Source organism: Pipistrellus hanaki (assembly GCF_964339955.1).
Source record: "Pipistrellus hanaki genome assembly, chromosome: 18".
In the NCBI taxonomy this organism is placed as follows: domain Eukaryota; kingdom Metazoa; phylum Chordata; class Mammalia; order Chiroptera; family Vespertilionidae; genus Pipistrellus; species Pipistrellus hanaki.
The window spans coordinates 14,347,501-14,451,941 of record NC_140520.1 but is presented as its reverse complement, the minus strand read 5'-3'; the positions used below and the strand labels follow the sequence as shown (position 1 = coordinate 14,451,941).

At 55.0% G+C, this 104,441-nt stretch overlaps 4 protein-coding genes across 4 annotated transcripts; 2 read left to right on the top strand and 2 right to left on the bottom strand.

Moving 5' to 3' along the window:
• Positions 1 to 6,055: 6,055 nt before the first annotated feature.
• On the bottom strand, positions 6,056 to 25,877 carry NTRK1 (neurotrophic receptor tyrosine kinase 1). Its single transcript, XM_084866762.1, has 17 exons — positions 25,614 to 25,877; positions 22,184 to 22,258; positions 21,859 to 21,930; positions 20,353 to 20,421; positions 19,505 to 19,644; positions 19,105 to 19,247; positions 16,331 to 16,463; positions 14,566 to 14,886; positions 14,174 to 14,191; positions 13,944 to 13,999; positions 13,562 to 13,664; positions 12,977 to 13,123; positions 11,691 to 11,821; positions 11,429 to 11,601; positions 8,609 to 8,849; positions 8,061 to 8,219; positions 6,056 to 6,409 (listed from the first exon to the last, which is right to left on the bottom strand). Exons 1-17 carry the CDS (start codon positions 25,823 to 25,825, stop codon positions 6,224 to 6,226), a joined length of 2,379 nt encoding a protein of 792 aa, XP_084722888.1. The 5' UTR covers positions 25,826 to 25,877; the 3' UTR covers positions 6,056 to 6,223.
• Positions 25,878 to 28,089: 2,212 nt separating this feature from the next.
• On the top strand, positions 28,090 to 59,520 carry INSRR (insulin receptor related receptor; the record flags this gene model as incomplete). The annotated part of the gene is made up of 22 exons (XM_084866691.1): positions 28,090 to 28,174; positions 31,315 to 31,866; positions 33,385 to 33,688; positions 33,774 to 33,916; positions 34,119 to 34,263; positions 34,402 to 34,616; positions 34,807 to 34,933; positions 52,227 to 52,465; positions 53,052 to 53,219; positions 53,306 to 53,501; positions 53,737 to 53,778; positions 53,854 to 54,080; positions 55,298 to 55,434; positions 55,518 to 55,680; positions 55,886 to 55,988; positions 56,358 to 56,410; positions 56,539 to 56,768; positions 57,219 to 57,329; positions 57,464 to 57,623; positions 57,920 to 58,049; positions 58,167 to 58,301; positions 58,543 to 59,520. The coding sequence occupies 22 exons, from the start codon at positions 28,090 to 28,092 to the stop codon at positions 58,841 to 58,843; spliced, it is 3,966 nt and encodes a 1,321-aa protein (XP_084722817.1). The 3' UTR covers positions 58,844 to 59,520.
• Positions 59,521 to 69,626: 10,106 nt separating this feature from the next.
• On the top strand, positions 69,627 to 78,525 carry SH2D2A (SH2 domain containing 2A). The gene is given in 9 exon segments (XM_084866625.1): positions 69,627 to 69,741; positions 70,556 to 70,695; positions 71,670 to 71,854; positions 72,477 to 72,566; positions 72,815 to 72,983; positions 76,196 to 76,345; positions 76,553 to 76,867; positions 77,447 to 77,558; positions 77,561 to 78,525. Coding segments are annotated over 9 exon segments (1,245 nt in total). The 5' UTR covers positions 69,627 to 69,707; the 3' UTR covers positions 77,611 to 78,525.
• Positions 78,526 to 83,036: 4,511 nt separating this feature from the next.
• On the bottom strand, positions 83,037 to 102,983 carry PRCC (proline rich mitotic checkpoint control factor). Its single transcript, XM_084866955.1, has 7 exons — positions 102,239 to 102,983; positions 94,639 to 94,686; positions 92,184 to 92,750; positions 90,377 to 90,472; positions 87,774 to 87,917; positions 84,920 to 84,985; positions 83,037 to 83,475 (listed from the first exon to the last, which is right to left on the bottom strand). Exons 1-7 carry the CDS (start codon positions 102,704 to 102,706, stop codon positions 83,389 to 83,391), a joined length of 1,476 nt encoding a protein of 491 aa, XP_084723081.1. The 5' UTR covers positions 102,707 to 102,983; the 3' UTR covers positions 83,037 to 83,388.
• Between the last annotated feature and the right edge of the window lie 1,458 nt (positions 102,984 to 104,441).

The following is a 104,441-nucleotide window of genomic DNA, read 5'->3' as shown; positions in this document are numbered from 1 at the left end:
GAGCTCCATAGCCCCTGAGACACACACACACACACAGACACACACACACACACACACACACACACAGACACACACACACACAGAGACACACACAGAGACACACACACAGACACACACACAGAGACACACAGAGACACACACACAGACACACACACAGACACACACACACAGAGACACACACAGAGACACACACACAGACACACACACAGAGAGAGACACACACAGACACACACACACAGACACAGAGAGACACACACAGACACACACACAGAGACACACAGAGACACACACACACAGACACACACACACACACACACACACACACACATACACACCCGACCCCAGCTGAATCCTGTCCCTCACCAGGGACCGCTCCTCATTAATACGGACATTAGCCCTGAGCACACGCCCTCCGGCCTCCCTGTCGTTAATTACTCTCCCGGCCGCAGGGGGAAGTCCGCTCCTCTGGGGCCAGGAACCCGGCCTGACCCCCTGCCCCACAAGCCACTCCTGCCCCCTCCTCCCAACTTCCGAAGGAAAAGAGAGGAAGAGCGGAATCCAGCGGAAGGGAGGAAGGAAAGGGGTGGGGGAGAGAGGGAAGGAGGGGAAACCATGTCCTCTGTCCCTAGCACCCCCCCACCTCCCTCTCTGAGGGGCTCACCCTCCTGGAGACTTTCTGCCACCTAAGCTCCATCCCAGCTCCATCCAAGCTCCGTCCCCAGCTCCATCCCCAGCTCCAGCCCCAGCTCTGTCCCCAGCTCCATCCCAGCTCCGTCCCCAGCTCCGTCCGGGAAATGGTCACCCGGGAGCTGAGTTACCTCTGGTTGGGAAGGGGCCAGACCCCTGAGATCTCCCCTGCTTACATCCCTTCTTCTTTCTTTCTTTTCTTTTCTTTTCTTTTCTTTTCTTTTCTTTTTTTTTAATATATTTTCATTACGTTCAGAGAAGAAGGAAGAGGGAGAGAGGGATAGAAATATCCATGATGAGAGAGAACCATTGACTGGCTGCCTCCTGCACGCTCCAACTGGGGATCAAGCCTGCAACCTGGGCGTGTGCCCTTGACCGGAATCGAACCTGGGACCCTCTAGTCTGTAGGTCAACGCTCTATCCACTGAGCCAAACCAGCCAGCTAGGGCCCTGCATCCCTTCTCACTGCAGCTGGGGAATGGGGGTTTGCACAGATGTGTGCAGAGAGCCCAGTCTGCACAAACCTTCACACAGGGACTGCCGCCTGCAACACAAAACCAGACACTCGGGGCCCACGTCACCTGGGGGGGGACAACATGCTCCACGGTGAGGCGCGAGAGGCACTGGCACCCAAGAGTGGGAGGACACCTCCGTCAGGGGAGGTTGGGGGTCACTTGCATATTCATGAGCTCAGGAGGAGGGATCCCTGCCTTCTCCCCTCTTGTGCTGCCATTTTGAATCTCTCTAGCATTCTCTGTCGCTCTGTCTCTCTCTGATGTACACAGCACGTGAATGTGCATCTATTAAGCAAAGTGTAGTGAGAGGAAACCAAGCCACGCCCATCAGCGGTCTGGCCCACCCGTGTGTGCTCCTGGCCGGGATAACGGACTCTGACTCCCCTCCCCGCCCCTCGGCCCTCCCAGACCCCTGCCTCCCACCTGCGTCTCCCTGTGTCCCCCCTGAGACGGCCCAGCAGCCGGCTCCCACCCTACAGGGGCCCGAGGTTCCACGAGGTTCTCTGAGCCCCTCCCACCGCCCCCTGGAGCCCCGTTAGAAGACCAAGCGAGCCTGGAGACCCCACAATCGATATTCCTCAATGATAACGATGCTAATACTCTACCCCTTCTTGTCCGCTAACGCTCACCTACATTAGCTCTGACCACAGGCCCCGGCAGCTGGGACCCGCAGTGGTGGGGGTGGGGGCGGGGTGGGGGTGGGGGTCTGCAGCTGACTAACCCCTTCAGATCCAGGTAGGAAGCTGGAGGGCAGAGAGCGGGAAGGACTTCCTGGCCCTCGGAAGGAGAGGCCACGGGGATGAGGGAGAGAAAGCCTCGGAAGCATGTTTCCCGTCCTGGATGGACGCCCTGGAGACCTAAGCGTCTGGGAGGATTTGTGATCTGGGAAGCACCCAAGGGGGTACCGAGACCCGTGTCCAATCCGTGAGGGCTGCCCGGAGGAGTGAGCTGGGAGGCAAGTTCCCACTGGGAAAAATCAGGGAGTCAGGGGACTGGAACGGATGGTGGTGACCAGAGGGGGCGCTCTGGCCCCGCCCTCCCAGCAGGACCTGGGCTCTTCCTCCCACAGGGTCTGCTGGGGCCGCCCCTCCTCGCCTCACACTCCCCGCCAGGCACGTCCTCTCTGGAGCTGCTGCCGCTGGAGGGGTGGTTGGAATCAGGGGCACGAGCTTCTCTTTGGGGAGCTCTATCCCCCCAGAATGTGCCCTGGCCCGCCTGTCCTGCCTCTTCGCCAAAGACCAGGGCTAAGGCCTGGACTGGGATAGCACAGAGAAGGGGAGAAGGAAGTGGAGGAGGAGTGGGAGCCAGTGATGGAGACAGCACCTCCTGCAGGCCGGGCCCTGGGGGCAAGCTCTGCACCGGAGGCTGGCTGTCCTCGTCCTGCTTTGTGGAGGAGGACACCAAGGCACAGAGAGGCTGAGTAACTGGCTGACATCACACAGCTGGTAAGGGCAGAGCCAGGCACTCTGCCCCCAGCCCAGAGGCTCCCCCTTCGGGGAGGGAACCTGGGCCGGGAGGGAACCTGGGCCAGGAAGACGCGGGAGGCCCCTGTGTGGCGGGAGGTGGGCTCCGAGCATCGCCCCGGGCTCTGCACCCCAGACCCTGGCTCTGTCCCTCTGCACCTGCACTGGCTCCGTTCGCCCGGCGCCCTCAGTGCACAGCCTGCTCCTGGGCGGGGCTCTGGCCCTCTGCGGCTCCTCCTGCAGCTCTGGCCTGTCTGTCTGTCTGTCTGTCCTGGCTCCAGGCCTCCCTGCGCCCCGGTGCCCCAGGGCCCGTGCTGCTCAAACTTCCATCTGAGCAGGGCAGGCTGTCAGCCTGGAGGGGGGTGGGGGCAGAGAGAGTCTGGGAGGGGACTGGTGCTCCCAGTAACTGAGGCACCTCATTCCCAGGAGAGGGCAGAGGGGGAGCTCGCTGCCTGCTGGCTCCTTCGGCAGCGGCTGAGAGTCAGGAGTCCTCCCAGCAGCCCGGTCAGGGCCGCTGCACTTGAGGAATTTGGCGAGAGGGCTCTCCCGCCGGAAGTTAGAGCGCCCAGGGCCTCCGGATCTGGACTTCGCTCTCGGGACCCTTTGCATTTCGGGGGTCCTGGGGGGCACAAGACACTCCCTGCCCAGGCTGCCCAGCGTTTGGCCCACGCTGTTTCTGGAAACCAGGACAGCAGCTCTGCCCGCCCGTCAGAACCCAGCCTGAGGGAGAGGACAGGAAGGAAGCCAGGCTGCTCAGGAGGGACTGTCCTTCCGCTGGGGCAGGAGCGGGGGGCAGACGGCATGGACCCTGGCTTCTTCAGAGCACCTATCCCCATGTCGGGGGCTGGGGAGCCCCCTGGCTCCCGCACGACGGATCCTTCTCCTCCGAGTGGATAGGAGGGAGCTGGCAGAGCTTCCTTAGAGAGAGGCTCTCTGACTCCTGTCCCGGGTGCCCTGGCAGCGCCCATCGCCCTTCCCGAGCCTCTGCCTTCCATCCGAGCAGCCACTTCTGAGAGGAAGCGCCGAGGAGGGGCCGTGCCGGTCCGGAGGCCCCGGGCCTTGGATTCCCGCAGCCTCAGGGCTGTCCCAGATCCTGGGGTCCTCGGGGTCCCGTTCCACGGACCCATGTCCGCTGGTGTGTGTGTGTGTGGGGGGGGTGTGTGTGTGTGTGCAACTAATGGACGTGGCACAGCCGGGAGGTAACTAACAGGGAGGGGGCATGCGCCACGATAGGGTGCTGGGGGGGGGGCACCCACCAGCTCTGAGGGATGGGGGAGGTGCGTGTGTGTGTGTGTGTGTGTGTGTGTGTGTGTGTGCGCGTGCCCGGCTGTGAGGGCTTGGCCAGTGTGTCTGTGGACAGGCTAAGCATGTTCATCAGTGATGCTGGTGATGTGGGTGCTAGCCCCCCTCTTTAGCACCCAGGACAAGGCTGGGGCCCAGGGGTCCTGAGGGGCGGAGAGCGGCTTCAGCTCCCGTTCCCAGGCAGAGGAGGACACAGCACAGGTACAGAGCAGCCATCCGGGTCCTTCCCCACACTCTCCGGGCCTCTCCGGGTGAGCCTCGCCTCACCTGCCAGCTCCTCCAGCAACACCTCCAGCTGCGGTTTTAAGTCTCTGGTGCCCTGAGGCTCTGCACCTTGGAAATACCACACCTGGCTGGCAGGTCCCTTCTGCTACCCGCCCTCCAGCCCCTCTGCTTCAGTCCTGTTAACACCAGCTGAAATGCAGAGCCCCGGAGCCTAACGCAGATACTCCAAGGCTGGGAGTCCCCGCCCCCCCCCCCCCAGCCCTGAGAGAGGCTCAGGGGCAGAGAGGTGGGAGGGGGGGTGCCGGGGAGACAGAAGGTGCCGGGGAGGGCACACTGTTCTCCAGGACACTCTGAACAGCTGCTGTCCCCGCATCTGTCTGTCCCTCCTCTGTCCCCCGAGTGCATGTCTCTCTCGCTGTCTGCTGCCTCTCTCTGCGGTCTCCACGTGCCTCCGCACCTGAGGGTCCCGTCCCCCTCTGTCTGCTCTGCCGCTCGCTGTGCACCTGACCCAGGCTCACCTGTCAGGTCTTCTCCCCCCTGTTTTCCCTCCAGGTTCCCACCCCCGCTCCTCCCAGTGACTCCATCTGCTCCGAGCTCCCTCCCTGGGACGGTGCAGCACCAGCCCGCCCCGCCCGGGGCAGGAGGGGAGAGGAGGGCCTGCGAACTCGCCCTCAGCAGCCGCCCGCCCATCAATCAGCCTGCAGCCCCGGTCAGACCTCCATTAGCACTAAGCAGCCTGGACAGGAGGCAGACTCCACTGGGCTAGGCCTAGGGGTGATAAGACCCAGATTGAATCACCGTGCGGGAGAGCCGTGCACCCAGGGACGGGAGGCAGCGGACCATTAGCCCCGAGGAGCTGGGGGACGTGGGTTATTGCAGGAGCCGGGCAGGTGATTGGAAGTGATGGGGCTGGGGGGTGGGGGAGGGCGGGGGAGACTGCTCCTCCCTGGCTCTGGGTGAGGGAGAGGGGGCAGGGCCCAGGCCGGGGGTGAGGGCCTTGTGCAGCCGCCATGCGGACCGGAGCCTCAGGCCACTCAGTACGGGCGGGAGTGCTCCAGGGGGAGAGGGGGAAGGAGACCCCCTTGGGCAGAAGGGGACGGGAGATGGCTTTGTCCAGTCCCAGCCTCCAGATGCTGATCTTTTTTTTTTTTTTTTTTTTTTAGAGAGTGGAAGAGACACACAGAGAGAAACATCCATGTGAGAGAGTCACGTTGATTGGATCGAGCCCGCAACCGAGTCACATGTCCTTGACCCGAATGGAACCTGAGACCCTTCTGCCCTGGGGCCAGCGCTCTAACCACTGAGCAACCCGGCCAGGGCCCAGAGGCTGATCTGAAAGCTCTTATTGCCAAGATGCGTGAAGGAGGGGGAGCAACAAGGGGTTCTGCCCCCCTCGCCATTCCTCCATCCTTCTCCTTGCCTGTCCCTGCCATGGGTGTACACACACACACACACACACACACACACACACATTCTCTCCCTCTCACACATTGATTATACCTGTGCTTGCTCTGTTCTGAGCAAGGAAGACTCACCCCACCAATGTTTCCATCCTGCCCGCCCGGACAGCGGACTCCCAGCCCTCCCACTGCAGCCCCCGCCCCGGAGGGGGGAGCCGGAGACAGGCAATCAGGGTCTGATGGCTGACGGGCTTCACCTGAGGCCTCCTCGCCTCCAGGTAAACAAGGCGCCAGGCCTGGGAGGCAGACCGCAGCCAGCAGGTGGGGGAACAGCTGCCTGGAGTGGGGGTCGGTGCTGAGAGGGACCAGCCAGGGGGAGGATCCCAGAGAGTCACCCCCTCCCTGAGCCCCATACCCCAGTCCCGGGACAACCTCACCCCAAGAACTGGCAGGAGACGCGGCCGGGTGGTAATAAATATAATTGCTGAGACAGAAGTCTACCTAGAGAACGGGGCACACCCCTCCCTCCCAGACCCCCGGACCCTCCCGCATGCTGAGGGGCGAGAGCCGCTCGGAGATCACCCCGGGGAATGCCGCTCAGGGATCGGCCGGCCCCCGCCAGCCCAGCCCGCTAGCCCAGCACGTCCAGGTAGACGGGCGGCGCCAGGGCCAGGGCTTGCAGCCGGGCGTGCACGTCCTTGATGCTGTGGCGCTGCTGCGGCTCCCGCTGCCAGCAGCCCTGCATGATGGCGTAGACCTCCGGCGGGCAGGCCCGCGGCCGCTCCAGCTCCCGTCCCTGAGTGATGCACTCAATCGCCTGGGCGCCGGGAGGAGAGAGGAGAGGGCACACTGGGCTGGGGCAGGGGAGGGGTGTCCCATCCCGGCCCCAGGGCTATCCCTCCGCACGGAGGCTGCAGCAGGCCCTAAAGATGTCTGGGCCTCTTGGCTACTAAAAATCGAAAAGGATGCCGTGAACCCCCAGATTCCTTTCCGCTCTGACACAGCGGGGGAGGACTGAGGCTGGACAGGCTCTGGGAAGGCGGGGCTGGGGTAGGGTTGCTCCCCAAAGGGCCGGAATCATGCTCAGAAGACCTGCCAGGTGGGCTGAGGAAGGGGCGGGGCCCGGCGCCGGCGGCACCATCAGCCCCGCGTTGAGGGCTGAAGGGAGGAAGGCAGGGCCTCCACCGCTCGGCTCCAGAGTCAAAAAGGAAACGGAGCAGGGTTGCGGGTGCAGCCCGTGGTCGGCAAACCGCGGCTCTTTGGCCCCGTGAGTGTGGCTCTTCCACAAAATACCACAGCCTGAGCGAGTCTATTTTGAACAAATGGCATTAGAAGAAGTTTAAGTTTAAAAAATCTGGTTCTCCCCGAAACCAGTTTGGCTCGGTGGATAGAGTGTCGACCTGCAGACTGAAAGGTCCCAGGTTCGGTTCCGGTCAAGGGTATGTACATTGGTTGCGGGCACATCCCCAGTAGGGGGTGTGCAAGAGGCAGCTGATCGATGATTCTCTCTCATTGATGTTTCCAACTCTCTATCCCTCTCTCTTCCTCTGTAAAAACTCAGTAAAATATTAAAAATAAAATAAAAAAATCTGGTTCTCAAAAGAAATTTCAGCCGTTGCACTGTTGATGTTTGGCTCTGTGGACTAATGAGTTTGCCGACCACTGGGACGGGCCTTGAAAAATGGCTGCTTGCGTTGGAAGGCAGAAGGCGAGCCCACTCCCTTCTCTCTTCCGCAGGCATCACCCTGTGGGGACCTAGCCCCTCTGAGGAGGAACTGCAGCAGGGGAGGCCAAAGCTGGACTCCGGGAGGGACTGCCCGAGCTGCTGAGGGTCTCAAAGGAGAAGAGCCGGAGGCGGAGAGCTGGTGGAAGGGGCCTGGAGCCTCCCCCCGTCCTCCCTCCCACCCCATTAGAGGACGCGGGTTATAGGCGGCACTAATCCCATTCCTTCTCTCAGTGCTTGAGAAAATTAAAATCTATAACCCTCTCCCCCGCCCCTCCGGCCTCCGGGGAGCAGACTGCATTAGGAGAAGAAATGGAAACTGACAGCTGTGAGCCAAGGAGGGGGCGGGGCGCGGCCTGGAAGACAGACACCTGGGGCTGCTCGGCGAGGTCAGCCATGGGGGGGCGGCAGGACTGTCCCTCCTGCCGTCTGACCGGAGCCTGCCCGCTGCAGGGCGGCCTGTGGTGCCGTGCTCCTCCCACGCCTCTCCCTCCACCCTGTCCTGCCTCCGGGGTCTGTAAGATGCAGCGTGGGGCGATGGGGGGAGGAGGGAAGGACTGGGGGCCTGAGAGGCCCCAGGGCCCGAGAGCGGAGGCAAGAACAGGAGCCGGAAGAAGGGAAGAAAGCACAGGGGGGGGAGGGAGCGCAGTGCGGGCGGGGGCTGGCCGGGCTGAGGGTGCAGGAGGGACGGAGGTCCCAGAGGCCTGGGGGGGGGGGGGGCGCGGCCGGGCGGCCGGGGGCTGACCTCGCTGTTGGAGAGCTGGTACCAGGGCTGCTTGCCGAAGGTGAAGATCTCCCAGAGCAGCACGCCGAAGCTCCACACGTCGCTCTCGGTGGTGAACTTGCGGTAGAGGATGCTCTCGGGCGGCATCCAGCGGATGGGCAGCATGGTGCGGCCCCCCACCTGGGCGGCGGCGGACAGGGGGTCACCTCCACGGGGTGCCCGGCACACCCCTCCGACTAGACCCGCCCCCTCCCGCCCAGGGGAGCCTTTCCGTCCCTCCAGGTTCCCATCCCGGCTCCTCCAGGGGTCCACCCGCTTTAAGCCGCCCTCCCTGGGGAGTCAGCACCAGCCCCCACCCCCAGGGCAGGATGGGGGGCCTGCAAGCTTGCCCCCCACCCCCTCCACCGAGAGCCCGGAGCTCAGCTCGGGGTTTTAGCCGGAGAGACTCAGACCCGGTGCCCAGGCCCAGGAGGAGGAGGGCGGCCTGGGGGGCAGGCTCCGGGGGACCGAGCAGCTGGGAGCGGAGGTTTGGCTGGACGCTGGGGCGGGACGGGACCCAGGGCCCTTACGCGGTAGTAGTCGGTGCTGTAGATGTCCCTGCTCATGCCGAAATCGCCAATCTTCACCACCAGGCCCTGCCCCACCAGGCAGTTGCGCGTGGCCAGGTCCCGGTGCACGAAGTGCAGGCCGGCCAGGTACACCATCCCCGCGGCCACCTGGCTGGCCACGGCCAGCAGCTGCCCCAGGCCCAGGGGGCCCGGGGCCACGTCCACCCCGCCCGCCAGCAGCTTGGCGTCGGGCCCGTGGGACCTGCAGAAGAGCCAGGGAGGGGTGGGCTGGGAGGAGAGGACACCCAGGGGCCGGGGAAGGGGAATCCGGGGAGCTGGGGTGCATGGGGGAGGGGACTCGGGGGGCGGGAAAAGGAGGAGGAACAGGAGAGGCAGCTGTCTGAAGGGACAGGGGTGCAGGGGTGCCCAGCTCCAGGGCTTCCACCAGTGCCCACGCTGCCCACACTCATGCCTTCCTCCTGCCCCTGCAGGCAGCTGCCCACTGGTGCTGACCTCCCGCCCAGCTCTGCGCCCGGAGCCCTCCAGGATTCCGGTCTCTCTCACCTTTGCCCCCCATATCCTGCCATTCCCGAGGGGTCTCCTTCCCTCCAAAGGTCTCCAGCATCCCGCCTCCTCCCCACAGGGCCACTCATTCTTCTCCCCAATATTCCTCCTTCTGCACCTTTGCCTGAGCTGATGGCTTTGACAACACCACCCTTTCCTACCGGCCAGCTTCCTCCTTATCTGTTAATTTCTTTCTTTATTCCAGATATTTATTAAATAAATGAAATGGAGAGTGGGATGGAGTGTGCGGGGGACACACACACACACACACACACACAATCAGCCCTCAGGGTAGGAAAGGAGGAAGTCAAGGAAGGCTTCCTGGAGGTAGAGACATCTAAACGGAAACTCCAGCCCGGAGGAACAGAGGCGGGTAAGCCGCGGGGGGATGGAGTGTCTGGGAAGGCAGCCGGCGTGCCAGGCAGAGGGAACTGCAAGTACAAAGGCCCAGAGACCAGGAGGAGCACATGGCCCCTCCTGCAGGAAGTCTTCCAGACGCGTTAGGAGCGTCCCGGTCCCTCCCTTTGGCTCCCCCTGTGCTCCGTCCAGCTCTGAGGGCTGCTTCTCCCCCAGCCTGGCCCCGACGGCGGCTGCCTCCCTGGGCCCAGCACTGGGCCACCGTGTCCCGTGAGCAAGGGCTCCTCCGGCTCCTCTCCTCTCTTCCTCCAGCCAGTCCGTCTCCCCCTCCCGCTCAGGTCTGACCACGCCCCTGCCCCCTTCAGGTCTGGCCACGCCCCCTCCTATCCTCCCCTCAGGTCTGGCCACGCCCCCTCCTATCCTCCCCTCAGGTCTGGCCACGCCGCCTCCCCTCCCCTCAGTGGCTCCTCCCCACCCACAGGGGCAGCTGGACTCCAGGGCCTCCCCCAGCTGACTGCAGCCCCATTGCGTGGGTGACCCATCCTTCCCGGGGGACTGTTTGGGGACCAAAGCAGGACCGTCCCCGAACAGCCACACAAGCTTTCTCATCCGGAGCAACCGGCCCGGTCCGAGGAGAAAGCTCCTTGACAAAGAAGGCTCAGCTAGTGAGTCACAGCGGATTCCTGGCCCGCCTCTCCCTGCCTCCCACCGCCCCTCCCACAGGCTCATCGCACAGGCCAGGCGACCCTTTACTTCGTCAGAAACGTGACACCGTCCACCGTCCGTCGGGGCTCAAAGCAGGGCTCTGCCTGGGGGCCTATCTCCCCCGGGCCAGTTACTACCTGTGTGCCCTTGGGCGAGTCACTGAGCCTCTCTAAGCCTCCTCTGAGAAATGGGCGCAATTCTTCAAGTTATTCAAACGATCAGCTCAAATTAGTGCACAGATCCAGAGTTGTTCTGGTCGAAGCCAAAGAAATGAATTTTTTGATAGCTTTAAGTATAAGTGGCAATGTATGCTTGGCGACCATGGACAATAAATGTATATTATGATGCAGGTGTAGGGAATGGCTCGTTGGGAATGGCCGTAAAGCACAGCACAGACGCTGGACCGCGGGGAGGGCTGAGGAATGAATGGAGCTGCTGTGGTAGCCGTTACCTCGGCTGCCATCTCACAGGTGTGGCCGCGGCGGGCCACACACACATGCACCCCTGCAAGGCTCACCCCCCAAGTTTTAGCACATGACTTCTGCCGGGGCAGCCCCCTGACTCCCCTCCTTTGCATGAACGGTCCTCACAGTCACCCTCTGCCTCCTTAAGGGCAGGGGTCATGTCTTCCCGCTGCTTCTTGGTATCCCCCTCAGGTCAACAGACAAGCAAGATTGTGCTTGCAGGGAAGGGACAAGGGCTCAGGGCCGGGGGCCGGGGGCCAGGGGCCAGGGGCCAGGGGCTGGGGCGGGGGCTGGGGCTGGGGGCCAGGGCGGGGGCAGGGGAGGGGGCTGGGGGCTGGGGGCCGGAGGCTGGGGTCCAGGTCCAGGCCAGCGCGGGGCCGGGGGCCAGGGGCCAGGTCCAGGCCAGCGCGGGGCCGGGGGCCAGGGGCCAGGTCCAGGCCCGCGCGGGGCCCGGGCTGGGGCCCGGGGAGGGACCCGGGGCGGGGGACCGGGCCGGGGGCCGGGGGCCGGGAGCCGGAGAGGGGGCTGGGGCCTGGGGAGGGGGCCAGGGGCCGGGGGTCAGGGGCCGGGGCAGGGGCTGGGACCGGGGGTCAGGGCGGGGGCCGGGTCCAGGCCAGCGCGGAGCCAGGGCTGGGGCGGGGGCCGGGGGCCAGGGCCAGGCCGGCGGGGGCTGGGGCGGGGGCTGGGCCGGGGACCGGGGGCCGGGGGCGGGGGCCCGGGGGCCGGGGCCAGGCCGGCGGGCCGGGCCTACCGGAGGAAGCGGTTGAGGTCGCCGTGCCGCATGTACTCGAAGACCATGAGCAGCGGGCGGCCCTCGGTGCAGACGCCGAAGAAGCGCACGATGTGCTGGTGCTGCAGCATGGTGAGCAGCTCGGCCTCGCGCTGGAAGTCCTGCCGCGCGCTCTCGGACACCTCCTTCAGCACCTGGGGGGCAGGAGGGGGGGCGGCAGGGGCGGGGCTCACAGGGGGGCTCCCCGGCCTGAGCTCCCGTCCCGGACAGTGCCAGGCCTCACCTTCACGGCCACGGGCGTCTTGTCCTGCTCCGGCAGCAGGTTGTGGCAATCCGCAAGGAAGACCTTCCCGAAGGCGCCCTCGCCCAGCTCCCACTTGAGCACGATGTCCCGGCGCTTGATGTGACAGACACCTGGGGGCGGCCACGGGGTCAGACGGGAGCCCAGGCGTGGGGAGGACGGGGAGGGGCCAGGACGGGGGTGCACTGCACACGGGCACCCACCCAGGGGGCCGTCACCCCTTCACCAAGCCCCATGCTGTGGTGTGACAGGGGTGGTGATGGTGTAGACGGGGTGGTGATGGTGTAGACGGGGGTGGGGGTGGTGGTGGTGTAGACGGGGGTGGTGGTGATGTAGACGGGGTGGTGATGGAGTAGACGGGGGTGGTGGTGGTGTAGACGGGGTGGTGATGGTGTAGATGGGGGTGGTGATGGAGGAGACGGGGTGGTGATGGTGTAGACGGGGTGGTGATGGTGTAGACGGGGGTGGTGGTGGTGTAGACGGGGGTGGGGGTGGTGTAGGCAGGGGTGGTGGTGGTGTAGACGGGGGTGGTGATGGAGTAGACGGGGTGGTGATGGTGTAGATGGGGGTGGTGATGGTGTAGACGGGGTGGTGATGGTGTAGACGGGGGTGGTGGTGGTGTAGACGGGGGTGGTGATGGTGTAGACGGGGTGGTGATGGTGTAGATGGGGGTGGTGATGGTGTAGACGGGGTGGTGATGGTGTAGACAGGGGTGGTGGTGGTGTAGACGGGGGTGGTGATGGTGTAGACGGGGTGGTGATGGTGTAGACGGGGGTGGTGATGGTGTAGTTGGGTGGTGATGGAGTAGACGGGGGTGGTGGTGGTGTAGACGGGGTGGTGATGGAGGAGACGGGGGTGGTGATGGAGGAGACGGGGGTGGTGATGGAGGAGACGGGGGTGGTGATGGTGTAGACGGGGGTGGTGGTGGTGTAGACGGGGTGGTGATGGTGTAGACGGGGTGGTGATGGAGGAGACGGGGTGGTGGTGGTGTAGACGAGGTGGTGGTGGGGTAGACGGGGGTGGTGATGGTGTAGACGGGGGTGGTGGTGGTGTAGACGGGAGTGGTGATGGTGTAGACGGGGTGGTGATGGTGTAGACGGGGTGGTGATGGAGGAGACGGGGGTGGTGGTGGAAGGGATGGCTTGTCCAGGTCTGGGGTAGGAAAGTGATGAGGCAGGGGCTTCTGGACATGGGCATGCGCGTAAACTTGCCCCGCCCTTGCCCGCCCTTGCCCGCCCTTGCCCGCCCTTGCCCAGCATGGCCCTCACAGGCGTCGCTGAAGTACTGCGGGTTCTCGATGATGTGGCCCTGCAGCCCGGAGCCTTTGCCCTCAGTGGGGGACAAGGAGCTGCCCCCCAACGTCATGAAGTGCAGGGACATGGCCAGTCCGTCCTCGGGAGCCAGCACCGCGGGGCCTGGGAGGGAGACGGCCACAGGTCACAGAGTCAGGCGGCCCCTCCTTGTCACTCGCAGGGGGAGGAACGGAGGAGCCGGAGAGCGGGACAGCCAGCAGGGAGAAGGAGAGCCATGATGGCCTCTCTCTGCCTGGCTCCTGTCCAACCCCAGGCCCCGGGGGCCCCCAAAGAACTCTCCCCCTGCCCCCACCCCCCGAGCTCAGACCTCCCAGACCCACTTAGCGTTTGACTACCATCCAGCCACCAATTAGCATCTGCTGCTTCTGGAACCAGCCCGGCACGCTCACAGGCACCGCCCACCGCCGGCCCTCATACCCCCCCACAGCCCCTGCATGCGTGTGCCCACCGCCCCACCCCGCAGAGGACCGAGTCAGGAAGCGCTGGCAGGAACAGAGCCAGTGGGACAGACGGACAGCCCTTCCGCAGCCCTCCACTCACGGTTGATCCCGAACTTGTTCCTCCGTCCGCATTTGTTGAGCAGGAGGAACAGCACAGAGACGAAGAGGCAGGCGAAGACCGCCAGGCCCACGGCCACGGAGACCTGGGGGTGAGGCGGTGAGATCCAGGGCTTCTCTCCACCTCGAAGAGCCCCCCCCCCCCCCCCGCAGCCAACTGTGTCTCCCTCCTGCACAGGAGCCCGGAGCCCGGCCCCAGACCTGCCTCCGCCTCCCCCGGGGCCCAGGCTGTGGCTGTGAGGGTGGGTGGCCGAGTGCAGGCCGGACTCTGGTGCTCCCCGTCTTCTGATCGGAAGGGACTGCCGCTGAGCCCCTAGCCCCGCCCCCAAACCCCAAGTGGACAAGCTCCCGCGTCCCATGCTCACCCCGAATGGCACTTCGTCCTTCTTCTCCACCGGGTCCCCCACCGTGCTGTTTGTGTCTGCGGACAGAGCGGGAAGGTGGGCCGGGCACAGGCTGTGTCCTCCACCCCACCCCACCCCACCCCACCCCACCCCGGCCCTGGCTGACCCCTGGGGATCAGGTTAACTGTACCCTCTGCCCCAAGCGTGGCTCCAGGGACCAGACAGAACCCGCTCCAGCCTGGGTTACTCACCCACTGGCGAGAAGGACACTGCAGCGGGAGGGAGGAGAGAGAGCAGTCAGGTGGGGGGAGGGCAGTGAGTCCCCTTCCCCCTCGGGGCTCGATGGGAGGGACCCCCGGGGAGTGGCTTGTGGGATCAGACCCCAGGCCTTCGAGGGCTGCGGGTGGGATGGGGGTGGCTGTCTCAGCCCACCGGTGAGAATGGGGCGGTCCAGGGCCTCAGGGCTCCTGGGGCAGGGAGGAGGCAGGGGCATGGAGGCCGCACAAAGCTGGAGAACAGAACCCCACTCTTTTTCGTCCGGGATGGGGCTCTCTGACTTCTAGGGTCAGGATCACAGCACACACCAGGCTGCGGACCCGGGGGAGCGTGGGGAGGGGGGCAGGGTTCAGGGTGGCCCTCGCACCAGGGATGGGGTCCTCGGGGTTGAACTCGAAAGGGTTGTCCATGAAGGTGGCCATGATGGAGTCCGAGGCCTGGCCCAGGGGGTTGGTGGCCAGCAGCGTGTATTTGCCGTTGTTGACGTGGGTGGGCTGGTTGAGGCGCAGGCACCCGTGTCTCACGGTCTCGTTCTGCTCCAGGAACTCGGTGAAGATGAAGTTGGTCTCGTTGAGCAGGGAACCGTTGAAGAGCCAGCGGAGAGAGGGGGCCGGCTGCCCGTCCACCGTGAAGGGGATGCACCAGTGATGCATCTCCACCGCCTTTTGCAGCTGCACGCTGGCCGGGACTGCGGGCCAGAGACAGGGCCGGTGAGAGGTCCGGGGCGCAGCTGGAGGGGACCCAGCATGGCCTGACACGGGCAGGGGCTGGTGGGGGTGGGAGGGTGTTGACGGTGAATCTTAAACAAATCAGGTAGCAAGTGTATGACATTGGGAGGCCAGGCGGTGGGCCTGACGTAAATGAGCAATAGCTCTAGAGAGGATGGGGTCCCGGCTTACGGAAATTAAACATGGCGTCTTTTGGATAAGTGTAATCAAGTTTAAGAAGATAGGAGGGGGCCTAAGCATCAAACAAGCAAAAAAAAATAAAATAAAACAAATAGAAGTTTTAAAATGTTTCGAAAGAAGACATGGTTTTGAAATAACCCAACCTGAAAGAGGCAAAAAGCACCTCAGTCAGAGGAAAATATCTATACCCATTTATCTATGTGCATACAGAACTCACTCATGCAATGGAATATTATTCTGCAATGAACTGAATGATCTAAAACTACTCCCATGGACGTGGATGAATCTTACAAGTATAAGGTGAGCAAAAGGAACCAGACACAAAATAATACTTGAGGTATGATTCCATGTATAGGATGTGCAAGAACAGGCAAAACTACGCCATAGTGATAGGGAAGCATATTTGCATAAAATTCCTTTTAAAAGCAAGGAGATGATTATCACAAAAGTCAGGATGGAGCGGAGGGGAAGGGAGTGTCCCTGAGGTGCTGGTAAGAATAATTATTGCTGCCCTGACCGGTTTGGCTCAGTGGATAGAGCCTTGGCCTGAGGAATGAAGGGTCCCAGGTTTGATTCTGGTCCAGGGCATGTACCTTGGTTGCGGGCACATCCCCAATAGGGGTGTGCAGGAGGCAGCTGATCGATGACTCTCTCTCATCGATGTTTCTAACTCTCTATCTCTCTCCCTTCCTCTCTGTACAAAATCAATAAAATATATTTTAAAAAAAAAAGTAAAAAAGAATAATTATTGCTTAAAGGGTAGAGGTTTTATGCGGGAATCTGTGTATGTTACATTTCAGATGAAAAGAAAAGTCCCATAAAGTAGAAGATATAGAATAACTTATTGGCAGGCCTAGCGGAATTAGGCAGTGCGCCTAGAGAGGGACTGGGAAGGGCAATGGCTTCTCTAGAAACTAGTTCGTAGAGTCAGAGTCCTGCGGAGGGTCAGGCATGACGAACTACCGCGGAGCGGGGAGAACAGCTGATGACCTCAGGTAGCGAGGCTCGGGCAGGGGGCCAGAAAGAAATCCCTCTCCCTCCCTCTGGCCTTGATGGGCCCCCCGGCTCTCCCCCACAGGATCAGGTTTTCATGGGAACCTGGAAACAGCTGGGAAGGAGCAGCTGTGGAGACACATCTCACCCCTTTTCCCAGCCCCTCCCGCCCTCTGTCTTCTTTCCGGGGGAGGAGGTGAGGGTGGGTACGGGGCGGCCCCCGGGACTCACAGGAGACGTTGACCTGGACAGAGACTTCGGCCCGGCCCACCTCGTTCTCCGCCCAGCACGTCACGTTCTTCCTGTTGAGGTCGCTGGTGACGCCGGCCAGGGTCAGCCCCAGCGAGGTCCCATTCCCAGATTGCTGTGTCAGGAAAAAGAGGGGGAAATCAAGAAGAGCATCCGCTGGCTTCTGGCTGGAGAGTGGGGGCTAGAGCTGATGTCTTCAGGGACCCCCTCTGGCTCCAGATGGAAAGAGAGAGGGGTCCGGCCGGGCGGGGGAGGGGAGAGGGATGGGAGAGAATCGTGCAGAGAATGGGCCTCCTCCTGTAGAGCTTGTGCAGACGCTCTCCTAGATTATTTATTTTAAAATGATCTGGAAATGTAGGACATAACCAATAACCTCAAAGTAGACACAAAATACCCTGAACCAACATCACCCTCTGGACCGCTAAAGAGATGTCACAAATCCCGAGTATCAAACAGACGCTTCTCGCTGGAGAACAAACGAGGGCCTCACCGCCGACTCACCCCCATTCTCCAGGCCACCCCCACCCACCTGGGCTCAGCCCGGGGGAGGTCGGGGACAAGGGAGGCACCGGGACAGGGCACCAGTTAGAAGCAACAGCAGCGGCATGCCCTCCTCTGGCAGATGAAGACACAGAGTGAAGTCAGAGAGGCAAAGGGACTTCATTCTGCATCAGCATCAAAAGGTGGAATCAGTCAAAACCGGTTTGGCTCAGTGGTTAGAGCGTCGGTCTGCGGACTGAAGGGTCCCAGGTTCGACTCTGGTCAAGGGCATGTACCTTGGTTGCGGGCACATCCCCAGTAGGGGGTGTGCAAGAGGCAGCTGATCAATGATTCTCTCTCATCGATGTTCCTAACTCTCTATCCCTCTCTCTTCCTCTCTGTAAAAAATCAATAAAATATATTTAAAAAAAAAAGGTTGAATCAGCGGCTCAGGAGTTGAGCATCGACCTATGAACTAGGAGGTCAGGGTTTGGTTTCTGGCCAGGGCACATGCCCAGGCTGCAGGCTCGATCCCCATGATTCTCTCTCATTGTTGATGTTTCTATCTCTATCCCCCTCTCCCTTCCTCGCTGAAATCGATAACAATATATTTTAAAAAGTAAATAGACGATAGATAGATAGATAGATAGATAGATAGATAGATAGATGAAGGAAAAGGCTGAACCAGGTTCCGGTTCTCGTCCTCAGAAAGCACAAACGTGTGGAAGTGAGGTGATCTGGTCTTGCTGAGCCATGGTTTCCTTGCTTTGTGAGACGCTGAGGTAGACAAAATGATCTTTTGACGGTTTAGAGAGCCATTTTCAATGAATGATGATGAAAATAAGTGAGGCCGTGGGCAAATCTCACTTGTCTGGAAATCCCTTGGTGTGGAATCCCTTGCGTGAAGCTAGAGGAGGTGAAGCTTCCGTTGGCTACGGGAGGTCAAAGGCGCCGGAAATGCTGTCGGCCTCGTGTGCGAGCCCCGCGGCCCGGCCCCGTGGGGAGAAGCCCTGCCCGGGGTCTCCTCTGCCGCCCCGTCTCCTCCAAACCGCCCACTATCTCCCCTCTGCCCGCCTTCTTTCTCTAACGGTGACCGACCTCCCTCCCCTCCATTTAACCCAGTCGGGGGGTGGGGGTGGGGACTTTTCTACGGGAAGGTTCTAGAAAACATAACTGATAGCAAACATGTGAATCTCCCAACGAGACAAACAAAAACCTGGAATTGTTCAGAGCATGGCTGATCTCCACGGACCATCCTGGCCCACCTCTCGCCTCTGCCTGTCCCCTTCCCGTCACTCGGGGGGCTTTGCTCTCTCGGTGGGAGAACCAGGGGCTAGGGGCCCCTCCCCCATGTCTGGAAGCTCAGGGCTCCAGGGCCTCTTCCTGCAACACTGTTCCAGGGGCCTCGGCCACCCTGGAGTGGACCCCCCTCCCAAAGTGAGGGCCTCCACCCTGGGTCACACTGGCCCCTTGGGCCCTGTGTGTCTCCCCAGGTGGGGACAGCTTTCTGGGTGGCACAGCCCACTGCTGGCCCCTCCTGACCTTGCCCACACGCCCCCTGAGTCAGCTGTGCCCGTCGCCAGCCTGAGGACACGGGGCCAGCCTGGGAAGGTGCCCAAAGACACATCTGAACGACAGCGATAAGAGCCAGAGAGTGGCCGGAGGCGGGCAGGACATCAGAAGGCCATCATGTCCACCTCCTCTATTTACAGATAAGAAAACCAAGCGCAGGCAGATTGAGAGATGTTTCCGAAACTCGCTCTAAGAATTAGTGAGTGAGCCAGCCGGAACCAGACCTAAGCCTCCTTTGCTCTATGCTCATCACACACCCAAGAGAACCTGCTTCCAGAATCTCCGGGAAGAGGCCGGGAGTCCCCCAAGAGCTAGTCTGGCCACGGCACCGGACCCCAGACACTGCGCCCCCTCGATGGCCCTCGGTTTCCTCACCTAGAAAGGGGGTGGGCGGGAGGGACGGTCTGCAGGGTCCCCCTCAGCTCCAAAGGCGAGGGCTCTGCGGCCCTCTGTCCTGCAGCCAGAACCGTGTTCCCGTAGAGGTGGCTCCAGCACAGCCTGGGGTCCCCCCGGGGCCAGGGCCCTTCCTGGGGCCACGTGGGGCCTGGGGCCGCCCACAGCACGAGCCTGAGAGCCGTGGAGCTAGACCACCTCGGTCCATCGCTGCCCTCTCGGTGCTCCTTCTCCGTGGCCTCTTCCCGCCCGTGTCCCCCGGACTCTGCCCAGGACTCGGGGAGCGGGGAGGGGCGGGGAGGGGCGCTCACCACCACCGTGGCCACCTCCTCCAGCTCCGTGACGACCCAGCCGGTCTCCGTCACGTCCTGTCCCTCCACCCGGCACTGCAGCACCACGTCGTCGCCCACGTTCACCGAGGCATTGGGCGCCTGGACCTTCAGCATGGGCACGCCTGGTCACCCAGGATGCCCCAGGGGTGTTAGAGAAGGCGGTGCCTCAGAACCGGCCCCAAAGCCCGGCTCCTTTCCCCAGCCTCCTCGGGGACCCACCACCGCCACGGCAATGCTCCCAACCCTCCGCTTCCCCAGCTCTCGCCGATGCCCATCTCCCAGGCGCCCTTCCCGCTGCCCCCCACCCCCCAGCTCCGCCCTGTGCCCTCTTCCCAAGCGCGTGGCTCTGTCCCGGCCCCCGAGCCGCCCCGGCACCTACCGCAGCTGGTGTTGGACAGGAGGGCAGAGGGCTCCGGCCCGAGGCACTGCAGCTCCTGGAGGCCGCCCAGCCCCTCCTCCTCCCAGCGCTGCAGCCAGCGCAGGGCACAGGAGCAGCGCAGAGGGTTCCCAGACAGGACGCTGGGGGTGCGGGGGATACCGAGAGAGTCAGGGGAGAGCCACCTGGCTGGAGCCCACAGTAAGAGGCAGTGCAGTTAGCAGCGTGGACTGTCTAGAGGGGAAGGTGTGTGGACAGAGCAGTCCCTCTCACCCACCAGTAACAAGACATGGAAAGGAGCAGGACGCAGAGAGCCAGACAGGTGCCCATGGCCCATGGCGTTCCCTGACGCCCGGCTCCCCCGGGGGCGGGGGGAGGTGACAAGGAGGGGAGGACACCGCCTCCTGGGGAGGCCCAGAGGCCTAGGTGCACCCAGCACAGGAGGCTCTCTGCTGTGCCACCCACACCATCGCACAGGCAGCTGGCAGCCCCCGCCTCCTGGGCACACACAGAAGCCAGGCCAGAACCTCACCCCACCCCCCAGCCACCCCCCAAGGCAGTAAGGCCCTCACGGGGCAGGCCTGCAGCCTGTTTTATCGGAGGTTCACAGGCATGCAGAGTCCCCAGGCTCAGCGCACAGACAGACAGGGAGTCCCCAGAGCCCCTCAGACACAGTGACATAGTATCTCTCTCTCTCTCTCTCACACACACACACACACACACACACACACACACACACACGCATGCACGCGCACACACACACACGCACACACACACACACGCACACACATGCACACACATGCACGCACACACGCACACGCTGCTCTTGCCCCTGGAAGCCCCACACTCACAGTTCCTGTAAGGAGAGGCCCTGGACGGTTTTCCAGGAGAGAGAGTCCAGAGCATTGAAGGAGAGATTCCTGCGGGAGTTGAGACAGAAAGACAGACCCTGGTGAGCGATGACCTCCCTCCGACCCAGCTGAGCGAGGGAGGGGCGGGGCCAGGGAGCCCAGCCCAGCAGGGAGGCCTTGGAGGTGGGGTGGGGGGGACAGGTTAGGCTCTGGAGTACCCTTCGTCTTCCTGGAACAAGAGCTCACCCCACTTAACCCCCTCCCCAGACTCCGGGGGGAGGGGGATCCAGAGAACAGCTGCTCCTGCCTCCCCACCCTTGGCCCCAGCTGGCAGAGTGCTGAGGCCCAGCTGGGGGAGGGGCTCCATCTGTGCTCTCTCCCCCAGAGCCCAGGACGGAGGGGATGGGGGGGGAGGGCAGGGGGCCTGGGCTCCCACACTCTCACGCCCCCTACCGGATGACAAGGGTTTCAGAGTGCTTCCTCAGGTCCCCCCACATTCCTCCTCAGGGACTTACAGAAACACTGAGAGGGCTCCCAGGCCCCCAGCCCCTTGCTGTGGAGACGGAGAAGGTGAGCTGGGGCCAGCTCCAGCCACACAGGAAGCTGGGTTAGGAGCTCCCGGCACCAACCAGCACCCATGAGAATGCTCCTGCCCCTCCTGGGACCTTCTGCCTCGGGGCCCGCCCTGAGCTCTCCTTGCCTGGCTGGCCTGCAGTCTGGGGGGCCGGGTTAGAGGGGCACCACCACACGGGGGTCAGAAAGTCTCCCCACTCCGGCAGCACAGAGCTGAGGGTGCGTCTGTCCTCCTCTAAAGCGGTGTGACCTCAGCCCAGAACGTTAACCCCTGAGCCTCAGAACCTCTTTTTAAAGTGGGGGTGACACTCTGTCCCGATGCAGAGTCACTGATTTAAGTGCTGGAGGCACACACTGTTAACTGAGGCCCCGGGACGTAGTCAGCATCGCCTTACGTTTGTTGTTACTGTTGTGAAATCGCCGGACACAGAGAGAGCTTAGAGGACCTGGCACAGCCGTGTGGATGGCAGGTCCCACCACCCTGCCCTCTCTCCACCGGCCCGTGAGGGGGAAGCTGCTGGCCTCCTGCCCTCGGGGAGGGGCAGTCTGGGACACCAAGGGTCTCTCCTTCAGCATCTCTCCGCCCGCCCTTCCCTGCCCTGCTCAGAGCCGGGACCCCCAGGCGTGGGGAGGGTGACGATGGAGTCCCGGCCACACCCCAGCTCCTGCTCCTGCCCCGTGCTCCCCAGTTCACGGGGATCTGAACTCTGCGAAGAGAAGCATGGGGCAGGCCCCCCGGAGGCTGCTCCTGTGGCAGGAAGCACGGGGGTGAGACGCCGAAGGGCCTCTGGCTCAGGGGGGAGTGAGAGCACTGCCATCCCTGTGGCAGAGGAGCCCAGGCCGGAGCCTGCCTCTGCCGGTCCCTGGGGAGGCCCAGCCCATTAGCTGCCACGTCTGGTGGCCTCCCACCCGCTGTGCCAGCCCGGCACTCACAGGCGTCTGAGCCGAGGGGTGAAGTGGAAGGCGTCCGGCTCCACGCGGCGGAGACCGCTGTTCACGATGGTGCTGGGGAGGGCAGAGGGTCAGCTCCCGGTCCTGGCATCTCTGCCCGCGCCAGCCCCAGCCCCCAGCCCCGTGCTGAGCCTGCCCCCCCCCCCCCACAGCGTCCTCAGCGGCCCGGACCCCGTGCTCTCCGACCTCCTCCAGCCCCTCAGGCCGCCGCCTCTCGGGTCCTCCCAGGCCCCTGGGACCCCGGCGCCCACGCCCTCCGGCCCCACAGGCTGTGCGCTGAGCCCTGGCCCGCAGCCCCGCTCCTCACAGGTTCCGCAGCTCCCCCAGGCCCCGCAGGTGGTTGAGCTCCAGGTGCTGCAGATGCGGCTCATCCTCGATGTAGCTGTGGGGAGAGGGGCGGGGAGTCACGGGCGGCCAGACCCACCCTCAGCCCCCACACCCACCCACCGCCTCTCTCACAACCACACACACACCGTGTGCAAGCACGAACGCTAATACGCACAGGCCCATTTACACACACACAGGCACCGGCACGCACCCACACCTGCATACACATATGCACAGGCACACACCTCCTCACAAAAGTCACACATGAACAGTATGCATGCATCCTCACACCATCACACATGCACACCCTCATTTCTCATGTACATGTGCATGTGCAGACATGGACACATACACACAGAGGCATACATATATGCACCTTGTCATACACAGGCATGCCTGAACCCACAGATGTGCACATGGATATGCTCATACCCTCACATAGGACACAGAGATACATGTCCCTCTCACGCACACGTACACATGTGTGAGAATGTATGTGCATCCTCACACTCATAAGCAGATACAAGTCCATTCTCAGCGTGGCATCCTGCTATTTCACACGGGGCCCCTCCTGCCCATGCCCACAATGGGGCCAGGCTCGCCGAGCATAGAGGATGCCTCATGGGCAGCAGATAGGTGTGCCCAAACACACCCGCTCACCCACAGCCCCTCACACACCCCCTCACACACACACACACACACACACACACACACCACCCTCCCCCTCGAAGTCCCTGGCCCTTCTCCACACTCAAGCAAAGATCCCTACTCCCTCCTGCCACCTCCCAGCGGAGCGAGCAGAGGCACGGAGACTGTCTGACAGAGACATCTTGAACCCCTCCCTGCCCCAGGAGGGACCTAGGAAGGAGGAGCGGGCAGTGAGAGGGTGGGTCAGAGTCAGTGGTGAAGGGGCTTGGACGGGCTGGCTTACACAGTCAGCGGCGGGGGGGGAGGGGGGGGGGTCAGAAAAGCAAACAGAGAAAGAGTGAAAAAAAGACACTGAGAAAGAGAAACTGATAGGAAGAGATGAGGAGAGAGAGAGAGAGAGAGAGAGAGAGAGAGAGAGAGAGAGAAGGGAGACAGAGAGAGAGAAGGGAGACAGAGAGTCAGACAGATAAAGACAGAGCCAGAGAAAGCTCGATAGGGATATGAGAAAGGAAGGAGGAAGAGCAGGCATGCCAGGTGGGGGATAGCTGGTGCCCTGGGCACTGCCCAGCCTCTGCACTGACATGCCAGGGAGTTCCTGGGAACTCGGCTGGGCACGGTGGTGAACCCCCACCCACACACACGCAGGGAGCCCCTGACTCACTGCCTGTCTCAGAAGTCTCCCCCTCTACCCTCTGACTTCCCCTAAGTTGTGGGAACAGGGTAAGCCCGAGTGACCCTGTCTACCTCTCCCCTTCCCAGCCCTGGTCCCAGCAGACAGCCCCCTGAGGCCGAGGGAACACTCTCCAGCGACTGAGGGCGCGTGGTCCCTGCCCGGAGCGCTGGGAGCCGTGTGGGCCCCGGGAGGGGTGAGAACGCAGCGTGCTCAGGGCTGCCTCACTCGCTTGGGTTCATAATCAATCTGTCTATTCAAGTCCATTATCTCCTCGTTAGCTCTGCCAGTGATGGAGGAGGAGGGGACCCTGCAGGCGGAGGCAGGGGGTCAGGCTGCCGCCCCACCCAGCGATGAGAAATCTCGGCTCACCAGCCTGCAGGCCTCCTACGCCCCAGCCCCAGTCTGTCCAGGCCCCTCGCTCCCAGGCTGGACCCACTGGGGGCTCGGGAGGGAACGGAGAAATGAGAGCTCCGATGGGAAACACTCCGGGGCCTGGGGCCTGGGGCCTGGTTGGAAGGCCCAGGGTGATGAATGGGAGGGACTGGGGGTGGCAGCCTGGGTCTCATGTCCCCTCCCATGACGCCGGGACCAAGGCCCAGACCAAGACAAGGCCATCTCTTCTCCTCCCGGTCTCCCTGGGGCCATGAGAGAGATGGAGCACCTTCCCGTTAATCACAGGATACCGGAGTAACTCCCTGCCAATGACCTCAGGCTGCTCAAGTAACTTCCAGGCAGGGATGGCCCCTGACTCAGACGCCTCCCAGGCCTGTCCGGCCAGGCTCCCGGCCACCCGCTCAGCCCCAGGCCACAGGAGGAGGCTTTCCTAGCAGGTCCTCCTCTCTCCTACGCGCCTTGCCAGCCCGCCAGCCACACAGAATACTCAAGTATTTTCCAGCCATCACCGTGTGGTGCTTGAGTACCTCTAAGCCAATTACTACAGAACACTCCCATAGGTTTCGCCAGCTGCTAAAAAGTACTTGAGTATTTTTTAAAAAATATATATTTTTTAATTGATTGCAGAGAGGAAGGGAGAGGGAGAGAGAGAGAGACAGAAACATCAATGATGAGAGAATCATGGACCGGCTGCCTCCTGCACGCCCCACAATGGAGGTTGAGCCCACATCCCAGACATGTGCCATGACCTGGAGTGGAACCGAGACCTCCTGGTGGACACTCAACCCCTGAGCCTTGGGGCGAGGATGCTTGAGTATTTTGTGACCATTGCTGCAGAAGGCCGGAGATCCCTCCCAGGGCTGGTCCCTGAGGAAGGGGAGTCTCTCAGCAAGGGCCCTGACTTCCTGTCCCAAGTAGGGAGACCAGGGTGGACAGGGAGAGGGGTGTGGGGGGAGAGAAGCCAGGAAAGGGGTGGGGGGGGCCTCATTTCCTACATCCAAACCGAGGAACCACGGGGACATGGGGAGAAGAAAGCTCAACCCCCCCCCCCCCAGCTCTGGCTCCTCACCACCTCCCAGTTCAACCCCCAGTTCCAGAGGGAAGGGGTGCGGGCTGCGGGTCCTGACGAGGGGAGGGTGGGGGACAGCTCCCTCCTGGGGAGAGGATAAGGCAGTAAGAGTGCCCAAAAGGCTGGGCTCTCTCAGACCTGGTCCGCGGAGGTTCCCCCTAGTTCCCCCAAAGCCAGCGCCCAGCTGCCCTGAGCACTAAAGAGCGGGCGGTAACTGTGGTTTCCGACAGCGCTGCAGCGGCGGCGGCGCAGGAGGACGGGGCGCGGGAGGAGGACGGAGAGCGGGAGGAGGACCGGGGCGAGTAAGGGGATCGGGGCGCAGGAGGAGGCCTGGGGCACGGGAGGAGGACCGGGATGCGGGAGGATGAGGGCGCAGGAGGAGGACCGGGGCGCAGGAGGAGGTTAGGGCTCAGGAGGAGGACCGGGGTGCAGGAGGAGAACCAGGGTGCGGGAGGTGGATCGGGGCGAGCGAGGAGGACCGGGGTGCTGGAGGAGGTCCGAGGCGCGGGAGGAGAATCCTGGTGCAGCCTCCTGCTGCATGCACCTGCCCGCCCGCCGTCCTGATCGCCGCGAGTCCGCACCCTCGGGGCTCAGCTCTGCTCGCCCTCCCGCCCGTCCCACACTCACAGCTCGGCCAGCCTCTCGGGGTCCCGCAGACGGCGGAGGCTGTCCAGGGCCCCCGCCCCGCTGCAGCGCAGCACCGAAGGGCTGAGGCGGCAGCAGACTTCGGGGCAGGGGGCAGCGCCCGCGGATGCCAGCAGCAGCCAGACCAGCAGGCGGCCCGGGCCCATGGCTGGGCAGTGCCCGCGGAGCTGCCCGCGCCGTCCGCCTCGCAGCATCCGGCGGCGCCCGCCTCGCCCGCCTCGCCCGCCTCGGGGCCGCCGCCGTCAGTGCCGCGGTCAGTGCGCTCAGTGCGCTCGGCCGCGGCCGCCGGCTCCGGACACGTGCGCGGGGCGGCGTTAAAGCCCAGCCGCCAGGAAAGGGCGGAGCCAGCAGCCCCGCCCGGCCCCGCCCCCTCTGCCCGCACCCCTCCCCCACCTCTGCTGAGCCCCCAACTCGGTCCCCACCCTTTGGGGGGGGGGGCGCGCCAGCTTTCACCCCCAAGACCCCTCCAGCTCCGGGAGACGCGGAGGGCCATAGCCCCAGAGGGTGGGGAGCTGGGAAGTGGATCCGTTATGTCTCCCAGCCTCCAGCAGCTGCATTTAGGGGGAGGGAAGGGGGCTGAGCCCGGAGAAGGTGGCCGTCCAGGTCATCCTAGCCGGCCCGGGTCTCCCCTCTCCCTCCCCACGGCGCCCGTGCCTGTGGGAGGGTGCGATGTCACTCGGGGTAAATCAGGTGAAACACACACTATGCCCCAGGGAAGAAAAGGGAAGGGGCCCCAAAACGACCGCACGCAGGACCTCGAGAAGGAAAAAATCAAGAGTCAGAGGAAAGAGAAGGTGTGGCCCCAAAAGCGGGAGAAGGGAGACCAGGGAGCGGAGATGCCCGTTTCCAGCAGAGGCCACAGGGGGGCGCAAGAGGCCAGCGCGCCAAGGTGTGCGCTCCGCCGCGGCTGGGCGGGGGCGCGGCCTGCGGCGTCCCCCTCTCCACCCCCCCACCCCCTCCCCGCGCTGCGCCTCCAGACCCAGCATCACCCCCGACCCCGGCTGGCCAGCGCTGGCCCCAGGCCGGGCAGGGCCAGGTTGGACGGGCATCGATCGCCACCCTGACAAGAGCATCGATCTTTGCACGGGGAAATTAATAGATCTTCTCTTAGCTCCTTGGGCGCGGGAGCAGCCGGCGGGTGAAGCCGGGACCCGTGGGTCTTAGGAGGCCGTGCACCTGGAAAACCCCTGGGGCCCCAGCACTCGGGCGTCACGGGGCACGTCCCGGCCCCCACACCCCGTCCACTTTCGTGGCCTCAAGAGCCGCGGAAAGGAGAAGGATGAGAGGGACGGGGGCGGGGTGGGGGGAGGCGGGGGCGTGCAGACAAGTGCTCCAGGGGAAGAGCAGTGTCGGCTCTCTTCTCCAGAACCCGGCACAGACCGCCCCCCCCTATGTCCCCCCCCCCCCCAATTCCCGGAGGCAGGGACGCGCAGACAAACCAGGCCAACCGAGCAGCCTGGATTCAAGAAGCCAAGGACAGAGGCGGGGCCCCACAGGGGGATTGCTCCCTCCAAGGGGACAGTGGCCAGGACCAGGGATGTGGCTGGGGCTGGGACGGAGGCCTCCAGGGATGCCGGGGGGGGGGGGGGGGGGGGGGGCGCTAGGAGAGGCCAAGGGCTTTCAATTAAAGACACACAATTCACGTTCCCACCAGGTTTCAACAAGCCCGCTCAGCTCAGCCAGGGCGCGGCTGCCAGGCGTCCCGGCAGGTGCCAATGCCGGATGGCAGAGCCTAGAACCCGGGGCTGTCTGTGCGCCTCGGGTGGTGCAGCCCAGCTCAGGGCGGCGCCAGGGAACTCAGTTCTTCGCCAACGCCCCCCTCCCCAGCGCCCTCCCCCGCATTTTGGCCTTATTTCCCCAACAGACCTGTCCCCCATCCCATCCCCTCAGTTGTCAGGCTAAATATTTTGGCTTGGCGGGAGGGGCGGAGAGACCGGAGAGACCCGAGACCGACAAACCAATCCCTTCGGCCGGGGGGCGGGGGCACCGAGCCCCTGCCTGCGCGGCGCAGAGGCGGCCAGCGGGAACTCGGGAGCAGAGCGCACCTAGAAAGGACTCTCCTGGACCCCCGCTGCCGCCCTGCGCTGTATGCTCCTCAGGCTTCTCTCCCCTGGAGGCTGGTCGGCCTCTGAGACCCCTTTTGCTCTGCATCCTCTGTGACCATCTATCTCCCCATGGGGCCCCTCTGAGTCTCTTCCCCTGCTGTCTGCCTCTCTGTCCTCTCCCCTGTCTCCGGCTTCACGCTGAGTCTGTTTCTAGCTGCTTGTCACTGTGTGTGTGTGTGTCTCTGTGGCTGTCTGTCATTCCTCCGTTCTGGCTCCTGCCATATCTGTGTGTGTGGCGTTCCTTGTGGCTGGGTCCCTACCCTTCTCCTCGCTTCCAAAGCTTGTGTTTCTGTGCCCCTTAGGGCCTCCAGACCCTTCTGCCCAGAGCCATCTGGAGAGCCAGGACTGGGACAATGGCGGTGCCCGGACTGCGGCCGTGCGTGGCATGTCTGCTTGTGACCCTCCTGTCCTTGGGATCGAGCCTGGACACACTCAAGGGTGAGTCCCCGCGCTGTCTCTGAGAGCCCCATCTCCCTCCCAGCCAGGTGGGAGGCCAAGCCACTGAGCTTCCAGCTGGAATGTATCTATTTAGCTACTCAGTGTGAGGACCGCGGTTAGCCCTCAGGAGAGCTTCCCGTAAGGAAGAGCAGTCAGCTCCCTCCGTGAGGGCGTTTGCCTCTCGGTTCCCTGGGAGGTAAGAAGGACCTTGAAGCACAGAGACGAACAGATGCCCACAGTTCACACGTGTGAAATCGTGGTCCCAGCAGGGCCTGAATGAGAACCGAAATGAGGAAGGAGAGTCTCGGAGGCCATTCCCAGGGCCCCCGAATGGGAAGTGGGCAGAATGGAGCGACAGCCGAGCACTAGGCACAAGCACACGAGGGAACCCATTGTGCAGACAGGAGACCGAGGCTCAGGAAAGCAAGAGAGAAAGCTAGCCCGGGGTCCTGCAGGGCTATATACCATTGGAGCTACTTTCTTTCGGGGCCCCAGGCCAGACAATCCCCGTGTGGAGGGTTTGGGGTGGGTCAGATCATGGAGACTAAAGGGTCCTCATGGCAGGGGGCGGGGAGGTGCTGGGGAATTGGTCAGGAGAAGAAAAACGCTGAGGAGAGAAGATTCAAAAGGAGAAGGATTAAGAGAGGTCCCTTTGGCAAACCCACGCTTCCCTCCCAGCCTCAGGGGGACTCAGGAATCCAGCCAGGCCAGTGCCGGCGCCTGCCTGAGGCCCTAAGGCTGGGGGCTTTCTGGGGCAGGAAGACAAAAAACGATGCCAATGGGTTGGGGTAGGGGGTCCCTGAAGAGGCACAGAGGCTCTCTCTTCAAGGCAGAGCCCCTCCCTGGCACTGCTCCCCCTCCCCCACTGCTGTGCCAGGGCTGGGCACAGAAAATGCCAGCCAGAATCACGGTTGTCAGGACAGGAGCACGTCCCTGGAGGCATGGCGGGTTGGTGTTTGGTCAGGGGACCCAGCTGTCCCTTTCCCAGTGAAGCTCCGCACGGGGCCATGCCCTGAGGGGGAGCAGGCGAGGGTTAAACTGTGAAGGTCGGAGATTTGTTTTTCCAAATGACTCCCATCAGGGGAGCCCTAGAGAGGCAGAGGGGATGATGGGAAGCGGCACTGGGCACAGAGAGAACCCCCATCTGCCTCCTAGAGCCTGATTGGCCTCTGTGTGGAGGGGACAGAAGTGTTTCTCATCCTCCCTCTCTTCTGTGTCTGTGCGTGTGCCTGCGTGTGCTCACACACACTCACGGAGTTGCTGTGCAGAGCTGAGCACGGGGACCATTAGTGGCCACCAGAGAAGGTGTGGAGTAAGCTCAGGGGGCCAGCCTCTCCTGTCCACCCCACTGTTAGCCACCGGGGGAGGGGCCTGTGATGGGTGACCCCTGTGATGTGGCTGAGGGCTGGGGAGAAAGGGAGGGAGTAGAGGCTGGAGAGGCGAGCAAGACTTGAATGGCAAGTGGAAGAATTCAGACCTGAATCTTTCCTAGCCGGGAGCATGGAAAGGATGCTTGGGAGCAAGTGAGTGCAGGGACCAGGTGGCCCACTGAGGGGAATGGCCCTCGGTGCCTTAGGGAGAGAAAGGGAAGTGGGACTGGGACCCTGGAGAAGCCAGACGTATCGGGTCCTCATGGAGTAGACTTGGGGTCCAGGTGTCCACCAATTCAACCCATGGTTCCTGAGTGCCCGGGGCTTCCAGCCCTGAACTGGGTACCATGGGGGATGCAGAGATGATTGACAAGGGCCCTGGCCTCAATAAGTATCCTCCGTGGAGGGGTGACATAGACATAGAGAGCAATGTTGAGGCAACGCGCCCGGTAGTGTAGGGTGGGGGCCGGACTAAGTGCTGCTGAGCCTGAAGGGAAAGTGATGAACTCGGGGGTCAAAGGGTCAGGGAACGGGTAGGGGACTGGACCTGAGGCTCGCGGGACAAGAGCTGAAGGTACTAGCGGGGTGAGGAACCCTTCTGAGGCTTTAGATACTAGTGGGATCAGTTTCTCAACACCCACATGTCAGGCTGAGGAACTTAAACTTGAGCTTTTGGCAATGCGGAGCCATGGAAGGTCCCTTTGAAAGTAAACAAATGCAGGGGCCAGGCATCCAGTTCCTTTAGGTCTGGGAGAGAAGCAGAGTATATGAAGCTCAGACCACTGATCCCCAGTCACAGAATTCATTCATTCATCAAATATTTGTTGAGCGCCAATTTTGTGCCAAGCACTGTACTAGGCACCAAGGACACAGCAAAGATTATACAGAGATCCCTGCTTTCTGGAGTTCACCGTAAACAAAATAAATAAGTTGTGTATTAGCCAGGGTTAAGAATCATGGGAAAAAAAATAAAGCATGTCACAATTTTAAATAGGATGGTCAGAGGTGACATTGGAGCAAAGACTTAAAGGGGCCAAGGGAGCGGTTGAGAGAGAAGAATTTCTAGCCCAAGGGATCAGAAGGTGCAAAGGCCTCAGGACCAGTTTGGCTGGCTTGTGTGAGACACAGCCAAATGGTCATGTGGCTGCAGAAGAGGGGGTGGGAGGGATGATGGCAGCGAGGCTGCAGAGGACTTGTGGGGAGGACCTTGGCTTTTCAGTGATATGGGGGCCGCTGGGACGTTATGAGCAGTGAGGGACTGTGGTCCAACCTCTGTTCTGAGAAGACCCTTCTGGCTATAACGTGGAGAACAGGCCGAAGAGGGGCCAGGGTGGGGGTGGAGCGACTGTCTGGGAGGCTACTGCTGCCGATCCGGGAGAAGACGGTGGTGGGGAAAATGGGAGAGCAGGAAAGCTGGCGGCCGGAGGCTGGACTCTGGATGTGTGTTCAGGACAGAGCCCCTGGGGCGTGGGCTGAGGAAAGGGAAGGAGTCGGGGTGGCTTTAGATCTGGGGTCTGCTGCCATGATGAAGCAGCAGGCCACGGAGAAGGGGAAGGGGGTCAGCGGGGCTCCTCTGCTCACCCGGGAGAGCCCCCTCAAGCTGCCCGGGAGGCCTCTGAGGCCCCGAGAGGAGGGCACCCCACACCCACAGCAGAGCCCGCTCCCACTCCACGTCCCGCTCCCAGCGTGGCGCCCCCCTCCGGAGCGGCCGGGTGGGAGAAGTGCCTGGTCCCCCGCCGCTCTGACCACGGCTGCCACGTGTGCCCGCAGTGTGCCCCAGCCTGGACATCCGCTCGGAGGTGTCGGAGCTGTGGCGGCTGGAGAACTGCAGTGTGGTGGAGGGCCACCTGCAGATCCTGCTCATGTTCACGGCCACGGGGGAGGACTTCCGCGGCCTCAGCTTCCCGCGCCTCACTCAGGTCACCGAGTACCTGCTGCTCTTCCGCGTCTACGGCCTGGAGAGCCTGCGCGACCTCTTCCCCAACCTGGCCGCCATCCGCGGCGCCCGGCTCTTCCTGGGCTACGCGCTGGTCATCTTCGAGATGCCGCACCTGCGGGACCTGGGGCTGCCGGGCCTGGGCGCCGTGCTGCGCGGGGCCGTGCGCGTGGAGAAGAACCAGGAGCTCTGCCACCTCTCCACCATCGACTGGGGCCTGCTGCAGCCCTCCCCCGGCGCCAACCACATCGTGGGCAACAAGCTGGGCGAGGAGTGCGCCGACGTGTGTCCCGGCGTGCTGGGCGCCACCGGCGAGCCCTGTGCCAGGACCACCTTCGGCGGGCACACCGACTACCGGTGCTGGACCTCCAGCCACTGCCAGAGAGGTGGGCACTCGCACAGAACACAGCGCGGGGGCACGGGGACGGCAGGGCCGTGGGTGGCCACGGGGCGGTGTGGGTCAGAGCTTGGCAGCCTCGGTTCATCTCGGTCCTCAGCCACCCAAGGGGCAGGCACCGTGGTTTTGCAGAGGAGGAAACGGAAGCTTAGGGAAGGGAAATAACTGGTGTAGCATAAGGTAGTCAAGATGTAGGCGCTAGATGGCATCCGGTAGGAATGGAGAAAGTCAAGGGCAGGTACAAGGTGGGCATGGGGGGGAAGGGTAGGCACGAATGGATACAGGACAGCAGCACACGAAGCAGTTCAGGGCAGTGGTTAAGTACAAAGCCAGATGGCCTGGGTTCAAATCTCAGCTCTACTGCTTCCTGGCTATGTTCTTTTAGCCTCTCGGTGCCCCACTTTCCTTATCTGTAAAAAGATGGCAGCGTTGTTATGAGGGACGAGCTATTCTGTAAACCACCGAGGCTGTGGTAGCAGTTCTGGCCCGGAGAGAAGTGACCGCAGCACAGGCGGCCCAGGGTGAGCTGGGAGGGAGAAGGAAGGAAGTGGCAGATGAAGGACAGGACAGATGAGAACAAATAGGTGAGGTGGGAGGTTCTTTAGGAAGTAAAGTGCATGCAGAGGAAGAAAGAGAGAAAGCGGGGAGTTGGATAAGAAGGGGATGGTGGGGGGAGGAGGGATAGAAAGATCTAGGGGAGGAGAGGCAGACCTTTCAGAGTCTGGGGAGCAGAGCTGGGGTCCCCCAAAACTGGGGCTCTTTCCAACAGTTTGTGGAGATGAGCTTCCCTCACCCTCGGCATCGGGGCAGAGGAGTAACCAGATCCCCACTGTATCCTCCCAGCCCCACCTCCCCGCAGCCTCCCTGTTGGCTGTAAACACAGCTGCTGCACGGCCTCTCTCATGGCCTCTCGCGTGTACAGTGTCAACATGCCCCGGCTGACCCCCGCCACATGCACGCTCCCGCAGACACGCAGCTGCCCCCGTGCAGAGTTCCCAGGCCATCGCTTCCCCAGCCCCAAACCACCCGCTTTTGCTGGGGGCTGCCTCCCACCCCGGGCAGAGAGCTGGAGAGGGAGGAGGTGTGGGCAGGGGCCTGGGTGACATGCCCAGTGGTGGGCATTTCTTCTTCCACACACTCCCAGGCCCACCTTGCCCGGGGCCACGCTACTCAGGAGAAGCTGTCTGTTTCCCCCTGGCCCCATGCCCAGCGACGATCTGGGCACCAGGCCTAGACAGGACAGCAGGCGGGGGAGCAGCAACCCTGATGGACAAGGTCACTGCTCTGTGCCGGTTCTGACACCCCTGACCAGGCACTGGGGGAGGCGGGGAGCCACGGAGGGGGGCCACGGTCCTTGTCCTCAGGAGCCCCTGCCCGGGGAAGTCGGCGGCCGGTGGTATCTGAATGGGAGCGATGTGGGTTCACACTGAGAGGGTTACCCAGGAGGAGGGGGCGGGGCCAGGACCACGGGGGCTGGATGCAGTCTCACACAGCGCTCTGCCCACAGTGTGCCCCTGTCCCCACGGGCTGGCCTGCACCCCCGGGGGTGAGTGCTGCCACGTGGAGTGCCTGGGGGGCTGCAGCCGGCCGGATGACCCCGGTGCCTGCGTTGCCTGCCGCCACTTCTACTTCCAGGGCGCCTGCCACCAGGCCTGCCCTCCGGGCACCTACCAGCACGAGTCGTGGCGCTGTGTCACGGCCGAGCTCTGTGCCAGCCTGCGCTCGGTGCCCAGCCTCCCCTCCACCTTTGGCATCCACCAGGGCAGGTGCCTGGCCCAGTGCCCTCCAGGCTTCACCCGGAATGGCAGTAGGTGAGTGTAGGGCGGGTGGGCATCACCCCTTGGAGTATCGAGAAGGTCCCGGGCTCATGCCACACCCTCTGCTTGCCCCCGCCAGCATATTCTGCCACAAGTGTGAGGGGCTGTGCCCCAAAGAGTGCAAGGTGGGCACCAAGACTATCGACTCGGTCCAGGTGGCACAGGATCTGGTGGGCTGCACCCACGTGGAGGGGAGTCTCATCCTCAATCTTCGCCAGGGCTGTTAGTACCTTCCCCCGGGCCATACCTCTCTCTTGACCACGCCCTTCCCCTGCCACGCCCCTTACAGCGGCCCACTTCCCATTACCCTGGGTCCCGGGCTGACCACCCCCCTTCCCTGCCTCCCACTTAGCCCCCTCCCCTGGGGGACCCACCACGTTCCCTGCCCTGGCCCGAGCCCCAACCCTGTCCTCCCTCTCCCCAGACAACCTGGAGCAGGAGCTGCAGCACAGCCTGGGGCTGGTGGAGACCATCACCGGCTTCCTCAAAATCAAGCACTCCTTTGCCCTCGTGTCCCTGGGCTTTTTCAAGAACCTCAAACTAATCCGGGGAGATGCCATGGTGGACGGGTAAGGGGTCGGGAGCAAGCCTCTGACCAGCTCCTTCTGACCACACCTCCCCTACGCGCCCAAGAGGAGCCCATAAGGCACCTCCTCCCCACCCTGCCCCCACCTCCCGTTTGGAACAAGGTCCCCTCCGGCCCCCAGGAACTACACTCTGTACGTGCTGGACAACCAGAACCTCCAGCAACTGGGGTCCTGGGTGGCCGCGGGGCTCACCATCCCTGTGGGCAAGATCTACTTCGCTTTCAACCCACGCCTCTGCCTGGAGCACATTTACCACTTGGAGCAGGTGACGGGCACGCGGGGCCGGCAGAACAAGGCGGAGATCAACCCCCGGACCAACGGAGACCGCGCTGCCTGTGAGGCCCCAGCCCCGACCCCGACCCCGCAGCCCCGTGCAGCCTGCAGCCGGGTGGGAGGGAGTGCTTGGCGCGGGCAGGGTGATAACTTGTCTTCAGGGGCGGCGTTGGGGGTGGCATGCCGAGGGGTCCCGGTCGGGGCTTGGACGTAGGCGGTGAAGAGCAGGTGTTCGCCACTCGCCACCCCCAGGCCAGACTCGCACCCTGCGCTTCGTGTCCAACGTGACCGAGACCAACCGCATCCTGCTGCGCTGGGAGCGCTACGAGCCGCTGGAGGCCCGAGACCTACTCAGTTTCATCGTGTACTACAAGGAGTCGTGAGTCCCTTCCGGGACAGCCAGGGGCGGGGCCAACAGGAGGCGGGACCAGGGCATGGACCCTGGGGGCGGGGCCAACGGGGCTGGGCTGGGGGCGGGGCCATAGGGGCGGGGCCAACGGTGGGTTAACGGGGTGGGTGGGGTGGGGCTAATGGGGCGGGGCGGGACCAGGAGAGGGACGTTAGGGGCGAGGCCAGTCGGGGCAGGGTCAATAGGCAGGGGCGGGGCCAGGGCAGGGACCATAGGGGCGGAGCGGAATGGGAATCATCCAGATTGAAGTCCAGAGAAGGCGGGCCAGGGCAGTGCTGTGCGGAGTCAGGAAGCCAGGACCCTAAGTCTCACTCCCTGTAGGGTCCACTGCCTCTGGCCTCTCCCCTCTCCTTCAGCCCTCCCCGTGTGACTTTCACCTCACCCAGGGAAATGGAGTGGGGAGTCAGGAGTTCTGAGAGCCAGGGAGAGGCGCCCGCTGGGAAGGCTTGGATAATTAAACTTCTATTCACTATGCTAATATTCTGTACTGACCACATGCTCCTGCCCGAGCAGCGGTTTGGGGAGCAACCACTAATTTGGCCAGTTTTATTTATTTATTTATTTATTTATTTATTTATTTATTTACCTAGTTAAGCCTAAGCCTAGTTAAGCCTAAGCCTAAACCTAAGCCTAGTTAAGCCTAAGACTAAGCCTAAGCCTAGTTAAGCCTTAGCCTAAGCCTAGTTAAACCTAAGCCTAAGTCTAAACCTAGTTAAGCCTAAGCCTAAGCCTAGTTAAGCCTAAGACTAAGACTAAAGCCTAAGCCTATTAAGCCTTAGCCTAAGCCTAGTTAAACCTAAGCCTAAGCCTAGTTAAGCCTAAGCCTAAGGCTAAGCCTAGTTAAGCCTAAGCATAAGCCTAAGCCTAGTTAAGCCTAAGCATAAGCCTAAGCCTAGTTAAGCCTAAGCCTAGTTAAACATAAGCCTAAGCCTAAGCCAATAGTTAAGCCTAAGCCTAAGCCTAAGGCTAAGCCTAGTTAAGCCTAAGCCTAAACGTAGTTAAGCCTAAGCCTAAGCCTAGTTAAGCCTAGCCTAGTTAAGCCTAGCCTAGCTAAGCCAAGCCTAGTTTAGCCTAGCCTAGTTAAGCCTAGCCTAGCTAAGCCAAGCCTAGTTTAGCCTAGCCTAGTTAAGCCTAGCTTAGTGAAGCCTAAGCCTAAGCCTAGTTAAGCCTAGCCTAGTTAAGCCTAGCCTAGTTAAGCTTAAGCCTAAACCTAGTTAAGCCTAGCCTAGTTAAACCTAAGCCTAAGTCTAAGCCTAGTTAAGCCTAAGCTAAGCCTAGTTAAGACTAATCCTAGTTAATCCTAAATCCAAGTCTAGTTAAGCCTAAGCCTAGTTAAGCCTAAGCATAAACCTAAGCCTAGTTAAGCCTAAGCCTAAGACTAAGCCTAGTTAAGCCTTAGCCTAAGCCTAGTTAAACCTAAGCCTAAGCCTGTCTAAACCTAGTTAAGCCTAAGCCTAAGCCTAAACCTAGTTAAGCCTAAGACTAAGACTAAGCCTAAGCCTAGTTAAGCCTTAGCCTAAGCCTAGTTAAACCTAAGCCTAAGCCTAAGTCTAAACCTAGTTAAGCCTAAGCCTAAGCCTAGTTAAGCCTAAGACTAAGACTAAAGCCTAAGCCTAGTTAAGCCTTAGCCTAAGCCTAGTTAAACCTAAGCCTAAGCCTAAGTCTAAACCTAGTTAAGCCTAAGCCTAAGGCTAAGCCTTGTTAAGCCTAAGCCTAAGCCTAAGCCTAGTTAAGCCTAAGCGTAAGCCTAAGCCTAAGCCTAGTTAAGCCTAAGCCTAGTTAAACATAAGCCTAAGGCTAAGCCTTGTTAAGCCTAAGCCTAAGCCTAAGCCTAGTTAAGCCTAAGCATAAGCCTAAGCCTAAGCCTAGTTAAGCCTAAGCCTAGTTAAACATAAGCCTAAGGCTAAGCCTAGTTAAGCCTAAGCTAAGCCTAGTTAAGACTAAGCCTAGTTAATCCTAAATCTAAGTCTAGTTAAGCCTAAGCATAAACCTAAGCCTAGTTAAGCCTTAGCCTAAGCCTAGTTAAACCTAAGCCTAAGCCTGTCTAAACCTAGTTAAGCCTAAACCTAGTTAAGCCTAAGCCTAATTAAGCCTAAGTCTAAGCCTAAGACTAAGCCTAGTTAAGCCTAAGCCTAAGCCTAGTTAAGCCTAAGCCTAAGACTAAGCCTAGTTAAGCCTAAGCCTAAGCCTAGTTAAGCATAAGCCTAAACGTAGTTAAGCCTAAGGCTAAGCCTAAGCCTAGTTAAGCCTAAGCCTAGTTAAGCAAAGCCTAAGCCTAGTTAAGCATAAGCCTAAACCTAGTTAAGCCTAAGCCTAAGCCTAGTTAAGCCTAAGCCTAGTTAAGCCTAAGCCTAAGCCTAATTAAGCCTAAGCCTAAGCCTAAGACTAACCCTAAACCTAGTTAAGCCTTTGCCTAAGCCTAGTTAAATCTAAGCCTAAGCCTAAATCTAAGCCTAGTTAAGCCTAAGCCAAAGCCTAGTTAAGCCTAAACCTAGTTAATCCTAATCCTAAACCTAAACCTAGTTAAGCCTAAACCTAAGCCTAATTAAGCCTAAGACTAAGCCTAAGCCTAGCTAAGCCTTAGCCTAAGCCTAGTTAAACTTAAGCCTAAGCATAAGTCTAAGCCTAGTTAAGCCTAAGCTAAGCCTAGTTAAGCCTAAGCCTAAGACTAACCCTAAACCTAGTTAAGCCTTTGCCTAAGCCTAGTTAAATCTAAGCCTAAGCCTAAATCTAAGCCTAGTTAAGCCTAAGCCAAAGCCTAGTTAAGCCTAAGCCTAGTTAATCCTAATCCTAAACCTAAGCCTAGTTAAGCCTAAACCTAAGCCTAATTAAGCCTAAGACTAAGCCTAAGCCTAGCTAAGCCTTAGCGCTAAGCCTAGTTAAACTTAAGCCTAAGCATAAGTCTAAGCCTAGTTAAGCCTAAGCTAAGCCTAGTTAAGTCTAAGCCTAGTTAATCCTAAGCCTAAGCCTAGTTAAGCCTAAACCTAAGCCTAGTTAAGCCTAAACCTAAGCCTAAGTCTAAGCCTAGTTAAGCCTAAGCTAAGCCTAGTTAAGACTAAGCCTAGTTAATTCTAAGCCTAAGCCTAGTTAAGCCTAAACCTAAACCTAATTTTTTTTTAACTTTTTAAAAATTAAATTATTATCTGTGTACATATACCATTTCCCCTCCTCCCATGCATGGCCTCCCTCCCCAGAGTTTTGTGTCCATTAGTTGTACTTATGTGCATGTATACAAGTCCTTAGGTTGATATCTTATCTACCCCAGATCTCCCTACCCTCCCTGCTGTAATTTGACAGTCTGCTTGTTGCTTTACTGTCTCTATATCTATCTTTTGGTTCATCAGTTTATAATGTTATTTATTATCCATAAATGAGTGAGGTCATGTGGTGTTTCTCTTTCATTGACTGGCTTATTTCACTCAGCATGGTGTTCTCCAATTCCATCCATGTTGCTGCAAATGATGAGAATTTTTTCTTTCTTATGGCAGCATAATATTCCATTGTGTAGATATACCATAGTTTTTGGATCCAGTCATCTGCTGATGGGCACCTAGGCTGTTTTCCAAATCCTAGCTATTGTAAATTGTGCTGCTATGAATATAGGGGTGCATATATCCTTTCTGATTGGTGTTTCTAGTTTCTTGGGATATATTCCTAGGAGTGAGATTACTGGGTCAAATGAGAGTTCCATTTTCAGTTTTTTGAGGAAGCTCCATACTGTTCTCCACAGTGGTTGTACCAGTCTACATTCCCACCAGCAGTGCACAATGGTTCCTTTTTCTCCGCAACCTTGCAAACACTTGTCGTTTGTTGATTTGTTGATGTTGGCCATTCTGACAGGTGTGAGATGGTACCACATTGTTATTTTGATTTGCATCTCTCGGATAATTAGTGACTTTGAGCGTGTTTTCATGTGCCTCTTGGCCTTCCTTCTGTCTTCTTTTGAGAAGATTCTATTTAAATCCATTGCCCATTTTTTAATTGGGTCATTTTATTAAGTTGTATAAGCTGTCTGTAGATGTTGGAGATTAAACCTTTATCAGTGATAACAATTGCAAATATGTTCTCCCATACAGTGGGCTTTCTTGTTGTTTTGTTGATGGTTTCTTTTGCTGTAAAAAAAGCTTTTTATTTTGATGTAGTCCCATTTGTTTATTTTTTCTTTAGTTTCCATTGCCATAGGGGCAGTATCAGTGAAGAAGTTCTTTTGGCATATGTCTGAGATTTTGCTGTTTGTGGATGCCTCAAGTATTTTTATGGTTTCCCGTCTTATGTTTAAGTCCTGTATCCATTTTGAGTTTATTTTTGTGTATGGTGTAAGTTGGTTATCTAGTTTCATTCTTTTGCATGTATCTGTCCAATTTTCCCAACACCATTTATTGAAGAGACTGTCTTGACATTGAGTTGTCTTTATTTGGTTTTGGTATTAGGATGATGCTGGCTTCATAGAAGGAGTTTGGAAGTGTTCCTTCCTCTTGAATTTTTTGGAATAGTCTGTGGAGGATAGGTTTTAGTTCTTCCTTGAATGTTTGGTAAAACTCTCCTGTGAAGCCATCTGGCCCTGGGCGTTTGTTTGCTGGAAGCTTTTTGATGACTGTTTCAATTTCTTCCCAAGTCACTGGTCTATTGAGATTTTTAGATTCTTCCTGATTGAATTTTGGAAGGTAGTATTTTTCTAGGAATATGTCCATTTCCTCCAGGTTATCCAGTTTGTTGCAATAGAGTTGTTCATAGTATTTTGTTACAATCCTTTGTATTTCGGCGGGATCTGTTGTTATTTCATTTCTGATTTTGTTTATTTGAGTCCTCTCTCTTTGTTTCTTGGTTAGCCTGGCTAGAGGTTCATCAATCTTGTTTATCCTTTCAAAGAACCAGCTCTTGGTTTTGTTGATCTTATGTATTATTTCTTTGGTCTCTGTGTCATTTATCTCCGCTCTGATTTTTATTATTTCCTTCCTTCTGCTTACACTGGGTTTTTCTTGTTGCTCTTTTTCTAACTCTTTGAGTTGTAGAGTTAGATAATTTGTTACCATTTTTTTCTTGTTTTTTGCAATAGGCTTGTAGAGATATGAACTTCCCTCTCAAAACTGCTTTTGCTATGTTCCATAGATTTTGGATTGTTGTGTTTTCATTGTCATTTGTTGCCAGGATGTTTTTAATTTCTTCCTTGATTTCTCTGGTAACCCAGTCCTTGTTTAATAGCATGCTGTTTAATCTCAATGTGTTTGATTTCTTTGGATTATTTTTATTGTAGTTAATTTCCAGTTTTATGCCACTATGATCTGAGAAGATGCTTGATATGATTTCTATCTTCTTGAATTTGAAGAGACTTTGCCTATGTCCCAACATGTGGTCTATCTTTGAGAATGTCCCATGTGCACTTGAGAAGAATGTATATTCTGTGGCTTTGGGGTGGAATGTTCTGAAGATGTCGATTAATTCCATCTGGTCTAGTGCATCATTTAGGATATTTCTTTGCTGATTTTTTGTTTAGATGATTTGTCCAAAGGTGACAGTAGGGTATTAAAATCTCCTACTATGATTGTATTGCTATTAATCTCTCCCTTAGTGTCCTCCAGCAGTTTATGTATTTGGGTGCTCCTGTATTGGATGCATATATGTTTACCAGGGTTATTTCTTCTTGTTGGATTGCTCCCTTTAGTATTATGAAGTGCCCTTCATTATCTCTTGTTATGCTCTTCACTTTGAGGTCTAATTTTTCAGATATAAGTATTGCTATCCCAGCTTTTTTTTCATTTCCATTCATCTGGAAAACCTTTTTCCATCCCTTCACCCTCAGTCAGTGTGCATCTTTTTTTCTGAAGTGGGTTTCTTGTAGACAGCAGATATATGGGTCTTGTTTTCTTATCCAATCTGTTACACTATGTCTTTTGATTGGAGCATTTAATCCATTTACATTTACAATTATTATTGATAGGTACTTATTTGACACCATTTTTATTCTATACCCCTGTGTTCCTTCTTTGCTTCCTATTTCTTTATTTTTACAGTAGACCCTTTAGCATTTCTTGCATTGCTGGTTTGGTGGAGATAAATTCCTTTAGTCTTTTTTTTATCTGTGAAGCTCCTGATTTCACCTTCAATTTTGATTGATAGCCTTGCTGGGTACAGTATTCTTGGATTCAGACCCTTCCTTTGCATGACTTTGTATATTTCATCCCATTCCCTTCTGGCCTGATGAGTTTCTGTTGAGAAATCAGTTGCTAGTCTAATGGGGGTTCCTTTATATGTAACTTTCTCTCTCTGGCTGCTTTTAAGATTCTTACTTTGTCATTGGTGTTTGCCAATTTAATGTGCCTTGGCGTCTGTCTTCTGGGATTAATTTTGCTTGGGACTCTGCGAGCATCTTGGATTTGTGTGGGTTTTTTCTTCTCTATCTCAGGAAAGTTTTCTGTCATTATTTCTTGAAATACGTTTTCTATGTCTTCCTCAGTTTCCTTTCCTTCTGGAACCCCTATTATTCTAATATTGTTTTGTTTTGTATTGTCCCAAAGTTCCCGTAGGCTCTCCTCTTGCTTTTTAATTTTTTTTTTTCTAGAAGCTGCTCTAATTGGGTATTTTTTTCCATCTTGTCTTCTAGCTCATTGATGCGGTCCTCTGCTTCTTCTAGTCTGCTCTTGATGCTTTCTATTGAGTTCTTCATAGTAGTGATGTAATTTTTCATTTCTTCTTGATTCATCTTCATTTCCTCTTGGTTCTTTTTCATTTCCTCTTGGGTCTTACTCATTGTCAAATTTGTCTTCCATTATTTTTAGCCATCTTATGATCATTACTCTGAATTCTTGCTCTGGTAGGTTGCTTGCCGCTAACTCGTTTACTTCCTTTTCTGGTGATGCCTGCTTTTCTTTCATTTGTGGGCTGTTTCTTTGTCTCCCCATGTTCTCTCTTTTCAGGATGTCTGATTATGTATATCTCTCTCTCCTGCATTGATTTAAAGGCACAAGATACAACACAACCAGGTACAACACAGAAGGCACTGAACCGAAATGTATTTGCGATATTAATACCCTCCAATAAAGGTGACCACTAGAGAAAGGCAAATTAGGCGATAGGAGAGAAAGAGAAGAGGGATGGAGCAAAAGAAAAAGATAGGGGGGGGAAAAAAAAAAAAATATATATATATATATATATATATATATATATATATATATATATATATATATATAGAGAGAGAGAGAGAGAGAGAGAGAGACAGAGAGACAGAGAGAGAGAGAGAGAGAGAGAGAGAGAGAGAGGAGTGTCATAGTGAAATTGGGAAACAGGGAGAAGAAAAAGAGGGAGAGAGATCACTTCTCGGCCTTTTGACTAAGATCAAGTGTAGGAAAAGAGGGAGGGAGGGAGGGAGGGAGGGAGAGAGAGAGAGAGAGAGAAAGAGAGAGAGAGAGGAAAGAGACTAGAGATAAAAGGGGAATAAACTATATATATGGGGAGATAATTTCAATAGAACAACCACTAACCCCAGCAAATGCTGGCAGCAGTACCTGGAGAATAATACAATCTACAGCACCCACTAATATCCAGCAAAGGAAGGAACACAGAAGTAAAAAAATAAATTAATAAAATAAAATAAAATAATAAAATACCAAGCAACAGCAACAAAAGAATAAGAAAAATACTCTCATTAAAAAGCATAAAAATACAATATAATCAACATTCCCCCAAACAGCATCAAAAGGACAGAGAGGAAAACAATTTTTTTTTTTTTTTTTTTTTTTTGCTAGTTAATACAGCTCAGAGAGGGGTGTGTATGCACTTGGCACAGGGGATTGGAAATTAGATATATAAGTAGGGTAGAAATTTTAGCAGAGGGAAGACAGAAAGAGTAGGGAAAATCTAAAGCAGGAAAGTGTTAAGATAAACAGGATAGCAAAAGAGGGAAGGTTAGGAAGAGAATGATGGTGTAAAGGTCGTGTTGAGATAGGGTTAAACAATGTTAAAGGACAAATGAAGCCGAAACCGGTTTGGCTCAGTCGATAGAGCATCGGCCTGCTGACTGAAGGGTCCCAGGTTCGATTCCGGTCAAGGGCATGTACCTTGGCTGCAGGCACATCCCCAGTGGGGGGGGGGGTGCAAGAGGCAGCTGATTGATGGTTCTCTCTCATCGATATTTCTAACTCTCTATCCCTCTCTCTTCTTCTCTGTAAAAATTTAATTTAAAAAATATTTTAAAAAATGAAAAAGAAGTAACGAAAATAAAATGAAGAACACTAATTCCAATGTAAAATAAGAGAAAATAAAGTGGCACTTAAAAAAAATTAAAATAGCAGTAGTAATAATGCTGATTGAACCTAAAACTGTAATAATTAAAAAGTTAAAATCAAGCCGGGACCGGTTTGGCTCAATGGACAGAGCATCGGCTTGGGGACTGAAGGGCCCTGGGTTCGATTCCGGTCAAGGGCATGTACCTTGGTTGCAGGCATATCCCCAGTAGGGGGTGTGCAAGAGGCGGCTGATCGATGACTCTCTCTCATCAATGTTTCTAACTCTCTATCTCTCTCCCTTCCTCTCTGTACAAAAATCAATAAAATATATTTTTTTAAAAAAAGTTAAAATCAAGTGAGGAAAAAAGGAAAAAATTCGTTTCTTAAGTAAAAGATGCAAAAAATGAAAATAAAATAAAAAATAAAAAAAATTAGCAAAAAAAAGTGTGCAGTTGTAAAGGCCATTCACTTCTTCTGTTATTCTGTTTGGCCCGCCTGTTTCTCAGTCCAGACAGTATTGCAGTTCCCTGCATTGTGCTGCACCTCAGTGTTGTAAACTAGTCCTTGATTTTAAGGTGGCGATTCCTTAGTTTCTTGGGTTTTGTTCAAATAAAACTAGTAATAAACACAGTTAGTTTGTACTCCAGCCCCTAGGTGGCAGTGTTTCTGGATTGATGTCCCTGTCTTTTTGGCTGCTCTAGCCTTCTTTTTCTATGGCACTCAATTCCGTTTTTTTGCCTTGGAGCTGAATCCTGGGTGATTTCTCCCTGCTCTGCTTCTCAGCTCCCAGAAAAGCAGTTTTCCCCTGCTGTTTCTTAGGGCCAGCCAATCTGGGTGGTCTCCTTTGTAATCAGAATCAAAGGGTTGCAGGGGAACCAGCCTAGGTGCGCGATGGGCCAGTCTGCATGCACTTACAAACAAACTCCTATGTTCTTTCCAACTCCTATGTTCTCCTTCCGTGTCAGATCAGAATGAGTTGCTCCCTAGAGAACCCCACTATTAGCAACCTTGAGGATCCCCGTCCACTCTCTCGAATCACGCCAGACCCAACAAAGGGGGGCTTTTGTGGACACAGATTTCTACGGTCCCAGTGCGCGCGTTTTTGCCTCTGCTGCCACAGTGGCTGCAGCTTCTGCAGCTGCTGCTTTTGCTGTTGGGACACAGACACCCCTGGCAAAATCCAACCTTTCTGTGGAATCTGCGTGGCCGCACCGATTGGGGCCCCCACAGTTGTGGTTTTTCATGTCTTAGATAAGATCCAAGTTGCAGCACTGAAGTGATTGTGAGAGGCAGCACGTACAAGTGTTTACCTTGCTGCCATCTTCCAGGAAGTCCCTAAGCCTAAGCCTAATAAAGCCTAAGCCGAAGCCTAGTTAAGTCTAATCCTAAGCCTAGTTAAGCCTAAGCCTAAGCCTAGTTAAGTCTAGCCTAGTTAAGCCTAAGCCTAAGCCTAGTAAAGCCTAGCCTCGTTAAGCCTAAGCCTTAGCCTAGTTAAGCCTAAGCCTAGTTAAGGCTAGAGTAGTTAAGCCTAGCCTAGCTAAACCTAAGCCTAGGACTAGTTAAGCCTAGCCTAGCTAAGCCGGGCCTAGCTAAGCTGAGCTTAGTTAAGCCTAGCCTAGCTAAGCCTGGCCTAGCTAAGCCTGGCCTAGCTAAGCCGAGCTTAGTTAAGCCTAGCCTAGCTAAGCCGGGCCTAGCAAAGCTGGCCCTAGCTAAGCCGAGCCTAGCTAAGCCTGGCCTAGCTAAGCCAGGCCTAGTTAGGCTTAAGCGTAAGCCTAGTTAAGCCTAGCCAAGTTAAGCCTAAGCCTAGTTAAGCCTAAACCTAAGCCTAAGCCTAGTTAAGCCTAGCCTAGTTAAGCCTAAGCCTAGTTAAGCCTAAGCCCAAGCCTAGTTAAGCCTAAGCCTAGTTTAAGCCTAAGCCTAAGCCTAGTTAAGCCTAAGCCTAGTTAAACCTAATTCTAAACCTAGTTAAGCCTAGTTTAGTTAAGCCTAAGCCTAAGCCTAGTTAAGCCTAGCCTAGCTAAGCCGGGCCTAGCTAAGCCGGGCCTAGCTAAGCCTAGCCTAGTTAAGCCGAGCTTAGTTAAGCCTAGCCTAGCTAAGCTCGGCCTAGCTAAGCCTAGCCTAGCTAAGCCTGGCCTAGCTAAGCCTGGCCTAGCTAAGCCGAGCCTAGCTAAGCTGAGCCTAGCTAAGCCGAGCCTAGCTAAGCCGAGCTTAGCTAAGCCGAGCTTAGTTAAGCCTAGCCTAGCTAAGCCGGGCCTAGCTAAGCCGGGCCTAGCTAAGCCTGGCCTAGCTAAGCCGGGCCTAGCTAAGCCAGGCCTAGTTAATCCAGGCCTAGTTAAGCTTAAGCCTAAGCTTAGTTAAGCCTAGCCAAGTTAAGCCTAAGCCTAGTTAAGCCTAAACCTAAGCCTAAGCCTAGTTAAGCGAGCCTAGTTAAGCCTAAGTCTAGTTTAAGCCTAAGCCTACGCCTAGTTAAGCCTAAGCCTAGTTAAACCTAATTCTAAACCTAGTTAAGCCTAGTTTAGTTAAGCCTAAGCCTAAGACTAGTTAAGCCTAGCCTAGCTAAGCCTGGCCTAGCTAAGCCTGGCCTAGCTAAGCCGAGCCTAGCTAAGCCTAGCCTAGCTAAGCCTGGCCTAGCTAAGCCTGGCCTAGCTAAGCCGAGCCTAGCTAAGCCGAGCTTAGTTAAGCCTAGCCTAGCTAAGCCTGGCCTAGCTAAGCCTGGCCTAGCTAAGCCTAGCCTAGCTAAGCCTGGCCTAGCTAAGCCTGGCCTAGCTAAGCCGAGCCTAGCTAAGCCGAGCTTAGTTAAGCCTAGCCTAGCTAAGCCGGGCCTAGCTAAGCCAGGCCTAGTTAGGCTTAAGCGTAAGCCTAGTTAAGCCTAGCCTAGTTAAGCCTAAGCCTAGTTAAGCCTAAGCCCAAGCCTAGTTAAGCCTAAGCCTAGTTTAAGCCTAAGCCTAAGCCTAGTTAAGCCTAAGCATAGTTAAACCTAATTCTAAACCTAGTTAAGCCTAGTTTAGTTAAGCCTAAGCCTAAGACTAGTTAAGCCTAGCCTAGCTAAGCCTGGCCTAGCTAAGCCGGGCCTAGCTAAGCCGAGCCTAGCTAAGCCTAGCCTAGCTAAGCCTGGCCTAGCTAAGCCGGGCCTAGCTAAGCCGAGCCTAGCTAAGCCTGGCCTAGCTAAGCCGAGCCTAGCTAAGCCTAGCCTAGCTAAGCCTGGCCTAGCTAAGCCGGGCCTAGCTAAGCCGAGCCTAGCTAAGCCTGGCCTAGCTAAGCCGAGCCTAGCTAAGCCGAGCCTAGCTAAGCCGAGCTTAGTTAAGCCTAGCCTAGCTAAGCCTGGCCTAGCTAAGCCGAGCCTAGCTAAGCCTAGCCTAGCTAAGCCTGGCCTAGCTAAGACTGGCCTAGCTAAGCCGAGCCTAGCTAAGCCGAGCTTAGTTAAGCCTAGCCTAGCTAAGCCTGGCCTAGCTAAGCCTGGCCTAGCTAAGCCGAGCCTAGCTAAGCCTAGCCTAGCTAAGCCTGGCCTAGCTAAGCCTGGCATAGCTAAGCCGAGCTTAGTTAAGCCTAGCCTAGCTAAGCCGGGCCTAGCTAAGCCGAGCCTAGCTAAGCAGAGCCTCGCTAAGCCAATCTTAGTTAAGCCTGGCCTAGCTAAGCCGGGCCTAGCTAAGCCGGGCCTAGCTAAGCCAGGCCTAGTTAAGCTTAAGCCTAAGCCTAGTTAAGCCTAGCCAAGTTAAGCCTAAGCCTAGTTAAGCCTAAACCTAAGCCTAAGCCTAGTTAAGCGAGCCTAGTTAAGCCTAAGCCTAGTTTAAGCCTAAGCCTACGCCTAGTTAAGCCTAAGCCTAGTTAAACCTAATTCTAAACCTAGTTAAGCCTAGTTTAGTTAAGCCTAAGCCTAAGACTAGTTAAGCCTAGCCTAGCTAAGCCTGGCCTAGCTAAGCCGGGCCTAGCTAAGCCGAGCCTAGCTAAGCCGAGCCTAGCTAAGCCTGGCCTAGCTAAGCCTGGCCTAGCTAAGCCGAGCCTAGCTAAGCCGAGCTTAGTTAAGCCTAGCCTAGCTAAGCCTGGCCTAGCTAAGCCTGGCCTAGCTAAGCCTAGCCTAGCTAAGCCGGGCCTAGCTAAGCCGGGCCTAGCTAAGCCGAGCTTAGTTAAGCCTGGCCTAGCTAAGCCTGGCCTAGCTAAGCTGAGCCTAGCTAAGCCGAGCCTAGCTAAGCCTGGCCTAGCTAAGCCTGGCCTAGCTAAGCCTGGCCTAGCTAAGCCGAGCCTAGCTAAGCCGAGCCTAGCTAAGCCTGGCCTAGCTAAGCCTGGCCTAGCTAAGCCTGGCCTAGCTAAGCCGAGCCTAGCTAAGCCGAGCTTAGTTAAGGCTAGCCTAGCTAAGCAGGGCCTAGCTAAGCCGAGCCTAGCTAAGCCGAGCCTAGCTAAGCCAAGCTTAGTTAAGCCTAAGCCTAGTTAAACCTAATTCTAAACCTAATTAAGCCTAGTTTAGTTAAGCCTATGCCTAGCCTAGCTAAGCCTAGCCTAGTTAAGCCTGGCCTAGTTAAGCCTAGCCTAGCTAAGCTGAGCCTAGCTAAGCCGAGCCTAGCTAAGCCTAGCCTAGCTAAGCCGGGCCTAGCTAAGCCTAGCCTAGCTAAGCCGGGCCTAGCTAAGCCTGGCCTAGCTAAGCCTGGCCTAGCTAAGCCGAGCTTAGTTAAGCCTAGCCTAGCTAAGCCGAGCCTAGCTAAGCCAGGCCTAGCTAAGCCTGGCCTAGCTAAGCCTGGCCTAGCTAAGCCAAGCCTAGCTAAGCCGAGCCTAGCTAAGCCGAGCCTAGCTAAGCCGGGCCTAGCTAAGCCGGGCCTAGCTAAGCCTGGCCTAGCTAAGCCGAGCCTAGCTAAGCCGAGCCTAGCTAAGCCGAGCCTAGCTAAGCCGGGCCTAGCTAAGCCGGGCCTAGCTAAGCCTGGCCTAGCTAAGCCGAGCTTAGTTAAGCCTAGCCTAGCTAAGCCGGGCCTAGCTAAGCCTAGCCTAGCTAAGCCTGGGCTAGCTAAGCCTGGCCTAGCTAAGCCGAGCCTAGCTAAGCCAGGCCTAGCTAAGCCGGGCCTAGCTAAGCCTAGCTAAGCCGGGCCTAGCTAAGCCTAGCCTAGCTAAGCCGGGCCTAGCTAAGCCTAGCCTAGCTAAGCCTGGCCTAGCTAAGCCTGGCCTAGTTAAGCCTAGCCTAGCTAAGCTGGGCCTAGCTAAGCCGAGCTTAGTTAAGCCTAGCCTAGCTAAGCCGAGCCTAGCTAAGCCTAGCCTAGCTAAGCCTGGCCTAGCTAAGCCTGGCCTAGCTAAGCTGAGCCTAGCTAAGCCGAGCCTAGCTAAGCCTAGCCTAGCTAAGCCGGGCCTAGCTAAGCCTAGCCTAGCTAAGCCTGGCCTAGCTAAGCCTGGCCTAGCTAAGCCGAGCTTAGCTAAGCCGAGCCTAGCTAAGCCAGGCCTAGCTAAGCCTGGCCTAGCTAAGCCTGGCCTAGCTAAGCCGAGCCTAGCTAAGCCGAGCCTAGCTAAGCCGAGCCTAGCTAAGCCGGGCCTAGCTAAGCCGGGCCTAGCTAAGCCTGGCCTAGTTAAGCCTGGCCTAGCTAAGCCGAGCTTAGTTAAGCCTAGCCTAGCTAAGCCGGGCCTAGCTAAGCCTAGCCTAGCTAAGCCTGGCCTAGCTAAGCCGAGCTTAGTTAAGCCTAGCCTAGCTAAGCCGGGCCTAGCTAAGCCTAGCCTAGCTAAGCCTGGGCTAGCTAAGCCTGGCCTAGTTAAGCCAGGCCTAGTTAAGCTTAAGCCTAAGCTTAGTTAAGCCTAGCCAAGTTAAGCCTAAGCCTAGTTAAGCCTAAACCTAAGCCTAAGCCTAGTTAAGCGAGCCTAGTTAAGCCTAAGTCTAGTTTAAGCCTAAGCCTACGCCTAGTTAAACCTAATTCTAAACCTAGTTAAGCCTAGTTTAGTTAAGCCTAAGCCTAAGACTAGTTAAGCCTAGCCTAGCTAAGCCTGGCCTAGCTAAGCCTGGCCTAGCTAAGCCGAGCCTAGCTAAGCCTAGCCTAGCTAAGCCTGGCCTAGCTAAGCCTGGCCTAGCTAAGCCGAGCCTAGCTAAGCCGAGCTTAGTTAAGCCTAGCCTAGCTAAGCCTGGCCTAGCTAAGCCTGGCCTAGCTAAGCCTAGCCTAGCTAAGCCTGGCCTAGCTAAGCCTGGCCTAGCTAAGCCGAGCCTAGCTAAGCCGAGCTTAGTTAAGCCTAGCCTAGCTAAGCCGGGCCTAGCTAAGCCAGGCCTAGTTAGGCTTAAGCGTAAGCCTAGTTAAGCCTAGCCTAGTTAAGCCTAAGCCTAGTTAGGCCTAAGCCCAAGCCTAGTTAAGCCTAAGCCTAGTTTAAGCCTAAGCCTAAGCCTAGTTAAGCCTAAGCCTAGTTAAACCTAATTCTAAACCTAGTTAAGCCTAGTTTAGTTAAGCCTAAGCCTAAGACTAGTTAAGCCTAGCCTAGCTAAGCCTGGCCTAGCTAAGCCGGGCCTAGCTAAGCCGAGCCTAGCTAAGCCTAGCCTAGCTAAGCCTGGCCTAGCTAAGCCGGGCCTAGCTAAGCCTGGCCTAGCTAAGCCTGGCCTAGCTAAGCCGAGCCTAACTAAGCCGAGCCTAGCTAAGCCGAGCCTAGCTAAGCCGAGCTTAGTTAAGCCTAGCCTAGCTAAGCCTGGCCTAGCTAAGCCGAGCCTAGCTAAGCCTAGCCTAGCTAAGCCTGGCCTAGCTAAGACTGGCCTAGCTAAGCCGAGCCTAGCTAAGCCGAGCTTAGTTAAGCCTAGCCTAGCTAAGCCTGGCCTAGCTAAGCCTGGCCTAGCTAAGCCGAGCCTAGCTAAGCCTAGCCTAGCTAAGCCTGGCCTAGCTAAGCCTGGCCTAGCTAAGCCGAGCTTAGTTAAGCCTAGCCTAGCTAAGCCAGGCCTAGCTAAGCCGGGCCTAGCTAAGCCGAGCTTAGTTAAGCCTAGCCTAAGCCTAGCCTAGCTAAGCCTGGCCTAGCTAAGCCTGGCCTAGCTAAGCCGAGCCTAGCTAAGCCGAGCCTAGCTAAGCCTGGCCTAGCTAAGCCTGGCCTAGCTAAGCCGGGCCTAGCTAAGCCTAGCCTAGCTAAGCCTGGCCTAGCTAAGCCTGGCCTAGCTAAGCCTGGCCTAGCTAAGCCGGGCCTAGCTAAGCCTAGCCTAGCTAAGCCTGGCCTAGCTAAGCCGAGCTTAGTTAAGCCTAGCCTAGCTAAGCCGGGCCTAGCTAAGCCAAGCTTAGTTAAGCCTAGCCTAAGCCTAGCCTAGCTAAGCCTGGCCTAGCTAAGCCTGGCCTAGCTAAGCCGAGCCTAGCTAAGCCGAGCCTAGCTAAGCCTGGCCTAGCTAAGCCGGGCCTAGCTAAGCCGGGCCTAGCTAAGCCGGGCCTAGCTAAGCTGGGCCTAGCTAAGCCGGGCCTAGCTAAGCCGAGCCTAGCTAAGCCTGGCCTAGCTAAGCCAGGCCTAGTTAAGCTTAAGCCTAAGCCTAGTTAAGCCTGGCCAAGTTAAGCCTAAGCCTAGTTAAGCCTGGCCAAGTTAAGCCTAAGCCTAGTTAAGCCTAAACCTAAGCCTAAGCCTAGTTAAGCCTAGCCTAGTTAAGCCTAAGCCTAGTTTAAGCCTAAGCCTAGTTAAGCCTAAGCCTAGTTAAACCTAATTCTAAACCTAGTTAAGCCTAGTTTAGTAATGCCTAAGCCTAAGTCTAGTTAAGCCTAGCCTAGCTAAGCCGTGCCTAGCTAAGCCTAGCCTAGCTAAGCCGTGCCTAGCTAAGCCGAGCTTAGTTAAGCCTAGCCTAGCTAAGCTGGCCCTAGCTAAGCCAGGCCTAGCTAAGCCTGGCCTAGCTAAGCCTGGCCTAGTTAAGCTTAAGCCTAAGCCTAGTTAAGCCTAGCCAAGTTAAGCCTAAGCCTAATTAAGCCTAAGCCTAAGCCTAGTTAAGCCTAAACCTAAGCCTAAGCCTAGTTAAGCCTAGCCTAGTTAAGCCTAAGCCTAGTTAAGCCTAAGCCCAAGCCTAGTTAAGCCTAAGCCTAGTTAAAGCCTAAGCCTAAGCCTAGTTAAGCCTAAGCCTAGTTAAACCTAATTCTAAACCTAGTTAAGCCTAGTTTAGTTAAGCCTAAGCCTAAGCCTAGTTAAGCCTAAGCCTAAGCCTAAGCCTAAGCCTCTAATTTGGCCAGCTTTACAGGGAGCTTGGCCAGGCTTCATTAAAAGCCTGCCGAAGGAGGGAAGGAAGGAGCCGGGACAGGCGAGGACAGGCTGCTCTTGCTGCGGAGAGAGAGCCCTGGCCAAAGCCGGAGGGGTAGGACTTAGGCCACAGGAAGGACTTCTCCAGAAGCATGGCTAGGACTCAGAAACAGAAATCCTTACAGCAGAGCGATAGATTTGGGATGGCAGGCTGGGAGGGCAGGGGTGAGGCGTAATCCCTTCTGTGGTGGAGAGGAGGTGGGAGCACCTGGCTTAGGAGCAGCTCCTGGGAATTAAAACTGAGAGGTCTTCCTTGCTCACTAAGCGTAGGGCCTGGCCTGGGAGGAAAGGAGGGAAGTCGATGGTGGGAGGCCTGCTCCAATGGCCAAAGCTCCCCTAGGCCTCCGTGCTAGGGGAAGATCTCCAGCCTGGGGAGCTGTTGGGTTTGTTAAAAACAGGTTCCTGGGCCCCACCCCCACTGATTCGGACTCAGTTAGTCCTGGATAGAGCCCATGAATCTGCATTTCCAGCTAGCTCCCAGGTAATACTACATCTTCTGGTCCCTGCACCGAACTGTGAGGAGCACTAAGGTAGATTGCAATGTAAATGTCACCCTCAGCCTGTGCAGCTGACCATCTGCACACCTATACTTAAAGGCAGAGCATCGCAGAGGCCCTTCAGGAAGCTCCCGCTTCCTGTGTGGCCGTGCCCCTCACACACTGTACTGCGGCTCCTCCTCAGTCAGCTCTGAGCAGACGCACTCAGTGCCACAGGCACCTGCCCCAAAGGGTGGGCGCACGTCTGCTTCTGGGTGTCCTCGTGCGTACTTGAAGACTGACACAGCAATCTTGGGGTGATTCAGAGAGGAGGGGGCTGCTACAAGTTGGGGGTGGGGTGTTCAGCCCGTTCCAGAATGCTACGGAGCACACAGGCCCAGATGCCTGTGGGACCCAGAGCTGGAACCTGCTAGATGTGGAGCTGCCCCTGAGCCGCAACCAGGAGCCAGGGGTGACCTTGGCCCCCCTCAAGCCCTGGACACAGTACGCAGTGTTCGTGCGGGCCATCACGCTGACCACGGCAGAGGACAGCCCCCACCAAGGAGCCCAGAGCCCCATAATCTACCTCCGAACCCTGCCAGCAGGTAGGCCTTCGGAGGGAGTGGGAGCCAGATGCCTGAGTCCTAGTGAGGAGGGGGACTCCAGGCACCAGAAATAGGGATGCTGAGTCACTGAACAGCTGGCCCATAGAGGCTGGGGGGGCCAGATGCTTGAGTCCTACAAGGAAGATGGGGCAGGCTCTGGCCAGACTCGGATACATCCATACTGTGAGTCCGATCCCCAGCCAGGGTACTTACAAGCAATAAATGCATAAATAAGCGGAACAACAAATCTCTCTCCCCTCTCTCTTACCTCCTGCCCTCCACTCTTTCTAAAAATCAATGAGGGGAAATATCCTCAGGTGAGGATGAATAATAATAATAATAATAATAATAATGGGCATTCTCCCAGGTCCTAGGGAGGCTGTGGGTGGGAGAGTGCAGGGGGATAACTGAGCCAAACCAAGGGCCTTTGGGGACGAGGGAGGAACAGAATGCTCAGCTGTAGGAAGAGGAGGGTTAGAGTCACCTATTCCTTGGGACCAGTGAGGGCTGGACTCAGAGACAGGGGCCAGACAGAGTTTGAAAAGGGACCTGAAGCCGCTCAGCGGTACCCGACTCACACCCCCAGCGCCCACCGTGCCCCAAGACGTCATCTCCACGTCCAACTCCTCCTCCCACCTGCTGGTGCGCTGGAAGCCGCCGACCCAGCGGAACGGGAACATCACCTACTACCTGGTGCTGTGGCAGCGCCTGGCAGAGGACAGCGACCTCTACCTCAACGACTACTGCCACCGCGGTGCGCTGGGCGGGGTGTGAGCCAGGGGGCTGGGGCACCGCCACGGGCACTGCCCTCTAATGGCTCCCCTCCCGCCGCCGCACCAGGCCTGCGGCTGCCCACCAGCAACAGCGACCCACGCTTCGACCGGGAAGACGGGGAGCTCGAGGCGGAGATGGAGCCCGGCTGCTGCCCTTGCCAGCACCCACCTCCGGGGCAGGCCTTGCCACCGCTGGAGGCGCAGGAGGCCTCGTTCCAAAAGAAGTTTGAAAACTTCCTGCACAACGCCATCACCATCCCCCAGTGCGCTGGGCCGGGGGCGGGGCTAATAGGAGGGGCGGGGCGTGTTGACAGGAGGGACGGGTTAACAGGCCGGTCAGGGCGGGGCTAATATGAGGGGCGGGGCTAACGGGTGGGCGGGGCCTTGAGGGGCGTGTCTTGCTGGGGTGCGGTGTGCTGGCGGGCCTGGCTGGGGGTGGGCTTAGAGGTGGTGCACCCCTGTAAAGGGGCTGTGACAGGGCCCTTCCCGTCTCCCCAGGTCCCCTTGGAAGGTGACGTCCATCAATAAGAGCCCTCAGAGGTGAGCAGGGGCGGGGCCGAGGCCGAGGGCGTGGCCGGGGTGCGGGGACCTGGCTCTGACTCTCGCCCACTCTAGGGACTCCGGGAGACACCGCCGCGCCGCCGTCTCCGGGGCCCTCCGACTCGGGGGAAACAGCTCCGATTTCGAGATCCGGGAGGACAAAGTGCCCCGAGAGCGAGCAGTGCTGAGTGGCCTGCGCCACTTCACCGAGTACCGGATCGACATCCACGCCTGCAACCACGCTGCGCACGCCGTGGGCTGCAGCGCGGCCACCTTTGTCTTTGCTCGCACCATGCCCCACAGTGAGTGACCCGCCTGGCCTTCTACACCCCACCCCCACCCCCCACCCCAGCACCCTCTCTCACCAGTACTCCAATAGCGAGTTTGAGCTCCATCTAACCCCAGGGCCTTGCTTTCATCCTCCTCCCAGTCCCCACAATCCTAGAGTTTCCTCAAACCTCCCAGCTTAGCCCCCTTGAGGTTGTATTTGAAGGTGAGAAGAAGTCATTCACTGCTTAACAACGGACGCATGTTCTGAGAAATGAGTGGTTAGGCCTGGCCTTGTGTGAACATCACAGAGGGCACTCACACAGCCTATACGGGACAGCCTACTGCACACCTAGGCTGCACGGGACAGCCTCCACACACTTAAGCTGTACGGTACAGCCTATCACACACCTAGGCTGTATGGTATAGCTGATTGCTCCTAGGGTACGCATGTTACTGTGCAAAACAACACGAATTAGATCAAGCACAAGAGAAAACAATGCAATCAAGAACCATAGTAAACACGCAAGACGCAGCAGCGATAACACTGCATATTATTTTACAGCAAACATAGTTTATGAGTAGAAAGAGTACCCTCTAAAATAACGACAGCCCTGGCTGGGTGGCTCAGTTGATTGGCGCGTCATACACCAAAAAGCTTGCAGGTTTGATTCCAGATCGGAGCACATACCTAGGCTGAGGGTTCGATCTCCTTTGGGGTGATAACAGGAGGCAATCTAGCCATGTTTCTCTCTCACATTGATGTTTCTGTCTCTCTCAGATCAATAAACATATCCTCATGTGAGCATTAAAAATAATAATAATATGATAACAGGAGGCAATCTAGCCATGTTTCTCTCTCACATTGATGTTTCTCTCTCTCTCAGATCAATAAAAATATATCCTCATGTGAGCATTAAAAATAATAATAATGTAATGACAGAAAGTATATTCTAATAAACACAAAACCAGTAACATAATGTTTATTATCATCACCTATTAGGTACTATGCATAGTTGTATGTGCTATACTTTTATATCCTGGCAGCAAAGGAGGTTGGTTTACACCAGCATCCCCACAAAAATGTGAGAATGCTCTGTGCTAGGACCTTAGGACTCGGCAATAGGACTTTCCCAGCTCCATTGTGATCTTATGGGACCACCATCATTTACGGGGTCCATTATGGACAGAAACATCCTTATGGGGCACCTGACTGTCCTTGTGGCTGGGCCACCTGATGCCTCTCCCGCAGGAGAGGCTGATGGCATCCCAGGGAAGGTGGCCTGGGAGGCGGCCAGCAAGAGCAGTGTCCTCCTGCGCTGGCTTGAGCCACTGGACCCCAATGGACTTATCCTCAAGTACGAAATCAAGTACCGCCGCTTGGGAGAGGTAGGTGCCCCAGCAGACCCCTTAACCCAGCTCCAATCTGTGCCCCATCCTTCTCCCAGCCAGCTGTTCTGTGTCGCCCTCAGGAGGCCACAGTGCTGTGTGTGTCCCGCCTGCGATATGCCAAGTTTGGGGGCGTCCAGCTGGCCCTGCTGCCCCCTGGGAACTACTCTGCCAGAGTGAGGGCAACCTCCCTGGCTGGCAACGGCTCTTGGACAGAAAGTGTCGCTTTCTACATCCCTGGCTCAGGTATACACAGCCTCTGCCCCAGACATGTACTCCCAAACAGCGACCCCCAGCTCCCTAGCCACATCTATGGAAACCACAGCCCCCCATGGAAACCACAGCCCCTCCATCCCATCCTCGCCCCATCCTCATCTTCCATTATGGAAAGAGAAGTGTCCTCTCCACTCTGACTTCTCCACCTTTGACTCCACCCTCTGCTGCCCACCAGAGGAGGAAGACTCCGGGGGGCTGCACCTTCTCACTGTCACCCCGGTGGTACTCATGCTGCTCATCATTCTTGCTGCCCTTGGTTTCTTTTACAGCAAGAAGAGGTAAGCACAGGTCCTACCAGCCCCCAGCCCCCTTCCCCCCATGAGCCCTCACATAGAGTTAGTGCAATCAAGAGGGAGTAGAAGCTTGGTGTCAGGCGCCCCCTGGGACTGAATAAAAGGGGGAAATGGGGGCAGAGCTTTGATTAGCTGGGGTCTAAGGATTAGCTGAGGAGGCAGGAGCCCTCTCACTGCCCTCCCTACTCCCTAGGTCTAAGGACGAAGACCCAGCCCAGCTTAGGTCATCCTGATCAGGACCGAGGGTGTTCGGGAACTTCCCTCCTCCTTGCACTGCCCCTCCTCCTGGCCCTCTGATGTTGCTCTTTCCTTCCTGAGGACCTTCCAGCCTGAGCCCCTCCCCTTGTGTTGCAGGAACAGGACCCTCTATGCCTCTGTGAATCCAGAGTACTTCAGTGCTTCTGATGGTAGGTCCGGGTGGGAAAGAGTCAGAGGAGTGGAGCGGGAGACCTTTGGGGAGCAGCGGTCTTGGGACCCGAGCCCTTTGGAGGCGAAGCAGCAGTCACAGTTGCCTTGTGATTCCACCTCCTCTCAGTGTACATCCCCGACGAGTGGGAGGTGCCGCGGGAGCAGATCTCCATCATTCGGGAACTGGGCCAGGGCTTCTTCGGGATGGTGTATGAGGGGCTGGCGCAAGGCCTGGAGGCTGGAGAGGAGACCACGCCTGTGGCCCTGAAGACGGTGAATGAGCTGGCCAGCCCACGGGAACGCATTGAGTTCCTCAAGGAAGCCTCTGTCATGAAGGCATTCAAGTGTCACCATGTGGTAAGGGAGGCTCAGGGGCACTGTCAGGGTCATGTAGGAGGGATAGTGCCAGGGAAAAGGTCAGGGTTGGGATTGTAGTTAGGAACCTAACCGAGGTAAAGGTCATAGTTGGGGTTAGAGTCAAACCAGGGTCACGGTAGGGTCATGGCTAGGGCTGAGATAAGTCATGGCTGGGGTCAATATTGAACGTCCAGATCATTATTGGGATCATGATTGGGATCAAGGTCAGAGTTGGGCCAATCATAAACACTAGGATGATAGTCAGACATCATCAAGGTCATGGTTTAGAGTCAGGGTCATTGTTGGCCAGGATTAGAGTGATGCTTATGGTTGGGGTTAGGACCAGGTTAGGTGTCTGGGTCAGAATGTGGTCATAGCAGTCCAAGATTCTGGCCAGAGGGGTCCCGGAGAGCTGAGGGGACCTGCAACGAGGCTCTTTGTTCATCTCAGGTACGTCTCCTGGGCGTGGTGTCTCAGGGCCAGCCAACTCTGGTCATCATGGAGTTAATGACTCGTGGGGACCTCAAGAGCCATCTTCGATCTTTGCGGCCGGAGGCAGAGGTGAGGACTGGGAGAAGACTGAGCCAACGTGCTGGAGAGTTAGAGGAAACGCGGGCATCGTTGTGGCGGGTGATCCTTGGTGAGGAGTCCTGTCCCTGGGCTCCTTCGTCACCCGTCCCCTCTCCTGGCTCTAGAATAACCCTGGGCTCCCGCGGCCAGCGCTGGGAGATATGATCCAGATGGCGGGAGAGATCGCAGATGGCATGGCCTATCTTGCCGCCAAGAAGTTTGTGCACCGAGACCTGGCAGCCCGGAACTGCATGGTGTCCCAGGACTTCACCGTCAAGATTGGGGGTATGGAGGGTGCCAGGCAGGTGGGGGCAATCTGTGGAACTGAGAGACTCCTCCTAAGCTAGGCACCCAAGGACCAGGCCTGGTCCACAGCTCTGATAGTTCCCCCCATCCTCCCCCGAGGCTCAGTCTCCCTGTCCAAGTACAGAAGGGTTGAACGGGAGCATCTCTGGTACACTTAGAACCCTCGCCTTCCAGGATTCTTGGAGACTGGCAGCGGAGAAGACTGGGAGAGATATCCCGCGGCAGGAGCTGGCTGAGGCTCTGCTGCTCCACACCCTCTCCCCCTTGCTTTGCAGATTTCGGGATGACGCGAGACGTGTACGAGACAGACTACTACCGCAAGGGCGGGAAGGCGCTGCTGCCGGTGCGCTGGATGGCGCCCGAGTCCCTCAAAGACGGGATCTTCACCACCCACTCGGATGTCTGGTGGGGCCTGGCTGGAGCAGAGAGCCCAGGGGATGTGGAGGAGGGCCTGGGGAGAGGCCTGGGGGCAATCCCTCAGGAAGGGTGCTGGGTTCGAGCCCTGTGCTCTGTGTCCTCCAGGTCCTTCGGCGTGGTGCTCTGGGAGATCGTGACCCTGGCCGAACAACCCTACCAGGGCCTGTCCAATGAGCAGGTGCTCAAGTTTGTCATGGATGGCGGGGTCCTGGAGGAGCTGGAGAGCTGCCCCCTTCAGCTGTGAGTCACCCAGCCTGCCCCTCCCACATCCCTGCTCAGCTACCCTGTCCCCTGCCCTGGGACCCGGTCTACCTCCTCCAATGCATTTACTTCCACTGACCCCCAGCTCTGAGCCCAATTCTAAACCCCCACTACGATGCCCATTTACTCCCCTGTGACCCCCCCAACTCACCCTGACTGACCCTCTCATACAAGCGGCAAGGGATGTAGACCCTCTGACGCCGCCCTCCCATCCCACCAGGCAGGAGCTGATGAGCCGCTGTTGGCAACAGAACCCACGCCTGCGCCCAACCTTCACCCACATCCTGGACAGCATCCAGGAGGAGCTGCGGCCTTCCTTCCGCCTCCTCTCCTTCTACTACAGCCCAGAGTGCCGGGGGCCCCGGGCTTCCCTCCTGCCCACGGATGCGGAGCCCGACCCCCCACCACCCCCAAAAGGGGCTCCCTCAGACTGCAGCCCTCAAAACGGGGGGCCCGGGCACCGAGGGGCACTCCCCTCCCTGTCTGATTGGCCTCCCACAGGCAGAAAGGAAGGGATCTGACCTTTGTGGTTGGGAGATGGGCAGACTTTCATACCCTGGACCGGACTGTGGGGTGGCCAAGGGTGGGGTGGACGGCAGGGGCAGGAAAGGCTGGGGGCTGATCAGAGCAGACTCACTGAGCTCTCCCTGAGGAACTCAACAAGGTCCCAGCAGGAGTGGAGGCTAGGCCCTCAAAGAGCCCCTTCTCAGACCAGGAAGAGGGATTGTCGGGAGAACCCCACCCTCAGCCCGCAGGTCCCAGTGGATGTCTAGGGCCATCAGCACATCTGAACCCAGATAAACAACCGGAATGGGCCTGGACCCCCGTCTGCCCATGTGTGGGCCGCTGGGAAAGACGGTCCACATAACTGCCTTCTCACCACCGCGTGCCACCTCCTGCCCTCTGCCTCAGGCGCCAGGGTGAGGTTCTCAGCCTCGCCTTCAGGCCTGCCCTCACTTCCTCCGCTCCTTCGCCATCGCAGGGATTTCCAAGCCTGGTGCTCCTCCTTCCTCTTCCCCAGGAAAATCCCTTGGAGTGAATCACCCCACCTCTGGCAGTCCCATCCGCTCAATCTCCCTCATACCCTTCGATTATTGAGGCTTTAAGAGGTTTGCTTCCTCCCTGCCCTCACTCCTCCCCCTCCCCCCGCTCTCCGGGGAAGCCACAATAAATGCCAATGTCTGTTTGTACCCTGGTCCCCAGCAGCCCATTGTCTCTTCATCTCTGTGGGGTTCACGCTGGATGAGCTTCCCCGCTCCCTCCTCTCCTTCCTTGGAGACTTGAGGTGGTGACCCCGAAGCAGGGATACGGGATGAATACACTGCTGTCAGACACCCCCTCCTGAGGACCCCAGCAGCCCGGGTTGCCATGGCAGTGCAGCAGGACCATCCTGCTATTGTCTGAGCTCAGGCGGCTGGAGGGGCTGAGCCGGCAGGGAACCCTGCATCTGGCCTCCCAGCCTCACCAACCCGTCCTGACCTCATCGTGGTTATCCCTTGCTGTCTCCATGGGCAGACATGGTTTGAAGTGGGCAGAACAGGGGGGTGGGGGAGGGCCTTGAGACCATCACCAGTCCCTGCTCAATGCCACTCAGCGAGGCAGGAGACACAAATCAGAGCAGAGTCTGTGTGTCTGGCGCCCCTCCCCCAGCAGAGATGCCCTGGAGGCAGGTTGAAGGAGCACAGGGGAGTTCATTTCCCAGCTCTTATGCCAGGGCCATCAGGGCATGTGAAGGGAAAGAACCACAGATGAATGACTTAAGACCTTAGTGAAGGGGTGTGGAGGGGTGGGGGGTGGGCAGGCAGCGGAAGGGGATGGTAATAGCTCAGGACTTTTTAGCATCCTGTACCAGCATTTCCTGCATCCAGATCCTCAGGGCTGTAGCTCCTGCTGCCACACCTGCCATAGGCTGCCCCTCCCTGCCGCACACCTGGAGTCTGTCCCACAAACCAGCAGCTGTCCCACAAACCTCCGCTCATCAAGGCAGGACCCGAGAGGACTGGGCATGAGTCTATGACAACAATTATAACTCATGTCCATACGCTGACAGGGTCAGGGTGGGCACGAAGGCCCGCCTGTCCCCTACCCCTGCCCTGACCCACTTGTCATCGGTAGCTGAAGCAACAGTGGCCCCTAATGGTTGCTGGCAGAACCACAGCGTAGGGGGGGAAAGATGGTTCCCTCCTCCTTTGTGTTTTGGGTCCCAGAGAGGCCTCCAACAGGTAGAAGGGAGGAGATACTCCACACAGAAACTCAGGATCTGAGACACACTCAGAGCACACAGGCGCCCCTGAACTTGCTCAGCCCCGAAGGCTCCAGCCCTCTCCTCACCACCATGCCCCCTAACCTCCACAGTGCTGGACCCTGCATGCCCAGGAAGCGCAGGTCATCTGAGTGTGGAGGAGTTAAAGGAAGGGATTGGATGCAGAAGGAAAGAGAGCTTCAGGAAAGTTCTGTCTGCGCTCCATCTCCAAAGATGAGCAGGTGGTGGCTGGCCACGAACTTTTTGGAGAAGGATGGAGGGATGCTGGAATACAAACTCTATTGCCAGCCATGTCCGAGGAAAGAAGGAGATTAACCAAGATAGCAAGCGAGATGAGGGTTAGATCTCAGAAGGGACTTCCCAACTATACGGGGAAGTTGTGTGGAGGGGAGGAGGGTCTCCTCTCCCAGAGACAGCTGGAGACAGACAATGGGTTGATCTGGGGAGGGAGGGATGGACACTTACCACAGAAGCATAAAGGGAAAGGCAGAGACTAAAAGAGAGATTCCAGAAACACCCTCCATGATTTCATACTCGTAGGGTCCGCTCCATAACACTGTGCCTCCTCCAGATCCAAGGGGCTTGGATAGCAGGGCACCAAGTCTTAGATGCCCAGCCAGGGGCATCTCATCGTTCTAATTAACTTCTGCAGAAATCATTTAGGTGCTATCATGCACAAGTCTCCCTTCTCACCGCCATGGTCTTTGGAAAAAAAACTTGAGAGAATTTTTTCTGAGGCATAACCGATTACATACCTTAAAGATGGCGGATGAACAAGGATTTGTGTCCCCTGTGGGCATCTGTACTAGTGTAAACACATTCACTGATGTCAGTGATGGTTCTATGCGCTTTAGTCCATAAGGACAAAGTCACTTCATCCCCTGGCCTTGCAGACAGTGAACTGAAGAAAGTCAGGGCAAAGTGATGCCTGTAGCTTCCTTTAATACGTCCCAAGAGCTATTTTTTTACTAAAGATAAATGATACCTACAGTAATCTTATTTTTTGCCTTTATTTTTCAACAAGAAGATTCATAATCCTTCCTGAGACCTTTCCAGTCAACCAAATTCATAATGGCTCCCTTTGGGGGAATTTAAAAAATATTTTTATTGATTTTTAGAGAGGAAAGGAGAGTGAGAGAGAAAGAAACATCAATTATGAGAATCTTTGATTGACTGGCTCCTGCATGCCCCCCATTGGGGATCGAGCCTGCAACCCAGGCATGTCTCCTGACTGGGAGTCAAACCATGACCTCCTGGTTCATAGGACAACACTCAAACCAGTGAAGAACCATGCAACTGGGCCCTTTGGGGGAAATCTGACATCTATGTAACTGACATTAATAAGAACAAGGAGGAAAAGAATGGAAGAAAAAAACACTTGTTTTTCATATGCTTTCAAGTCTGCTTACCTTTTCTACTGAAGGACTTCTGGTTTCTTAGGTGCCAAAATGTATGGCTCCTTATGAGCCTGAGTCTGTCCAGCCGGTATAGGGTGCTGGATGGGATGACAGGGAGCAATCGACTGAGGACCTTCTCCTGCCTCATGCGAAGGGTGCTGTGGGAGCTCCTCCCGGCATAGAAGTCGTTTGCCTTTGTCTCCAACCTTCTGTTGGGGGTTAGAACAAGGGAGATGTCAGTACAGGGCCGTGGCCCCACAGCCAAGGTCTCCTTCCTTCCTGCTGGCGGCTCCCAGCCACCACCCTGGGGCCAACACCGCCTGCCCAGGAGTGAGAAGATGGGCTTTGGTTTCCTCCCATCTCTGGGGGCTGGGAGGCAGTGTCTGGCATCTCCTCACCATCCTTGTCTTTGCCCAGGTGTCGGAAGGTGTGAGCACCTGGGCCTTCTTCCCGGTTACCTGCCCTGAGTCAGAGCCCCGCTGGGTCACTTGTCTAAAGGAGTCGCTAGTTAGTGGACACTTGTGACATTATCCATCCCTGGAGAGGATGAGGGGGGATGAACATGTACCAAACTAGGAATCCAGGCTGGTAAGGCTGGGGCAGAGTTGCCAGGAAATCTCTGGGAAGTGTCTGCTCTTCTCTTCCTCCTGCCTGTTGTTTATTTCCCAGACACAAACCACGCTGCCAGCCCTAAGTCCACAACAACCGACTCTGGCTCAGCCCGGAACAGGGAGGAAACACGCTCTTGGACAAAGCCCGTGGGTCAGACTCCATGGTACCCAACCAGGTGGAGAAAGGGCAGAGCCAGGCTGTGGGCTCCGACCTCACCGCCCCCCCTGCACCTCCACCTCCCGCACAGGGAGGCTCCCCTTTTAAAGCAAACTGCTTGTTGTTCACTCTATCAATACTGTGTGTGCTCTTAAAGTCATAAAGAGAAAACACAGAGGAGCAAAAATAAGATACACATCATCCACAAGCCCATCTCCCAGATGTGCGTTTACGTTTCCAGATGTTTTTCTGAGTCGTCTGTGTAAATGCAAATGATGGCACGCATAATATTTGTCACTTGCCCCTCCAGGCGACAGGTCCCTGTGGCCATCCTCTCCCCTCCCGGGCCTGGATGGGCTGCTGCAGCCTCTAGCTGAAGGCTATCACATTAGATAACAACCACCGTCCTGGCCACAGGGCTCTGCAGCTTACAAAGCACTTGGTGTCTCTTATTAGGTTTCACTCTGTGGCCTTCCCTTCCCCAATGAATGGTCTCTCCCTGCTGTGATTCTGCTTCCAAATGCGGCCAGCCCGCCTCCCCACCCCCACTCCCACGCCCAGAGTCCCCAAGCCCCCAAGCCCCCAGCATCGAACTCCCCCTGCCTGCCATTCAGAGGGATGGACACCGGTGGCCCCTCGCTGCCATCGCACTGCATCCTGCCTGACTCAGCTGTCAACCCCTGCCCTGCGGCCCACACTTCCTCCTCCCTCTGCCTCCCAGAGAACAAGAGTCCCCGGCTCGTTTTCTTGAGAATCTTTCTCCACCTTCTCAGAATGTCTTCCCTGCTGCCACCCTGGTCTCCTGTGCATGGCCCCTCCTTCCTCTCCTGGGCACCTCTGCCCATGTCCCCTCTCCTGTAAAATCATGCATAAGGACCAGCCTGGCACACCATGTCTCCATGCTATCTCCAGGCCCTTACTCACCAGTGGGGGCGGGGGTGGGGCACACCCAAGAGAGCAAAGGGGCAGGTGAGTCCTGAGGTGGCCTCTGAGCTTCCACTGCAGCAGCGCAGAGGAGGTCCAAGCTCCTGTCTCCGTCCTCTCTCTCCCACACCCCGTCGGTCTGCTCCTCTCTCCTCACAGCCTCTCCAGCCTCCCATGCTTCCTCTGACATTTAGAACAACCTTGGTGTCTGAGAGCTGCAGCCACTGGGTGGGTGGAGGTGGGGACAGGGGCAGGGAGGAATGTCCTGTGCCCCGAATTAGCGCTCCTCTCTCGTCCTAGGGTTTCAGTCCACATCTTTATCCTGGGAGCACCTCCCTTCTGCCCATGGGCACCACGGGCTCATCAGGGGCCCCACCTCTTCTCTCTCCTCCTCTGTGGTGGGAGTGATGGCGGCGGGAAGACAAGCTCCCGGCCTGCTCAGTCCGAGAGGCCACACTCCTCAGAGTCCTGCCTTCCCAGGAGCCGGACAAAGGGCACAGCTAAGCTGGGCCTGGAATATGTACTCAGCCAGCCGAGGCCCGGGCAGGCGGCTCCATCCCCCAGCTTCGGAGAAGGGCAGCTACCCCTGAGTCGGGGTAATCCAGAACTCTCTGGAACATATTGTCCTGACCCCCAAGTTTCCTGGGGCCTTTGATGCCCTTAGTTTCACAGATTCCCCAGAACATCTGAGCTTCCTTGGGGATCCTCTACACTTCTCCACCGCCTCCCTTCCTGATCCCCTCCAAGCAGTCACGGAACCTGACTTGAGCCACCAAGAGTTAGCCATCAAAAACTAACTCTCTCTCCTCTCCCCTCCCCTCCCCTCCCCTCCCCTCCCCTCCCCTCCCCTCCCCTCCTCCCTCTCTCTCTCTCTCTCTCTCTCTCTCTCTCTCTCTCTCTCTCCAGTCTCTGCAGCCTCCCAGTCTACCTTGTCTTCTCCCCCCCACCTCTGGGCACTGCCAGCTCTAACCCCGGCACAGCTGGGCACAGGCCAGCTGGCTGCCTGGCGCCGGCCCTCCTGTCACAGCCTCTCCAGCCAGCTCCGTCCTTTGCCAAGTGCTGGTGCGAGGCACTCTGACAGCACATTCAGCCTGAGAACTCCTGGCAGTGTGCACGCTCCCCGGGTGCCCAGAGCAGGGGAGAGGAGGAGAGGAGTGGAGACCGCAAACCGGTCCAGCCCTCTGTGTTCTTCACACGCCCCAAGGCTTGGCCCCGACTGCCCCGCTCCTAGGGCACCCTGCTCACCCCTGACCTCTTATCAAGGTTCGGTCCAGATGCCCCCAAACGCTTGTCTGAGCCTCCTTCCACAGAGGTGATCTTTCCCATCTTCCAGGGGAGGCGCTTCCACGCGCAGAGATCAAGCGACTCACCCCAGGACCTTGGCCTAAGGCGGAAGGGGCTGACGTACCAACAGGGGTGAGCAGCAGCCGCAGCCTCCGAGGCTCAGGCTCTCCCAGGTACACTGGTCCGACAAAACGTGGAGACGCACATGCGGTCTGGCGGCCCAAAAGCCTGGCTGCGCCTGGACAGGGCGGCTGGGCGATGGCCAGCTGCACCTGGAGCTGAGAAAACCCTCCGCGTGCCAGCGCTGCTGGCCTGGGCCCAGGCCTCCAGACAGAGAGAGAGAGAGATTCCATTTTAAAAGTGAAAAATGCTTCCATTGCAATTATCACAAAGTGGCAGGCAGTTTCCAGCAGTGGGCTGTGCGAAGCGTAATTCCGGCCACGCAGCGCGGAGCCCTGGCATTTTAGGGGCCCGCACTGAGACGGCCCCCACTTCCTGCCGATCAATCAGATGGCGGGTGATGGGGAAGATGGCGATCTGTGATGTGAAGTCGGACCACCTTGTTCTCCTGACCCCTTCCCTACTGTGTGACCTTGACCTTATCCTCCCTACCAGGAAGTCTCAGACCCACTGTCTGTAAAGCGGCGTGGTAATGAGCATCGTCATTATCGGCCTGGTAGAAGGGTGGATGAGTGCATCCTTGCAAAGCACTCGGCACAGTGCGTGCCCACAGCACACACTCCCTCCTCACCCACAGAGCCTACAAGTCCTGAGCGGAAGCTCCCGGTTGAGACTAATGTTCTCACCCTGCGACTGAAGCTAAGGCTCTTGGCCTTGACCTCAGTTCTCCTACTTGTGAAGTGGCATCAGGTAAATCCTCAAAAAACACAAGGCCAGCCCTTGGCAGTCATTTATCACATAGTGATTTATTACACAAGGTAATAGTAGGTTACTGGTAAAGTCTAGACACAAAGGATGAGCTGGTGAAAACAAAACCTCATTCGTTTTGCTCCCTGACAGCAGACAGGAGGAGCAAAAGAGCGAGGAAAGGCATATCCAGCCGAAACCGGTTTGGCTCAGTGGATAGAGCATCGGCTTGTGGACTGAAAGGTCCCAGGTTTGATTCCGGTCAAGGGCATGTACATCCCCAGTAGGGGGTATGCAAGAGGCAGCTGGTCAATGATTTTCTCTCATCGATGTTTCTAACTCTCTATCCCTCTCTCTTCCTCTCTGTAAAAAAAAAAAAAAAATCAATAAAATCTATTTTTTTAAAAAAGAGAGAGAAAAGAAAGGCATATCCATAGTGTGCATTGTCCAAGCTACCCTGGACACAGATCTCAGATGCTCTGGATCACCACCTCCCTCCCAAAAGCCCTGGTCTGCAGCTTGCTGGCAAGGACAAGATGCTGCACCCTGCAGGTCCCAGCACTAAGAAAGGGGCACAGCATTCACTTGGCCTCTGAATTTTGGAGGCAAGGTAGGCGGAGCTTGAGAATACCACTTCGGACTAATTATTGGGGGACACCGAAGGCTGACAGTTTCAAGTGCAGCCCAGACTCAGGTGTCCCTGCAGCTGCTCCGGACTGTGAACCGACTGCTCCGGTTCTTGGGCCCGGTGACCCAGCGTGTCCGGTGGGGCTAGAAATGCCGGCGGCAGCAAAGAAGGATGTGTGTGGAGTCTCTGGCAAGTTCTGATGGAGCATTGCAGCACATCCCCGGAGGTTCTGGAACAAGGTCATGCCCTCTCTGACTGAGTTACATCTGAAAAATAGCTACTGGTATTCAACCCGAGCTGACCCCCGTAAAGCTGAATGTTATCTGATCCAGGAGTCATAACGTAGGACAAGCAAAGCAGGAACTCACCATGTGATACCCCTGGGCCAGGCTGAGCTGCTCCAGAATGTATAAGTAAGTTGCATGAGGCCTGGCCACGTAGCCCAATTGGTTAGAGCATCGTCCCAATATGCCACGGTCGCAGGTTCCATCCCTGGTCAGGGCACATATAAGAATCAACTAATGAACACATAAATAAGCAGAACAACAAATCAAATTCTCTCTCTTTCTCTCCCGCTTCCTCTCTCTCTAAAAATCATTTATTTTTGCCTTCCCTTCTCTTGCCTTTGGGGTCAAATTCATAAGATGTTCTCTATGACCAAGGTCCATAAGTTTAGTTCCTATGCTTTCTTTTATGTACCTTATTGTTTCAGATCACATATTCAGGTCTTTGAGACATTTTGAATTAATTTTTTGTACAAAAGAACAAACTATAATCTAGTTTCATTCTTCTGCATGTGGCTTTCCAATTTGCCCAGCGCCATGTATTGAAGAGCCTTTCTTTTTTAAAATATATATTTTATTGATTTTTTACAGAAAGGAAGGGAGAGGGATAGAGAGCTAGAAACATCAATGAGAGAGAAACATCATCAGTTGCCTCCTGCACACACCCCCTATAGGGCATGTGCCCACAACCAAGGTACATGCCCTTGACCGGAATCGAATATGAGACTCTTCAATCTGCAGGCCGACACTATCCACTGAGCCAAACCGGTTTTGGCTGCAGAGGCTTTCTTTACTCCACTGTGTGGTTTTCGCTCCTTTGTTGAAAATTATCTGTCCATATAATGTAGTTTTACTTCTGGGCTCTCAATCCTGTTCCATTGGTCTGTGTGTCTGTTCTTTTGCCAATACCTTGCTGTTTTGATTATCATAACTCTGTAGTATAATTTGAAGTCAGATAGTGTGATACCTCCGGCTTCATTCTTTTTTTCCCAGAATTGCTTTGGCTATTCAGGATCTTTTGTGATTCCATAGAAATCTGACAATTTTTTGTTCTATTTCTTTAAAAACAAATTTTAAAAATTACATTGGTCCCTAACCAGTTTGTTTCAGTGGGTAGAGCATCAGCCTGCAGACCAAAGGGTCCCAGGTTCGATTCTGGACAAGGGCCCATACCTTGGTTGCAGGTTCCTCCTTCACCCAGGCCCTGGTCAGGGCATGTGCAGAAGTCAACCAATTGATGAGTTTCTCACATCGATGTTTCGCTCTTTCTTTCCCTCTCTCTTCCACTCTCCCTAAAAATCAATGGGAAAATATCTTTGAGTGAGGATTAATAACAAAAATAAAAATGACATTGGAATTTTGATGATTTATTAGATCTATTTCTTTGGGTAATATGGCCATACTATTTTTTAAATATGTTTTTATTGCTTTCAGAGAGAGGGAGAGAGAGAAAAAAAATCAATGATGAGAGAAAAATAATAATCGGCTGCTTCCGGCACACCCCCTACTGGGAATGGAACTTGCAACCTGGGCATGTGCTCTGATCAGGAATTGAACCCTGACCTCCTGGTTCATAGGTCAACTCTCAACCAGTGGCTCACTGGTGGGGTGGCCATTTTAACTATGTTGATTCTTCCAATCTATGAACATGGAATAGCTTTCAATTTCATTATGTCTTTTCAATCCCTTTTAGTAATGCTTTGTCATTTTCAGTCCTTCACATCCTTTGTTACTCTTTTGGTTGCAATTGCAAAAGCAAGTATTTTTTCATTCATTTTTGAAGTCTTAGGAACTTGTTCGTATATAGGAAAGCAGTGGATTTTTGTACATTAATTTTGTATCCTGCAAATTTACTGTATTTGTTTATTGTTTCTAATAGTCTTTTGGTGGAGTCTTTAGGGTTTTCTATCTACAGAGTCATGCCACCTGACATCTTGAAACAAGATCCTTTTTCTCTTTGGGTTCTTTGCACCAAGAACAGTGCCTGGCACACGGCCAAGGACCGCTGGCCTAAGTCACAGGGAGATTAGGAAGAGATCTAGATTCTGTTCCAACTCTGTCACCAGCTGCAGAGACACTGGAAAACCCTGGCTAAGGCACTTCCCTGAGCTCCAGTTTTCCCTTCTGGAAAACGGGGATAATGTTCCCCGTCTCCTTCTCATTTGTGAGGGATCAAGTGAGAGAGAAATGGGATTGGTCCTCTAGTACAGCAGGAGACACAAGCCCAGGGCGAGACACCAGCATTGAAGTTCGTTACTAACAATGCTAGTGGTGTTACTACAATATTAACGAGTCTGCCTAGCTGGAGGGAATCCTCCCTCCCTCCTCCAGGTTTGCCTGGTTTGCCCCAACCCGCTTCTGTATCTGCTGGAGGAGGAGGCCAGGCCCCTCCTCCCTACCCTTTGTCCCACAGATTTCGTAAGACCTCAAAACGTCCTTCCATAAGTCTGACCTACATCCTTCCTGTTGTAGCCCTGCCTGCTCCCCTCCTCGAGTGTCCTAAGAACATAATTCTGAGTCTAAATCTCCACGGAGTACGAAGCCTGAGCACCTTCTAGGGCTTATCTTTCTAAGGTTGATATCCCCACTGCCACTGCTCAGAGCAGAAGCTGAGACAGAGACAGAGAGAGAAAGGGAAGTCCCAGTCTGGAGTGAGGGAGTAAAGAAAGAATCAGGGGTGGGGGGTGGGGGTGGAGGTCAGGTAGCAATGTGGACTGCCTAACACCCTAGACACTGTGTGACTGACACCAACACCCACCGTCCCACCACCACCACCTTCAGCTGCCTGACTTCCGGGGGCGGGACAACTGTCTATGGCTTTCCATGACGTGGGTCCTCTGCTAGGACTAGAGTTGTGGGTAGAGCGACATTTCCTGCCGGGGGCAGGGGGGAGAGAAGAGTTGCTGAGGGTGCACACCTTTTGAGAGCAGACACACACCCGACTCCTGGGCTCCTTCTCAGGCCGCCCCCATGGAGCTCCCCCTGGCCCAGATAAGCCCCCAAGGTAAGTGTGGTGCTTAAGGATGTGGGTGGGAGAGGACAACGAGACCCCTATACCCTGCTCTCTCCTGGGCCAGAACCCCACCCCAAGCCAGAGCTGGCAGGGGGCCCACACCCCTTCTCCTTCTCTGGGACTGACTGCAGGTGCCCTCAGCCCTGAGAACAAAGGTGGCAGGGTCTGCTGTGTGCTTCTTAGGGAGGAGGGAGGAGAGAAGGGAGAAGCCAGGAGACCCTAGGCCAGAAGAGGGGCTGCACTAAAAAGATCTGCCGAGCCCGGCCAGCGTGGCTCAGTGGTTGAGCATCGACCTATGAACCAGGAGGTCCCAGTTCAATTCCCAGTCAGGGCACAGGCCCAGGTTGCTGGCTCGATCCCTGGATGGGGCCTTCAGGAGACAGCCAATGGATGATTCTCTCTCATCATTGATGTTTCTACTCTCTCTCCCTCTCCCTTCCTCTCTGAAATCAATAAAAAATATATATATATTTTAAAATAAAGTGATCTGCCTCAGCTCCCTAACTGCGGGGCTGACGTCCAGGCCACCAGACCAGCTGACATCCACCTTTGTTCCTGGTGCTGTTACCCAGACAGCCCCTCTGCTGCTCAGCCCCTCCTCGCCTCACTGGCTCCACACTCTTCTTCCCTGATAAACTCCCCTTCTCCCCCCGCCCCCACTGTCCTGCCTGCATTTCTCCCGCTGTCTTACTGTCCCTGGCCTCCAGGTCCCCGGGCAAAGGGACCTCTAAGCCTGGGGGAGGGGTGGGCAGCAGAGAGAGGCAGTCCCTCACTGAGAGCCCCGCTGTCCTCTTTGTGCCAACAGGAAGTTACAAACCCCCCACTCCGACCTTCACCACCTTCCAGCCCTCGGACTTGACTCGAAAAAGCTGCCAGGGCTTGCTCCAGGCCCCGCGGCCTGAAGAGGCCCTGGTCAGCCCCAGAGCCCCAGATGTCCACGCCGCGGTGAGTGGGAACCTGGGGTACCTACCGCTCCTTCACCCGCTCTCAAGCCTCCGCGGGTGAGGACACACAGACGGACAAAGGTCATGGGAGAAGGCAGGAGCGGGCTGGGGCTGCCTGCAGGGCAAGGGGGAAAAGAGAGGAAGAGGAGATGGGAATCCCTCCTCCCTGTGCTGACCTGCTCCTCTGTCCCCCCGAGGCTCAGCGGAGTCCCCGGTGACCAGGGCACAGGGAGTGTACCCAGCCCTGGAAGCAGGCAATGGCGTCTGGGTCCGCGGCTTCTGTTGGCCTGGCACACCCCCACCTCAGTCCTTCCAGCCTACCCAGTGGGTGGAAGATCCTCCCGGCCCACCTGCTCAGTCCCTCCTGCTGTAGGGCCAGCTCTCCCTTATCCTGGCCTCTGGGGCTTCATCCCCCAGGCCAGGGCATGGCTTCCTGTCCACCTGGAAGACGTCACCCCGTTCAGGCAGAATTAACAGCTTGCTGCTACTGGCTTAAAGGCCCAGAGGGAAGTAGAAAGAAATTTCCCAGCCGAAACCGGTTTGACTCAGTCGGTCTGCGGACTGAGGGGTCCCAGGTTTGATTCCGGTCAAGGGCATGCACATTGGTTGCGGGCACATCCCCGGTAGGGGGTGTGCAAGAGGCAGCTGATTGATGTTACTCTCTCATCGACGTTTCTAGCTCTCTATCCCTCTCCCTTCCTCCTCTCTGTAAAATATCAATAAAATATATTTTTAAAAAAAGAAAAGAAAAAGAAAGAAATTTCCCAGAAACCAGAACAACTGGAGCTGGAGACGGGGTTAAGTTACCCCTTGGGTGGGAAGGACTTTCTGGGCAACTGGGCTGGGGGCTGGGCATGTCCTCCCGCGCCCCGGAGGGCCTGGGCATGAGGATGAGGAGGTGGCCGCTGGCCTGGAGTCCGCAGAGGGCCCACTAATCATGGCGGCTTTCCCTCCCTGAACGCCTCCCCTAAGCAGGCATCTCCCCAGGCCCCGGGGGCCGCCTCCAGTCCACAGGATGCGGGAAAGGCCGAGGAGGTGCCTAAGGAAGGAGGCCAGGCCCTGCAGGCCGAGACCCGGGCGTGGTTCCAGAAGACCCAGGCCCAGGGGCTCCTGCAGCACGGGGCCGCCCCGCCTTGGTTCCACGGCTTCATCACTCGGAGGTGAGTCACCGAGAGGAAACGGGCCCAGGGGCGGGCAGGGGCCAGGCCTGGGGCCGCAGCCAGTCAGGCGGTGTAGATTGGGGCTACCCGTCCAGGCCACCCCACAAGGCACCTCTCCTGGACATGGTCGGAGAGGCTCCAGTGCAATCCCCTCCGTGCCTCGGTTTCCCCTCTCTAGACTCAATTATCCTCCTGTATCTAAGGCCTCTAAGCCGCATGGTTTCCAACTGTCTCCCAGGCGCTCGCCCAGCCCTCTCCTCTTTCTGGCCTCCCTCGCAGTTCCCACCTCCTCCTCCATCTCTCAGCTTCACTTCTGTCAGCTTGACTTTTGTCACCTCACTCCCGGCTCCACCGCCCCACCCAACACCCCTCCTCCCACCCCGCCCGCCCACAGCCAGCGGCCCTCAGGCCGGGCGTCGTCCCGGGTGGGCCCTCTGGGTCCCGTCCACGCCCCGGCCCTGCTCCGCGGCGGAGGAGCAGCGCCCACATCCTCTCCCTCCCACCCCGCCTGCTCTGGCCACCGCAGTTCACCTGCTCCGGGGTGGGGTCCCCCTGAGAGCCGGGGAAACCGGGTGGGGCTGGGAGAGTCAGCGGCCGTCCTGTCTCCTCTCCATCCCCTCAGGGAGGCCAAGAGGCTGCTGGAGGCCGAGCCGCAGGGCCGCTACCTGGTGCGCTTCAGCGAGAGCGCCGTGACCTTCGTGCTGACCTACAGGTGGGCGGGCCGCCCGACCGGAAGTGGGCTTCGCGAGCGGGCCAATCAGAGGGCGGGGCCGGGGCGGAGGTGTGAGGGGCTCTTCGCTGGGCCCCTCCATCAGCCCCGCCCATCCCGCCCCTGAGAGTGGGACACCCCCACCGGGATGGTTGGGGTGCTGGGGGCCCGGCGGGAGGGTTGGGGTGCTGGGGGCCCGGCGGGAGGGTTGGGGTGCTGGGAGCAGGTCTGATCCCCCCCGGGCCCTCCAGGAGCCGGACCTGCTGCCGCCACTTCCTGCTGGCCCAGCTCCGGGACGGCCGCCACGTGGTGCTGGGCGAGGACAGCGCCCACGCGCGGCTGCAGGACCTGCTGCGCCACTACTCGGGGTCCCCGCTCAACCCCTACGGGGAGACGCTCAGCCAGCCCCTGGCCCGCCAGGTACTCCCCCTGCTTCCGCCTGGACCCTCACCCCCACCCCGACAGCGCCCCTTCTCACCCGGCACGTTCTCATCCTGCCCATCTCTCTCCGAGGGAAGCCCTTGGAGAGAGGCACGCTGGGGAGGGAATCCTTGAGAGACCAGCCCAGCCACAGAGAGACATGACCTCCTGAGAGTATCCAGTCAGGCGCATGGGTCATTTGTGGATTTTATTTTGTTTTAATTTATTAACTTGAGAGAGAGAGAGATCGATTTGATGTGCCACCCACTCGTGCATTCACTGGTTGATTCCTGTATGTGCCCTGACCTGGGATCGAACCCAAAACCCTGGTTCATCAGATGATGCTCCAACCAACCGCACCAACCAGTCAGGCAGGTCATTTGTTTTGCCTTTTTTGTTTTGTTTTGTTTTTTTAATTAAAAGATATTTATTGTCCGGCCGGTGTAGTTCAGTGGTTTAGCGCCAACCCAGGAACCAAAATGTCAGGGGCACATGCCCAGGTTGCAGGCTTGATCCCTAGTAGGGGGCATGCAGGAGGCAGCGGGTGGATAATGTTTCTCTCTCATCAATTTTTCTCTCTATCCCTCTCCCTTCTTCTCTTTCTAAAAATCAATGAAAACATATTTGAAAATATATATATATTTATTGAGTACCCAGCATGTACCAGATGCCGGCAGGCTCTGGAACTAGCACCATGGACAGACAGATGGGTTGCAAACCCACAAAGCTTACTAACCAGCAGCAAAGAGACAAATAATGGGAAACCAGTGTGAAGGTGTGATGAGAGAGGAGAGCTGCGTCAGGGATTACCTCCCCGAGGAAGTTCAGGCAATTCTGAGGGACCACTCTGTGCCAGGCATTGGTCTGGGAAAATAACAGTAAACCAAAGGGACCAAAATGTCTCTGCCTTCATGGAGCTCGCATTCTAGTAAGGAGATCCTCCTCTGAGGACATTTTCCCCCTAATGGTTTTTAGAGAGTGGAAGGGAGGAGAGACAGAGAGAAACATCGATGTGAGAGAGACACGTTGATTAGTTGCCTCCCACATGCTGCAGGGGATCGAGCCTACAACCGAGATATGTGCCCTTGACTGGAATCGAACCCAGAACCCTTCAGTCTGCAGGCCCACTCTCTGTCCACTGAGCCAAACCAGCTGAGCACTGTGAGCCCTTTGTCTTGAGGCTTCTTATCTTTCGTTGGAATCCTAGGGAAGGTCTCAAGAGAGGGTCTCAATAGAATATTCATTAGAGTTTCAGGTGTGTCCTTCAATATATTGATTCATCAGAAGGTGCAGATAGAGGGGTCGGGGGTTAGTTTTACTTTTAACGAACATTATTGAAGAGGGACCAGATCGAGGCTGGTGTAAACCATTTGCTCCTAAGTGTCCTTGGTCAGGGAAGATAAAACCTTATGATCCACTAGCTTGTTGTAAACTGCTCAAATTTTTTGGCCTTGTTTAATTATTTTGTCTCAGTTTCCCTTATTCCACTTGTCAAGGAATTTCCCTAGCTCCTTCCTTTCCTGCCACAAGAGGGGGAAGCTATAGGAGGGGCATGTCCGGGGGCAGTAAAGATCAGATCAATATTGACATGTACAGTTTGAAATGTCCATTCGATATTCATGTGGAGATGTCAAGTAGGCAGTTGGAATACACGGGTCTGGAGTTTGGGATAGAGGTCTGGACCGGAGATAACTATTTCAGAGTCATCAGCATGTAGCTGGATTGATTCTGACGCCTTCAGGAGGGGTGAAATCTCACTCAGGAGTGTGTGCAGATGGAAAAGAAAGGACTACCAAATCTTCACAATGTAGAGTTTGCAGAAATGAGGGAGAACCTACAAAGAAAACTGAGGAGAAGCAGACAGAGAGGAGAAAGCCAGGAGAGTGTGATGGTCTGGAAGCCAAGCAAAAAAAAAAAAAAGCAAGTCAGGGAAGAGCAGTGCCTAGGGGTCCAGACCATAGAATTTAGCCAAGAGGTCATTGGGGACCTGGGCACGAATGGTTCCTTGGAGCTTGACTGGAATCAGTTGAAAAAAAAGTGGGGTCACTCTGGCTGGTGTGGCTCAGTTGATTGGGTGTCATTTCATGTTCTCCAAGATTGCTGGTTCGATTCCTGGTCAGAGCACATGACTGGGTTTTGGGCTCGATCCCCTTAGGGGGTGTGCAGGAGGCAGCCAATCAATGTTTTGCTCTCACATTGATCTCTCTCTCTCTCTCTCTCTCTCTCTCTCTCTCTCTCTCTCTCTCTTAAAAATATTTGGAGTTTGGACTTGATCATGGAGCACGGGGCTGCCCCCGAAGGGTTGCTAGGAGAGTTCCTGCAGGCTCGCACACACAGGAGAGGAGGGGTTGAAGGGCAGGATCACACAGGGGAGGATGGAGAGGCCTGGGCTGGGTGTGGTGACTGTGGGCAGGGAGAGAAGATGTGAAAATATTTAGGCTGTGGAAGGAGCAGGGCTGTGTTCCATCAGATGTGGGAGGGAGGGGTCAGGGTTGACTCCTCAGGTGCTGCTATGGCAGCAGGGGGAGGTGCTACCTTTTATTCACAAAGGGAATGCCGAGAGAGGGGGAGTAGGAGGAGGCAGGGAATAGGAATTCTGGTTTGGATCCATGAAGCCTGCAGCGCCCTCCCGTACGCCTCCAGATGGAGACGGGCACCTGGTGGGTTGCAGGAGCACAAGGCAAGCCCCTGGCCTGAGCCACCTGGGAGCATCCGGGACCCCAGGGCTAAACGCTGACCTGAAAGCACACCTCTTGAGGGAGGGGAGTGCCCCGCTGTAAGGCTCGTCTCCCTGCCCTAGAATGTCTAGCTGATATTGCCAAGAAATATTCCTCTGGCACCTGCAGAAAGAAACCTAAGCACAACCGTCTTGGAGATCTATCTTGCCAAAAAAAATGTTAGGCCAAAGACTTCGCCAGCCTTGCTGCATGTTTTCAGCCACAGGCAGGAATGGGGACCAGCCTGGCCCCGTGTTCCAGGTGAAACTGCGTTTAAAGCTAGAGATTGCCTGACCAGAGCCACCTTCCTCCCCCCTGGTCTCCTTGCCATCTCTGTGCCCTCTGCTTCACCCAGGGAGCCCAGGGCTGGCCAAATTTCTGTGTCCCTCGCCCCATCATCCACCGGACTGGTTCATTTTGTCCTCCCGGGACACCTGCCCACCCCCACCCGCTGTCCCTGCTCCACCCAGTCCCTCAAGCCTCCTTCCCCTGCAGACCCTGGAGCCAACAGGACTGTCCCTTCGGACTGAAGAATCGGACGCTGGGAGCAAAAGCCAGGACCCACCCCCCCAGTACAGCCCCGTCTTCAAAAAGGAGAAGCCCAAAGCCCTCCCCCAGAAAGAGGGGGGCAGCGAGCCGAAGGAGGTACTGGGCTGGAGGACCTGGGAGGAGGCGGGGCAGGAGCGGGGTGAGGACCCAGGAGACTAAAAGGAGGCATGGCCAGTGAGGAGCGGCCGCTGGGAGGAGGGGGGTCTGCAGAGGGCTCGAGCTCTGGCTGGGCTCCGCCTCCTGCGGGGACCCTACCTGGTTGCTCTGACCCACCCTTCTCCCTGGCATCCCTTTCTCTCCTAGCCCTCCCAGCCGCCACCGAGGCCCAAGCCTCCCGTCCCCGCCAAGCCTCTGCTGTCCCCCGAAGCCTACACAAGCCCAGCGCCACGACCCGGCCGGGCCCTGCCCTCCACGCCCTCCAACCCCATCTACCAGGAGCCCGATGAGCCCATAGCCTTCTACGCCATGGGCCGGGGCAGCCCCGGGGAAGCCCCCAGCAACATCTACGCCGAGGTGGAGGTGGAGGTGGGGGTGCGGTCACGGGGTGAGGGCCCACCGTGCATCCCCCAGCACTCGGTCCTCCGGAAGTGCCGGTCCAGGCCTGTCCCAGGAAGCCAGGTAAATGGGGGTGCAGGGAGAGGCGAGATCACAGGAAGGACTTTCTGAAAGCTAGTTTGGGAAGGTGCCCTCTTCAACTTTATCGCCCACCCTCCCAGAGCTGGTCATGCTTCTCCGGGTACACCAGGTGGTTTCGAGCCTCCTGGGGTTTGCACACGCCAGTCCCTCTGCTTATACCAACAAGTACACCCTCCTGCCAGTTGGGAGCTTTCTGATCATCCTGCAAGACTATGTTGCCCTTCTCCTCCTCTGGAAAGACTCCCCTGACTGACCACAGAGGTGTCCACTGTTTTATACTCACCCGCCATGCCACTGAGCACGCGGGACACTGCCGCCCCTGCCCAGCAGAGCGAGTCCCCTGAGGGCGGGGGTTGGGACTCACTCCTCTCGGTTTGCAGAGCAGGGTGCCCAGCAGAGCAGGCGCTCAGGACATGTTTGCTGAATGAACAAGAGGGATTTAGCCCTTCTCTGTGCAGGCCAGTGTCTGTTCAGACCAGATGTCTCAGGCTGTCAGGCTGCAGGTAGGCCTAAAAGGTGGAGGGTAGAGGGTGTGGCCTAAGACTGTCCTTCTCTCCGCAGCATCCCGGTTGCCAGCAGCTGCGTTCTGAGAACTCTGCGGCTGGACAAGGCCCTCCTGTGCCCCACCACCCCCCGCCTCCGTGGGGACACAGCCTCCCTCACAACCTACACAGGAGATCCAGGACAGAGGAAAGGCGTGGCTCTCCCTAGGGCCCCCTCAGTAGCCAGTGTCTGAGCTGCGGGAGGCTAACCTGGAGCATCAGGCCCGGAGAACTTCACACACACCCAGGCGCCCTTCTGAGGAGATGTGGATGGCACAAGGTGATTGGCCAACTCTGGAAAGGACCTCAGCTGTCGTCTATTGCAAAGATGGCAAAACTGTGTCACCTCGTATCCCGGCTCCATCCATTGGTCCCTGCTGCCTAAGGCTCTACGGCGCTGCCTAGGAAAGGATGTTAAGGTCATTTCTGAGCTCAGCAGAAAAGAGCACGGTGATTGATTAGTGATGTCTGCTGTGGGTGAGGGAAGGAAGAGGAGCAGCATCTCTTTTTGCCCTTATTGATCAAGTCCAATCCCTTGCTGTGCAGATAAGGAAACAAAGCCAGTGGGAGAGCGACTTGGCTGAGGTCAAGGACTAGGACCCAGGCCTCCTAAGTCCCTGGTTTAGTGCTATGTTCCTGATCCACCGTCTTCACAGGAAATGTCAGAAATTTCCTTAGCTAGGAAACCTGGTGGCTTTCCTGGGTTCCACCGCATTGGGTCCTGGGTCCTGGGTGCTGGTCCCCTTCCTCCAGATCCCAGCGTAGCCCTGTTGTCCTGACAGGCCTGGGCCTCCCACAGAGAAGCCCGGAAGTCAGAGGAGCAGACGTGGAACCCACTTCCTCTTAGGGACACTCACCGGCTCCCTCCCAGAGTCCTGTGTCTGGTGCTCCTCTGAGGATGTGGGCTAGGAGGGCCTGCTGCCTCCCGCTGCCCTGGCCTCTCCTCGCGGAGTCTGATTTCCTTGGTCCTCTGAGCCTTTGGGTCTGGGCTCTGGTCCAATGCTGCTGCTTTCTGAGGGTTGGTTTGGCCAGAACAGATGTTAGAACTTGTTTGTTGATTCTTGTCTGGCTAATAAATCATCACCCACCACCTCCCCCGACAGCGATCCAGGTACTCCAGGCTCCTTCAGTCACTGGCTCTCTCCTGTAGTGGAAGCGCAGGTGATGGACCTGCCACTGCAGGGGGAGGGAGCGGGTTCTGGGTGTTGAGAGACACCTGCACGAGGGACACGGACTTTCTCTGCAAAGTAGACCTTCCCTCACTGGGCGGGGCTGGGCAGGCAACCAGGGCCAGAGGGCGGCTCTGTCTCCTGTGATGCCAGGAGAGAAAGGGGCAGGGAGGGAAGGGGTTGAGGGTAGCCCCTACCCCTCCTTCCCTCACCCCCTGCCAAGCACAAGACTGGGAAGGAGGAGCGTGCACTGTCAGCCTCTGTGTGAGCTCCAAGACTCTTTTGTGTCTTCCAAGCAAGGCCAAGGCCAAGGCCACCGGCTTCTGCCTCCGCTGGAACCCAGTTCCCTTCCCTGTCCCTTTTGTGAAGCATCCTCTGCCCAGACCTACTTCAGGGCAGCCTCCTGCCCCAGGGCATCAGCTCTGGGCTTCAACCACCTGGAACCATCGGCCCTGGGTCTTATTTTTGTCTCATACTGCGGGCTCTTTGTATTCCCTGGATTGCCCTCAGGGCTCAGAACAGAGACTGCCCCCCACTCGCCCCAAAGCCACGCAGGCCCAGGTACTCCAGGGGTCCCGTCTGTGCAGCCTGCTCAAGGCAGCCAGTGCCATCAGGGCCCCTTTTCCTGCCAGAGGCACAGGAATCCCCCAGGCCCGTCCCTGCAGCCTGCCTCCCAGGCCCAGGGGCTGGAACCATCACGCTCCCCCAGCTGGTGCAGGTGCCAGCTCCAGTGACAAGCGAATTCCCCTCCTTTCCACTCCAGTGCTAATCAGCTTAAGGAGAAACATGGTTGCTGAGTCAACAGAGCTGGGGTTCCACTTCCTGCTGCCTGTAGGTCTAAACCCCCTCCTGAGCAAGAGGGAGGGCAGGGAGCAGATGGTTACATACATCAGAGGCCCAAAGTGCAAGAAAGGTCTCCGATTAGACTCAGGGAGTCACCTAGTGGCTGATTCCTTGTGGCAGGGGGAGGAGGCAGAAAAAGGAGTTCACTGCATAGCAAGAGCTGTGCATCAGAAAGTCAGAAAACAGGCTGACAGGATGGGCAGGCGCTGGGAGGAGGCAGGACTGCCTAGTGACCCCCTTGGTGTTTCTGAAGGAGCAAAGCCTGCTAGAGGCTGGCAGAGTGGGACCGGTGACCCTCCGTCTCCCCCTCCTTCACGCAGCGTGGGTTGGACTCACTATGGGGGGGGGGGGGGGAATCCAGATGTTGGCGTCCAAAGCCCTGGATTCATATGGCTCTGTGCTAACTGGCTGCATAGCCTTTGCAGGGAACCTCTTCTCCGCGTCCATCCATTCCCCACATTCCTTTCCAATGGAAGTGCCTCCTGTTTGCACACTGGGCTGCTGCACAGCTCAGACACCGTCAGAAGGAAGGGCTTGGCAGAGCAGGGCTAACAGGGATCTCAGACCCGTTGTGACTGACTTCGGTTCAACTAAATAGGAAACAGGTCTAGTGAGGGGAAGTGGCAGGGAGTTGGACGCAGTCAAGCCCTGATCATGCCATCCCAACCCAGGGCTCTCCCTCAGACACAGGGCCCCTCCACCAGGCAAAGGGACAAGGTCCCCATCCTCCCGAGAGCTCCAGCTGTGGGCCCAGCCCTGAAGCCTCCCCCTCACCAAAACCATGGGCCCCAGCACCGTCCTGCTCGCTGGCTTGCTGCCAAGCTAAGGCCTGAGGCTGTGGTGGGACCTCAGGAGGAAGGTAGCTTTTATAGGAAAATGAGCTGGAGCCATGGTGCTGAGGGGGTGGGGGGCACTTCCCTGCTAATCTCCCATGGCCAGTCCATCCGTCCAGGCAGGGCTTTCTCTGGCACAGCCCTCTCTCAAGTCCGAGGGGAATCTCCACCCCCAGCCCCAGGCCCCCTCAGAGCCTGAAGAAAGGCCACACCTTCCAGCTCCAGCCCCTTCGGCACCACGGCTGACCCTGACGACCCTCCACATTGTCCTGCTCCTGCCTCCCCTAAGCTGCCCCTTTCATCCTGTCTGCTCCCTCAGTGACAGCAGAAGACAATCTCAGTAAGGTGTCCTACAATGTGTGAGAACTCCATAACCCCAGCTACCCAACTCCACAGCACAGCGCTTCCCATGAGCCCACTCATCACTGAGGCCGCCCCTCAACCATCTCTGCTGGCCTGCGAACACCGGACCCACTGGGAAGCTGAGGGAGAGGGTCAAAAAGGTTAGAATAGGGGTGTCGAATTCAATCAGAGAAGGGGCCAAAATCTAAAATCCAGCCTAAATCGCGGGCCGAATGGTTTACTGAACAGTCATAAACTGACAATGTCATAAACTGACAGCGGAGTGCAGTGATGACAGCGCGGTGCGGGCCACATTGCAAGGCCTGGCGGGCTGGATTTGGCCCGCGGGCCTTGTGTTTGACACATGTGGGTTAGAAGCAGGTAGCACAGCGCTTCCCAAGGCTCCCAGGACTGCAACCATCCCTCCAAGAGACTGTGGCTTCTTGGACAGCAAGCTCAGCACTCAATGGGGGTGAAGACCTGGCCACACCCCTCCCCAGGGCCAAAAGCGGTGGAGGCAGAAGCTGAAAACCCCTGACAGCTTTGCAGTCTCTAAGTCGGATCCTTGTATAGCTCAGCTTCCCAGGCTCTACGGTCCGGTCAATACACTGGAACGGTGCCCCAGCCCCTCCAAAACCTGCCATGCGACTTGGATACATCTCCGACCAAGTTCTTCACCCCCTCCTCCCTCTGCCCCCTGGTGGCTGCCTGCCGATTTTAACCAAGTGCCACCCCTTACTCCTCTCTCCCTCATCCCTGTTGTCTCTTTCCTGTTTGTTTACCAGACTTGAGGCTGCTACCACCCGGATGAAGTTGTCAACTTTCTAACCTGTCAAATTTATTTTGGTGACCAAGAAATTCCATCCACTAAATAAAATGTTATCATGGATAGAACCAAAAAGTGGCTTTAAAAAATAGTGGCTTAAAATGACCTGCAGAGAATCAAAGGAGGCGAAAGGCGAAGGGAACCTTAGATATCTGGCCTGTCATTCCCAGAAGGCACTGGGCTCTCCCTACCATGTCCTGCCTCCCGGCACAGAGCCCTTCCCGCTACATCACGATGCAGCCCCAAGAATGAGAAGCTGACTGCAGTCCCAGGAGGATGGCACCTCAGGAGCAGGGCTGCACCTGTAGAGTAATGGGTCCAGGAAAGAGCACTCACTCCTCAGAATGGACTGCTTGGCCCTGTTAAACCTGCCTCACCACCTAAGACACCCAGAGGGGCGATCTCGGTCCCCAGTGCCTCTGTGGATGGTGGGAGTGGTGGGAGCTAATGCACCGATTTTGACAACTGCAGCCTGAAGGTCCCTGAGGGATCCAGAGCCCTGTCTGGCTCCAGCCCCAAAGTAGGTCAGATTTCAGATAAGTGGGTGGTTTTCCTGTAAGTGATGAAACCCTCCTCTGCACTTAATGGCAAACAGACTCAACTTACCCAACACACAGGACCAGGATGGTGAGAGGCCACCCTGCTGCCTCTTCCCTCTCAGCCCCAAGTCCCCACCACACACTAAGCTGCCCCTCTGGCCTCGAACCTCCCTGTCACCAGGACTGTCAAAAACCAGTCCCTCTGTACATTCCCTGCTCCCAACTGGAGTCAAACGTCTCTATCCGATCAGTGCTTCTGATTGGCACCCAAGGCCTTTCTTCTCACAGGAGTTCCTTCAACCCTCTCTTCCTGTAGGACGCCACTGCGGTTAAGCCCCACTGGAGTCCCAGTGCCCTCAGCAACACACTTCAGGACAATCTGCAGTTTTGTGACCAGTGCACGTGCCTTCCCTCCCTCTGTGCACCCTTCCCTGGCAGAGAGGAACCATGCCTTCCTTCTATCTTGTCACTCTGGCATCACTGAGCCTGACAGCTAACTGAATCCATAGACCCCACCAGCTCCCTTCTCCAACCACCCACCCAAGCCTTCCTCGCTGGCAAAAAGCTAGGGATCCAAAAGCCTCCCAGACTTGGTTAGCCCCCAGCTCTATGCAAAGCTTCCATATCAGTCTAGGCCAACTTCTGGTATAAACTGAAATCATCTTCAGGAAGGCATTTCACCGCTTTACCACTTGCTGGAATGAATTTTATGTCTAACAACTCTTTCATGTCACAGAAAGAAACTCCTGGCTTCCCCTAATCTTCAGAGACACCCGAGAACAGCAAATTTCCCATGTTTGGGATTAGAAACTCCTGCCCCAAACACAATTTACATGTAACTCCTGGGTCTTCAATGGCCAGGAACCTAGTTTCTCTGTATTTAGGTTAGGTACAGAGAGAAAAAGGCAAGGTAACCATCAAGGCAACTCACGATCATTGGGGAATGCTTTACACAAGGTGAAAACAGACACAAGGACAGGACAGCAAGTGAGATAGGTCCAAAACGAAAAAGGAGGCCATACTGAAAAGTAGGAAAGGACGTAGGGCAGGCAGCATCTGTCAGACTGAATGTTTTATTTCAACAGACATCCCTGGTTTTAAAAAAAAAAAAAAAAAAAAAAGGCGGAGGGAGGGGTTCAACATTTCATCACACCCAACAGGGAGCAAATTCCCATCCAAGAACTCTGAGCCCCTTCGGAGGCGTCACTCAAGTCTTTGCTAGCTCCAAGACAGAAAGGAGCTGAGTTTTCTAACTTTTGTAAGAAAAATCTATCAAATATGTTCATTCTCGCAGAGGCGAGGGCTAGATCCTCAAGGAAAGAGGTCCTGGGCTTGGCGCAGCTGGTGTCCCAAAGGGCAGGGCCAGTGGGGCTGCTGGCGATCCTGGGATCTGCAGGCAGGTCCGGAGCCTAGAACCCGTACTTGGCTTGGGTTTGCCGGCGGCTGAGCTTGTTCTCGGACCAAGTGTTCTTCAGCTCCAGCTCTCGCTCCTTAGCCTGCGGCAAGGAAGAAAGGGCAGGGAGAGTCAAACTGAGGTGTTTGGTTTTTTTTAAAGAATATTTTAAAATATATTTTTTTACTTATTTTAGAGGGAAGGTAGAAGCAACATCAATGATGAGAGAGAATCACTGATTGGCTACCTCTTGCACACCCCCCACTGGGGATTGAGCCCACAATCTGAGCATGTGCCCTGACAGGAATCAAACCGTGGCCTCCCAAACCAGACAAAACATTAAAAAAAAGAAAAAGAAAATCATAGGCTAATATCAATTTCCGGCTTTGGCATATGCCGAGTTGCAGGCTCTATCCCCAGTAGGGGGCAGCCATCAATGATTCTATCATCACTGATGTTTCTCTCTCCTTTTCCTTTCCTCTCTGAAATCAATATTTTTTTTTTTAAAGTATAATAAGCCAAAACCAATTTGGCTCAGTGGATAGAGCGTCAGCCTGCAGACTGAAGGGTCCGGGGTTTGATTCCGGTCAAGGGCATGTACGTTGGTTGCGGGCACATCCCCAGGGAGAGTATGCAGGACGCAACTAATCGACGTTTCTCTATCATTGATGTTTCTAACTCTATATCCCTCTCTCTCTTCCTCTCTGTAAAGAATCAATAAAATATATTTTTAAAATATGTATTTATATAATAGAATACAGCACAGGGAATATAGTCCATCTAAATATATAAAAGCCTAAGCAACCAAATGACTGGTTGACCAGTCACTGTGAAGCGCACTGACAATGGGGGCAGATGCTCAATATAGGAGCTGCCCCCTGGTGGTCAGTGTGCTCCACAGCCAACCTCCGGAGGTCCCTGCCCCCCTGGACTCCTCCTCGCCCCATTGGATCTTGTCGAGATGGCCCCCTATCAGCCCCGATCAAGGGACACCCCCCACGCATGCACAAATTTGTGCACCGGACCTCTAGTATTATAATAACTATGGATGGTGCCAGATGGGTACTAGATTTATTGGGGGAACCACCTCATAAATTACATAAATGTCTAACCATTATGATGGACACCTGAAACGCATATAAATTAAACTAAAATATCAATAAAAATATATTAAAAAAAAAAAAAAGCCCTGGCCGGTTTAACTCAATGGACAGAGCATTAGCCTGTGGACTGAGAGGTCCCAGGTTTGAATCTGGTCAAGGGACATGCCCGGGTTGCCGGCTCGATCCCCAGGGGGGCTTGCAGGGGGCAGCCATAAACTATTTCACTCCCCCTACATTTATGTTTTGGACAGAGTTTACTTTAGCACCTGTACCTGAGTTTTATATGAAAGGAGAATGAAAGAGCAGTAATTCTGAAGGACACACACACTCCTAGTGGCCACATGGAGAATGGCAGGGGACGCTTTCCCAGAGTTGGTGCCTGCCACCTGGCTTTCAGCTCAGCCTTTAAACTCTCAGGTTTTAGGGATCCTGCCGGGCTCTCACCTGATGAATCAGATACGTGATCTGGTGTTTCCGCCGCTGCTGGCCTGTTGGCTGCTCACCTTTCTTCTGCAAGGGGAGAAAACACAGCCATTAGCCCACAGGAAGAAAAGCAGTTTTTCAGGGGCCCAGATGGTGCAATGATGGGGAATGGGAAACCAAAGACACTGCCCAAGTCCTGGGGGAGAAAAGTGCGTCTGGAGCTGTTTTTATGCCTATATACTTACAAAGCAATTATTTTTATTAAAGCTCTTATGCAAAAAAACCCAAGCTCGAAATACTTGCCTGAAATAGCCTGCTAATATCCCCATTAGACTGGAAATACTTTGTCAGAACTCTGTCTTCTATTTCTTAATAACCCCATCCCACCCCAGCACCAAGCTCTGCCCACAGTGAACACTTGACACCAATTGAATTGCCTATAGTCCATCTACAGCAGCTTAAGTGCCAGAGCATGGGCCTCCCTCCCCTCTCACAACCCCTGAAGCCCTGTTCATCTCTGTCCCCCACTCTCCAGTCAGTCCAGATATCAAGCCTGTCTCTTACCTACCCTGTTTCCCCGAAAATATAATAAGACAGTGTCTTATATTAATTTTTTCTCCCAAAGCTGCGCAAGGTCTTATTTTCAGGGGATGTCTTATCTTTCCATGCGCTAGGTCTTATTTTCGGAGGATGTCTTATTTTCGGGGAAATACGGGTACTGTTTACCAAACTCTCTACCATCAATCACCTTTGGCTAAATCCCCACCTCCCCCATCCTAGTGAGTACCAACAGCTTCCCTGGAACTGGAATTTTCACCATCTCTCCACCTCTCTCCAATCATCCAACCTCCACCCATAACTACACTGAACCCCTAACCAAATTATGATGCGAAAGATTTACTGTCACAATCTGTATTGGTCTGGGCTTTCACTCTGTGCTTTTTCTGTCCTCTGCCAGTGTTCTCTCAGACTAGAAGCTTCCTAATTAGCCCCACCTAACTCCCAAACTCTCTGGAGTCTCCTCAGCACTTATGTAATCAATTTGCACTATAATCATTTATACTCAAGTGTCCTTAAATCTGTTTTCCCCAACTGCACTGTGAACTCCGCAGGGACAAGATCCGCATCTTTATCTTCGTTTTTATTTTTACTTTATTTAAAAAAAATTTTTTTTATTCATTTCAAGATAGGAAGGGAGGAGAGATAGAAACACCAGTGAGGGAGAATCATGGATTGGCTGCCCCTGCACGCCTCCTACTGGGGATCAAGCCGGAAACCTGGGCATGTGCCCTGGTGCCCTGACCAAGAATAGAACCGTGACCTCCTGGTTCATGGGTTAGTGCTCAACTACTGAACCACACAGGCCGGGCTTATTTTTATTTTTTCTAATCCTCACTAGAGAATACATTTGTTGATTTTAGAAAGAGGAAGGAAGAGAGACAGAGAGAGAGAGAAAGAGAGAGAGAAACATCAATTGGTTGCCTCCCATACATGTCCCAACTGGGAACCAAACCCACTCCCAACAGGAGACCGAACCCACAACCTAAGTGTGTGCCCTAACCGGAAACAGAACCTGCGGTGTACAGGATGGTAACAACCAACTGAGCCACAATGGCCAGGGCCTGTCTTTTTAAAAAATCTAGCTCAATGCATTGAGATGGTGGAAAAGAAACTTAGACCAGGGAAAATAGCAAGCTCCAATTCCTTGCTGCTACTTAATGTCATTTAATGTGACAGTTAAAGATGAGGAACATGAAACATCCAGCGCCATCCGTGGCCCACAGCGAGCATTAACAGCGGTCGCCGTTACTGAGTGATGGTAACTCTCTCCACCCACAGTTAGTAGAGCGTGCTCTAAGTGGGTTTTCCAGTAAACAGTGATGGATCTATACTGATCTAACCACTGTCCTTTGCTCTGTCCTACATGACCGCCAGCATTCAGTTAAAACAAATGGCTAGGGCTCAGATGGCCATCTGTGGCTGCAAATAAAACAAACGAGAAGGTAATAAGATGCCCGACCTTGGCCTTGCTGGTGCTGGGCTGGAATCCAAGGTTTCCCCCCATCCTCCCCCTATGGCAGGCTCATAATTGTCCACATTTGCTGTACTCAGCTACTAGGTAGATGGTCATCATTCTGAATGAAGACAACTAGCCCAGAGAAGGTGGGAGTGCGGTGTGGGAATGCGAGGAATATAGCATATGAAGAGACCCCGCAAGTGGTCCTGGCCAGTGTGGCTTTGTTGGTTGATTGTCATCCTGTGCTCCAAAAGGTTGCTGGTTTGATTCCTGGTCAGGGCAAATACCCAGGTTGTGGGTTCAATCCCCAGTCAGGGTATATTCAGGAGGCAGCTGACACCAATGTTTCTCTCTCTCCTTTCTTCTCTAAAATCAATAAAAACAAATTTTTTAAAAAGACCACAGATGGCTACAATAAATAATGGAAAGGAGAAAGGAGGGGTTGCACAGAGAACCTAGGATCCCGGGGCTTCTGAGCGCTGTGGTACCCATACCTCAAAGATATGCTGAGCAGAGTCCCAGCTTATGGGATGGAGAGAGGGCATGGCAGTAGGGAGAGGGTGGGGACGCCATGGGTTCTATCCAGCCACGGAAGGGGCCACAACACATGGTAGCATCTTCCCAACTGGGAAACTGCTCCACCGTCCAGCTCAGCAACCAGACTCCACCGTCCAGATGGAGAGCAACGTGCTGCAAAGTTCTGGAGGCAGAAGCAGTGTCTGTGAGGCTAGTGCATGCTCTAATACCACTGACAAAGGCACTTGCTAAATGCGCTGCTGACAGTAACAGGAAGGAGCAGGAGCACATTCTGCTCTGGGGCCTCCCACGTTTGCCCCTCAATAGACCTTTCCCACTTACTTTGCTGAACGACTTCATGGATTTCTCTTCTGTCAATGACTTGGTCATCCACTGCTGGGCCCCACTGAGCTGGTCATCACCTTTGATCTCCACAAAGTTGATCTCCTCCCTCCCTCGGTTCCTCTTGCCCTGCAGCCGCTTAAACTGGAAAAGGAGAAAAATGCAGGAGTGGGGGATTAGGATTAGGAGATGTGGCTAAGGACCCATATGTTACCAAATGGTTTCGTGACTCCCCAATTCCATCACATCCTCACTTCCCCTCTGTAATATATTATTTCACCTTGCTCCCTGCCAAGCTGCCCTGATGCCAGATGCATGGCTACTTCTCAGTTCTCCTGGACTCAGGGAAAGGAAGGTCAAGAGACATTTCCAAACATAAGTGATAACTGAAAATAATCTGTATGAATTTGCACTCATATTACTATAAATTGTATCTTCCTAAAGGATAGCATAGTTTTCTTTTTTTAAAAAAAAAATATATTTTATTGATTTTTTACAAAGAGGAAGGGTGAGAAATAGAGTTAGAAACATCGAAGAGAAAGAAACATCAACCAGCTGCCTCCTGCACATCTCCTACTGGGGATATGCCTGCAACCAAGGTACATGCCCTTGACCGGAATTGAACCTGGGACCTCTCAATCTGCAGGCCGACGCTCTCTCCACTGAGCCAAACCAGTCAGGGCCAGGATAGCATAGTTTTCAAATTAACAATTTGGGATACAAAAAATCTAGGAATGCTCTGGAAATCAGTTCTTTTTACATGTCTATTCCTCCTTCTCATTGGTTTCGTATCACCAATTCAGCAGACCCCAGACCAGAGCAGACATCAGAGAGGGGAAACATGGAGGTGCATAGAGAGGGAGTGTTATAGGAAAAGGCCTGGCAAATTCTCTAGGAAACCATGCACTACTCTTTCCTCTTCCCCCTCACGAAGCAAACAGATCACTTCACAGTCACCCAAAGATGTTCCTGGAAGGGAGTGTGGGTGCTGAGGAATCAAAACATTCGGATTTCAGTGAGAGCCAGGTCCTTGTCTGAGCATTGAGGCCTCTAGGTCACTTTACCCACAATAAATGACTTTAGCCATGGACGAGCAGCTCCCCGAGGCCTCTTAGGCTTAGAACAAAAAGAACCCAACTATGGAACTTGTCAAGAAGGACATACAGCCTGGCCAGTGTGGCTCAATGGTTGAGCATCGACCTATGAACCAGGAAGTCATGGTTCAATTCCCAGTCAGGGCACATGCCTGGATTTCAGGCTTGATCCTCAGTGGGGAGCGTGCAGAAGGCAACCGATCAGTGATTCTCTCTCTTCATTGATGTCTCTACTCTCTTCCCCTCCCTTCCTCTCTGAAATCAATAAAAATATTTTTTTAAAGCACTATTTTTAAAAAAAAAAAAAAGGGCCGAGACCGGTTTGGCTCAATGGATAGAGCGTCGGCTTGGGGACTGAAGGGACCGGGGTTCGATTCCGGTCAAGGGCATGTACCTTGGTTGCGGGCATATCCCCAGTAGGGGGTGTGCAAGAGGCAGCTGATCGATGACTTTCTCTCATCGATGTTTCTAGCTTTCTATCCCTCTCCCTTCCTCTCTGTACAAAATCAATAAAATATATTTAAAAATAAATAAATAAAAATAAAATTATTTTAAAAAATTAATAAATAAATAAATAGATAGATAGATAGATAAAAAGGGGGGTGGACACACACAATATTAACCACAGGCAAAGAAGTATGCAAAGGTTCACACCTTTCTGTGAACAGGTAAGTAGAAATTGGTTTTTATTGTTGTTGTTGCACATGCCAACGGGGCTAGAAATATTTTATTTTTTTTTAAGAATCTGCATGCAAAGAGGAAGCAGCCTCTATTTCCAGTCCCTCCTCTCAATAGGCTGTGACAACCCTATAGATAAAACAATACTTTATGACCTGAACATGGCCTCATGGCCATAGGACATACGGTTTTATATTCCCTTGTGCGGAGGCTGAGAAGCTCAGCAGCAGGAGATCCAGTCACATGAACACCAGGAGTTACTTAGTGTGGTGCTGTTCCTCCCCAAATCCATTCTTCCCTTCTCCTGTCCAGTGAATGAACCAAGATTTTGCCTAGATATATATTATCACCCAACTAAAGGACTACATTTCCTAGGCTCCCCTACAACCTGGTAAGGTCATGTGACCAGATTCCAGTCAATGAAATAGCAGTAGAAGTGAACTTAGAGAAAAGGGGAGGGAAAATGTCTCTCCTCTTTCTTTCCCACCCAACAGCAGAGGGCCAGATGCAATGCAGATGTGGCAGCTGTAGCCTCAGCTGCTGTCACTGACCATAAAAATAAAGGCCACAATCCAGAGGTGGCAAAATAATGATCAGGAGGACTGGACCCCTGACAACTCTGTGGAACTGTCCCACCAGTCCTGCCTGGCTCTCCCACCTCTTCTTTTATGAGGAAAATAATGACCTTCTCTTATAGAAGCCCTATTATTTGGAGATTCTCAGCTATGTGCTACCACACCTAGTCCTAACTGTATAGTTTTAAAGAGAATTTCCTTTAGCTTCAGATTTGCCTGTGGGTCAAAGACGGTCACTTGTGCTTTGTTAACTTACTGCTTCATCATCGATAAAGGAGGCATCTGAAGCAATTTCCTGGGGGGGTACCAGGGTCGGGTCCTGTACAGGATAGTAGCCACCACTGTAATAATCCTGCAGCCAAGGAAAGAAAAAGGCACATCAACTGAGGGCACAGTGGAGAGGGGACAAGGTCTGCCCAGGAACCAAGAACACCCTCATCCAAGAGGTAATGGTGACGCCCACCCTACAGAGCCCTCAGATGGACCGTTAAAGGCACTGATCCTAAGGACCTCTCCCACAATTCAAGACAATTTTTGCAGCTTTCCTGATAGGCGTCATCCAGACAGATGGGTATTTTTAGGAAAGGGTGACAAGAAATAGATTCTCTCCTGCTTCAGTTTACACCCTGCTCCCTCAGCTGCTTCCCAAGAGTGATTCCCACCTTTGTACCTACTGTGGCCCCGGCTCTGCTTCTGCTCATAAGTCCTTAATAAGCTCTGATGTGAGAGGGGGCAGAAGATGTGAGGCCGTCATTCCTGTTCCTCATCCTATTTAGGACTTAGTCACAGGGAGACTGCCCATAATGAATGGGCAGGAAGGCTTCTGGGTCCCTGATGCTAAAAACAACCACCTTGTGGCGGTATGGAATTCCCAAAGCGGGGGACAGAGCAAGTTTGTGTTACAGAATTTTTGGTTCAGGAATCTGACGCTTCTCCTTAGGGGTGAGCTGTGCAGATGCCGCTATGGACCCTAGAAGGCAAGGCCCCTGCTGAAGCCGAGCCAGGCAGCCACGGGACTGAGAAACTGTGTCTACCCTGCCCACATTTTTCCTAATCCTTCCACCTTTGCCCAAAATTCCAAATGCCCTGTAAGAACATTCATTTTATAGAGAGCTAAATAGGAAATAAGGTTTAATAGTGACTAAATCAAAATACTATATAAAAATCCAGAACGATTATGATTTTCCATAGTACAGCTGGCCCTTGAATAACAGGAATTTGAACTGCATGGCTCCACTTACATGTGGATTTTGTCCAACACTGTAAAGGTATTTCCTCTTCTCTAGCTTACTTTATTGTAAGAATATAGTAGTATATAATACACATAATATACAAAATATGTGCTAATCAGCTATTTATGTTACCGGTAAAGCTTCCAGTCAACAGTAGGCTAATAGTAGCTAAGTTTTGGGGGAATGGAAAGTTGTAAGAGGGCTTTGGCCTGTGCAGGGATGGGGATGTCAGCCCCCTAACCCTCTCCTTGTTCAAGGATCAACTGTATTCACAGTAAGATATTTACATTACAGGGTCCCCTAGTGTATTTAAAGGGTCTTAATTTGCATAGATTGCCTCAATGATGTTTATAACTGGACACAGAACTCCATTTTGTTATTCATTTGCTGGATGTAAACAAGAGGTTTCTGATTTAAATAGCATCTCATTCCCTTCCCCTCCCCCACCCCAAAGAGGTCAAAACACTCTCATCTTCTTTCCTCCTAACAATGTATAGGGAAGACAAATTGTCCCTGATTAGCAATGGGATAAAACAAGGTTTAACAGCCAACACCTAGGAAACACAATTGTTTGAGTTCCTGATCTGAAAAGGGTCCCTACCCATGCCCAAACTGAAAATAAGAATAACACTGACCAGAGAATCACAGTGGTCGAAAGGACTTAAGCCTTCCAACCATCCCAGGTTAGCAGGAAACGATTGTCAAAATGAGGCCTGAGAGGTATAGGAAAACCACTGGAAGATTTTTAGTTCAGCCAAAGCGATGCCCAGAGGCTGTATCTCTGGCCCAAAGCTCTCCGACCGCCAGGCTCCAACGTTCTCTGCTACCCACCTGATAATAAGCACCAGCGGCATTGGCATCGCCATATGCGGAGAACTGACAGTAGCTGTAGTCGTCCCCAGGCTTGGGCATCCAAGGGGCCCCACTGGAGCCTGCTGCCATCTTGAATTCGAGGGGCGCATTGGCTGCGTCATCCTGGAAGGCGGGCTCTGGCTCCGTGCCTGGAGGCAGCTCTTCAGGGACAGAGGGAAGGGGGTAAGGGTATGGCTCAACTCCAGGCGGCTCAGCCTTGTCGGGGAGGGAGAAAAAGTTCTCGGGGGCCACTTCCTCGTCACTGTCGTCCTCCTCCTGTGTGATCTGCTTCGTCACCTGCAGGGCGGCACTCTTGGCAGCAGCCTTGATGGCGGAGGGCGACGGCGTGGTGGTTGTGGTGCCCACAACAGGGGCAAGAGAGGAGGGCTTGGTCTTAGAAGCCTGTCTGGAAGGCTTAGTGTCAGAGGAGCCATCCGAGGGTTTCCGAGAGAAGGCATGGGGCAGGAGCAACCTGTTAGTCTCTTTCACAGTCAGGTTTTTAGGTTGGGGAAGCAAGGCAGACAAACCGGTCCCCTGGCCAGATCCCTGGTGAGCCCGGTTCAGGGAAGCAGGAAAGAAAGATGACAAGTGAACTGTTACGATATGTACTGCTAATGTCAAGAACAAGAATTACAGATCTGTGCTCGAGCCTCAAACCTTACCAGCCCTGTTGCTTTCTCACCTTCACCTCCTCCAGTGACCCAATCTGGGCCTAACTCCTATCTCAGGCCCTTCTTTTCCGCGGCTGCTCCTCCCAGGTAAGATGTCATCCCTGTTCTCCTTGGCTCCACCCCCACCAGCCCCACTGCTCTGCCACGGAGCCTCCCCGGACGGTGTTCTTGTCAAATATGATGCTCTTAACCTCATCATCCTTCTTCCCAAAAAGCCCAGGGCTCTCTCAGCTGTCCACCTGACCTCTCTCCACGTCCTGAAGGTTCCTCTTAAAGGGAACTTGCTGCCGCCTTTGGATTGCCCTAAAGTCAAGAACAAGGCTCTGTCCAAAGAGACCTTCATACATGTTGCCAAATGGTCCCTCCTTTGCCAGGGAAAGCCCTAAAGATGTGTTATATTCAGCTCGTTTATGTCAGAGTCAAGCATTTAACCTACAGAATCTCAGATTCTGCTTTCTGTGTGCTATAGGGCAGCCTGGCCTAACTACAAGGGGAATGGAATAAGGTCACTGGTCCTCCAAGAAATGGAGGTTCTCTAACCTCATCTCTTCCTGCCACCCCAAAAGCTGCTCTTTACACTGAGGTGCCCTCTGACCTGAGCCAGTGGCCTCCCATCACTCTCCATGCCCGCCCCCGCCCCCAGGAAGCCATGCTGATAGCACAGTCCTAAATGTGAAGTATAACAGGAAGAAAGTGTGGGAGCCAGAATAAGGAAACTGGATGGGGGAAACAAAGAAAACAGCAGAGAGACCGCCTCCTGGCACTGTCTGGTTGAGGACCTTGGGTCTTGGCTACGGAGCAGCAGCCAAATATAACAGCTAGGAGCTTGGTCCATAGGCAGACCACCTGAGTCTAAATCTCAGCTCTCCAGCCCTGCCTCGTCGCCGCTCCCCCTCCACACACACACAGAACTGTCTGATCTTCAGCAAGTTCTTTAATCTCTGTTTCTTCAGATGTAATACAAGATGATGATAACACCATGACAGGCAATATTATAAGGATTAAATCAATTAGATGCTACTAAAGCACTTAGAACAGTGCCTGGTACACAGTAAGTGCTACTGAAGTGTTTATTTTCCAGTTTAAAAATGAGACAGGGAGAAGATGAATAATTTTAAGATACAGATGTTCTCAAAACAAACTCATTAATACAGAGAACAAATGGATTGCTGCCAGATGAGAGGGGGGTTGAGGGGCTGGTTGAAAAAGGTGAAGGGATTAAGAAATACAAATAAGCAGTTATAAAACAGTCATGGGGATACAAAGGGAATATAGTCAATAATATTGTAATAACTATATATGATGTCAGGTGGGTATGAGAAAGGTGTGACCATTTTCTAAGTGATATAAATGTCTAATCACTATGTTGTACACTTGAAGCATAATACTGTATGTCAACTTTAATGGAAAAATTAAAATTCTGAAAGTAAATTACAGATGTTCCCTAACATCATTTTGAATCCATTGATTCTATCTTTCCTAGATAATCCTTTTACCTGAGACATAATGAATCAAACTGAGTTCCACTTCATCTCCCTACCGCTCCTGTCCTGTAAGAGGTAACTACCACACTAACGTGAGGAGAGGGCAGAGAGGCACAAGCCTGATGTTAGCGAAGGAAACAAAATCGTGCTGAAACAGTTGATCCTCAAACGCTTGCGTGTGTTCTGAGCCTGACCTGGGAACTGCTGAGCATCGACATCCTGTCCTTTAGGAACTAACATGGGAAGAGAAAAATGGCCGCTATTGTGCCAGGAGCTTACCTGAAGGACAGTTTTCTTCTTTGTGGGTTCGTCTTCCTCGGAATCTGACTAAGAGAAAAAGAGATGGAATAAGGCCTCCTGGTGAAGGACAGTGGGGGGACTGTGGGGGGATAGGGGGAGACATTGCATAAAGCGCCTCAGTGAAGGGCACACCCACCCTCGGCCCAGGCCCCAGGCAGAGCCCCCGCCTATTCTCAAAGTCATCAGAGACCCTCCCCTGGTCTGTCATTCTCTTACCCCGGTGCATCCATTTCTAGTTCTTTCTATTATAAAAAGCTATACCCATTCTTCCTATACGTCTGTCCACTAGAAGATGAATGGGATTTGGCCCACAATCTCACCTGATCTCAGCTTCATTTCTAAAACCACTTATATAGACTACATAACCACAGGGCCGGGCAACTCCTGTGGGGTTAAGTGGTGTGTTAACTACTCCTCTATGAGGCATTAAAGGTCAAAGCCATTGGAGAAATCCATTCCCTCTCCGAGTATGATCTATTATCTGCTCAACAGTTGTTCGTGTCCAGAAAGAAGGCAAGCAATGATGACTGTGAGAATCTGGGCAAGACAGAAGGTCATCTGAATTATGCCTCTGACTCATCAGAACTGTTTCAAATACAAGCTCTCACACTGAAAAATATCTTAAACTTTTAACTCAATACTAATTCTTAGTATCTTCAACTACCAGAAAGATGCAAGGCATATGAACAACAAACTTTAACATTTCATTTTTAAAAGTAATCCCAAACCGAGAACCTTAAAAGCTTTCCATTTGATCTCAGGACTTGGGCATCTATAAATAAAGATGATTAAGCAGGAATCACCTCCAAGATTCTACACAAATTCCAATCCTCTGCTTATCTTTTTCAACTGACAGGAAAGCCCAGCAAGGAATTATCCAAATATTCACGAGAGATAATAAATTTTGGTTTAGAGTTCCAAAAAGCAGAAAGATGAGCAATCCAAGTGATAAAAGATGTGTCATATATTCTCCTGTCACCCTGGGAAGGATGGAGGGAGGAGGAAATACAGCTGCCTTGGAGCATTTTAAAAGCAAATCAATTCAGCTTCTATCAAGAACTGGCTAGAAGCAATGGGCTTAGCTTAGGCCCACAGTACTTAATTTAGACTCAAGGAGAACTTCCTTGATGATGAGAGGTACAGAAGCATATTGGGCTTTTTTATCATAGCAAAACACATATAACATTTACCATTTACGTGTACAATTCAGTGGCATTAACTACATTCACAATATTGTATAACAAACACCACTATTTCTAGAACTACATATATATATATATATATATATATATATATATATATATAGTTGTTGATTTCAGAGAGGAAGGGAGGAGAGAACATCAATTATGAGAATCATTGATAGGCTGCCTCCTGCACACACACAGTGTCGTCCCCCACCACACACACACCCCTCTTCTCCCTCCCCCCTCCCCCCCCCCCCCCCCACCGGGCCCAACCTACTGGTTCATAGGTTGACACTCAACCATCCAGCTAGGCCGGCCAGGTTTCAGAACTTTCCCATCATCCCAAACAAAAACTCTGTACCTACTAAATGATAACACCATTTCCCACTCCCCACCCTCCAGCACCCGGTAACAACTCCTCTACTTTCCGCCTCCATGAATCTGCCTATCCAGGTTCCTAACGGAAGTGGCATCATACAGATGTGTCCTTTTGTGTATAGTTAATTTAGTTAGCATAAGGTCTTCAAACGCATCCATGTTATAGCAGGCATCCTTTTTAAGGCTGAATAATATTCCTGAGTACGCATACACCAGACTGTGCTGCTCACTCATCTGCGGATGAGCACTTGGGCTGTGCCATCTTTGCACCTGTGAGGACCGCTGCTGTGAACAGTGGTGCACAAGAACCCGTCTGAGTCCTTGCTTTTAACTGTTTTCACCGAGGAGTGAAAGTGCTAGATCACATGGTCATTCTAATGAGCTTTTTGAGGAACTGACACTGTTTTCCACAGGAGCGCATTAAATGGAAGCTGAGGAGCCCACTCCTACAGAGTACTAAAGGCCAGCGGACGGCCATCTAAGGGGGTCTGTGCCATGAACGCAGAGAAACGGGTGATGCTGCAAATACTGGGGGACGTGTGCAGGCCAGAACAGGCACTCCCCGTTTTTGGAGGCACAAACTGATATATTCTCCCTCTCCCTCTCCGGCTAATTCTCACCTGAGGATATTTTCCCATTGATTTTTAGAGAGAGTGGAAGAGAGGGGAAAGACAGAGAGTGAAACATGGATGTGAGACAGACACATCGGATTGGTTGGCCCCCACCCCCCAAGATCAAGCCTGCAAAGGAAGCACATGCCCTTGACCGGAACTGAACCCAGGACCCTTCAGTCCACGGGCTGATGCTCTATCCACTGAGCCAAACAGCTAGGGCTCCTAAGAAGAAAGGACTGTATTTCTTCTTGGCCTCACAAGAGCCTGAACCTCAATGGCCACCACTGTCCTCTCTGCTCCAGCTGCCAAGAGTGACAAGACACACACACCCGAGACTGCTGAGCAAGAACGGAAACAGACACTTTCCATTAAGCTAAGCCCAGTGGGATCTGCTAATCTATCGGAGCCTCATTCCCCACGGCAGCCTCTCTCTTATCTCCTCGGGCTCTGCTTCTCCCAGACTGCCTCTCCGAAAAGCAATCGCTGGTGACCGCGGCCAGGAGCCAAGGAGGAAATAGGGCCCAAGCTCAGACAGTCAGAGAGACAGACAGTCTCCCTCTCTCTCTCTCCCTCTCCCTCTCCTGCCACCCCCATGCACACCTCCACTCCGGGCTCAAACTCAGATCACTACTACACTGCTCTCTGCTGTTATCCCAATCAGCTTAATTCACCAACGTTTAGTTTACTCTCTGGTCTGAAATGCCTTCTGCTTACATCTGCATTTCAGTGAGGTTATCATTTTCTCTCCCATTTTGCACTCCTCATTGTATTGCTTTCCTATTTCTGTCTGCCCGAGGCCCTTCTATCTTTTCAATAGCCGGAACAAAACTTATCTGGTGCATATACGATTTCTGCTACCACCAAACTGTGTGTTTTAGGCGAATCGCCTCTGTTCTCTAAACTTCTATTTCATCTGTGAACCAGGAATAACACCTTTCAGAGTCACGAAGTGCCCAGCCAATGTCAGATGTGAAGCAAGTGCCCCACGACTGTGAGTGGGCACTCTTTCCCTTTCTGTTCAGGCCTAAATCTTAGCTTAAACCGCTGCAGTCAAGTCTTAGTTATCTGGTTAACAATCCATCTCATAGCTTCAACCTTTCCACTATTGCAGTAAAGAATCTGAAAGTATGGGTCATACTAATCCAAATAAGTATAAAATCCCTGTTTGCTTTGGAATGCACATTCCGTCAGAAAACTGTCAGTAGACTTGCTCTTCTAATTTGGGTTTTCTATATTCTATTTTAGAAGTCTGCATCCTCTAAGCCCACGAAATCAACAATCGACCAGCGTCTGGAGGTAGCTTGGGTGGGAGGAAGAATAAGAGGGGAAAGAAGACCAAGTGTCCACCTCAGGTCCATTCCTAACTCCTCAGATACATCAAAAGCTGAAATCTGACTGCGACAGCCGGAGACAGAATATGGTGCTAACCTATCCCCTGACTGCAGCTAATTGACGAGTGACTGAAATCAAGCGAATCTCTCCCGAAAAACCAGAATTGGGACTAAGATTGTAGTTCAATCTGGCTGACCACTAAAAGGAAATGAAAAAACAAGGTGTGAGTGGCCATCTTTCTGCAATGAAGACTGATAAGAAACAAAGGGAACGGTCTGCAGATGAATGAATCAAATGTGCCAGAAGCCGTGTGAGTCCCCATTCCTAATCAGGGCACTTTCTGAGGCACCTCAGTGTATTTGACGCATTACTATTTAAATTAGCTTGAGTTGGTTTTTGATACTTGCAACCAATTAAATCTAACTAATGCCCAATCTGCTCTGCCTCTTTTATTCCCCAAATAAATGGCATCACTACTCTCCCAGTGGCTGAGCCAAAAGGCAGGGGGTCCACCTTGAATCCTCACCTTGACCCACGATATCCAATCAATGCCCTCGTCTTATCACTTCTCCCTCCTGACAGACCTGGAGCCTCATTCTCTCTACTCCCTTTTCCAGACGGCCATCACCTCACACACTGCGTCTCTGACAGTCCTGCTCCCTCCAGCCTCTCACTGTCTGTGATCAGAGAATTCTTGCTCAGCCTTCACTACCCCAGAATAGAAAGGCCTTTGCATGGCATCTAAGGCCTCTTATCATCTGGCCTTAACCTTTTTTTCATATGTGTGTGTGTGTGTGTGTGTGTGTGTGTGTGTGTGTACATATATGTATATGTATTATTTCAGAGAGGAAAGGAGACAGAAACATGGATGATGAGAGAGAATCACTGATTGGCTGCCTCCTGCCTACTCCTCCACTGGGGATCGAGCCTGCAACCTGGGTACGTGCCCCGGACGGGAATCGAACCCAGGACCTTAGTCCCCAGGCTGATGCTCCATCCACTAAGCCAAACCAGCTAGGGCCGGAACACCTCCGCTCATCACTTCCCCTGCCCTCTCATGGGCTCCAGCTGCTGCGCCGCACTCACTTCTCTCACCTCCAGGCTTCTGCACATGTTATTCCCTCTGCCCGATGCTCCTCCCCAGTCCACGCTCTCTCTGCTACCTCCTGCTCCTCTGCCTTCTCTCCTCAGCTATCCCCTCTTCCTAGAAGCCTCCCCAACCTCTGGACTGTGTGCTCCCATGGCCCAGCTCTCTCCTCTGACTTGACCTAAAACCTGTTTCCTTGTTGAGCTCCCCCAATAGCCCACAAGCTCCTTTGGAGCAGGGTCTGTCACGTTCACTGCTATCCTCTTAGCGCCTGGCGGAGAAGTAGCTCAATATTGAATTAACTTAATTAATAAAAGTTCGGCATTAATTACTTCTACTTTAGCACCAAACTCTAAAGGGAAACTATTTAAGGAAACCTAATTCACTCACTTAAACGTGTACTGAGAGCCTACTAAGTGTCAGACACAAAGCTTAGAGGTAGGGGGGCTGAGAGCTGGAGAGGGCACGATTTTAAAGAGGAAGGTCACCCTCACCTGATCATCTTGACCTCTCTTAGTCTTTCTTTCCCCGGGAATTATGTGTTCAGAGAACGATAATAACTTGAACAGAACAGAATGGGACACGGAGCCAGCTAAAGGCCAGTGTGCCTTCATTTTAAGGATCCACGTCACACACTCCCCTCAGAAACGCAGGGAGTTGACTGACAAAGAAGGGGTGGGGTGGGGAGTCCTCAGCGTCCTGTCACTTCAGCCGGGCGAAAGGGAAGACTCCAGTCCCACCCGCAGCTTTCCTCCGGCCTCCTCCACAGGCCCGCCGGGGAGCCTTCTCGGCCGCCACGGAAGGAGCAGGCTGGCTCAAGTGCCACCTTCCCCCGGACACCGCCGTCTGGGGAGGGAACCGTGAAGAGGGAGAAAAGAGAATGCCAAGGAAATGAGCCTATTTTCCTCTGTCACATTCAGAGACTTGCCTTTGTTTCAGATTAAATCAAGGGCAAAGGAAATTTCAGGGTGGCAGCAAGAGGCTTTTTTGGACCAGACTTAAAAATGACAGGCTCAGGTGAGAGAGGAGGAGGAAAGAATCCGGAAGAAAGTTTGGAACACGTAGGGAGGGAGACTCTGCAGCCCCCTTTCCATGGATAATCCAGATTTATTCGAGTTCATTCACTCAGAAAATACTCAATAGTACTCACTATGTGCCAAGCATTGTTTTAAACCTAGAGACACAGCGTGACTAAAATAAACCTCAAGCCGTGTCTGCTTGTATACCAGCAGGAGGAGAGAGGCAGCGTGGCTGAGTGTCAACCTATGAGCCAGGAGGTCACGGTTTGATTCCCAGTCAGGGCACATGCCCAGGATGCAGGCTCAATACACAGAGTGGGGCGTGCAGGAGGCAGCCGGTCAATGATTCTCTCTCATCATTGTTTCTATCTCTCTCTCCCTCTCCCTTCCTCTCTAAAAAACAAACAAACAAATAAACAAACTAGATAATATATGTTGGGCGGTGGTAAGTGCTATAGAGAAAAATAAAACAAAGAAAGGGGTGAGGAAGAGTGGGTGATAGGAAATTGCAATTTAAATAGGGAGGCAAGGAAATCCTCACTGAAAACATGTCTTTTTTAATATATATATTTCTACTTATTTCAGAGACAGAGCCCGCCACCTGAGCATGTGCCCTTGGTCAGAATCGAACCTGGGACCCTTCAGTCTGCAGGCCGATGCTCTAGCCACTGAGCCAAACTGGCTAGGGCAAAAAACATGTCTTTTAAGCTAAGAACTGAAAGAGGTGAGGAAGAGAACGTTAGGATACCTGGGAAGAAACCCAGGGACCAGTAAGAACTAAGAATGGAAAGGGCCCCTAGGAAGGATAGGAGGTCTGGAGAAAAGCGCTAAGAGCAAGAAGCTTCTCTTGGAGGGTGTGGGGGTGTGGAGCGATTACCGAAGGTAAGCCAGGGCCTGATCAGTTAACTTTTCAGAAGAGAAAAGAAGGAACTCAGGATAACTCTAAAACACTACCTGCCCAGTTCAGCTGGTGTGGCTCAGTGGTCAAGCACCAACCCATGCACCAACTCAGTGACTGGTCAGGGCACATACCCGGGTTTCAGGCTCCGGTAGGGGATGTGAAGGAGGCAGCCGATGGATACTTCTCTCTCATCGATGTTTTTATCTGTCTCTCCCTCTCCCTCCCCCTCTCTGAGCTCAATGAACACACACACATATAAAACACTACCTGCCCCTCTCCCCAAAGTGTTCCAGAAAAGGCCTTCTAGTTTTCTGCTCTAATACAGAAAATATAAGCCTGGCTGCTTCTTCTAGAAATAGTCCCCACACATCCAAATTCACCTAAGCTTGACAACACCTCAATGGTGAAACTGAGTCCCAGACCTGGGGTTCCAGCAGACCCAGCTCCTAACCCCTCTGTCCTTTACCAGGTTAAGATCTTAGATGCTGAACAACTGTTTCGCAACTGTAAAAATTCGACTTCTGTCATACTTGCAGGGAATGATCTGAACTCAACAAATACTCAATTTCCTCCCTAACTCCTCTCCAAAAATAGGATCCAGGACTCCGACTGTTTTCCTTCAGACCCTGATGCTCTTAAGTTCAGGGCAAAGGGAGAGGCTGGTCTCCAAGAATCCTCTCTGCTGTCACTTCTCAGGTACCAGATTCCATGCTGCTCTCAGCAGAAGAGGGAAAACAAAACGGAGCCAAAAACCCAGCCCGAGGCAGAAGATGCTACAAGAAGGAGCAGAACCAAGTGTCCCCTGGCCGGAGCCTGGGGCTCGGGGCCCAGGGATGTACGTGACCCTTCTGCAGGCGGGTCCAGTTTCTGCAGGCGGGAACCCGCATGCACCCACACCTTCACTCCCCGAAGTTGGCAAACTTCAGCTCCATGAACTGCACGGTAGCAAGAAGCCAGCAGTGGTCTGGGATGGATAGCAGCATTCATAGGAGGGAGCCCTTCCTTACCGCGGTGCCCATGCCCAAACCCGATGGGGTGCAGGGGTGCCCTCCTCGGATACTCACATCCCCCTTATGCAGCTCCGGCGCCGCAATCTTCACGGGCTCCGTCCTCGTCCTCTTCTTTGGCTTGGGAAGCCCCAGGGGGGGCCCGGCACCGCCGATAGGGGGGGGCAGGCTGAGGCCAGGGCCCAGGGCCGAGGGCAGCCCCAACCCCAGACCCTCCCCAACCCCCGCAGCTTCAGCCGGGCTCACGCCTGGAGGTGGCGGGAAGCCTCCCAGGCCGAAGGGCAGGGGGGGAGGAGGCTGCAGCCGGGGGTCCCCGCTGGGTGGGGGCAGCAGCAGCGGAGGAGGGAAGGCTGGGGCCAGCATCTGAGGGGGCGGAGGCAGCAGGGCCGGACCCTTGGGTGCGGGGAGGGAAGCGAACAAGCCCCCTAAAGTAGGCCCAGACGTCGGGGCCGCCGCCTCCTCCTCCTCCGGCTCAGCTTCATCCGGCTCACTTTCATCGCTGCTGGCGTAAGCAACCAGCGACATGGCGCCTCCGCTTTGGGGGCGCCCTTGCCGGCAGACCAGGCCTACTTGAGACCAGTGATGCCCGGAGGCCTAGCGGGCCCCGCCACTTGGCGGGGCGGGGAACCGTAAAGTCCACCTTCTCCGTACTCTAGGGCTAGCCCCGGCAGTAGCCCATCGCCTCAGCTGATTTCCACCGAAATAAGACTTCCCTCTTCACTTAAGCTCCCAGTCCCGGGCAACTACACACAGCTAATGGCCGCCGCGTCACTCCGCCCCCTCCTTTCCCTCTCTAAAATGCGAACTACAACTCCCAGAAGACCTTGATATAGCCCCATTCACTGCCGCAGGGAACTCGGCGCAAGGCACGGCGGGAGTTGGAGTCCGAGAGAGGATTAAGGGGCGCGCCGAAAGACAGATAATCCACCCGCCTCTGGCGCGATGTCTTCTGGGATGAGTAGGGTTTTTGGTTTTTTTTTTTGAGGGGAGTTGTCTCCCGACAACTCCTAGTTGACTACCAGCCCCGTCGGTCACCGCGGTAATCATGGAGGCAGAGAGGAGAGCATTTCGGTTCTTGAAGTTCCCTAGGGGGAAGCCTCTTGAGCGCTAAGACTTATGGGAGATGTAGTGCTCCTCGAAACTGCAAGTGATGCCGGGAATGAGAGGGAGTCTGGGAAGGTGGCGGGATGCGGGCAGGAGGGGAATCGCTTAAAGAGAAAGTGACACGGAAATAAACTGAAGTTCCCCAGTTGGCTGAAACCGGAGTTGGGATCAAACACCCCAAAAAAAGAGACCTGTAAGAAATTGGGCTGCGAGCTAGAAAGAGGCGAGATTTCAAGCTTAACAATAAACATCTGATACCTAAAATAAATGTGACCTAAGAGGGAGGGAGGTGACCCCCCTCCTGTTGACCCAGGTGCACATCCCAGAGCAAACCCAGTCCTCCTAGCCTGGGGACTGGCCTCCCTCTGCAGCAGCCAGTGGGCAGAAAGATGTCAGAGCCGGTGTCAGGCTGCTCCCTTCCCCGCAGCCCAAAGGAGCCAGCTGCAGCTCAGCCCCCTGCACAGGCCTGGGCCATCACCTGCGGCCACCTCTGTCTGCCATGACTCCCCCGCCCCTCTGCACATGACCTCCTTATCGGCTCTGTCTGTGCCTGGTGGTTATCCGGCCTTTGTGTGTGCCCTTTAGGTGCCATGGTTCTGTACCTGTCCTTCCCTGCCCATCAGGGTGTGACCTTGTGTCCTATTCTTGTTTATCCATCTTTGTCCCTTCCTGTCTGCCTGTGACTGAGTGCTCTGTACTTGTCCACACTCTGCCTCTGTGTCCTTCCCATGCTAATCCACCTCTGTGTGGGCGCCACCTTCCTGCTCCCAGAGAGCAGAAGATTCTACTTCTGTTGAAGTTTGGGAAGGAGATTAAAGAGGAAGATGGAACCTGGCGGGTGGCACGGTGGTAAGCGTGGACCTATGAACCAGGAGGTCACAGTTCGATTCCCGGTCAGGGCACATGTGATACCAGGTGGCGTGCAGGAGGCAGCAGATCAATGATTCTCTCTTTCATCGTTGATGTTTCTCTCTCTCTCCCTCTCCCATCCTCTCTGAAATCAATTTTATATATATATATATATATATATATATGTATGTATATATATGTATATATATGTATATATATGTGTGTGTATATATATATATATCCACTTAGCCAAACCGGCCAGGGCTGGGAAAGCTTCTTAGAAAGGAAAATTTCTAAGGTGCTTAAG

What these genes read in the sequence shown, in the direction of transcription:
- NTRK1 (XM_084866762.1), bottom strand. Translation starts at nt 25,825, where the DNA reads ATGCTGCGAGGCGGACGGCGCGGGCAGCTCCGCGGGCACTGCCCAGCC. An exon ending in CTGGGGGAGCTGCGGAACCT is followed by an intron (nt 21,931 to 22,183) that starts GTGAGGAGCGGG and finishes TGCCCTCCCCAG; the next exon opens with CACCATCGTGAACAGCGGTC. An exon ending in GAACAAGTTCGGGATCAACC is followed by an intron (nt 13,124 to 13,561) that starts GTGAGTGGAGGG and finishes TCTCCCTCCCAG; the next exon opens with GCCCCGCGGTGCTGGCTCCC.
- PRCC (XM_084866955.1), bottom strand. Translation starts at nt 102,706, where the DNA reads ATGTCGCTGGTTGCTTACGCCAGCAGCGATGAAAGTGAGCCGGATGAA. An exon ending in CGGAGCTGCATAAGGGGGAT is followed by an intron (nt 94,687 to 102,238) that starts GTGAGTATCCGA and finishes TTTTTCTCTTAG; the next exon opens with TCAGATTCCGAGGAAGACGA. An exon ending in CCGCTGGTGCTTATTATCAG is followed by an intron (nt 90,473 to 92,183) that starts GTGGGTAGCAGA and finishes CCTTGGCTGCAG; the next exon opens with GATTATTACAGTGGTGGCTA.